Source organism: Ixodes scapularis, unplaced genomic scaffold (assembly GCF_016920785.2).
Source record: "Ixodes scapularis isolate PalLabHiFi unplaced genomic scaffold, ASM1692078v2 PGA_scaffold3__209_contigs__length_174095766, whole genome shotgun sequence".
Lineage (NCBI taxonomy): Eukaryota > Metazoa > Arthropoda > Arachnida > Ixodida > Ixodidae > Ixodes > Ixodes scapularis.
The window spans coordinates 151617785-151761963 of NW_024609868.1; the positions used below are offsets into that span (position 1 = coordinate 151617785).

General features: G+C 47.6%; 1 protein-coding gene across 1 annotated transcript; it reads left to right on the forward strand.

Annotated features, from left to right (window-relative positions):
• Positions 1–17487: 17487 nt before the first annotated feature.
• LOC8033890 (mitochondrial-processing peptidase subunit alpha) lies at positions 17488–91830 on the forward strand. The gene is made up of 13 exons (XM_029990418.4): positions 17488–17570; positions 21072–21313; positions 25157–25236; positions 30565–30647; positions 32918–33020; positions 35270–35362; positions 38541–38713; positions 59845–59953; positions 72410–72621; positions 74226–74316; positions 79703–79765; positions 80713–80857; positions 91655–91830. The coding sequence occupies exons 1-13, from the start codon at positions 17515–17517 to the stop codon at positions 91828–91830; spliced, it is 1626 nt and encodes a 541-aa protein (XP_029846278.2). The 5' UTR covers positions 17488–17514.
• The last annotated feature ends 52349 nt before the right edge of the window (positions 91831–144179 follow it).

A 144179-nucleotide genomic window follows, 5' to 3' on the forward strand; every position in this document is an offset into this window, starting at 1 on the left:
AGGAGGTTATAAGTACTAGGAGGGGGCACGTTGCAATATTGGTGAAGCCTAGTCATAAAAAGTTTAAACGATTTTGTGCCCAGCGTGACCGCAGATCTCTCTGGCAATTGGTGAGCGTGACATGTCACGTGTGAGATGGGTGGTTGATTGTAGAAGGACTCCCTGCAGGCTTGCGCGCGCTCCGTCCGGTAGGTTTTATCAGATCGAAGGCTAGACTGTGGTGTATTCCAGTACCCCATAGCAAGACGAAGGCTAGCTACGGTCACATGATGTGGTCACGTTGGCATGGTACGTGAGGAGAGTAAGGAGGAAAATGAGAAAGAGGCGAGGCGTCAAGGGAGCATGGCTTGTGGAGGCTACGTGGCCGACGTCATGCCCTCTCCTACCCTTCTATCTTCCTTGATTGCGGGACTCACGCGGCACGGAACTACAGTAGCGAAACCACGCGGAACTGGCGGAACTGTGTCGACGTTTTCGACGTTATGGCAATCGCAGGAACTGCGTCCGAGACAGGCAGGTTTTGCTGCCGGCTGCCTGGGTGCCTTCCGTGCTGCGTTCGGTTCTGTTTGCCGATGCCGAGTGCAACCGGCGTTCAACTGGTTCAACGTGGTTCTGTATTTGTGCGTGTCAGCGACATAGCAGCAACATCGTGATGGCTGCAATGTTGTGGGTTGTGAACAGAAGACTGGAATTATCGCCGATGTGACCGTGTGTTCGCGTATCAGTGGTGTTACAACAAGATGAGATCGTAAACTGTCGGGCATTGATGCCGCTGGTCTGGCCGTGATCGGAGGGGGCGGGGTGTCGCAGGTTGGCATTCCGCTTTACATTAAAAAGTTCAATACCACTTGAGGGATTAGGTGCAATCGATCGACGTGCGGATAGTCATGTTGGAACGCTGGTCTGAACAGTAGGCTCCTATCGTACAGTGGCCAATGTGACTGTCGGTTGTCTCGTCCCCGAGAGCGACTGCGCTCTGGGGCAAGGACAACAGTACGAAATCGTGACGGAAAGTACGTATATTTACAGTGTGGAATTTTAGCATTAAAAGACAATAGTAGGTAAAATCGAAAAAAAGTTACCCTTTATTTTGCTGTTTAAATATACTACGGTTCCTGGAGAGAATGCCTTCCAAGTGGCGCGCTAAGATGAGCGCTAGAAGTTTTCGGGCTCGCCACGACCTGCCGCAAGTCGCGGCTTTGACTGCATTCAAGTTGATCGAAAAGCGACTTCTCAGCCCGTGAAGCATCACTTCCAGCTGAGCGAATATCCGCTCTACAGAGATTAATTCAAGACGGCAATTGCAGCTTTGCGCGAACAGCACAAATAGGAAAACAAACACTACAATAGAAATACAGGCTACGATGTGCCGTGCGGGGAAACAAACTCATGGCTTCGAACCGCATTGGAGCGGCCTGATTTATTGGCTTTCAAATAATTACGGTATGATCGAGCGTTTGCTTTTTAATAAGAGATTCATCCCCGGAGCCATTCAAAATACTCTCAGAGGTATGACATTGCTGGAAAAAAATCAACATGCTGGGAAGATTTTTATTGCATATTCAGTCACCGAGAAATTCTGTCTGTTCAAAACGACCAGTATAAAAGACTGAAACGCAGAGCACGCGTGTGTAGTGTTCGGGTTAGTGTGGTGTGCCGTTGTATGTGCTCAATGTATGTTCACCTGATGCTTGTACCGTTTGTACTATGCGTAACATAGAGATCATACATAATAACTCTAGAGGAAAAGGTCCGACATTTTCCCATGCACTCTGGCTGCCGCAAGCGGCGGAGCTTGCAGGCAGACCTTCGGGGTCCCACACATGGTTACCAACCTGCCTACGATTTCACGAATATAATTATATAATTAGAGCTGTGTCATGAACTTCAAAAATCCACGAACTTACCGGAGAAAAGATATTCGCGTTCCTTTCGAAGCTTTCTTTTTGTATAGCGCGCACATGTACGGCCGCCCGTCAAAACTAAACTAAACCAGATAACCGACTTCGCGGGTGGCCGCGCCTGGCCGCGCCCCAGGAATACGAACCGGGCAAACACCAGATTTCCAAGATTTCAACAGAAGGAAAGTTAATGCAGCGTAATGAGTTACTGCTTTTCATAAGCGTTAGAATAGCTCAGAATTTAGTTTACAACGTTAAATGATCACTATCTATATTGATGAGAGTTTTCAGTCTTCGCGATTACCATTGCGACTGCCGTCCTTCAGCTGACAACTTTGGTTTCTTTCTCTCGTATTCTGTCGCTCTCTTTCACTCGGGACCCAGGATGTCGGCGCACGGGATTTGCCACTCCTCCTCACCCGCCATAGAGATCATACATACTAACTCTAGAGGAAAAGGTTCGCCATTTTCCCATGCATTCTGGCTGCCGCAAGCGGCGGAGTATGCAGGCAGAACAGGCAGACCCTCGGGGTCCCACATGGTTACCAACTGCCTTCTATTTCACAAATATATCATCAGAGCAGTTTCATGAACTTCAACAATCCAGGAACTTACCGGTGGAAAGATATTCGCGTTCCTTTCGAAGCTTTCTTTTTGCATAGCACGCAGATGTACGGCCTCCCGTCAACACTAAATTGAACCAGATAACCGACTTCGGTTATCTAGTTTAGTTTCGTATTTCCGGGCGCGGGTGGCCGCGCCTGGAAATACGAAACCGCGCAACTACCAGATTTTCGAGATTTCGACAGAAGGGAAGTTAATGCAGCGTAATGAGCATGCTGCTTTTTATAAACCTTAGAATAGCTCAGACTTTAGTTTGCAACATTAAATTATCACCGTTTATATAGCTGAGAGTTTTCAGTCTTCGCGATTACCATTGCGACTGTCGTCCTTCAGCTGACAACTTTGGTTTCTTTCTCTCGTATTCTGTCGCTCTCTTTCACTCGGGACCCAGGATGTCGGCGCACGGGATTTGCCACTCCTCCTCACCCGCCATAGAGATCATACATACTAACTCTAGAGGAAAAGGTTCGCCATTTTCCCATGCATTCTGGCTGCCGCAAGCGGCGGAGTATGCAGGCCAGGGGGGGGAAGGTGCCGCCGCTTCCAATGCACCCTCCTCAGAATTTACGGCGCTCCGTGGGGGCCGCCATGTTAAAACTTGATACCAGTGTTGCTGCATCTGTAGGTCATCTTTAAGTTAGAGCTGACGGAGAAAATCTGGCCACGGCGCAACGCCGATGTACGCTGGAACCTAGAGCCGGTTTGCTTTCGTTGTTTTTGTTTGGTCGGAGAGAATCTAGCAACAACGCACGTTCAACATGGCGCCGGTATTGCTTCGGCAGCTTCGGTTCGACCACGTTTGACGCGGTTTTCGAGCACATGTAGCGAAGACGTGACCGGAGAAGTGCCCCTTGATGGTCCCGGAAGACGAAAAGTATCATTCGTAATCGTCGTGTGTGCTTTGAAGGCGAAGGGAGTCACAGGGTCCACGAGTGCGCAGCCACAAGCCAAGGTTCACGACAGCGCTCCGTTGACTTCGGCGATCTCGCTCCGTTTGGTGCAACCGGCGCAACACGGCGATGGGCGGCACAGAGTTGAAACGTTCGTGGTGTGTGGTGCGGTGCTTGGAGGTAGAAGCCCATACTAACACGAAGCGCAAATTGGTTATTGTGGGGTTGAAATTCAGCGGTTTCAGTCCCGTCGTCGTCAGCTGATCCGGTCCAGCTGGTCCGGGAGGACGCAGTGAGCGCTTTTAAAAGTAAATCTTCCTTCGTTCCGTTTCAAAATGTGGAAGATTCTCGACGCATACCGTGAGTAAAAAAGCTGCGGGCGTTTTCAACAAAATTACGTCGTTTTAATTGAACAATGGACTCCGGATTGTTGTCCAAGACCTGCCGTTTTTATGCTTCGTGCTGTTGGCGTTTGCACAGCGACGCACACCGCCTGAGTAGATGATTCGGTCCTGCAAACGACCGGTCATACAGAATTTTAGGGAAACTAAGTCACCACCGATATTTTCTTGTAAATCTCGTGTGAGTTTGTTGCGCTCGTCATGTGGTGTGAATAAATTAGGGCAACGTTTCCTTTTGCCTGCGGATGCATGAACTGAGATCATTTTTTACGTAGTGAACATAGCGTTTTTTCTTTATTTTGGAAAGGTGATGGGGAATTTATTATGGTACAATCACTTGAGAGTTCAGAAATTGGAGAGAGCGAGCATGCTTTCCCAACTTTGTCTCTTTTCTCTCTGGCATTGCCCCTAGTTTCAAGTTGCAGTTTCAGTAGACATGCCTACTAGCAGGTACAAACTGCTCTAAAGCAGGTAAAAGACTGGTAAGTCAGGGCGGCGCGGACTCCGTGTTTCAAGCTTTTCGCAAGGTGACTGGGTAAGTGCTTTTGCGAGGTATGTGGAATACACAAACGATTTTGTTACGCCCGTCGGTTGCGTCTCTCCAGCAAAACGAATAAGATGATCTACGACGCAATCACAAGCCAATATTTACGATAACAGTGCATATTTGATTCGGTGGTCCGTGTAGTTGTATTTTACCCTGCTTTCTGCAACACCGTGTCATGGCGAAGAGCTGGAACGTTCACGGATTGTGCTGGGCTACCGGTTGACCCAAAGGCGGATCCAGAACTCCGTTTTTTTGTTTTTTTCTTTGGGGGGGGGGGGGGGGAGGGAAAATCTAAAGCAAGATAGACAGAACTCGGGTTGCGCCTTTTGTTTTAACCGCCGCAGAACCACAGTGCACCGACGGCCGCTAGATGTGCGCCGCTGCGCGGACTTTTGGTTCTAAGCCGTGCTTTGATACCGCCGCCGCGGACTTCAGTCTCGGTTGAAGCGACGGAGTGGTTCTCCAAGTTCAGAGTAGAGTGTGCCTGCTAGGGTGCGGCCTACCCTATTTCGAACCCTCGTCCTTGAGTACCGAGCCTCCTACCACCTGGCAGGCCGGTAGTTGGTGTCACTTCGGGGGATCCACCCATGTCAAATCGACCTTCGAGAAGGGTGCAGGGGGGGGGGGGGGGGGGGGGGGGAAGCGGGGGGCGTCCCCATCGCCCCCCTCTTGGGTCCGCCGCTGGGTTGACAGAAGCCCGCGTCGCCCGCATCGGCACTGAGTGCACTTGGGCTGTTGTAGTGGCTCTAGGCTGTTGATGCTCAAGCCTTTCATCCGCGGCTTGCCGCCAGCTGATCCGGCTGCTCGACGGTGAGGAAGCGGCGAAAGTTACCTCTGAAGTAAATGTAAATCCTTGTTCATGCAGTTATCCGGTGTCAAAGTGTGGAAGGTGTCCAACGTGTATTGAGGGCGGGAACTACGAGCGTTTTGCCTCGCTTTCGTAACCGAAACCAGAACAGCGAGATAACTGCCTTGCGTACTCCAAAATGATGAAAGCGATAAGTCGTCAAAAAACCGTTTCTAGGGTTTCAAACCAAGTAAACAAGACAAATATAATTCAACTTCGTTGTCTGTATGCAGGAGGACTTATGTAACACAACAATACATTCTCGTTCCAAAACGAAAAAGAAAGTAAAACTCAGCCCGCCGTATATGGCAGCAACTTCTCCGCTGCAAAACCTATGCTGGCAACGTAAGCGGTTTTAATATGGCAGCCTCCGCTTTGCGCCGCGTTCCCTTTCCCTCCTTCCCCCCCCTGATGCAGGCAGACCAGGCAGACCCTCGGGGTCCCACATGGTTACCAACTGCCTTCTATTTCACAAATATATCATCAGAGCAGTTTCATGAACTTCAACAATCCACGAACTTACCGGTGGAAAGATATTCGCGTTCCTTTCGAAGCTTTCTTTTTGCATAGCACGCAGATGTACGGCCTCCCGTCAACACTAAATTGAACCAGATAACCGACTTCGGTTATCTAGTTTAGTTTCGTATTTCCGGGCGCGGGTGGCCGCGCCTGGAAATACGAAACCGCGCAACTACCAGATTTTCGAGATTTCGACAGAAGGGAAGTTAATGCAGCGTAATGAGCATGCTGCTTTTTATAAACCTTAGAATAGCTCAGACTTTAGTTTGCAACGTTAAATTATCACCGTTTATATAGCTGAGAGTTTTCAGTCTTCGCGATTACCATTGCGACTGTCGTCCTTCAGCTGACAACTTTGGTTTCTTTCTCTCGTATTCTGTCGCTCTCTTTCACTCGGGACCCAGGATGTCGGCGCACGGGATTTGCCACTCCTCCTCACCCGCCATAGAGATCATACATACTAACTCTAGAGGAAAAGGTTCGCCATTTTCCCATGCATTCTGGCTGCCGCAAGCGGCGGAGTATGCAGGCAGACCAGGCAGACCCTCGGGGTCCCACATGGTTACCAACTGCCTTCTATTTCACAAATATATCATCAGAGCAGTTTCATGAACTTCAACAATCCACGAACTTACCGGTGGAAAGATATTCGCGTTCCTTTCGAAGCTTTCTTTTTGCATAGCACGCAGATGTACGGCCTCCCGTCAACACTAAATTGAACCAGATAACCGGCTTCGGTTATCTAGTTTAGTTTCGTATTTCCGGGCGCGGGTGGCCGCGCCTGGAAATACGAAACCGCGCAACTACCAGATTTTCGAGATTTCGACAGAAGGGAAGTTAATACAGCGTAATGAGCATGCTGCTTTTTATAAACCTTAGAATAGCTCAGACTTTAGTTTGCAACGTTAAATTATCACCGTTTATATAGCTGAGAGTTTTCAGTCTTCGCGATTACCATTGCGACTGTCGTCCTTCAGCTGACAACTTTGGTTTCTTTCTCTCGTATTCTGTCGCTCTCTTTCACTCGGGACCCAGGATGTCGGCGCGCGGGATTTGCCACTCCTCCTCACCCGCCATAGAGATCATACATACTAACTCTAGAGGAAAAGGTTCGCCATTTTCCCATGCATTCTGGCTGCCGCAACGGCGGAGTATGCAGGCAGACCAGGCAGACCCTCGGGGTCCCACATGGTTACCAACTGCCTTCTATTTCACAAATATATCATCAGAGCAGTTTCATGAACTTCAACAATCCACGAACTTACCGGTGGAAAGATATTCGCGTTCCTTTCGAAGCTTTCTTTTTGCATAGCACGCAGATGTACGGCCTCCCGTCAACACTAAGCTGAACCAGATAACCGGCTTCGGTTATCTAGTTAAGTTTCGTATTTCCGGGCGCGGGTGGCCGCGCCTGGAAATACGAAACCGCGCAACTACCAGATTTTCGAGATTTCGACAGAAGGGAAGTTAATGCAGTGTAATGAGCATGCTGCTTTTTATAAACCTTAGAATAGATCAGACTTTAGTTTGCAACGTTAAATTATCACCGTTTATATATCTGAGAGTTTTCAGTCTTCGCGATTACCATTGCGACTGTCGTCCTTCAGCTGGCAACATTGGTTTCTTTCTCTCGTGTTCTGTCGCTCTCTTTCGCGATCTTTCACTCGGGACCCAGGATGTCGGCGCGCGGGATTTTCCACTCCTCCTCACCCACCGTTACCCCCCTGTCACCCACCTTTACCCCCCTGATGCGTAATGTGTGTACAGTAGAGGATCCCTAAGCCAGGGGCGGATCCAGACCTCCATTTTAGGGGGGGCGGTTCCTCAGTGTAGAACGGCGGGGGGGGGGGGGGGGGGGGTGTTTGTGTGTTTTGTGGTGTTATCGTTTTTACTAAACTCTCATAACATAATATAGACCTTGAGAGCTTTTGTGTCGGTTTACCTGTCGGGGATGAACTCTGAATTGAAACCTTTTGAGTGACCACGCTAGAGGTAAGTATCTAGAAAATTGTGGTGGCACTATCCTTTCTGAACACCATAACGCAAGGAATTGTGTAGTTCATAGGAAATGGGATTACTCCATTCGCGTGGCAGCGCGCTAGAAATAGAAAACGAAGTTTATCTACTGGGGATGAATGTTTGGTGCTATAGCGGCTGTGACAATGGCAGATAGTGTAACTTGATGGCTCAGATATCCCCGGCGGGGCTACAACTTTTGGGCTCCTTTTGCTTGAATATTTATATATTCTCGTTACACCCGCAGAGCATGTACGGAGAGCCAAGCTTTGCCAACTGTTCGGAGGAAGCTCATGCAGCTAATGACAATGCGAAAAACGTTTTAATCTGAAACTCGGCTGTTCTTTGAGATTAAGCTTGGCATAGTAGTTAAAACCTTATATTCAGTGCCAAAATGCAGAACGTGGTTTTAAAACATACTTTTCATTGTCGCCGGTTGCTTCAATGGAGCGAGTACGTTGCAAACAAGCGACAAAAATGGCCCGGCGGCTTCGACGCTGCTCGCGGCGTCAAAACACTGTTGACGCAGCGAGCGAAACGAACGCTGCCAGGCAAGTTCGTCGGTTGTTCGCCGTACATTTCAAATGTCCAGAGCGCAGCACATGCGGCATTGCCAACCTAAACTCGTTTTTTCACATGTTCTGGATGCAACTCGAGAGAACGAAAGCGAATAATTGTTGAATATTTTTGAAAGTATGTTGCAGTTCGGCAACTATAACTTTTAAACTTAGACCAGACCTTAAACCAGCAATGGATCCTTCCAAATTATATTCAATTGCACTTCGTTTAGATATTTTCTGTATGAAAGGAACAGTTACTTGTTTCTGGGTAGTTAGCTCATTCGTCAGGGTCGAGAGGACAGGTGCAGAGATATGATGGGGCAGAGCGGTTGTCCGGTCGGCGAATCTCAACTGGGCTAAAGGCCGATCACGAGTGCAGCATGGATGTTTGGGAGTCGGTGTTCACTCGAACGGGCACAGGCACTGTCTATTTAATTTATGTATAGTCGCATCTTTGAAAGGGCTCGTTTTCCCCAAGTCCCTTGGTATAGGAATTCGAAGCCGCAGTTGCAAACCAGCAAGCCCCGCCTCTGTTCCGTTCGACACACACATATTCGCTCCTGCAAAGCCGCGCGAAAGCTCTGCCGTAAATTCACAGAAGCCACGTTTAAATCGAAAAGCAAAGACGGCGCCAAGGGGAGACAAGGGGTAGCGGGCGCCTTTCCTAAAATATGTCCCGCCACCCTAAGTTGAAACGGCATTGCATACAAATAAATGCCTACGGCGCCGGCTGGAGGACCCCGTGTAAGCAGCCTCCAGCCTTTAGAGTGCTCGTACCGTTTATCTTTCTTCTATTAGCTTCCCGCCACGAGAAGTCGTACCGCAGGCAGTATGAAGCCCATTAGAGGAAACATCTCCCCCTTCTGGCGCTCGTCGGCTTCTTTCTGTATTCCGCGCTGCGGCGTTGATCCTCAGTGAGGGATGGAGGCAAGGACGAAAGCGGGAAAGCCAAGGTCGTGGGAAGTCCGGAGCGTCTTCAGGAGAAGCTCAGACCCAGACTACACTGTACCCAGAGCATTTGCTTCCTCTCTCAGTTGAGAAGAAAAGCAATTGGTCACCTGGTTGTACAAGCTGCATCCCCCCCCCCCCCCCTGGAACGTCTCCTCCTGGTACGTCCCCTCCGCAGTTCCCTTGGCAATGAGCACACCGTGCCAATAAGATACCTTTAGTGAGCCCGTGGGCGACAGCATCTCAACGCAAGCCAGAAAAGACATGCCAAAAGACAAGCCCAGAACCACGAAGAAACCATCAAACGAAAAGTGATGAAAAGGCGGCCGCTAGAGAGGAAGGATAATCCGCTGTGTATAGGAACGTACCCTTGAGGAAGGCTGCTTGGCGTCTGCGTTTGGGAGCTTTCAGGGCACAATTTTTTTCGCAGAAAACCTCTAAAGAGAGAGAAGAGAGAGAGAGAGAGAACGGGGACTAGATATGTTGAAGGTATTTTCCCCCCGTGCTCGACGTGCTGGCTTTCTTTGGAAGTGTGCCAGCAGTCGAGGACCCTGATATTTGGTGCGCCTCCCCACTGTCTCTCCACTTCGAAACTCCTGGCGCCGTCCCTGTCGGGAAGACGTACCGTGACCTTGACGGAGATAAACCCCACTTTGGAAGCGCCCAGCAGGCGCGTCCACCCACCGCTGTTTTAATCTTTTGTCCCTCGCGTCGATTGTTTAGGTTTTTCCTTCGAGCTGACGAAGAACCCCGGCCGGGGGGGGGGGGGGGGGGGAGGGGGGGTTGCCTGGCGAGGCGTTTGGGGGGTGGCGATCGCCCCCACCGCCCCTTCCCCCCCCCCCCCCTTGGATCTGCCACTGCCCTAAGCGCCATAATGGCCTGACGAAATCAACTTATTTTTTGCAGAACATGAATTGGGCGGTACCTAGCGCCACCTAGCCTAGCTTCTTGCAATTACTCTGCTTGACCCTGCCATCTGGTGGCTAGCGATTTAAACTTCTTTCACGCTACGCGATAAACAGCGGCTTCGAGTTTGTTCTTTCGAGAGCGGCTTTTCGTTTCGCTTATTGAGTTTTCCATTCTCCGTGATGTGCGGTTGACGAAGGGATTGAGTTTCGAGGAACACCAAAGGTAAGACGCAAAGTGCGCGAACTAACTGGGTATCGGTTGTCTCCGTTTAACATCGCAGTGCTGTCGACGAGAAGACTGAGTAGCTGCTTTCGAAACGCAAGTTTCTGTACCTGTGGGGGGAATCTGGCTTCGGAAATAAACACACTTCGCGGAAAGTCGTGTTACGCTTTTATTTGCTGCTCCTCTTGTCCCGTACAAGAGACGTACGTCCTCGTCAACCCTTATTGGGCTCGATTTGCTCGATTCGGGGCCGCCATATTGAGATGCAAGCGACGGAGGAACTTTGCTCCCCTGCTTCAGGGACGAAAGTTTCTCCCTTTCTAAAGGAACATAGATTACAAGGCCGTTCCTCCCCTAAGGGAGGACTATCCATAGACCCGTTGCTCTTGGGCAGGGGGCGCGAGCGCGTCCGCAAAACGCGACCATGTTATGCTGTCAGCACTATCCAGGCGGTGCTATGACGTTCGATTTTGCACGTGCAACGCTTGAATGCAAGCATCTGTCAGCATCTGTAGACGCGCGATAACAAAACGTCTAAAAAGAGAAAAACTAAAATAACAAAAAGAATTATGGAGCTCGTGGACTCAGCGTCCCATTCAGCTTTATAAGTCTATTGTGTTCTTTCATAGCTTCCGCAAGCCCGTACGCTTCACTTTACGTGATAGCGAACCTGAAGCTGCTTGCAAAAACATGTTTCCCTGAACGATGCTCGCAGTGCACGAGCGCGGGCGCTTGGAAGGGACACTGCAAGCTCGGAGCTCGCTCTCGTAGGCTCTGCTACGCTAGCGGTTGTAATGGAACGGAGTAGAAAAAAGTGTAGTGGGGAAGCGTGATGACACGCGTTCGAAACGCGAGCCAAATATTCTATTTTGCTCGCCTGGAGCGCTGCTCAAAACTTGAGAGCTACGGGCCTATACCCTTTTTTTTTAATGGTATATTCGGCTGGTCACTTTCGAGCGCTCCAATCATACGAGTCGTGATCCCGGAGCGCCTCCGCATCGGAGCGAGAGAATCGGCGCGCCCAGCCGAACGCTCCTCAACTTTTCGGAGCGGCAAGCCGAGCGGATAGAGGGTGGCCTGCGCTACTAGAGGACGGCGCGAGCCGCCCTCTAGCGGAAATTTTGCTTCTCGGATTCTAAGGGTTCAGCCACTGATCTCTATGACAATTGCTGGATCGCGCTTCCCCGCACCGCAAATGAAGCCACCGTCGGCCATCTTACGAGATATTCTCTAGCGCTGTCAAGCCTAGACAGTTACCATGGTTACCGTGTGTAGGTCACGTGAAAGCAGAGGCACAGGTCACGTGACCGCCGCCTTGACAACGCTTCCGCGGACCTCGTAAGATGGCCGACCGGTGGCCTAAATCCCGCATTGGGCTCGAAGCGGGGAATCGCGATCCAGCAATTGTCATAGAGATCACTGGGTTCAGCAGTATTCAGTCATCCACCCATCCGTCAATCCTTGAAAAATGGCAGCCGTCAACGCGGACGCTGATAAGGTCATCGCAAGTGAGCCGTGCCAAGCGGAAGTTCCGGCGAAACTATAAAAAAAGACAACATTACAGCATGAAAACTCTCGTACTTTTGTTCTTACCGCTTTGTCCGAGTAGGTTCGCACTATAGAAACATAGGCCTTGACCTTGGGCACCGTACAAGGTGCGTCAAACAACTCGGCAAACTTCGCTTCGTAAACACGGCTCTCGTCGTCGTCGTCCGAGCTGCTGGTGTTGTCGCTGTTTGCTAGCTTCGCCAGCAGCACTGACGGTGCCACCCCTAACATTAAACGTCTTCGTTTCAACGACATTTCACCTCAATTCGGGGAGCACAACACAGGGGTGACGGCGTCGAAACTGACAGCTGTTTTCCGCAATCCTTTTTCTGCGGAGTAGCTGCGTTCTCGCCGTTCGCTTCCGACACAAAAACAAAATGGCGGAATGGCTGGAGTCACGTGACCGGTCGGCAGCCTCTCTCGCGCGCTCCCACTTCCAAGTCAGAGCGCCTCAAACCGCTCCGATCCGGAGGTCGGCGAGAGTCGGAGCTTCGAGAGCGCTCTGAAAGAACAAGTGAATATACTTGGAGCGCCTGGCATTGACCAACCGAATGCACACCGGCTTTTCAGAGCGCTCCAAGAGGCTGAAAAGCGACCGGGTGTGTTCGATCCAAGCTTTTCAATGGTGCCTCCGAGGTTTACCTTGCATACTCAGGCGTATTAAGAAAAGAGTAAAGCTATACGCACTCCGCTAAACTCGTATAAAACGAATGGTCACAACCACATTTCTGAGCGGTGCCAACTCCGTTGCCGCCAAGCTGTCGCCCTGGCGGTGCAGAAACTTGTCTTTCTTCAGCCGGGCTCACGTGTGCAACACAGTCAGCTACCCGCCGTGCTGTACAAGGCTCAGGCCGTCTGCTGCCCGGGCAGCCAGGCCGGAAAGGTACACCGGAACTGGGCCATGTTCGTGTGGAAGACCGCCATGGAAAGCACACGAAGGAACAACTTCTTTCTGCACCAAGAGAACGGCGGTCTGGGCCTCGTTAACATCGTGGTCAAGCTGCACGTGCAGCGTTTCCTGCTCTTCCGGGATGCAAGGGACCCGACCTCCATCGCCGTGCTGCACCACCTTGGATTCCCACATCTCGGAAATTGGATGGTGAGCACGAGTGGCCGCATGACCAAGGGAGCCGCCCTGCGGTTCTACAAGGAAATCGCCAGCTCCATCGAGTTTCTGCAGGCCCAATTTTCCTGGAAGTACCTGGCGACCGTCGGAAAGAGGCGGCTGTACTAGGATGCCGTTTCCGCATCGTTCCCGCCACCGCCCTACAGACAACCACCGACGCTCGACGACGCGGCGCGACTCTACAAACTCGTGCGAATCCTTCCCGTCCCTGTGGCGACAAGGGACCTCTTCGTCCGGATGCACATGGAGGTCCTTTCAGTTAAAACCTGGCTCCATCACAAGGGGTTCTTCGTGCCGTGGTCCCTAAACTGCGACCTTTGCGGGGCGCCCGAGACCATCCAGCACGTCCTAGTCGAGTATAGTAATGCCTACCTCTTCTGGGACGAGATGAGGACAACGTTTGAGCTCAGGGACTCCTTCGAAGTGGAGTGGAGCGCTTTCAAGTATCTGCAACTCGAGGAGAGGGATAAGACGGAGGTGGCGCACGTTATGATGCTGCTGGGCCTGCACGCCATCTGGCAGTCGCGTACCGCAATGGTGCAATGCCATCTCGACGCGCGTCCAACCTGGAGCTACTTCGTGTCCACGTTGGGGTGGGTGCTCTCGGTGACGTCGCGGCAGGCGAACGCGGGTGATTGGGAGCGCATCGAGCGACAACTCGAGGAAGGGCGTCGCCGCTGCGTGCAACGACGTACTACGTCAGGCGTGGGAAACTGGCGAGTTCCTGTGAACTGTAGGCGCGTTGGCGTTGGCTGAGGTGCGCGGTGCGCGAAAGTGGGCCGTGGCTCTTCCCCCTTGGAATTGCGCGTCTATATTGTTCGATTTATTGATATATTTTCTTTCGTACAGATTGCATAACCGCTGACGCGGTCTCATACTGTACCGTTTGCGTTTCCTCTCAATCGTTTCCACCCAGTCTGGTCTAAGCACTTCAGGTTTGTGTGACAGCTATTTACCGCACGGCGATAGTGTATTTTTTTTTTTTTTTTCAGAGTATCTGTTTTCTCATTCGTCTCTAAAGTTTGTATAACGTTTCTATACGAGCTATCCACCTGTCGTTTTTTTAATTACTTTTTCAATTTGGCCTTTTATAATGTTTGCGGAACCTACTGCAAGGATGTCTGTAAATAACATGTAAATAAACTTGTTTCGTTTGCAAAAAAAAAAAAAAAAGCATATTTTAGACGCAAGTGGACGCGGGTTCGATCCCCCCCGTGGGCCTACTTTTTTTTTTTCTCGAGTATTTTGTTTTGTCGAGGCCTCTGGCGATATTTACATTTCTTTTTTGCGATGAACACTAAAAAAACCGAATGTTGTCGACGAAACTTTTCCGGAGGTGCGATCGGGGACAGCGGGGCTTGGGTTGCCGGCTGGACGCCGCGAAGCGGCGTGTACTGGTTAAGTATTGTAATTAGCAGCCGATACTGTCGGTGCGAAGCGGCGTGAACGCAGGCGGGGGGCTGTGTTAACGAGCTCCCATGTGATACACGCGCCGTTCGAAAAGGGTGGCCTCAGCGGCATGAGCTCTTCGCGGAGTGCGTATAGCCATTTCGTCCGAGGTGCACTCCGGAGTACGTATAGCTTTACTCGAGAAAAACGGTAATTGCAAAAAGTTATATTTCGTCTGGATGCACGAAACAAACAAACTTCCTGATCAAGAACACTGATGTAAAGGCTCAAGCTCGATGATTCGTACACAAGCAAGATCCCCGAGCTTCGCAACGTCGAGATTCCCACCACTGGCTCGTCCACATACCTCGAAACGCTAACAGAGCGTCTCAAGTACAAAAAATACAACAAGCTATACGTCTCGAGCTTGTGTCAAAGCTTCGAGGTCCGGCCATTTAGGTTAGTTTAGAGACCACAAATGACGCTCTCGGGACCAGAAAACATGAAATAACGGCCGTTAATAGTCCACGCTCTGTGTATAATCTTTTGCCGACGTGTCGATCGCAAACGAAACCATGCCACTCTCCTCCAGGCCAACTAGTTCCCAGAGCTCAACGCGCGCCGTGTTGCATGCAGGGATTTATGGAAGTACTTTTACCGCTAAATTTAGCGGGAAAAATTTTTTTCCCGATAAACTTACCAGGGAAATTTTTACGCTAAATTGAACGGAAACGTTTTTGTTTGTCACGTTTCTATTGGGTTTTAATTTTATTTTTAATCTTTAGGGAGAGCAAGATACGCATTCCATTCTTTTAATAAAAGCTTACAAATTATTATTTTCCTATTTTGATGTATAATATTTTCTCGTTTTTTTCTTTTGTATCTATACTGCAAAATTCGTCCTTCTCCCTTCCTAGATATTAAAAACGTCAGTTGTTAGCAGCGTTTTTTTTCCGGTCTCTGTCTTCTTGCGCCATCTTTCGTTCACTATGGAGCTTCGAGTCTCAGCGGGTGAACGAGGCGTTATTGTCGACACCTGTCACGATCTACACAGCGATTTGCGAACAGGTGTGCAGGGCGTTATTGTCGACACCTGTCACGATCTACACAGCGATTAGCGAACAGGTGTGCAGGACCATCAAGCGCGGATTAGGGTGCACGGATAAAAGCACAAAGGAAAAGAAAAAGACTCGACAGGCGGTGGTGGTAGCACCCTATGTTCACGGGATGACCCACAAGTTAAAAAAGGTAGCTGGACGGCAAGGCGTTCAGGTGGTGTGTTCGGCCCCAAACAAAGCCTATTCCATGTGTCGCCGGGTTAACCAGGAGCGAAGTGACAACGAGAAGAGGTGTGGCACAGTTCACAAGTCTCCATACGCCCTGTGTGAAAAGGAGGTGGTATACCACATTCCGCTGACATGCGGCCGAGGTTACATCGGACAAACCGGCCGATGCATTAACGATCGGACGAGGGAGCACGCTGCATCAGTGAGAACCCTGTCAGCAGGAGGACACTTGCCAACCCATTGTCGTGCGTGTCAATGTTCGGCACTGTTCTACGACGTAAACATCGTGGCAAGGAACAAAACAAAACTGGGACGTGAAATCCTGAAGGCACTTGCCATTGAGGAAGAAGGCGATGACTGCGTCAGTGCACCTTCTCTCGTGCTTCACGAGAAAGAAAAAAGATTTCTTCGGGGTTAACATTTTAAGAAGAACTAAGAAAAAAAAAAAGATTTTAAGGTGGAATAGAAAGCAAAAAAGAGGAAAAGAGGATTGTTCCCTCAAGTGTGGCTTGTAGTAGAAGAGGAGGAAAAAGAAAATCAGTTGTTAGTCCAGCGGCGTGAATGGTCTTTTCTTTATGTGTATGTTTTTTTTTAGTTCAGCTGGCCGTAAGTGAACTATGAACCAACTAGCTCAGCTCAAGCCTGCTACACAGCGCGCCTCACGCGAGCCGCTCAGGTCCCACCCATACGTTCTAATACAGCTGTTGTGATAGGGACACATCTGGCATGAAGCCAGTCGCCCACCGTACACAGAAATCCTGGGTTCAATCACCCCCGCCCGTTTCAGTCTGGAAGATCACTGTACAGCACTGAAACGATTTCTCATCTACAGCGTGTACCAATGTCGCCAAGACTTTATCAGGTTCAACCATAGGCTCATCTCATGCTGTCTAAACATCTAATGACAAATTCTACTTTTGAGGGAAATAAATAAGAAAACGATATAAGTGGCCCCAATATAAGCCGAGAGACTAAAGTGCTGCCAGCACCAGGACTGGCTGACATATTTCCGTCGATTGCGTCCACGGCAACCAAAGCGAGAGTAACGACAGCGAACCCGGAAGAAACGGATTCGCTACCTCTTCCATTGGTTTGTCCCGATGGCTACTTTTGTGAATGCCAGTCGAATGACAAACCACATCACAATTTACGAAGGACGTTGTTGGAGAAGGAGCCGGCCAGCGCTGCCCGTCGCTTGTCCGAATGCCCGAGCTGTTCGCTACACTTTCATGTCGGTTGCTCTCGAGGCAACCGACATGAAACTGTAGAAACCAATGATAATAAGTACTCCCCCCCCCCCCCCTCAAAAAAAAAAAAAAAAAAGGAAGCTTGATTTGATTTATTAATTTATTTATTTTCGGGTTGTTTATCAGGATTGCTTGCCATATCACGGAACACGTCAGTTGATGAATATACAATTTCTAGTCCTAGGACTAGGAGTATTGCCTCTGTCTAATTCCTATTAGTCGCCAGCAAGCGTACAAACTAACGAAAAGACTACCGGACGGGTGAGCGTAAACGAGCGCAAACAAAACCGAAACCTATTTTCTGACTTCCGGATCCTGTCTGCTTTTATTGTGAAGAAAGATGCAAAAGTGTCAAATATATCTTAAATTTCTAGTTAAAGTGATTAAACTACTTAAATAAATGCTGAATAAATTATTTTATTGTAAATTATTGTTAAAAAAAGAAGAAGTTCACAAGTTACTGCGGTATTTCCGAATGCGTTCGCTTTTCTCGTCGTCAATGCCAGGGGGCACCACGGAGCGCAAGAAACGAAGATGGCGTCTGGTTCCTCGCGTGTGCTGCCGAAAGGTGTGCGAGATTTTTTAAAGGGGTAAGTGTTCTGGGACCCTTCATTTACACGTTTTCCGTTTAACGTGTTTCTAATTTGTTCTCTATGGGATATTTTGGAGTGACTTGTCCCCTGCAGCATTCCGCTCACCCTTACCGCGATGCAGTTCACGCAGCCTAAGTGACAAATCTAGGGAGGATGATTTATTCCTATCCGAGAAAGCGCACGTAATCCCAAGTTTCCGCACGTATTTAGTATATATTTTAATAGTACGTTTATCCGACACTTGTCGGATCCTGCGTGAAGCCTCCCGCGCTATCACGTCGCTGCTACTTTCTAGTCCCCGCCGCGCGAGTCTGCGGTTGAACTATCTTCTCAAACCGAAAGCTCTAAAACGCTATATGCGATTAATAATAAATAATAATAATAATAAAAAAAAAAAAAAAGAAGAAAACGCAGTTTCTAAAGTGCCGTACGACGGCGCTCTTGCGGAGCGTTCAAGTGCCGTCCGACGGCACTTTACGGCCGCTGCCGAGTGCCGACCTACGGTGCTCCTAACGAGCAAATGCCGTTCTTTAATGAAGAATCATGAATGTCTTGCTTCTGGCACTTTGTGGTCGAAATTAGAATGCATACCTCCTCTGCACTTCTTCGTGTAAAAATTGATAATTATAATGATACTCCGATTCCGTAAAACTTTCTTCATAACAAATGATATCGGAATACCAAAGAAATACACCCCTGGCTCGTTTCAATAGCGTAATGGTAATGGCTAGTAGTCCATGGTCTCAGAAATATTTAAATTGAATGCTGCGTGCCCTTATTGTTGTAACTGGAGAATGTGAGATTTAGACTCAAATTTATTTTAAGTCACACTCGCAACCTTCGAGAGCGTGCCATTTCAGCAAACTTGAAGAAATTGCACGCCTGAACAGCGCAAGCGTAAACATATAAGAAAGCCTGCTGCTCGCTCCTGTAGCGTTTGTCTTGCTCACACTTTATGTTAAAACATATTGTTGGTGAGTGACTGATAAAATACATGCCGGAATAAGTGCAGCCTAATCTCAACATTTTCGGACGGCACTTGAAAGTGAAAGTGCTGTCACACAGCACTTCAACGCTCCACAAGAGTGCCGTCAAAAACACTCTAGACACGGCATAAAAAAAAAAAAAAATGGTAGTGACAAACGTGTAGCAGTGTAGTGTGAGGTAAGTCTATAGTTTGATAATGCGCCTGATTCTTTCGGATACATTGGGTCAATGTGACAATTCCAGTACAGTGGCTAGCGATATGAGCTAGATTGCGCAAACAGTGACGAGGCAGCACAGAACATGCGGTCTAGGAGGCAGCGAGTGGAGGTGTTTAAATGTGTGTACCTACCCGCCACTCGCAGAATCTCCCTACCCCTGACGCACGCATGGCAGCCGCGCGACAGCGCAGTTTGTACTGCCTGGTCGGTGTTTGCGCAATCTAGCTCACATCGCTAGCCACTGTACGTCTTTGTTAACCGGAGCTCTCCATCGAAGCTCGTCCTACACCTTGAGAGAGATTAGAATTTTTGACAGTGTATTGAAATGATGGTAACCAGCACCGTGGAAGGGCAGGAGAACACTCTTAGTTGGTTGATGTCACGAGTGGCGCTCCCTTACGTCACCACCGTCATTGAAACACGACTCACCGTGATTGCTAGAAGCTCATCGGCACGCAAAAAGTCTGTGAACTGTTGTGACGACTGGTACTTAAGAGAGAGTAAGAGCTTGCTACACTTCCTCTTTGTCTACTTTGTCGTAAAACTATTAGGGAAAACCAATAGCTGGATTTACAAAAGAGAATTTGGCAAAATGACAATGCTGTAAATATGTTTAGACCCGAGAGATGTTACATCCAGTCGTGCAACGTGATTTTTCGCTCTGAATTTAGCGGGGAAACTGAATTGGTGTCGAGGTCGCGTGACATTGGGCCTCCTCGCTAAATAGGTTACCGGCATTTCAGCTTGAAGTTTCGTCATACGAAATGAGGCGCCACGTGACTTCACGCTTCCGGTTCGTCCGGTGCCTTTCGTGGTTCGTTCAGCTGCATCGAGAGCCCTTCTAGGCATGGTGGCCGGGCTGTGTTTGCGGTGAAAGTGGTTCACTGCTCTGTGGTACTTTGCTCTAATGCAAGCCATAAAGGGCATGAGATCTTCTGGTTTCTGTGAAACCAAGAACGGAAGCAGCGATGGGCCGTTGCTGTTAAGCGAGCGACGGAGCGAGGTGACCTGTCGCGCAGCCAAGCGTCTGTGCCCGTTTATGCATGGCCCACTTTTGTTGGAGGCCAGTACAGCGTGTTCCTTTTTTTTTTTTTTTGGGTAGGGGCCGCTCGAAATAACGATTTCTAATAAAGTTTGTTGACAGCCAGGATAAGTTCTTGATTAATCCGCGAAGGGGTGAGCACTGCTTGTTGTACAAGGCATCCTCGAGAACACGGGATGCGATCTCCCAGGCAATCAGTTCATCGCACGACGTTTCGTCGACAGACAGTCTGATCGATAGTTTGTTACCTCGAAAGATCAAATTGGCTTTTTCAGTAATGAGTCATTGCAAACTTTTGCCGCCAAGCGGCGTGAATGGGTGGGCCGGGTCAGACAGGTGGGCCATGCTCATGAATGTTCAGTGTCGATGAAGCTTGGGTCGATGAAACGGTTCGGGTCCAAGTAAAGGCACCCCTTCACGCAGAAGTATTTAGTTTACATGCACTGTACACAAAATCCGAGGTACAATTGTTCCCACCTAGCGGCAGAAGGTGGTGGTTGGAATTGATTGGTTTAAACACCCGCACATGCTTTTGTAGCCTCCACAGTGCTGCGCCGGCTGCTAGCTACGAAACAGAAATGAGAGTACCCATAGTTCTTTGCAGCTGCTGCCAACGCCGGTTATCTGTTTAGCAGCCTAGCCAAATGCTGTCGCAGCACCCTTGTCCATTCTGTGACCTGCACTGCCCTCTGGTATGTGACAGTGAAAATTCATTGCCACGGCCATCTACATTCCCATCTCTCGATTGTCTAGAGTGTGGACCTAGACCCAGACGCGGGAGCCTAGCTAGGCAGACCACCTCGTTTGTGCGAGAGTTGTGTATCAAAGGCACCCTCCGTGCCTTTGTCTGTCCCATAAATGTTTGTGATGTGGCATTTAGCAAGCACGCTTACACATACGTACAGGAAGTGAGGGAAGGGAATGAGCACCTACTTCAGAGGAAATGAGGGGGTGCAAATTAGCGGGATCCAAATCAGTGTATGCGACTGCAATACCTGCGCACACTACGTTCCACTCCCACTTTAGCACCAGCCTTGCCCGGGCTCTCTTTCAGAGACGCTTCGCGCGACAACAATCATGCCGTCGAGGCATAAAATGCGCGCCAAGTTTGTCCATGCAACGTCGCTGCAAACCAACGCGCAATACCGCGTTACCACTCCTCTTGCACGGTAGCACGTGCAAGGGGGCAAAATTTTCAAAGTGCTTCGGCTCCCAATTAACACACGCCACCTTTTCCTCTCGGCTCTGCAGGCGACGGACGTTCTCCCGCCAGCGCACAGGGTGCGCGGGCAGGCGCGCCCTGTGCACGTCCAGTGCGGTTCCCCCCAAGGACGAGATCACCAAGATCTCGCTGTCGGAGCCCCTCCCGGGCTTTCCCCAGCCCGTATATGCGGTGCCTTCCCCCCACGACCAGGCCACCGAGGTGACCACCCTTGAAAACGGGCTCAAGGTGGCCTCCCAGAACAAGTTTGGACAGTTCTGCACCGTGGGAGGTGAGAGGTGGTGGTGTCGTCACCTGCACTTTAGCCGTTGGGGGCTTGCAGAATGGTTCTGCAACGTTCGTAGCATCCACATTGCATGGAACAACCATAATATTTTAAAGTTCTTCTTCATCGAGGCTAGGGTTCTTTTCGCTTATTTATGGCATTGAAATCGCGAGGGTGACCTGCGCCGAAACGGCTCTTTTTACGGCTTTGAAGTGACACTGTGCTATTTGATTGTAACAATATTCGTACATTCCAAACGTAATTATGTACGAATACTTCATGCATAACTATGTACAAAAATCGCACATAGTTACGTAAGGATGTGTCTTTGCCCAATCGAGCGCCAACCCATTAATCCAGCATCTTTAGTTCACCTGGTGGCACCACCTAGTTGCTATGGCGCTCGTTACGTAGGGTTACATGAGGCCCGATGTTCATTCATTTAAATCTGTTGTGTAATCCCGTAAGAATGCCCAACCAAAATGAAAAGGTAAACAGTAAAAAAATATGGGGTGGAAGATCTCAAAAATTGGTGGTAAACAGCGAGCCACCTGCTAGAAACAATGTGATGCAGGAACCAATACCGCAGGTCGCAAATGTGGCAGATTCGTGTTTCAGGGTGCGATAAACGCGCGGGAACCTGCTACAAACTCATTTCACGGAAACCAATGTTGTGCACACAGACAGCGAGCACAACACGCAAAGCCCACTACAAACTTGCGTGACACAGAAATGGATACCGCAAATCAGGACACAGCAGATTCACCTTTCGCGGTGCGACGAGCACGCGGGTACCCGCCTGGAACTCGCTCGTCACATGTACCAGTGCAGTAGACCATGCAGTTGACATCCGACGAGAATCGGGCATTGGGCAATGTTTTGGGATTTTTATGTTAAGGATATTCAGCCAGAAAGGCGGGAGGGACAATCTCACGGAGGAGGATGTTCCTACAGAATTTTACGGCTAGTGAAGATTTTCTTTTTTGTGGTATTCGATACCTTGTGTTGGTGCCAATGTGAACAAAAACGCACATGCCGCTTTCTTACATGTACTTGTGTGTACCGTAAAATATCAGGCAAGCGCCCATTCAAATTTTGGAAATAATTACAAAAAAATGGGGGATGCGTGCTTGTCCGCTTCAATTTTACATATATAAATGTACTGTGCATATTTTCTCAAACCTTAGAAATTCGATAATGGGCGCTTAATGTGGTATGGGCGGATGCGTGGTATTCTACGGTATGTTCGAGCTGGCATCATCAGTAGCACGATAAACCAACTAGCTCACTTGAAGCCTTTTGCGTGTTTGATGCTATTCTCCTCATAATAACACTGATGGGGAACTACTGTGTTTTTACGAAGTATAGCCTGCACCCTTTGTATAGTCTGCAAGCGCAAGTTTTGGTCTAAAAATTGTTTTTGTTTAGATAGTCGTCTGTACTAATTGTTTACTTCATTCATAGCTTACTTATATTAAAATTGGTAAGCTGTTTGTTCCTAGCACTCCAGACTGACTAGTTAAACAGTATGTACGAATGTTTGTCTTGTCATATTTTTTTGGTTTTCATTAATTATAGTTTTTGAACTAACCATAAGGATCCCGAATGTTCCTCTTCAGTTTGGAAGCATAGTGACCGTCGTTCCTGCAAGACTGTGCAGCTACATTTTTACCGGTAGTAATGATATTGCAACTGCAAGAAGTGGCTGTTTATGCCATCAAGATCAAGCTAGTTTCACCCAGTGTTCAGTTTGAGTGGAGTTACTATGTGCGTCACCCAGGGCCGTACCCAGAAAAAAATTTCGGGGGGGGGGGGGGGTTTTCGGGGACAATGGCGGCCATTTTGAAAATGTCTATTGTCTTATTTTCGCCTATGAATCATGTGCATCGGTGGCATATAATGGAGAGTTACAGCAAACCGGAGAACCGGTCCCGGTTTGGTACCCGGTAGCCAACCGGCGCCACTGCGCTTGCGCAGAGGTGGAGATTAAAATCGGCTGGCTGCCAGCGCACCGACCAGGGCCGTACCCAGAAAAAAATTTCAGGGGGGGTCAGAACCCCCTAACCCCCCCCCTGGTTACGGCCCTGGCGTCATCCACATGTAACTCCACCCAAACTGGGTGAAAGAAGCACACTGACAGTCTTAGCTTTTAAGGAGCATGATCTTGACTACCGCAATGGACAACGACTGCACTGATGACAATCATAGAACATCAACTTTCATGCACGCATACCATAAAGTTCTGATAGAATGCTCGCCCCCGAGAGATCGGCCATAAAGTTTTTCTGGTTAAATATCTGTAACATAAAAATTCGAAAACATCGCCCATCCCTCGATTCCCGTCAGACATCACACAATGTCCGACGGGAATCGCATTAAATGTGCGATTTGCTGTACCGGCACGTCTGACAAGCGAGTTCGTAGCGGGTTCCCGCGTTTTTGTTCGTGATCTGTGCGTTCGTTATCGGCTCCCGTAACACGCGAGTTGTTCCCACGTGTATGTTGCACTGTGAAATGCGAATCTGCTGTGTCTACAATCTGCGGTATCCGTTACCGTGACATAAGTTTGTAGTGAATTCACGCGTCTTTGTCCGCGATCTGCGCGTGTGATCTCGATTCCACGAGAGTTGGTCCCGTGGTCCCGCAAATGCGAATCTGCTGTGTCTACAATCTGCGGTATCCGTTACCGTGACATAAGTTTGTAGTGAATTCACGCGTCTTTGTCCGCGATCTGCGCGTGTGATCTCGATTCCACGAGAGTTGGTCCCGTGGTCCCGCTTGTATATCGCATCGTGAAATATGATTCTGCTGCGTTCGCAATCGGAAGCATTTGTTCCTGTAATATACAAGTTTGTAGCAGATTCCCGCGTTTTCGTCCGTGATCTGCGTGGTCTATATCGGCTCCCGTGACAGGCAGATTTGTAAGGGGGTCTTGCGTGTTTATTCCAGCTTAAAACCTGAATTTGCTGTGCCCGCGACTTGCAATATTCGTTCCCGTGAAATGAGAGTTCTCGGCGGGTTTTTGCGGGTCCTTCGCACGGTAAAGCATAAATCTGCGGTTTCCTTTCCCGTGACACGGGAGTTCGTAGCGAATTCCCACGTGTTTTATCGCATCGTGAAAAGCGAATTCGCGGTGACCGCGATCTGGAGTATCAGTTCCCGCGTCATGTAGTTTGTGGCAGGTGCCCAGTGTTCATCATTTATTTTTTATGAAGTTTTCCTGTGGCGTCTTTAAAGATAGCCCTTCCCATGTTTTTCACCATTTACCTCTTCATTTTAGGTGGGCGTTCTTTCGGAAGTTTACAGTAGTTTGCGGACTACAATTTAAAAAAATATGGCAAATTTTGATAGGGATGAGTCTACATCTTATTGAGAGTTGATCTAAAGGAGAGACACACGGAATAATGTATCGCAACAAATACAAACTATTTGATACATACATGGCTGATTCGGATCATAGGATCAATAGGTAAGCGGCGTTTGGCCAGTCAGCCATTTCTTTAAATATCCGGTTCCTTTTGTTTCACCAATCAAAAATGGTGTTTTTGCTAGCAATGCGCTCGGCCAAGTGTAGGATCGGAAAAGTTCCAGGTCTCAAACTAAGGTGTCAGATTAATCCTCGGTCCTCCACTGGGGTGTGCCAGGTGCCCATTGTCAGTTTTGCACATAAGACCCCCAAATTTGACTTTCATTTTGGTAGGTCAGTGTAGCCCCTACGGCTGGCCATAACGACCTGCTATAGGGCAACCAACAGTGGCCTAATCTTCAGCTGCCTAAGCCTAAAAGAGGCAGCCTGTTCAGCCAGTGATGTTTCTCAACGCTCTTGCTGGCCTCTCTGCTCTGCTGCAGTGGTGATCGACTCTGGCTCGCGGTACGAGGCCCCCTACCCCAGCGGCATCTCGCACTTCCTGGAAAAGCTCGCATTTAACGTAAGTCGAACCGCCCGCCCGCGAAGGTCGCACCCACTGTATGGGGCATGCATCGAAGAGCGGGAGCTGTGAAAGCTATGTGGTAAGCTAGTAGTATGTTTGTTGTTCTAAAGAAGCTTCTTTTTCAGCTGCATTCATAATTTGGGCATGGTATTAGTTGTGCGTGAAATGTGCCTTTGATGTCATTAAAGGAGCTGTCCAACGATTTTAACGTTGAAAGAATTGGCATCCTCTACTGTTGACATTGAGGGGTGGAAGCACTGCGCCAATTGCGCCATTGTGCGCCAATCCACTTTTGCTGCGCCATCCTGCTCCCAAGCGCACATGTTGGGCCAAAACTAGCCAAACAAGTTTTTTTTTTTTTAAGGCTATATTTATTGGAGTATTCTTTTTTATGGGCCACAGTGGTTTACCGTGTTGTGTTTGTCTAGGTAATTCTGAAAGTAATCTTAAAAAAAATAGGAACTTTTAGCAAACCCTTGCCACGTACAGCGCACTACCGGAGCCTTTGAAGCACGCTTTTAAGCGTGCGCTTGAGCCATACAGTGACCGCGGGGCGCGCGCTTAAAAGCATGCTTCAAAGGCTCCAGTGGTGCGTGGTACGTGGTAACGGTTTGCTAAAAGGCCCTATTGTTGTGAAACCACCATACCGATGTGGTTGTGTCAGCGGCGTGTAGGCCTCATCTCCGAAAATGGCACATGCACAGATTGTTTGTCAGAGTACTCATCAGAACTCTGGCAACAACGAGACAATGCTTCAATGCATCATTCACATAATCTTTTTTCTTTTTTTTTTTGCACAGTGGCACTGAGCATAGTTGAGTGTATTTGAAATATGACACTCACGGGCATTAAATCAGCGTAAAATCTCTCACAAACGCCCGCCCCCCAAAGATCGCACATCCCGTTGTTTTTTTTTTAAATTTTATCTATTGCGTGATTTGCGGTATCGGTACGCGACAAGCGTGCTCGCCTCGGGTTCCCTCGTGCTTATCGCTACGTGACACGCGAATCTGAAGCATCCAAATTCGTTCCTGCACTTTTTTTTTTTGCCTGTGATTTTTGCACGTGATATTGGTTCCCATGGCACCCGAGTTTGAGGGGGCTGGGTGTGAAGCACGAATGCGCTGCGTCCGCGTTCTGCTGCCGTACCCGTGACAGGGGAGTTCCTAGCGAATTCCCACATACTTATTGCACTCGCGAGTTCGCCGTGTCTGCAATATGTATCAGTAACGAAAAGACAGTGAGTGTGCAGGCGAGCTGGTGATAGTTAATCAGGATGTTTAAAACTCGAGACTGTGGTGAGGGAAAAGTTAAGAAACTTTGAAGTTGAAGAGTTTCCGTTTCACATAGCTTGTAATGCCCCCCCCTCCCCCCCCCCGACACATGCACGCACGCACACCTGCACATGCGCGTGCGCACACACACACACAGAATTTACCTTTTCATTTTGGGTCGGCATTCTTTCAGGACCTTATGGCATATAAATGTACATAAGAGCTTGCTGGCATTTGTTCACCTATCATCTAATTTCTGGGGAAAGCAATAACTACCCTATAAAAGAAACATTTGGCGTAATATATGTTTATTTTTTCGTGTTTGGGGTGCTTTTGCTGAGACTGCTTCCGCGTTCCTCATTCGTGTCGTAAACTCAACATATAAAAGCGATAATTGGTTGCCTCAATCATCTGTAGAGTTCCTCGTTAATGACGTACGTGGCGAATGCACCTGCTGGCACTCAAACAGCAAGCCGGCGGGAGGACGAGGAGAACAGTGGGAATGTCCTGCTGAGCCAAGTAAATTCTAAACCGTTGTGCTAGAACGCATCCAAGCAATGCGGAGAGCAAGTCGTCTGCTTCTTGCACAGGAGATGCGGTGACTTCAGAACGACGCCGAGCTCCGATCGCTCGCCTGGGAAGCCACCGCAGAGAACAGGAGCTGCAGCTCCGCTGCTCTTCCTTCTTCGCTAGAGTGGGAAGGCTGAAAGATTTATTTATAAGTTTTTTTTATTTTCACACCCTTTATGATGGCAGAATGGAAATAAAAGCACATTGTATAGCAACTAATGAAAGATGTGCTCCTTCATCGTCGTGGGAAGGGATGTCGCGGACGCAACAGGTTGGTGCTTCATGGTGCAGCAAATGCTCAAAAAACTGACAGAAACTTGGGTGCCACAAGAACCAATATTGTGCGTGGAAATCGCAGACATATAACGCAAGAACCCACTACATACTCGCATGTGGCGAGAACAGATACAGTCGAAGCTCGTTAATTCGACTCTGACGGTTCCTCAAAAATAGATCGAATATCGATCAAAAACGAGTAACGACGTACGTCACGACAAGCGGCAAAAAGCCAACCGCGACGACGGAGTTTTATTTAGAAAAAAACGCCAATATTTTCTGCTGCCGCATTCCCGTCAGACGCTGCGCAAAAACAAATTTCCGCATATCCTCAATGTGCGGCCACATCGTCCCGTCGGTGTCTTGAAACGTTGCGAAGTTCGCAAGTACATCAAGCGCAGCGGATGCTTCGGCAGGAGATGGGCCTGGCGGCGGCTCTTCGGCGTCACTCTCGCAGCTGTCGTCCTCCTGACCCTCGGGATGCTGAACCGATGCGATGATTTCGTCGTCAGTCAATTGACCGTACACAAGCACTCCATCATCTATCGCAACGTAATCATCGAAACTAACGTTTTCGGGTAGAGTGGACATTAGAGCACTGCACTCTTCGTCAAAGTTTTCATCTTCAATTGTGGTTGCCGATGTTGTAGCCGATGCAGTTGCCGATGTAGACGTAGTAGCCGATGCAGTCATCGAACTCGCGGTATTTCCATCACACGAGAAACCACAGTGACGAAAGCAGTTCGCGATGACCTGGCTTGGCATGTCCGTCCAAGCTTTAACAAGCATATGAATCGCCGCCAACGGAGTGACTTCATAGCGCTTACCCTGGTCCAGACAAAGCAATAATATTCTTGCCATGAGATGCTTGCGGTACAAGCCTTTCAGGTGTTTGATTATTCCTTGATCCATTGGTTGCAAGAGTGAGGTGGTTGCGGGTGGAAGGAAAATCAGGCGGATCATAGACAGCTCTGGCATTTTTGTGTGCGCACTGCAGTTGTCCGCTACTAACACGACCTTGCGCCCCTTGGACGCGAACTGGCGGTTCAATTTTTGAAGCCAATCTGGAAAGATCTCAGGTGTCATCCATGCTTTTTTGTTGAAACGGTAGTCCGTTGGAAGCCGCGGGATGTTCCGAAAGCATCGTGGCGTCTTGGATTTCCCGATCACCAAAAGAGGCAGACGTTCCGTACCTGTCATGTTGGCTGCCACGAGCACGGTCACCCGCTCTGTACTGCGTTTTCCCCCAGTGCAAGGATCCCCTTTGAACGTTATCGTTTTGTCAGGGAGAGCTTTGAAAAACAACGCCGTTTCATCGCAATTGAATATGTCCTCGGGCGCATACTCCGCAAGAATACGTGCGAGCTCCGACGTCTTCCAGTTTTCACACAAATCTTCATCCACATCGGCTCTTTCACCACACACGTGCTTAAAAATAAGAGAGTGCCTCTCCCTGAATCTTGCGAGCCATCCCTCGGAAGCACGGAATCCCTCGATGCCCAAACGTTCGCTGAACTGTTGAGCCTTTGCGCGAATCATGTCTCCAGTCATCGGAAGGTTGTGCGTTCTTACTTCTGTCACCCATTTGTAAACGGCTTCTTCGAGTTCTGGATGGGCTGCACTGCGAAGGCGTTTTCTTGAATTCACAAATTTCTCTTCTTCAAAAGCTTTCACGATTGCTGCCTCATTCCTAATGTAGGTAGCAAGAGTGCTTTTCTTGAGGTCATACTTTTTGGCAATTTCTTTTCTGGACAATTTTCCCTCCCTAACTTCGTTGAGTATGTGAACTTTTGTTTTTAAATCATTCGAAGAGTACTTTCCTCGTTTTTCTTTCGACATTTTCTGGTATGAGCGTTAAACGCCGCGCACTCCAAAGAACAGAAACCAGAAACCGCGTGACAGCACGGTCCCTCTTCATCGCTCGCTCATTTTTCTCCAGTCCCCTTCTCCATCCTCCCGACGTTCTTTCTCACTTCATCGCTCACTCATTTCCCTCTCGTTGCTCCCGTCTCCTTCCGCGCGCCTCCCCACGTGATCGGGCCGGTGCGCTCTGACTGGGTCTTATCTCGACTAATCAAATCGGCCCTTTCTCCGGCGCGATGCTCCGGCGAAAGGGCACCTGTCTGCGCGGGAGCTCTTTCACGGAGCGCGCCCCGGCTCGAAGCGTCGGGGGCGCCGACGGGCATCGTGCGTCTGTGGAGGTGTCGCAATCAGGCGCGGGCTCGCTGCAACGGCTGTTTGCCAATATGGGTAGGGACGCGTGTTGTGTTCTGAGGCGCCGTTTTAACCTTTAAACTTATAGTGTTAGCTAAAAAAATATTTCCCGGTTACGAAGATGCTGGCTCCCGGGTCGAATTATCGGGTTGGGGATATTTATCAGATCAAAATACCGGGGTTTTCTGCCTATTGAAGCCTGTACATTTCTGACGGTGCTAAACGGAAGGATCGAATTAATGCGATGATCGAAATAACGGGAGTCGAATTAACGAGCTTCGACTGTATCGCGTACACAACAGATTCATGCGTCACGGCGCAATAAACAAGAGGGAACCACTTGGAATTCGCTCGTCACACGTAATAGTACCGAAGACGGCGCGGTTGATCCCATTCCCGTCGGGAATTGCACGATATATGACGAGAATCAGGGAGGGAGGGAGGGAAGGAGGGAGGAGGGGGGGAGGGAGGGGGTGCTGGGCGATGCTTTGAAATTTTTATTTATGTTACGATGTTCACCCGTGAAAACAAGATGGGCAATCTCTCGGGGGAAGTGCCTTCGCACGGGGTTTTACAGTAGTCCGTTGCAGGTAGTCCGTAAGCGGGACAAGCTTGTCCTACAAAACCGTCCACTCTTTTCAGTTCATAAAACTCGCACGTGTGCAGGAAAGGCGAGGATGAAGGGAGGACGGGCCACAAACGAGACGCGGGACACAGACATTTTGTTTGCGTCCCGTCCTCTCCTCCTACTCATCTTTATGAAATGACCGACCAACTACCCCGAACAGCCACTCTTCTTGAACTCTTTTCACTTTTAGCAGGTCGAACGCCAGGCAGGGGACGAGTCCCTTTCCTTTCCGGCGTTCGCTCGGCTAAAGTGGAAAGAGTGAAGGGCTTTGCGGGACGAGCTTGTCCCACTTAGCTTGACCTGCAATGGAGTGTAATGGCCCTGGCATGCAAGTAGTCCTGATGACCCGCTCTTTGTTCACAGTCCACCAAAGAGTTTCGGGACCGGGATGCCGTGCTGCAGGAACTGGAAAAACAGGGTGGCATCTGCGACTGCCAGGGATCCAGGTGGGCCGTGGAACCCCTCTTCTTCCTTCTCCCCTGGTGGAGGGTTGTACGAATATTTCAAATCTCAGACGTGCATTTGGTTAATTAGTTCAAGTTCTTATACGTTTTTCCTGCTTAGAGCACGATAAAGGATGCGAAAAGCAAGCCCGGAGGTAACCGAACGCAAAACTGCGCACAGAAGTCTGGATATGACGCAACCACCCCCTCGGGAAAAGGAAAATGTCAATATTGTTTTACAGAAGTATGAAAACTTAGTTTATGATCAAAACCAGGGTGCTGATACTACAGTAGTCCCTTGTTATAACGAAGTTAACAATGTTAAAACAATATGATATAATAGGTAATTTGATAAAAGCGAGGGAGCCAAAAAAACGGACAGCGGCCTAGAAGGTAGATGCCCGGACAAGAGGGTGGCCGCGAGGCTCGACACTGATTTGTCGACGTGGAGGTCGACCAATCGACCAAAGGGGTGTGCGAGGAGGAGCTTGATCGCCCCCTGCACGGAGGCAGGGGAGCTTGCAAGTATTATGCCCGTGTCCCACTAGAGCGACAGACAGAGACAAAAGACAGCTACAAGCCTCAAACCCATGCAGCATGCTCGCGATGGTACCTTTGGCAGGCGTTTAGTCGTTCGGTGCTCGCGAAGTAAGCACGAGCGATTGCAAGCCTGCCAAAGATACCCTCGCGTGCATGATGCTCATGTTTGAGCATAGCCTCCGTTACTCTACAAAGCGTCTCAAATCGTGAAAGACCCTGGTTTGAGGCTTGTCTTTGTCTTTTGTTTCTGTATGTCGCTCTAGTGGGACACGGGTATTAGAGGCCCCAGAAGATTGCCGGGTTTAGCGGCCTGATTAGCGGTACTGTCGCTTCATTCTAGGGTCGGGTATCGAGTGTACACGTGGCACGCGTTGAACTATCTGAGGAAGAGCGCTGCGGAAGTACGCATCCAGCGTCTGGAAACTCAGAGTACCGCTAAACGTTTCGCGTGTGCAACACAATTGCCCAGCGATTTGTCACACTATTTTTCATGAACTGTAGTCGCTGACAAGATGAGAATGAGCTTCCCGCCTTCAATAACGCCTGGGCGTCTCCGAGTGTCTAGCGAGCACACGGAGTCGGAGCGCGTCGGAAGGTGACGAGAGCACGCTCGAGGTTGGGCGTCCGAAAGAGACGGCCCGCTTTTCTCATTCCAATGGCGATCGCGGAACTGTCGTTTTCATGGACGAGCACTTTCTGGTGTCGGGTTTTAGGCTGCACACATGTGCAGGATAGTCCCAGATGCCAGTAGGTCATTTTGTCAGAAACGCAACGAAATGTTGCCACGATACACAAATATATGTGGGAAACTTCTAAGAATGTTTGTCGCGCGCGAACAGTGGATTTTGAGTTTGAAGCAGATTCGAAGAGAATAGCGGTTTTGGCTGAATATTATCCATTCGAATGTTGAATGGTTTCTCCAAGCCTTTCACTATTGTTGCACTATGCTTATACGAAAGCCGAGCCAAACTGTTGAAGGTTGTTCCCAAGCTTCCACGTTTCCTTTTATAAGCTAATATTAATCTAACTATGTACATTTACGAACTGTGACCTCTGAAAGTCATTTGGGATGGTTTTACATGACAGATTTTACATGAAATAAAACGTGTAGAGATACTACCCAGCTGTACCTTACTAAGTGAATTTGCAAACCATGCTATAGGCTAATATTCTTTCTTCAATTACGAATTAAAAAAAAAGAATGATAAATAATTAATGAAGGTTGTCAGGGCATCTCTGCCTAACATACGCTAGTCCCGCATATTAGCCACAGTTTAATTTTGAAAATTTTACGGCAATTTTACGGGGCGGGGCGGGGCGGGGCGGGGCGGGGCGGGGCGGGGCGGGGCGGGGCTGGGCGGGGCTGGGCGGGGCGGCGCGGGGCGGGGCGGGGCGGGGCGGGGCGGGGCGGGGCGGGGCGGGGCGGGTTAATAAGTTTCTGTACTTTGTACAAGAAATTTGGTGTGGGAGGGGAGATATTGAAGTTTGTCCGGGGGTGTGTATAAATATGTCTGTAGCTGCTTGCTAGCATCCATCCAGAGGTGTCTCCACTTTGTTTCACTCTTTATGCGAGCAAGGCTGAAGCTATGAACACGAGCGTGTGTGCCTGGTTGGGAAGTTAAAAGCCCGTAGCTCTCTCTTTTCGTTTCCGCCAGGCTCTCACTCAAACTAAGACGGGGTGCGGGTAATTTCTTGACCCTCTGTTTCTGTGTTGGCATCCTTCCTTTGCCCAGAGACACAATGATCTACGCCGCCTCGGCCGATGCGAGGGGGCTTGGACCCGTGGTCAAGCTCCTGGGGGACGTCGTCCTCAGGCCCCTCTTCAAAGAGGAGGAGGTAGGATCGCTCCCAAGCTCAGTCGGCCTTTGTTGACTCGGAAGGGATCGCGGATGTCATTGCCACCATCATAGTCATTCGTTTTTGTATCCACAAACAACCAAGGGTCCTTTTACCTTTGAACTCGTGCGGCATTGAACCTAAAAAAGTTGAACTTGGAGGTTAAGCGCGAAAAGCGAAATAATCTAAACAGTTTTAATGAAATGGTGACCTATTGAGTTGTCGCCACAGATGAGTGTAGAATACCAAATGTCGGCGTGACTAAAAATCCTGCGTCGGTTTTGTTCTCCGATATAGTTCTCTCCTCCTAATGCAGTAGCGTCGGGATTCCTCCGCTACAAAGAGTGAATTAAGCTGGGTGTGTGTTGGCTGTTGGTTGCTGTTTGGTTTTTCTTGAGGGTTATTTGAGGTTTCTGGTGGTTCGATAACCACCGCTGTGGCAGTTTTTACCAATAGGAAGGTCACCTTCACCCCCTGTTGTAACAAACCCTGGAATGGCAAATAAGTGGATACAACTAGGGTTCCGTGTTTTCAGATAAATCCGAAAAACGCTCGCCAGTAAATTTTTCATCAATTAGGATTTGTCCAAAAAACTCTAAATTTCAAGTCCATAATGACAAAAAAGACAAAAAAAGACAATGTTTTAGAAATAAACTTTATAAAATTGCAAGATCAGGGTACAGAGGAAATGAAACTTCAATTTCCTTTGAAATCAAACTACTGGTAGAAGGAGTTTGCATTTTACTTCGTCAAGGTTAAAAATTGGGAACACGGTAAGATTTACTCAAAATTTTAAGGAATTGGAAATCTAACAAAACCTCTCATGAATTCCAATTTTTCAGCAAAAAATAAACTCCAAAAAACATACGAATTTCATGGGAAATAAACTCCGAAAACGCGGAACCCTAGATATAACGAACCAATTTGTCACACACTTCCACTGGTATGCCTTCAATGTAACTTAAGCTCACTTTTAACAGACTGGAGCTGGCAGTGCGGTTATAACGACAGTCTCAATTGCAAAATCTGCAGTAAACAAATCAACATCACTTTGATTTTATGCATAATGTCAGAACTATACAGAGTTCTTTTTCAGCCAAGCTTAGCTCTTGTGTAGATATTTAGATGGCTTGAAATGAGAATGTCTCAAAATGGCTTCTTGTGCGTCAGCCACGGAGATGACAACCTGGCCAATGCAGTATAATTACTTACCTGGCCTCTTCAGCATGTCCCACATAGTAATTGCACAAGTGTATGCTGATAGGGTGGTCCATCCATGTAGGAACTGACAGAACTAAGATGCGACCAGTGTCTACATACTGTAGAATACCGCGCATCCAGCCATTCCACAATAAGTGCCCATTTCCAAATTTGTAAGATCTGAGGGAATATGCAGAGTACATTGATATGTAAAATCGATGCCTGGCAAGCGCCCATCCCCCATTTTTTCGCGATCTCTAAATTTTGAGTGGGTGCTTGCCCGGTATTTTAAGGTGTACCTGCAGAATGAGCCTTCATTCCACATGCTGCCATGCTACACCGCATTAAATCCCAAACACTCGTTCGTTGGAGGAAAGTTGGCCGAGTTGGTTCTCCAAGAGTCTGTGTCCCAGACGTGTCTGCCAATAGACTCTTTCCGAAATTCAGTTCCATCTGGTGCCTGAAAGGGTGGTCTAACTTTTGCCATACTAACGGCATCAATGAACCTGTAGCCTGCAGTATTTTATCGGGCACCGTCACATTTCCAAGTGAACGGCAAATGAGTGTGTGCTCTTCACTGTACAGTTCTTTCTCGATCACCTCTTTCAATGTCGATGGCCACAAAGATGCAATCAGTCAGAACAAAGTGCCAACCCAGATAGACACTTTGATAAGGTTCTATACATCAAGGGGCTTCGTAGTTGATTCTGTGCCACTAATAGATGGACTGGGGCCGAGTTATAAAAATAAACGCTTACGCAGCTCTTGCATTTAATTCCTGCTGCGCATCGTGCTAATGTCTCGAATCCTCGGCTTAGGAGTATCTCTAACATGTTCCTTCATCAGTAAACAGAAGGCCGCCATTAGTACGGCACATATGCCATTTTTCAGATGATGACGAGTGATCAAAGTGGCCAGACTGAATTCCGTAAAGGGTCTATAACCGTTGTTTCGCGTAATTTCGATTGCACTTTTCTTAAGCCGTTATGGATAAGGAGCTTGTCCGCAGTAAGGGAACTCTGGCTAACATGCATTTGCTCTCTTCCCAGGTGGAGAGGACGCGGCAGACGATCCAGTTCGAACTGGAGGACATCGACATGAAGCCAGACCAGGAGCAGCTCCTCTTTGAAATGATCCACGCCGTAAGTGGGCAGTTTTCCCAGTTCGCTCCGAGCAGGACTGAATGCGGGCACTGATCGAAGCATTCTTTTGGGCTGTAGCGTCAGCAGCAGCCAAAGTCAATTAACCGAGCCCCGCAAGAATCCTTTTGCCAATGCCGTTATCTAAAGGGTTTTGTCGTGACAGCACGCGTTACAAGCGGAAGTCGGCGCATTCTTGTTGACACTAAAATGGGACTTGGAGCTGCAGTTGCACCCGTTGATAACGAATTCTGTTGTAACCAGTGGTGCGTGAATACTGAAATTTTCGAATAGGAATATTAGAAAAAAATAGCTTTGAATATTGAATACTGTAAACAACTTTTTTTTTTTGCGAGTTTTGCGAATCGCCTACAATTTGCGAAAAGTAGGTCCCACAAACAATTCCGGTGAAATATAAACAGATTGGAATCTATATTGTATTTTTGCGAGTTTCGCGAATCGCCTACGGTTTGCGAAAAATAGGTCGCACAAGCAATTCCAGTGAAATATAAACAGATTGAATCTATATTGAGATCCCACCGCGTCGCGAAAATTAGAATCTGCGAATTACATATTCCCAAGCTTCAGGTTTGACCTAAATCGGGAAAAATTTTCCCCGTAAAAAATAAGAAGTTGTTTACAGTATGTTTAAAATATGTGTGTACCATTTAGAAATGACAAAAGAAAATATAGAAATACTTTTCTTTTTTACCTTCAAAACCAAAAAAAGATGTTAACAAATTCCAGTAAATAAAACTACCTGACTAGGCAGCATATAAACAATGCAACTGATAACACAGCTATCATACCTTGACTAGTAATCATCTGTCAACTGTACATGAAAGGTACGACCGATAAGTTATGCAGATTGACAAAACTAAGAGTGTACAAAACTGCACATTTAGATAGCATGTAAAAATGCAGCCTCTAATGTTGTCGCACGAACAAGTGGTAATGACCGTTTTTTAAGAAAATAATTGAAATTGCCCTTGACTAGCCAGCAAGTTAGATATCAGCTGCTGATGCTATTATTGCAAATTATCATGCAAGAAAAGAATTGTTCCACATGTTCAGTACATAAGCACTTCCTTTTCGCTGCGAAGAAGCACTCCTGTAGCAGAGAATATCAGGTCACTAGAAAAGGGACTTACGATGCAGACTTGGCAAAACAAAAACAAAAACTGCTCCTCCGTTGTGAGCTAGCGCGTACTGTATTTGTACAATTGTAATGCACGCTTTTTCATCAAAATCGGTGCCCCAATGGTCATGCGTGTTACGATCAAAATCAAACACCGAAAGTGGCTAACCCCATCGCCATCATAACCGTTTGTTTACATTCGCCATTTTGGTGTCCGTATCACGCGCATTCTCTCGCATCTGTGAACTCCTGTCTGCCGTTTTAGAATGGAAAACCAGTGGAAAATTAAAAGAAATTTAGACTAAAGGTCATCACGTTGGCGGGAAAGATAACAACAGAGCAGCACTGCATGGCCTCGCAATCCCAGCGACCCGACGAGCTCGTAAAGTGTTGTTTGGAAGACGAGGCGACGGTCCCAGAGGCGACAGTCGCGCACTCGTACAAGCACAAGAAGTGCGGCCCCTGAAACGCTTTAGACGAAAGCAAGGAGTTTACCTCTGTAGACCACGAAGAACCATCGTCAGACTCGAACAATGGTGACTAGTGCACTGTATTTATTTTCCTGTTAGCTTGCATTTCATAAAATATGTTCTTTGAGGTATGTGTACGGCCTTCATTATTTTACCTGTGCGGAAGAATCGGCAGCAATTTCTTGAATATCTGGCAGTTAAATCTGCCTGCGAGTTAGAAGGGGGGGCGTTTTAGGATCGTGCGAAGGCGGTAATTCTTTGTATAGTGTAGACGGTGAGGGTTTATAGAAAAATGGCTACAATACCCGTAATTTTGGACAACTAAACGCGGCTTTTAAGGAAGCTATTAATGTTCAGGGCATGTTCCGCTCGTAGATTATTCAGTATTTGCCCGTATATTCATACATTGTTCGTGCTAGCGGCAGGGTACCAACGGAGACAGCCTTGATTTAAGGGAGGGAGTGACTCCAACCACGGAGAGCATTTGCATATTAATGGCAGATGCCCCCGGGCAGTTTGGCGCGAGGGCGCCTGATGGCCGACGCTGCCGTGGTACAGGCAAGTGTGAGGAGTGTGTATTTGTTGACCTCGATTACTGCCCACTGCCCCATGGGGCAAAGGATCACTATCGCCTTGTCGTGCCCTGTTCGTTCGACGTCCACCCGTCAAGGGTCAATGAGTTGTCGTTTCCCCGTACCCGACCGTATGCCATTTAGAGTCGTCCTTGCGCGGACCGAACGCCTCGTAGGCGTTGTTCGAGCTTCGTTCTCGGTAAATAGAGATTCCTTCCACAGAGGCGTGTCGATCGTCTAAAAACCTTTGTTTTCTGCCGCCGTTGATTGAGGGTGCGGCGTTCATGGGTTCGTCCATGTTGCCGCCGTCGCGGGTGGGGAGCCCTGCTCCCGGCTGAGCCTAACTCGGCGAGCTAAGCGTACGCCGGAACGGCTAGGGGCCTAAAAGGCCGAACAAATGTATTTCGCCCCAACATTTTTATGGGGGGGGGGGGGGGGGGGGGAAGATGGTTTTACTAACTGTAGCAAAAGATCAGCGCGATGATTGGTGTGCGTAGGTGCAAAATTTTCGCACTTACCAGCTTCAAAGGAGTGGAGCGATGAAAAACTTGCAAAGGCCCACGTGAAATCAACGTATGAAAGGCGCCCCAGCGGGGCTGGAACCTGGGTTGGTGCAGCGGCAGTCGCAGGCGATATCGACTGAACTGTGTAGCACAGCTTCCCTTGAAGGGTGAACGATTCAAAATATGTCGGCGAGAGTGGCATGTTATGAAATAAATAATGAATATATTATTAAAAATGAATGAACAAAAGCTAGCTAAAATAACGTAAAATGCATAAAAAAGAGGATTAAATATATATTAAAAAAGTGATAATAAAAATTTAAAAAATCTAGCACAGATGACAAAGGGAGGGGTGTGGTTTATGTGGGACCCATTTCTTTGTCAGCATAACGAAGCTTGTATGATTTATTAACCTTCACCGAAGGTGCATACAAAAGCCCGGACGTGTAGCTCGTATTGCTTGCTGAGAGGGTGCGCCTTTCTTCCTCGTTCCTGCAGGCGGCATACACGGACAACACCCTGGGCCTGCCCAAGCTGTGCCCCCGGGAAAACCTGGGGGTGGTGAGCAGGGAGGTGCTGTACACCTTCCTGAGCCACCACTACGTGCCCCAGAGAATGGTGGTGGCGGGGGTCGGGGTGGAGCACGGGCCTCTCGTTGAGATGGTGCACAGGTAGGTTGCGCTCTAGTTGCGAGCTGGAGAGTTCCTCCGTTCGTAGCATAAAGTAAGCTCTCACCCTGCATCTCATTAAAGATGTAGGATATCTAGGCATGTGTGAATAGTGGAGTTTGACATCGAAGCGAATGGTGGTTTTGGCCGAATATTTTTGAATCCAATATGGAACAGTTCCCCTAAACCTTTTGGTGCTGCAACATGCATAAATGAAAACCCAGCTGAACTTGTGAAGGTTGTTGACAAGCCTCCACTTGTCTATTTCTAAGATAAGTTAATTTTGGTCTAACTATATTTATTGACTGCAGCCTCCGAATGCTCAACGCCTACATTGGGATGGCAAGTAAAGACGCATTTGACATAAAATTTTAACCTAATGGGATGCCCAACTATACCTAATACAGGAAATTTATAATATTCTTGCTATATGCAAATATCTCTTCTTCATTCATGTATGATTAGCGCAGGTTGTCAGGGCATGTCTGCTTAAACTATACATGTCCGTGCCAGTTTAGTTTTGAAAATTTTACTTTTTGACTACAATGTAGATATCAACATTCTGAACTTTCCGTTGTTCTTTTTTAAAGGGGCCCTGCAATTATAATGAAAAGTCTACCTTTTTTGCGGTTTCCACCTCTCTTGGGGTTCAGGCAAGCCAGCGGGCACGTAGAGAGTAACTAAATATCTGTACGTCGTATTTTAACCGTACGACACGGAAACCTCCTCCACCGACGGGGGCGACCCGCGGTGCTGAAAGCGCGCGATATGTGACATCGTTGGTACTGGGCTTACTACTGGTCAGAGCCGCTAAAAGCTTTTTTAAGTCGAAGTACAAAATATAAGTGGCGCGAATTTGTTTCAATTATTTATGAAAGTTGTTATTGTTCAGTATTTTAGATCAGAAAAACAAAACAAATGCAGTTTATAAAGTATGGAAACAAAAAATGACCCGTTGACGTACCCACCACCAAGCGGTGGAAAAGGCGGCGAATACTAGAAACGAGTAGTGGGATCATGCACCGATGAGTAGCGAGCGTAGAAAGGTCCCGGATGTACACGACGGCTCTGCAGTCGCATACGGGCTCGAGGATCCAACCGGTTCCGAGCGTTTTGAAGGCCTTCGGCGAGCGGTTTGGCTTGCGATTTGGCCATTTGGCGGTATGGCAGCGCGAAGTGGCTCTTATTCTGAATTGATCTTTACCCCGTGTTTGCTGTCGTTTGTGGCCAATGAAGTGTAATGCCGAATTAGTGTTTAATCGCGCAGCAAATGCAATGTGAGTTGCCCTGGCCGCGGCGCTTCATACAGCCAATCTAGCACATGCTTTAGCAGCGCCCTCTTGAGCCGTCGACACTGAGTGCGGCAGCCGTGAGCGCTCGATGAGCTCACTACCCCTCCTCTAGTTCACGGCCACCAAGCCACAACCAAGGACGTCATGAAAGAGGTTATTTTTTGCTTGTTTTTGTAATTTTAATTTGCATGTAACTTTTAAAATAAAGCGAAATTCGAGAGAAGGAAGGTTTCATTAAGTTACTACGTTCAGTGCGCTCAGGTTTGGTGCAAATTAAAAACCACTAAAAAAGCTGTTGCAGGGCCCCTTTAAATACATCCGGCGCACGCATGCACTGTCCGACTTTGGAAATGAGCTTTCCTCCTAAAGGGGTACGGAAACCAAAATTTGGAGCTCATTTCTTCGCCTCAACATGAAGCGGGTTAAAGTAAGACTTCCCGAACACCAGTACTTCGTAGGAAAACGCATAAAAAACATTTTAAACTGAAATAAACGATAGCCAAAACACCTGGTGGATGTCTGTGAAGCTTCGATGGATTTTCGTGGCGCCTTCGATGGCGTCATGACATTTCACATCACGACACGACACGACGTGAGGTGTTTCATGGGGTCCCGAACGGAAGGCATGCATTTTGAACCGGATTATTCGAAGTGTATCGGGAGCCAACCATGTTTATTACGACGGCTGAGGTACCGAAAGCACGCGAGCCTACACGGAGACGCACAGAGACCTTCTACGTTTCCTCCCCCTTCTCCACCGAGGAAAGCTGCAAACTGGGAAAATGGCAGACGAGAAAACGGAGCAAACGGGTGACGGAGGGCACGGCGTGCAGAACAGCAGAGCGGTGCTTCTGATGCCGATGCGGCCAGGAAGCAGCATCCACGTTCCGATGCTACTCACGGCGCCCGCGGCTGTTGCTGCCCGACTCCTGTCGGAATCAGGTCAAGGGAGCACTGGAACCCAAAGGAGATCATCCTTTTGGGAGTCTCCAAGCGCGTGCCTGGGGAAACGTTTTGAACCCATCCAGTATGTGCGACGCATCTGTTTACCGAAAGTCGCTTAGATCTGCGGAGTTCAGAAAAGTGGCCAGCCCAAGGTCTGAAATCGCCGAAGAGTTCAACATTCCGGTATCGCCTGCTCGACACTTCCCACCATTTTGCAGAACAAGAAACCAAGGCATACTGGACGGGTTCGAGAAGTTTCTCTTGCAAGAGAAAGTACAGCCGTTACCCGAAGATAAACAATCGCCAACCGTTTTGCGCATGTCAAATTTTCTCTCGCAAGCATGCTTGAAGCTGGCGCACGATTCCTATAGGTGGAACGATCTCTACAAGAGTTTGGGAAAACATGTTGGCAAAGCCACCGAGGATAACTTTGATTCTTCGTGCTTGTCGATGCGGATGTTCCCGTTGCTCCTGCCACGGATGCTGCTATCGTAGACCTTGCATGCGGTCAGGGTAATCACCAAGCGACGTCAAAGAGGCACCTTGGGAAACGCCGGTGACTGCGGGTACGTGGCTGTGACAGCGTTGTTGTGATGAATGGAGCGGTTCGAGAACTGATGCTCTGGATAAAAGTATCTGTAAACTCCACTTACTTATTTTTTTACTCGGTAAAGCTACCGTGACATGTTTACAACCGAGTTTTGTTTGATTAAATATACGGTCAGAGCCTTCCGCATTGTTCCCGTCCACCTTCCAGACTGCTGCCGCTGTTTTTTTTTTATCTACAGTCGGCAACCGTTTTTTCGGACTCCGATAATTCGGACTTGTTCTATATTTCGGACCTAAAGGCGGAATTGGACTTAACCCATAGAAATAGTGTATATTCACGACCAATGTTTCGGACAGCTTGAAGTCCGAAAGTTCGATTATTCGGACAAAATCGTCGCGAGCGATCAGCGGAAAACACCATCGAGAAGCGGCCATTTTGAATTCTATGTTGGCTGCCAATGGATTGGCTTGGTTTGGCAGCGCTACTTGAGCACTCCTGAGTCCTACCGCTAGGTGACGCTATGCTAGCCCTTTTTTTGCTTCTTTTCCCATTCAGCTGCCCATCATCATCATCATTATCATTTTGCTTTGTTTTTCGTTCCTTCGCGTCGCCAGTTGCCATTTTGCGCTCGTGGATTTGCGCCTCTGATCTCGTTCGGACAACGCTGGCTTGGACGTCATGGCCCGATTTGTTCTTCTGCTACTCGACCATAACGCTCGAAAAGAAAGCAGCGATTCTCAAGCTAACAGAAAGCTGTCGAACGGAAACGGAGGCGTAACCTAAAACAAGGCACGCAGGCGTAACCTGAACCAAGGCACTATTTACGGCTTTTTTAAGCCCACTTGGAAGTAATAAAGGCAAGTTTTTCAATCTGCTGATTTTTCGGACTGCTCTATTATTCGGACGTTTTTTCGGTCCCAGCGAAGTCCGAATAATTGGTCGGCGACTGTATTGGTTTTATCTAATTGCGGCTTATATCAATTTTTTTTTTTTCTGTCCCGTTGACTTTGTTATATCAAGGGATTACTGTATGTGCATTATTAATGCGAAAGCCTTGACTGTCCCATGGAGCAAGCTGATGTCATCAGCTGCTGCATCAAACGGCAGATAAATTCCCCTCCCAATGGAGCGAAGTGAAGCCGCGACCTGAGGCATCCCAGCTTTGAAGTCACGCAAAGAGCCGAGCCAAACGGCAAATAAATTCCCCTCTCCAACTGAAGCCGAAATCTCATGGATAGGGCTCCCATTGGCTGGCGCGCACATAGTTGCAAGGAACAAGGCTCCCATTAACCGGGGCACGTCAGTTTCAAGGGGAGCCACCCCATGGCGCTATATGCCCGCGCCATATAAAGCCCTGCCAGAGCGCGCTGGGAAGAGGAAGCGTTTGGCTGGCGAGGCCTCCCAGCGAGAGCCCGCACGAGCATACTCCGAGCACAGCGCGGCCACTTCATGAGAACGCTCGCAAGAACGACATTCATGCTTTCGCATTCACAACTCGTAAGAAGTGCTTTGGTGTACCTCGAGCCTTTTTTACAGCGGAGCTGTTAAGGGCTAGTTTCCCCAGTTTCGTGCCTGAAACCAAATAAATGTCGTCACAAAACTCTAGTCAGCTACAGTCACCTATGAGCGAAGGCAGCAACCAGACAACCGGCTTGCCGGTTGCTGCCGTTGCTCATAGGTGGCGACAACCTTTCCTGCTTTTCCACTTTGGTTTTCACCACAGTGGAAAGGCTGAATTTCTCTAGGCGTCGTCCTAGAAATCGTTCTCGACGACAGGTGTCGTCCTCGAGGTCGTCCTAGAAGTCATCCTTGAGGTTGTCCTCGACGTCGTCCTCGAGGTCATCTTTTGAGGTCGTCCTCGACGTTCTCGAGGTCGTCCTAGAAGTCGTCCTTCAGATCGTCCTAGACGTCCTTGAAGTCGTCCAAGACGTCCCTGAGGTCGTTCTAGACGTCGTCCCTGAGGTCATCTTAGGCATTGTCCTCGAGGTCGTCCTAGAAGTCGTTCTTGAGGTCGTCCTAGAAGTCGTCCTTGAGGTTATCCTAGACGTCGTCCTTGAGGTCGTCCTAGATGTCATCCTCTAGGCATTGTCCTTGAGGTCGTCCCACCATAGTACAGCTTTGCTGGTCTTCCTTTTTCACCAGAATGGAAAGGCTGAAAGTTTTTACGAGGTTTGCATGATATATGATGTATCATTTATTTAACCCTGGAGATTTGGGGTATATTACAAAGGCCAGAGGCCCATACAAAAAAGCCTAATACACATAGCTAAAAAGAAAATGCTTTGCTGCATTAATGCCGAGACTAGAGGGGTTCTTTGACTATACCCCGTTCAACCCTAAGCTGAGACTGCAGTGGGACCTATGTGCCCACCGTACCAATCAGTCGCCTCAATCTCTTATCACCTGACCCGGCTTTCTGCGCATAATTTTGGGCGGGAGCATGACGATGTGACAAAAGAGAGGCGTATAACTGGTCCAACAAGGATGTAGCTTTCACCGCAGTCTCAGCTTGGGGGTGAACAGAGTATAGTGTTGTTGTTCAAATTTTTAAATAGTAGTTCCGAATAATGCGCTATTTCATATTCAGTTCGAGACAAACTCCGATAATCATATTTTTCGAAGTGTTGACTGTGGTGGGTTAGCTCCGTTGAGCGCGCTTTTTACCGAGCACCGGTGCACTGTTCACCGGTGCCCAGTAAGAAGCACAGTCAACGTGGCTAGCCCGCCGCGGTCAATACTTTGAAAACCATAAATGTTGTAGTCACATTTTTAAAAGAAATGCCCACTTTCAAAGTGAAATGGCGCACGCACGCAGGTGAGTGTGTGAAAAGAAATGGAAACTTTCTGGACGTTGATCTCTACAGTACAGTAAAATTTTGAAAATTAAACTGTGGTTATTATACGGAGTACACTTTGGGAAGAGCTGTCCTGACAACCTACGTTCATTATTCGTGATTGTGTTTTATTTTCGAATATTCTAGATTTAATGAAGAATATTTGCACATAACAAGAAGTTTTATAAATCCTCTTGATTAGGTGTTTCCGGGCATCTCTGTAGGTTTAATTTGATGTCAAATGCATCATTTACTTTGCCATTCCCGTAGGCAATGGACTTTTTGAGGTCACAGTTAAAAAAAAATATAGCTAGCTTAAAATTAGCTTAGATATAGACAAGTGGAAGCTTGAGAACAACCTTTACGAGTCAAGGTGGCTTTCATTTAGGCATGGTGCAGTAGTGAAAAGCTTGGAGAAGCTATTCAATATTCTATTCGACAATACTCAGCCAAAACCACTATCCTCTTCGAATTCTTTAAGAGCTGAAAGTCCACTATTCACTAGTGATGGGACAAATTTTTATCCGAATCGAGATTCGGAAAGATTTGGAAACGTAGCCGAATCTCAAGCGATTCGGAAAAGTTCGGAAAGATTCGGAGCGTTGCCATGGTTGCCAGACCACGTTGATGAGTGTTTCAACTTTTCGTGATATTAAATTCACTAAATTATCCAAAGTGCACAAAATAATGTTGGAATATTATATCATAGTAATAAATAAAATGTTCCGCTTTGTTAATATTATTTTGGATGTTTGTCGAGAACGGTAGCCAGACATCGCGGGAAAATTGGTTCCAGTTCCGGTATAGTACGACCAAAATCGGCATAGTTGGTGCACGTGGAAATACAAGCGCATGTTTTCATCACCGCAAGAGATGATGCCGTACGTGCTGTTCGGTACTGACACTTTTCGTGCCCATAATTACGGTCATAGTCGCACACATTACACAAGTGAGTATGTCCAATTCGATTATCTTAAACGTGTGTCCACTGAGGTATTGTTATCAGAACACGGGAAACAACCTGATACTCCTTGTGCCGTACTATTACAGTCTTCTGTACCGCATTTGTATGTTTCTGGTTAATGACATCTGCTTTAGTTACAGTAACGTTTCAAGGCCGACTTGCTGCCGAGAACGGATAAACAACAGTGCGAATTAGCAATGTTTTTCTTCGCCACCGGTGACGGTACGCGGTCGAAGTTGTGACGAACAACATTCATCTCGCTCTCGCGCCTTACAAGTACAGACATACGCAGCTCTAGAGAAGTAGACAAATCATTTCCTTGCCTGAATATATTCATTGTGCGTTGCACCGTTGTACCACATTATGTATACCATATTTACCCGGACAATGAACGCATTCGCGTAATGAACGCACCCCCCAAGTCGGCTCTCAAAATTTCCACTTTTTTTTTCACTCGCGTAATAAACGCACCCCCAACTCGGAGGTCAAAATTTTAACCCCCTCCCCCCACGCGCGCGAAATGAACGCACTTTTTTATCCCGGTGCAGTGAGGTCGCAAATGCATGGGCAGCGTGGGCGAACAAAACGCCTTGCAAAAGGCGTTAAAAAAATTCGCAAAGATGCAACGGAAGCAAGAAAAAAAACATGGAGAGGAGCTTTTTTTTTTTTTTTTTTTTTTGCACAGCGCAGTCTGGATTTTGTGTTCGCGCGCAGCCGCGCGCAAGGAGGTAAGAAAGAGAAGCGGAGAAGCGCTCTAAGCGAACAAATTAGCTTGCGAAAGGTGGCAAAAAAAACAAAAAACAACAACCACGGCACTAAAAGAAAACAAAAACAAAGAGGAGCTTTTTTGCTTTTTTTTTTGCACAGCGCAGTTTAGTTACAGGGGTTCGCGCCGCGCACAAGGAGGTAAGAAAGAGGAGCGGAGAAGTCCTCTAAGCAAACGAAACAGCTTGCGAAAGGCGGCAAAAAGAAGAAAAGAAAAACAACCCACAGAACTGAGAAAAAAAAACAAAAGAAAAAGAGGAGCTTTTTTTTCTTCTTTTTTTTTTTTGCACAGCGCAGTTTGGTTACGGGGGGGGGGTCGTGCGTTGCGCACGCGCAAGGACCCAGGCAGCACCGAGTTCTGGGCCAAAACTTGGCTTGCGTCTGGCAGTTTAGGGCATTAAAAAGCCCGAAGAAGCCAAAGTAGTGCCAAACCTGACCTCCTTTGGCAACAGTCTGGGTATCTTGGCCCTAATTCGCCAAACAAGTGCCAAACTTAGGCTTCGCTGCCGGGTAGTTCGGTTATTATCTGGCATCTTCGGGCCTAAATCGCCTAACAAATGCCAAATTTAAGGTTACTGCCCGTTAGTTCGGCAGATCTTTGGCATTTTTGGGCCAAAATCGCCAAACTAAGGCCAAAGTTAGGCTTCACTTTTTGATAGTTCGGCTATCACCTGGCACATTCGGGCCAAAATCGCCACAGATGTGCCAGAGTTAGGCTTACTACCTTGTAGTTCGGCAGAGCTTTGGCATTTTTGGGCCAAAATCGCCAAACTAATGCCAAAGTTAGGCTTCACTTTTTGACAGTTCGGCTGTCACCAGGCACATTCGGGCCAAAATCGCCACAGATGTGCCAGAGTTAGGCTTACTACCTTATAGTTCGGCAGAGCTTTGGCATTTTCGGGCCAAAATCGCCAAACTAATGCCAAAGTTAGGCTTCACTTTTTGACAGTTCGGCTGTCACCTAGCACATTCGGGCCAAAATCGCCACAAATGTGCCAGAGTTAGGCTTACTACCTTGTAGTTCGGTTGAGATCTGGCATCTTTGGGCCCAAGTCGCCAAGCGAGTGCCCAAGTTAGGCTTCGCTTCCCGATAGTTTGGCTGTGATCTGGCAGCGACGGGCCAAAGGTGCCAAACAAGTGCCAGAACTAGGCTTACTGCCTTGGAGTTCGGCTGATGAGGTATTTGATGTACGCGGGTGGTCTTCATCTTAATTAAATAGAGATCAAGTTTTATTCGGCTGGCAACTTTATTTTATTTTGGTTGTCTCTTGATTTCTGCAGTCCAAAGGTTGGCTGAATGTTTTGACGCGCCTGGAGCAGGCTTTGCAAACGCAAATTGTGCCAGATGTTTTACTCGCGCGTAGGTACACAAGCCAATATCGGGACACGCCGTGAGACTGGTTCGACATTATGGCGCGTTCACACCGGCGATGCGATCTAGTCGCGCCATAACTTTCATCGCAAAAGCGACCATCGCGGGCAAAACGTGACGGGTTTTGAGCAGTCGCTTGCTGACCCGACGTTTTGCGATGCACTCTAGTCGCGGAGAGGCCGAGCCAACCAACGGCGTTCGGAGCGAGAGTTTTTGAGACGCGACTCGCCAACGAAGGCATTGGACTCGCTCATCGCGCACGCCAAATTGACCAACTAATTACTTTTTTTTTTCTTTTTTTTTGCGATGCGATTTAGCTGGATCGCGCGACTGCTATCCTCGGTGTGAATCCGCCTTTACAGAAAGTGCTGCCATTGAGCTAACACTGCGCAAGACGGATGTGCGCACGTCTCAACAAGATATATCATTATTAAGGGGTGTCCAAACAGGACACTACAAAACGCACGACTCCTACAAATCGTGAAAATTGAAGCGGACACGCCCGCTTCAAGCCCGCTTCAATTTTCACGATTTGTCGGAGTCGTGTCCTGTTTGAACACCCCTTTATGCGGCGCATTGCAAAAGCTAGCGTGGCTCTGTGCGTGTCTTGCATTGTGATTGAGCACTGTCAAATCCTAGCGATAACAAAGTGCGGAAACGACCGTGGCTCTATCGCGCGGTTCCCGCATCACACTTGGGGGATGAAAATGAAATCCCGGAAATTGTACTATTTTAGCGTGTTGATACTTTTTAAACATTAAAAAGTGGAGACACAAAAGGGACGATAAAGACAGGACAATCTCTGAAATTTAAAGCCGCTGTACAAACGGGACGTTCTGCAGAGAAGAACCTTCTCTCCCGAAGCTGGGGGACGGGGAGGGAAAGGTCAACCGTTGGATGGAAAGAGGTTTAGAGAATGGGATTAGCCTCGGGGCGAGCCATCCTCTCGAGAGGGAGTGGGGACGGAACAAAGCTGGCCGTGGAGGTTCCGGCTACCAGGTGGAAGAAAGTTAAGCTTGTCAAACAGCGACCTCGAATCCGAGGACGGGCACGCCAGAGAATTTGAAAATAGCTGGTTGATTAGCCGGACGACCCAGTGCGGTCTACTGGTTCTAGAAGGTGACTCGGATGAAGAAAACTCGTTTTGGTCGAAAACTCTGAAAGCATTCTGGACGTGAACCCTTGCCACAAATAAAAATAACACATGCATGAAAAACTGCGAAGGCACCTAAGCTTTCGCCTATGATGTGGGAATGCGTGAGCATTACAGGCAGAGTTAAGTTGGCGCAACTTGCAATAAAGAAAGAAAAAAAAAAGTTATGCTGGCGCAACGGATAGCGCGCTAGTTTCACGATCAAGAGGGCCTAGCTTCGAAACCGGGCAGGGGTTTTTTTTTTTTTCTCGTGTTATTTTTTTTCGTTTTTTTTTTTTGTTTGGTCACGTGGCAAGAAAAATCACATGAACAGAATTTTTTTTAGGCCAAGTCACCAGAGATTTTTTTTCTAATTTCTCCTTTTCTTCAGTCTTTCTTTCTTTCTTTCTTTCTTTCTTTTTTTTCCTTTTTTTCGGTTTACGCTTCCTATCGCAAAACTCTTTGCACCTATTTCGCGTTACATTGGCGTTAGCCAAATCATTTTATTTATGGCAGGGAATTCTGCCGTACGTATCTTATGTTACTATTACCAACCCTGGATTTCGTCCGGCAACCAGTTCGGGAATGACGACGCCAAATTTCTGTTATAATTTCTTTGAGGTCTAAGTCCTCGTTATCCGTCGGTCTCTAAGATTGGCTCTTCAAGTATCTTTTGGGAAAGAGTTGACGACAGGCATTCTTAAGGAGCACGTGTGTCGACCAGAGTGAACATTGCTGAAGCGCCTCTAGTGTGATTTTGGCCGTAAATAACTGGAGGCCCCGGGCAAACCAACCCAATGGATAAAAGTATCTACCTTTCTGGTTTCATAGAGAGCTATGAAAGTCAGAAGGGACGAATCCCAGCCGAGTCAAACTACCGGCTTGCAAACGCAATCGTGTTGATAATAGCGCAAAGGAGTTTGTATGACTCTCTCTGGCGGTGCGCAGAGGGTAAAGGCACGGAGGTAATATATGCTTTTGCCCAGTCACCTCGCGAACGGTTGGGTATTGGCTGCAGAGATCCATTTCGCGTTGTTTTATTACGTGATTATATCTTGATTTCTTTGTTCCTAGTTTCACAGACAGAACGAAATCGCTTTTCTCGTGTGGTGTCACGGCGGGAAGACAGAAATCAATCATAGTACCGAAATTCGACGCTTGTGCTCGTTCTATAGCGCTTCTAAAAACCGTGCGATCACGGCTGTGTATCGTCAACATTGCATAAACTGCCGTTACTTGTACTCGTATTGCATCGTGAGGGAACGACTATGACTGGGTAAACAGAAATAGGGAGAATGGGTGCGTGTGATTTGTTGAAGTTCGAATCAACAAATAGAGCTTCAACGAATGCGATAGTATTGCATTCACTCAACCAGCTATATGAGTTTTCAGATCCTTCCAAGTATGGGATTCGTGTTCTGCCAGTGGTACCTCAGTTAGATTAAAAAGCAAAATCCACGTTAAAAAAAAAAAAAAAAAAAATTACGGTGACTCGAGTTGCTGCCGCGCCGAATCATGTTTCACGTAAGCGTAATTTTGGGTTCGATGCACGACGAGGGGTCTTCAATTATAAAAAAATATTTTGATTACGATTATTTGCGGCGCTAAAAATTTGAAAGCCAAGCAGTGAAGACGATGGTGTTCTTATAAATATTATATACATTTTATTTTACACTGTTTGAATACGCTGCCGTCGTAATGTCCTTGAATTATTGGCTAGCTTGTGGCGGGCAGGGAAGTCTTGCAGGACCATTATGATAGGACCTACACTAAACCTGCCGCGCTTCGAAAAATGTTAGTCCAATGCATACCAGCTTGTTCAAGGCGGACGAAGCATTACGCATCCGGCAAAGCGCATTAAATCGCTGCCCGCGACGTTTTTTATTTTTTATTTTATTTATTTATTTATTTTTTTTTTTTTCTTTTTTTTGTGCAGCGAGATAATTTTTAGTCAAGCAGCACGCCCCCTCTACGGCGGGTTATGCCGGATTAACGGAGGCGTCTCCTAATCCATTCTCCGTGTTGGCCCCTCGGGGGAGGTCGGTGAAGGGAGGAAAGGAGGGCAGGAGAGGAGGAAACGCAAAAAAAAGTGGAAAGAGCGAACTTTATTTTCGGCTTCAACCTCAAAACCCGCCCGCTCCGTGGGAAGAGAAATCTTGCGGAAGGAGAGGAAGCGAAGGAAGTGTACGCGATCCCCCTGTCCTGCGGGACCAGGTACATCGGGCAAACGGGCGATGCCTCAACGACCGACTCCGAGAACATCAAATGGACGCCGAAAGAGCTGCCTCGGAGTCCAAGCACCCGATCGTCATTCACGGGAGAAAATGTCCCGGTTGCGCTCCTAATTTATGTAATAACAAAAACGGCTTGACATAACAAAAATAACAATTTAATTAAACGTTGCGCCTCCAATGCGGGAGGCATCTTCAGTAGAGCACAGAGCGAGTGAGAGTCGCACAAAAAAGTTCGGCTATTTAGGCATAAAGTTTGTGTACACGTCCGGCAGGGGGCCACGGTTCTTGTTTACCAGCGATGAATCACTTCCGCATTTGTCATTCTGGATGAACCAAGATTCCAGCAGCTTCCTCGGTCCCCACCTTATATCTCTCGCCAAGGTCGATGCCTTGCCAAAGTAAAATTGGTGTCCTCACGTCCATGCGTGGTCGACGAGTTCGGACTTGAAGCGGGTGGCGTTCGTGGAATTGGCGACATCCAGTGCGTGTTCTTTTAGTCTTGTTATTCTTTTTCGTCCCGTCTCTCCAATGTAGGAAGCATCCCATTCCTTGCAGTGCACCTGGTAGATCACACCTCTGGCGGGGTCGGGTCTTTTGGCATGGAGATAACATTGACAATTGTTCTTTCGTACCCCCAACGGCCTAAGGGCGCGTCCCAATTCCTCCGAGATGCACACGACGTCACGTGTTCGTTCGGCTCGATCCGGGCGCCGACGGGACATTTGTTTCTTAACGCGATTGACAAACCAGTAGGGGTAGTTACGTTTTTTCAAAGCCTCCCGCACATGGCTAAGTCCTTGAATGCTAAGTGTTGACTTAGATGGGACAGTTTCTAAACGATGAAGTAACGATCTTACAACTGAGCTTTTGTGTTCAGTAGGGTGATGAGAGTGGTAGTCAAGAAAGTTTTGTCTGTCACATGGTTTACGATATACGGATGTCTCCATCTTAAAAAAAGGTTCACTAGTTCTATGGACACGTACATCTAAACACGGCAAGGTACTATCGGTTTCATGTTCGCAGGTGAACTGAATTGAGGGGTGGACACTATTCAAATTGCGGTGAAAATCAGTTACGTTCTCTCTGTTAACCATTACAAAAGTGTCATCGACATAACGACGGTAGAACTTCACGGGGAAATCAATGCCAGACATTACCTTTCCTCAACATATTCGATGACGAGATTCGAGACGGTTACGGAAACTGAACTCCCCATAGGGCATCCGCTGACCTGATGATATATGTCCCCATTAAAACTAAGATTACACTGGTTGAGACAAAAACGCAAAAGGAGTATACCGTCTTCAACAAGGAGGGTTGTGCGAGTGGACAACGACTGGTCTGCCAACAACCGGTCACGGGCGACATCAACCGCCAGGGCGTTGGAGACATTCGTAAATAATGAAATCACATCAAAGGATACCATAGCCTCGTGCGGGAGCAGGGTCTGAGCGCGTATAAGTTCAACAAAGTCATGGGAATTCCGGACGCTAAACTAATTTTTTCTTGTAAGAGGGCTCAGAATCATAACCAGATATTTGGAAAGGCTGTAAGTGGATGAACTAATAAAAGATACAATCGGGCGTAGGGGGCAACCCGGTTTGTGAATTTTGGGGAGTCCATACATCTTGGGTGTCGCGGCGTCAAAGGAGAAGAGACGACAGGTCGTCACTGATGCGTCCTTTATTTTTCAGCTCTCGAAGGTGGTCAACTAACTCTCTTTCGGACTTAGCAGCGGGATCTCTTGATAGCCTGACGAAATAGTGACTGTCGTTTATAACTTCATACATCTTCTTCATGTAGTCATCCCTATCAAGCACTACGGTTCTCTTTCCTTTGTCGGCCTTTAAAATCATGATGGAGCTGTCTGACTTCAACTCATTAAGAGCAATGCGTTCTTGTTGACCAACAAACAAATGTCGCATCGGAGCCTGGATCGAGCCGAACGAACACGTTACGTTAAGGGTTTCGGAGGCATTGGGATGCGGCCTTAGGCCGTTGGGGGTATGAACTGTATACAAACCCTACGGAACAATCGCCAATGTTATCTCCAAGCCAAAAGATCCGACCCCGCCAGAGGCAGAAAGGGTCGTGATTTACCAGGTACAGTGCAAGGAATGTGACGCTTCCTACATTGGAGCGACGGGACGAAAAAGAAAAACAAGACTAAAAGAACACGCACGGGACCGCCACCCGCTTCATGTCCGAACTCGCCGACCACGCATGGACGTCAGGACACCAATTTGACATTGACAAGGCATCGACCTTGGAGGGGGATAAAAGGTGGGAACCGAGGAAGCTGCTGGAATCTTGGTTCATCCAGAACGACAAACGCGGAAGTGATTCATCGCTGGTAAACAAGAACCGTGGCCCCCTGTCGGACGTGTACACAAACTTTATGCCTAAATAACCGAACTTTTTTGTGCGACTCTCACTCGCTCTGCGCTCTACTGAAGATACCTCCCGCATGGGAGGGGAAACGTTTAATTAAATTGTTATTTTTGTTATGTCAAGCCGTTTTTGTTATTACATTTATCACGTCTTCGCCCGGCTTGTGGAGTAGTTTTGCGCTCCTAATTTCACCGGCACGACAGCCATGGGAGGCCACTGCGAGCAAATGGGGAGAGAAATAATTGAGGCCTATCGGATGGCGACAAGCCCGGAAAACATAACCACCCCGTCCATTTCGCTCTCAAGAAAGGAGATTATCTTTCTGAGGCCCTTAAAGGGCCCATGAAACGATTTTTGGGTTGGGATAAATCATTTTAGATTGGGATTTTACTAATAGCACATCGTTCAGTGGACCAAAAGAAAAAGGTAGAAAGTCAAAAGCCTGACTTTCAGTGCGAAAATTTGAAAACAAAGCGGACTATTTCGTACCTCGTCCCCTTCGCAACCTCTCTGCCTTTTCACTGTGACACAACCGCGGTCCCAAAAGCGCGTTATCGGGTCCAAACTGACGTCCCACGCAACCGGACCTCACTTATTCCCTTCACCCCTAAGCTGACATTGTGGTGGAAGCTACGCGCTCGCCGGACCAATCAGCCGCCTCCCTTTCATCACCTGACTTCATTCTCTGCAGCCACATTTGCCACGCTCACGTGGCAAGTGTGGCTGGCCCAACGAGCACGTAGCTTCAACAGCACTGTCAGCTTCGGAATGAACGGGGTGGGGAAAGCGACTTTTGTCTGAATTTTGAGCGACGGGCTAATCTTCAAGGGGGAGAATGGATGTGTCCAGGATTACACAAACGAGAGTGCGAGCAAGAGGGGACTCCCCCTTTTCGTTTTCTTTAACTGTTTGGTGTAATGCGCGATTTATGAGTTGAGGAGGAAAGCGAAACAGGAAAAACAAATACTTTACATACAAACAAATAAAGTATTTGGGAAAAAGTTGGAAAAGCGTTTCATGACCCCTTTAATGGAAGCCGAACGCTGACAGACTAGGCAAGGCGACAAGGTCACCGGCAGAAGCGGCCTTTCTTTTATCCGTTGTTGATACGCCTTCGACCTCGCCTTTTGCAAATCCTCCCCACCTGTTTTTGCGTCTTCGTGTGGCTGTCAGCGAGCGCGACAGCCGCTTTAAGCAAATCAAAAGGATGAAGCGAAACGCGTGACTCAGCGTGACCTCTCTACATAGGACGCGTAGGACAAAAACGTTTGGACGAAAATTTGTCACGTGACTTTTTCTGTCACGCTGATGGGATCTCTGGGGCTGTCGTTTTCGCCGTTTGCCTAGTTATAGAAATAAGCAGGCCACGTAGGTCCGGTTTTCGAACTGGACTCTTCAGTGTTCTGTTGCTTTCGTGCGTTGCAGACGCGGCCGTGTTTTTTCGTCGTAAACGGTCGGAATACGTCCATGCCAATTTTTCGGTAACAGTCATTTTTTTGCACCGGAGTTCGTGGAATACTTGTGATGTGTTTGTTGGACACGCTTCGACAAAAACTGCTCTTCGCCGACGACGAGACGTCAGTTGAATGTGCTCAACCTTCTTCCTCGAATGTGTTTGTGGGGTGCCTGAGTTGGATTATGCATCTATCAAGGATTACATGATATCGCTCTTTTATTAGTAAGTACACTGCAAGCATGATTCTGATAGTCGTCCTGCTTTCCTTTCATTCTCCGCGGTTTTACGTGTGATGAGTTTTGCTTGGCATGAGGACAGTGTTAATTGTATTTTATAATTTGCTTTTCGTTTTACAGAGAAGTGTGACCTTTGTAAATATGTTGAGAATACACTGTGTGTAATGATAGTTGTGTAATAAACTTCTGGGAGCGATCGAAAAAATTTGTTTGTCCGTATAAGTGATTGGATATGCAACAAATGACATGCAACGTACACATACTTGCACGACGTTCGGCCAATACGAAGCAGACGCATCGTAGAGTTTTCGCACAATATTACGCGAACGCTAGGCCGGGGCGAAACAGCTGTACGGCAATACCTGCCGGGTATCAAACGGTGGTGCAAAACTGGACAGTTGAGCGATATTGGAACTGACTTTCGGCCGGCACTGGCACGATACTGCAAAGTATTGCCGTGCTGCTTGGGAACGGAGGTGATGACATCTTACTATCGTGCTTCCAACGCTTATTTATTTTATTTCTCTTCTGGGACGCGTAAAAGAGCACTTCTGTGACACACCAGAGATATTCGAAACTTGGGCTGGCCTCTCGGCTTTCTTTGCCACTTTTGGCACTTATTTGGCACTTCAGTGGGTAGCCAGAAGAGCCAAACTTCGGCATGCCCCGAATCGACAAATTAAGATTTACTGCGGCAGTTATGGCTCAAGTCTGGCACTTACTTTGGCACAACTGTGGCGGACCAGAGAAAAGCCAAACTCGGCGAGGCTGAAATACCGAAATTAGGCGTTGCTTTGGTAGTTATGGCTCAAGTATGGCACACTTCGGCACTCCTGTGGCGTATCAGAGAAACGCCAAATTTTGGCGTGTCCGAAATACCCAAATTAGGCGTTGCTCTGGCAGTTATGGCTGAATTATTGCATCAACTTTGGCGCTCCTCTGGCGGACCAGAGAAACGCCAAACCTTAGCACGTCCCAAATACCGAAATGAGGCGTTGCTCTGGCAGCTATGGCTGAAGTATGGCACCAACTTTGGCGCTCCTCTGGCGGACCAGAGAAACGCCAAACCTTGGCACGTCCCAAATACCGAAATTAGGCGTTGCTCTGGCAGTTATGGCTGAAGTATGGCACCAACTTTGGCGCTCCTCTGGCAGACCAGAGAAACGCCAAACCTTGGAATGCCCCGAATTCCCAGTTTAGGTTTTATTATGGCAGTTATGGCTCAAATCTGGCACCAACTTTAGCACTCCTCTGGCGGACCAGAGCAATGCCAAACTTTGGCATGTCCAAAATACCCAAATTGGGAATTGCTGTGGCAGTTATAGATCTAGTATTGCACTACTTCGGCAATCCTGTGGCGGACCCGAGAAAAGCCAAACTTTGGCACGTCCCAAATGCCGAAATTAGGCGTTGCTCTGGCAGCTATGGCTGAAGTATGGCACCAACTTTGGCGCTCCTCTGGCGGACCAGAGAAACGCCAAACCTTGGCACGTCCCAAATACCGAAATTAGGCGTTGCTCTGGCAGTTATGGCTGAAGTATGGCACCAACTTTGGCGCTCCTCTGGCAGACCAGAGAAATGCCAAACCTTGGCATGCCCCGAATTCCCAGATTAGGATTTACTATGGCAGTTATGGCTCAAGTATGGCACCAACTTTGGCACTCCTCTGGCGTACCGGAGAAGAGCCGAACTTTGGCATGCCATAGGATCGCCCAACTATGGCTATAGTTAGGCACCGTACTTTGGCACTGATGAATGCCATGGTGCAAAAACCTAACTGCGCCAAAGTTGGGCCCTTATGTTTGCCAGACCTTTGCCCAAGTTGGGCATTCCTCTGGCGTGCTACCTGGGGAGATAAAGATAAGCGGAGAGCCCTCGCCTAAGCAACGCCTAATAGCCGCCTCCCAATAGAGCGACAGACAGCAACAAACGACAGCGACACACGACAACCAGCGACAGACAGCAACAAACGACAGCGACACACGACAACCAGCGACAGACGACATCGACAGACAGCCTGTTTGGCGAGTCCGCAGTCCCACCTGGCGGACATGATGCAGAACATGGGGGCAAGGAAACTTGTTTCCTAGTGGGACTGGAGTTGTCAACAAAACACTTCAAAATACACAGACAAACAGAGTCTGGCGACGCGGTTTTCGTGTTTTGCTCTTTGGGCATAAAACGCGCCGACAAACACTGTGAAAGTGGAGACGATTACTTTATTTCTTGATTAAAGCTTCCGCTTCTCTTCATTTGTCGTTGGCGAGTTTCCATAAACAGTCGTGACAATGGACACCAAACTTTTTCCAAACTAGAAATACCCGAATCGTTCCTTTTTTTTTTTTTGTCGTTCGAGGCATTTTACGTGAGCGCCACGGAGTTTCACGCTGATTTTGAGGATGTTTATAACTTCATATTCGAATGATCGAGGGCAGGCGCTCTTTGGTGGACCATACGGCATCCCGGTTATCACAGAACGTGATGACAAGTCCCTCGTCTGCCGGAATGGCTTGCCGTGGTTCATTGTGTCCTACTTCGTGGTGAGCGGTCTTACTTTGGTCAGTCCTCGCACTTGGGTGTATCCATCCTGATGCAGGGGCGTAGACTTCGGCGTATTGAAGCACCACCTCGCGCACCAAGTTTTCGCAAGCAAAACCAGCCACAGCAAATTCCCTTTCGCAACACGACCGCCCGGCGCCAGCCAGCAAGCCGCGCCCACGACCACTACGTGCAATCGAGGGACCGGAACTGCGGGGCCCCGAACGAGGAGTGGTTGCCAAGGGCTTCTCGTTCTGGGAGGAAGGGTAGAAGGGTGGGAAGGGAGGCCACAAAAGGCATAAACGGGTGAGGAGGATAAGTTTGTCTCCGAGAGATGTTCCTCAGTGGGACTGCTTGCTGCGCTTCAAGTCCAACGCCAGACAAGAACTCGTCCGTTGTCGATCGTTGATCGGCGCTTGTCGGCAATTGTCGCGGGTGTCGGTCGTTGCAGTGGGACAGCATTGGCGTCACGGAACTTTGTGGTGTCATCGGACAAAAACCGGTGTTTGTCGCTCTAGTGGGACGAGGCTATAAGCAAACAAAACAGCTTGCGAAAGGCGACAAAAAAACCCCCAAGGAACTAAGAAAAAAAAGAAAACAAAGAGGAGTTTTTTTGTTTTTTTTGCACAGCTTAGTTTGGTTATTACGCAAAGAGATAAGAAGTTACTTTGATTTTTCAGGATAAAAGGTCCGTTCATTATGCGAGTAAATACGGAAACAAAAATTTTATTTTGCATAATGAACGCCCCCCCCCCCCCCCCCAACTTTGCGTTGAGTTTTGGGATAAAAAGTGTGTTCATTCTGCGAGTAAATACGGTAATACACTGCATTTCGCTACATTTTACCGATCACCGCGAAACCGCACAGAAACCGAGACCGTGTATTGCTTAGGCAACCACACCTGTTTTTAAACAGGCCCTGTTTAAAAACAGGCCAGGGTTTAGAATGACAGTACAGTACATGCCATACGTTGAAATAAACAAGACGAACTCTGGTTATATGCAGTAACAGTAAATAAAAAAAAAACACAACTGGCTGCATCCGCGAGGGTTACGACAAGTTTCACGCTGCTGTCTGCAATCAGGGACGAATCTCCGAATCTGCCGAATATTCGTCGTGGGAAGTTCGGAAATTTCCGAATCTGTCCGAATCCGAATCTCTGGTGATTCATCCCATCACTACTGTTCACACATGCCTATCCTTGACATCGGAAGGTTTGAATATCCCCGGTGTAGATCATGGGCTCACTCTAGAGGTGGGCGAGTAGTCAGAACTTCAATTTGGAAATACAGTAAAACCTCGTTATAACAAAGTTGAAGGAGCGGTCGTAATTATTTCATTATAACCATTAGTTTGTTATAGCCACTGTCCATTTCTTCCCACTATTAGCAAGCAAGGGGAATTATGATTGCTTTGTTATATCCATTAGTTTGTTATATCTAGAATTCGGAGTTTTCGGTTTAAACCGATAAAAACCGATAAAAGTACGCCGAATCCATTTTCGGAAATTCGGTTTTAACCGGAAAAGGTCAGTTTGAAGGTTCGGCGTTTTCAGTTTAAACTCATAAAAAACGATAAAAATATGTTTAATCCGTTTCCTAAAATTCGGTTTTAACCGAAAAAGGCCAGTTTGTTGAGGGCAGCGTCAAGTTTGGTGGGGGCGGGAGGGGAGAAAGAGAGAGGGCTTTGCAAGGTTCGACATTGTGTGACGTCTTCGTGAATGCCCTCTTCCAAGGTTCAACATACAACAAAAGAGGTCTTAGATTGGCCTTTGCGGGACATCTGTGTCCTTTCTGTGATCGCGCTAAATCTGTCAAGTTCCTGGTCCAAAAAAAAAAAAAAAAGTTTGGATGCGGGCTAGTGTAAGGTTTTTCGCTTCGTGCACTTCAGAGGACATTAGGGAAGCCGTTGATACCTTTCTTAACACCCTCTCTCTCTCAAAAAAAATTGTCATTCGGTTGGGTTTTGTACGGTTATCACCTCAGGCGGTCACGTCGTCAGTATGGGAAGGAAAAAGAAGCGCGCTGAAGATTATGCCCGCGAATTCCGCGATTTTGAGGTGTCTCCTGACGGAAGTTGCAGCGAAGACCACCCATGTATATGTGCCGTTATCCTCTGAGTGATCACAAATATCACAGCTGCAAGGATCATCTAATCCGGTGTTTGATGGTGTTTTTTTCATATTCACCGAAAAAAACCGGTACACTTTTTGGGAAATAAATATACACCGAAAAAAAACAAAAATTGAATTTCAAAATAAACACCGAAAAAAGTACGCCGAATTTTGAAAAAATAAAAACCGGAAACGCGGAACCCTAGTTATATCCCATTTTGTTATAACGAGGTTTTACTGTACCATTTACAATTCAGTTGGGTTTGTAGCGAAAGGTGTGTCTTTTGTTTCATTTCGTCCATTGCGTTGCAGGCACTTTGTGGAGAAGGCACCCCTCTGGCAGGAGAACCCTGAGCTCATCCTCGACGATAAAATGGAGCCTGACAACTCCATAGCACAGTACACAGGAGGTATCGTAAAGGTGGGTCCCCCCTCTCCCCTTTTCCGGGAGGGGAGGGCAAGAGAAGGAGGGGGGGGGGGGGGGCAGTACAGTCAACTCTAAGTATTTTTAGTCACACTGGAACCATGAAGCACTTTGAATTACTGAAGGTGGGACTTGATTACAGAGGGATGGCCTAAAGTTCAAAGAAATCAGTTGCAAAAAGCCTTTTCTGATGTCCGGGTACAACAAACTACATTTCTGCAAAATGTTCAGCTCTATAAATACTGTAGATAGAGAAAAAAAAACAACTCAAACAGTCGTAATCTGAAGGCGAACGGGACTAAAGTTCATTGATGAAAACATATCGCCTGAGAATATATTCTCGAGGTTTTGCCGTTGTTGTTTTTTCAGCGATTTGTTGAAATGTTCACATTTGGTTCATTTGATAAAGAACTGTTTTCGTTCTGTTCACGCCGAGTTCTAAATAGGCAATTTCGACTCGCCGTCTAATTTTAATGTTGGCGCGTCCACCGCTTGTTTATTTATTGGAAATACCCTCGGGGCCCCAGAGTGTTGCAGCGGGTCGCAAACAACAAACACTATGAGTGCAAATTATGACCTGTTTAATGAAATACTAAAATGCTGCCATTAAAACAGTTTTAAACGTGATGCCATCGGGTAAAGACACACGCGAGAAGGTTGCTCTCTTATAGTGCGGTTTACCGATAGTATTTAACTGTGCAAACTTAAGGGGGGACGCGGGTTTTAAAACAGTAAAAAATCGCAAAAAACGTTTTTGAGAAAATTGGTTTTTTGAAGCCTTCATACTTTAAACTACCTCTATGCAGAAGATCTATACCGAAAACTATCTCAAAGCACGATAAAAACGACTTTATCATGAGCCGCGCTACTCCGGAGCGATGCACGAGCGTCGAAATGAGGCTGCACTTCGCACAATCGCGATTCTGAAACTGCTCCACGAATCGCCGCCATTATGATATCATTTGAAAGCTTGTTTCGCGCCCTTTCTTTTTCCGCCACTCAAGATGACGTCAGCGCAGTGCAGCCGATGCTGTCGCCGTTTTCCCGCGGCACGATCTCGAGCCGCTCATTGGCTGAAGCGCGCGCTCCTGGGAATGCGTCGCGGCTATTGGCTACTCTCCCTCCGTTTCTTTCTCCCGGCGCTTTCCACTCGCACGCGCCGGCCTCCGTCGCAAGCTCTGTCGTCTGCTCTTGTGTCTCCGCATGGTTTCGTTTTTCTGCTATCGGAGCGTCCTTCAAGATCGTCTAGCTTTGTTTTTGTAGATGTCTTTCTCGTCTGAGTAAGTTTTTCTGTCGCTGCTTGTTCACACACTAGTGTACACGTTTTCTGCGAACTTTCTTTCCGCATTTCTGTCACACTCCACGTCGCGAAACGTGGTTGCTGCTAGGAGCTGTGCTTTGTTTGAGAGCCTCGCAAGCAGCATGCGCGGAGATCATCGCTTGAAGTTGCGGACCCGTCAAGCGTACGGCAAGAGGCGCAAACGTGCTTGGAACAAGGGAGTGAAGGAGCCGATCGACAGTGCGCTGCATTCGTCGGAGCTGCGTGGGGATGACCCCGTCGATGACCCCGTTGACACCAACTCCGTCACAGCCGATCTCGAAGCTACGCCAAGTACGTCGGGCGTCGATGGAAACCGGATTGACACTACTTACTACACTGCGGAAGAGGAGTCCAAAGCTTTGAAAGAAGCTGAAGAAAAAAAACGCCATTTGGCGTCACAGTCTTCGAGTCAGCGAAAGTTCGACCTGCTCAACGTCGATTCGGAGAGAACTGAAATTGACGGCGGAACGGAGTTCATCATTGTGAGCATGCAAGTACTGAACGCTTTTTTTTCGCGTACGAACTGTAAGGAGTGTGGTGCAAACACTGTGACCCTTGAGAAACACGGGTCCGACTACGGCTTGGCGCACAGACTGGTACTGGTTTGCTCAACGTGCGAGGTGCGTGAGCAGCGCTTTTCATCGCCAAGGGTGGCCGGCGCCAACAAGATCACTACTTTCGAGGTGAACATTAGGGCGATGCAGGCAACGCAAAGCATCGGGAAGAGGTCGGATGCCCTCACCGACTTTTGGGCGTGCATGAATGTGTCCTCACCGGGGCCTCCATCACAAAACTTTCAATGGCCATATGGACAAAATGTTGCAAGCTACTGAGGCAGCTGCTGCAGCCAGTGAAAATGAAAGTGCTGCAGTAATCAGGAGTCTTTACAGAGACTTCCTGAACCCTCCAGGTAACATTGATGTTATCTTCGACAGGACCTGGAAAACTCGGGGCCATGACTCGCACATCGGTGTGGGATGCATAATTGAACTCTACACCGGCCTCGTGATAGACCACGAGGTGGTATCGAACTTTTGCTTGGGGTGCACGGTGGGGCCAAAGCCTGACAAGGAGAACTTTGAGGAGTGGCAAGAGAGGCACAAGTGCCAGAAGAACAGCGGCTGTAAGGCAGGCCGGATGGAAGTTGAAGAAGCCCTAGCCATGTTTCGTCGGTCCCTCGCCAAGCATGAGCTGAGGTACACGACCATCCTGTCAGACGGTGACAGCCGTACCTTTCGTGCCCTGACGGAGGAGGAAGTCTATGGCTATGTGACCGTGCAGAAGAAAGACTGCCTAAATCATGTACAAAAAAGGATGGGGACAGCTCTGCGCACTCTTGTGGAGAAAAAGAAGGCCCAAGGTAATCCCCTTGGAGGAAGAGGTCGGCTAACACAAGACAAAATGAAAAAAATAACCAACTATTATGGCTATGCCCTCAGAGGTCACAAACACGACGTGCCAGGAATGAAGAGGGCAGTGCAGGCTACGCTTCTGCACATGACCTCGACAGGTTCTGCACCTGACCACAGCCTGTGCCCACAGGGTGCAGAGTCCTGGTGTGGCTTCAACCGCGCCCTCTCCGAGGGCAAAAAGCCACCTGCGCACAGGAACAGCCTGCCGACTGACGTCCATGTGGCCTTGGAGCCAATATTTGCCCGGCTGAGCGACGAATCCTTACTGCAGCGCTGCAGTGACGGAAAGACTCAGAATGCAAGCGAGTCTTTACACTCTGTGATTTGGAGCCTTTCACCGAAGACTCAGCATGCTTCCCTGTCCAGCGTGCGGAGGGCAGTGGCAGAGGCAGTTTCCCGGTACAATCAAGGTGTGATGAAGACGAACAGGATTGTCACAGAGTGTCTCGGCTTCGCTCCTGGACATTGCCTTGCCCGCAGGAGTCACGAGAAGGACCAACACCGGCTTCACAGGGCCAACAAAGTCCACTCGGAGAGTGAGAAGACTGTGAGGAGACTGGCCAAGAGGCACACAAAGGACAAAGACCAGGACTACAGCCCTGGACTGCTCTGAGATCTCATAAGGTGTTTGTGAACTTCGGGTGCCTGTATCTCTGTTTGTGTTTTCTTGAATATAACCACCACCTTACGGGCTTTTTCTCAGGTTTGCCTTGGGCGGTCAAAACAATTTTGGTATCATTTGATTCGGGATGGATAGAGCTGTGCGGTGATGCTATTTTCCATTTATTATATGTTATGTAATGAACACAATTAATTATTCCTCGAAATTAATAGCAGGCCCATTTTGCAGCTTCTGAACATACATGTTTTTATACATATGTCACCACTAATGTTGGTCTAAAATAGCATCACCGCACAAAGCACACCTTGGTGAACACATTTCTATAAAAATTTCTGAAACTTTATGAAAACTTTTGCACTAATGACCAGTAACAAAGGGCCTAATTACATTTGACAAATTTGTTATAATTCAAGTTCCACTAGAGCTATCTGAAATCTAATTACATATTTGAAACCAGCAAGAAAAACCATGCTTACATGGCGAATATGATGAAGATCCTAGCATAAATAAAAAAAATGGCTCAAGAACCCACATGTCCCCTTAAAGGACACATGCAAAGGAAAAAAAAAATTTTTTTTGACAGCTTAGATGGAAAAAGGATGTCGTAAAACGATTTTACACCGAAGAAACAAAATTTTTAGAGCTATATTTACGGCGCTATACGAATTTGTAGTTTGCGCTCGCGGGAGCCGCCGCTGGTCACGTGGTAGGCCCGCGCGCCGCCGCGTTGCGTCGCCGCCGCACGCTGAGCGTTGTGCGAACGCCGCTTCAACGCGTTTCTCCACGCCGCCGTCGCTGCCGCCGCACAAGTTCGTCTGCTTCGGGGCGCCGCCGCCGTCGTCTGACCGGCGCACAGGTCTATCACGTCTGCTTGCGCTTTTTCAGGAGTTACCTTTGGGCTCTAAAAGTTACTTATTCGTCTTGGTTTTTTGTTATACTTCAAACAAAGATGAATAAGTTACTTTTAGAGGCCATAGGAAGCTTCCGAAAGAGCACAAGCACCACGTGATAAATAAAGACCAATCACGTGATAAATACAGACCACTTTTCCGCGGTGCCCGCGGGCGCCAACTACAAATTCGTTTTGCGCCGTAAATATAGCTCTAAAAAATGTTTTTCTTCGTTGTAAAATCGTTTTATGGCGTCCTTTTTCCATCTAAGCCGTTTAAAAAAAATGTTTTTTTCCTTTGCATGTGTCCTTTAAAGGGCAACTCCGCTTCTTTTCCAGTAGTGCAAAACTATACAGTTCTCTTCGTTATCATCTACAAAACCCCCATGGCAAATATTACGACGGAATTCCGCCTAGAAGTCCATTAAAATCGCTGTCAAAGTTTGACAAGCACGAATCCGCTGGTTTTGGATGAGGCGTGCGGACCAGACAACACTGCCCGGCTGCATTTCCGCTTCCTCCAAATTCCTTCTCCCGGCACGTCCGTGACGTCATCAAGCATGTACAGCTTCTTTTTTTTTTTTCAATTTTTTTTTTCTTTCCCGGGGAGAGCACGGGTGGCGCCAGCGCCGTGAAAGACGTGAGTGACGTGCTCGGCCGGCCCGGCGCTCGACTATTGATACTACTGATAGGCCCATCGCCTCGTTGAGCGCGGCTTGTGTGTTCAGTGCGCATACTTTTGAACACCGTATAAAAGGAGGAGAGGGAAGCTGCTTTTGTAAGAATTTTGAGTGACAGGTTAATCTTCTATGATCTTCTGGGAGGAGAATAGCCACGCCTGTGCTAATCCAGGAGGCACAAAGGAGGATCCTGATAAGAGGGGAGCTCCTTCTTCCCCTTGTATATCACGTGGGTGTACATGCTTAGTGATGCCGAATATACAATGTTGTCCGGCTTTGCCACCGTTTCGGTTTTGGTTTGTGATCATAGCTAGAGTAAAATTACACGAAAAATATTTTATTTTTTGCGAAACAAAGGATTGGGGATTGTTTCTGAGTGCTTCAAAATGCAAAATCGGCCACTATCTCAAATTTTTTGAAATTAAGCGGAGTTGCCCTTTAACGTCGTCGCAGATTATGCTTTCGGGCCTAGTTTCACCTTAACACGGACTTTTGGAGAGGGTGCAGACCCTTGGAACAGGTCTTGCCACACTAACACTCGCGCTGCTGGAGCACCCGCCGAAGCAACCCACCCGTGCTTTTCGCCGACACTCTCATATCGGGCTTCACCGCTTTGCGCCGCCTTTTCGGTGCAAAGTGGTCGGCGTAGACCCAGTGTCTTGTCTATAAAAGCTTACCTACCGCTTCCCTTTCTTTCGTTGCATCTGAAAACATGTTGTCTGTGTCCTTTTCATTAAATTTATTACACCAACCCTATTCTAAAAAACAAGCTCTTTCTTCCTTCTCCGTACGTTTCCCTTCGCATTAACTGTCAGTTCGGGGTCGGACTTCACCGCTGTTGAACCCCTGCCCCCAAGGACCCTTTTATGCCACGAACTTCGTTCGAACGAAACCATTTTCCCTCGTCTATAGTGTCAATATCATCAGTCGATTCGTTGTAGCTGCCACGACCGACCGTGTTTGTTAACATACACCTCGGTGTTTTATTTTTTTACTGCATTTTTTGTCATAGTGTTGACGCCATCTTGTTTAATTTTTTAGAGCGCAGCTCTTAGGCACCCGTTTCCGGCTTGAGCAGCGTCCCAGTCGTCGGCGTCACCTTCGCAGTAACTGCGCGTTGCATTATGGGACATTTCCCATAATGACATCACGTGTGACGTCACGAGGGCTACCCTAGTGAGGGTTACTAGGGTTATTCCACAAGGGTTACCCTCGTGACGTGACGTCATTTTAGGAAACATGTGACGTATGATGTCACGCATCTAGCATTGCCAATATTCCCGCTAAATTTAGCGGGAAAATTTTCCGCTAAATTTGGCGCAAAAATATTTCCGCTAAATTTACCCTCGTGATGTCACGTGTGACGTCGCACGTGATGTCACGACGGTAAAATTTTCCTGCTAAATTTAGCATGAACATTTCCCCGCTAAATTTAGCGGGGAAGGAAGAGGGGCATACCCTCCCCTCCTCCTGAAGAGCTGCGCTCTAATTCGGCGTACAAAAAATTGTAAATGTCTCGTCTTTTTCTTTGCCCCCCCCCCCCCCCCCTTCGCTTGTAATGTCTTCGAGCTCCGAGGGTGCTGAAATAAATAAATAAATGAAAAACAGCTGACGTAGAGGAACACCTTGGTTTGCCGGGGTGAGCTCGTGATGCGTCCTTGGCTTTTATTTCAAATGTTTCGAAAGTAGAGGGCGGGCGCTTGTTTCAACACAAGCACACGCTCGGTATTTTACTCTGCATTACGGGAACTTGCAACGAGATGCATCACGAGGTGCATCCACGCTTTGTACTGTGTACTGCAGACTAACCTGTTTTCAAAGTATTGCTTATTTATTTATTGATACTACTGTACAGTGTAATCCACTTGTAAAGATAATGAGAAAACCCGAAAATTTAATTGTTATAGCTGACTATCATTGTATCTGGACTAAAAACTGATTGTTTCTAGTCTAGAAACTCTAGAAACTGATCATTATTAGCGGAACATAGTTATATGTGGTATCATTATAAGTGAAATGCAGTCTAGTCTAGTGGAGATTTTGTAGGGGTGGGAAAAATGATCGATCAATACCGCCAATCAACATCAGGAACAAGGAAAACGACTGTGCCAGCAGTTAAGAGAAGGACATGTGTGAAACAGCTCGGACTAAACATCATTATACATTTTAGGAAGCAGTGTCAGAGGTTAAAAGAAGCAGTCTCATAGGAGCTCTGCTCAATTCTGAAGATTTTGGGTAATGAGTGATTTTGCATTAAAAAGCCTTAGTACAAGATACTACGTCATTTGCTTTGGGAAAGATGGGATATATATTTTTAAATCTTAATTTTAAGCATGAGCAGAATCGAAATTGCGTCACAACGTGGCTCGGTCGCACACACTGTGTGAAGAGGCTGACATACTTAAAAGCTGTACTCAAACTTTTAACGCAGAATGCATTTTATACGTTGTTTTCTGGGAGAAAATAGGGAGCCTCATGAACAACAAACATTGGGAACGTCGCACAACATCATGTTTATATATAAAGCTTACGAAGGCTCACGTAAAATCAACGTAAGAAAGACACCTCCGGTGGGGCTCGAACCTGGTACTGTTTTAGAAAGCAGTCTCATAGGTTACACTATGTTGCTGTAAAGAAATATATGGGCATAGACCAGGGTGTCTAGTAACCAGGAAACCCGAGAATGGTCAGGGAAATTTTAATTACCAGGAAAAATCAGGGAATTGTGAGGGAAATTGTCAGAGCGAGCCCAGTCAGGGAAAATGAGCCGGAAACGCCATCGAGTGCCCTGAGCAAAGACTTGAGGACTTGAGGGCAGAAATATAGGCAATACATTCTGCTCAGATTGGAGCGCAGGCTCTGCCTACCCTATGTAGAGTGTGCTACCCGATGCAAAGGGAGCAGCCAACAAATCCAGTCCAAGCCTAGCCTAGCCTTGGATTGGATTGGATTGGATTGAGGGCTTTACACTAGGCTGGATGCAGTTAAACCTACTAGCTTTAGTAACAAATGGGAAAGCCGCAGACCTCAATCCAAGCCTTAAGCCGCAAGTCTCCGAAAGTGTGGATCTGGCGGCCATGCCAGCCATGCCAGCATTCGGTTATTGACGTGTGTGGTTGAGCGTCGTGTTTTCATCGTGCTTCCGGATGTGGCCTCTTCACTGACGATGTCGGCGGCTAGAAAGTGCTTGTTTAATCCAGGCTGGACGAACAGGAATATTTTGCAATAGGAAGCGAGCAAGCCGGCCGTGTCGCGGCGGTCGCCTATTGTTCGCCGCGACCTAGCGGTAGCCGCCGCAGGAGCATCGGGGAGCAATGGCGACGAACAGCACGGCGGGCAGTGTCCCCGTCGTGATTACGAAGGAATTTAAGGCAGTTACGAATTCGGAAAGTTCCTTCGGTAGCCGGTGCCGTCGGCGCAGAATTATCGGGAAGTAATAGCAACGAACACCACAGAGGACAGTGGGCGATTACGAATCCGGAAAGCTTCTTCGGTAGCCGGTGCAGAATCATCGGGTGGAAGCAATGGCGACTAGCAGCACAGCGGACAGTGTTCCCGGGGTGATTACGACGGGGTTTAAGGCGGTTACGAATCCAGAAAGCTTCGTCCGTGATACCAATATGAAGAAGGGAAAACTCCTTCGTGAATCTGGCCGCGTGTACGACGTGGAGGAGGTCCGTTTCGACGGACAAGTGGATGTCACGGAGCGCCGTACTCCGCTAACAAAATTAAGCGCGCCCGAAAAAGATGTAGTTGGCGTTGAGTGGACTGTGGTAAATATGTACGTTTATTTCTGAACCAGCTTGACAATAACTGGGCGATTTTTTTCGCGCCGTTCCGCGATTCCCACTACTATCTTCCTGTAGGCTGATGGAAACATCCAAGGGTAGGCTTAGGTAGGCGACCGCATTCCGCTTCTCGATTCCGGTGAAGTATTTGCTGCATACTTTAGAGTTTGCCGTCGGTGTCGATGCTGTTCCATCGTCGCTAGAATAGAAAAAAAGTTAATTGTATTATTCGTCAGCAGCTTAAACAAAGCGCGAACTGGAAGGTAAGAAATGCCACTAACCTGTATGAACGCACAAGTCGCACCCAGATCGCGCAGTACTCCGCCTCGTACGGCTTCGAAGGGATGATGTAGTACTACGTGCCGTGCGCGATCTTCGACGTACTGTTGCAGCCGACCACGCAGCAATTGCTGCGGCTTTCTTGGTGCGGAATAGCCATCTCAGAAATTACAGCGCTAACCCACTACAACGCACAATCAACGCAGCGACTGGCAGAAGCTTCCCGATGCAATGGACCCGTTTGCCGGTAGGGGCGCCCTGGTCGGGGCTTGAATTAGATGCGCACGGTTCCTATATGCAAGTTGGATTAAGCCCATGCAAAATGACCCTCACAGTGCTCAATGCTCAATGTCTTGTGTTGTAATGGTCTTTATATATTTAACCGCCTGTACAGTGGTCAGGGAATTTCACCGAAAATTGTCAGGGAAAACATGAAAAAGTCGGGGAATTTCAAAATATTAATTTGCTAGACACCCTGATAGACATTTGTGCGACTAAATTTGCAAATCGTACAAAGAGAAATGTTTGTGAATAGCGACGAGGAAGTTCGCACGAAAATAATGCACAAGTCGGTTAAAGGGTAACTGCTCAATTTCAAAGATTTCAGGATAATAAGTGATTTCGCAGTAAAAAGCCCTAGTAAAAGACACTACGTCATTTGCTTCGGGAAAAATGGCATCTATATTTTTTAATTTCATTTTAAGCTCGAGCAGAAATCGAAACCAAAACTCTGGCTCTATCCGGCAACATTGGCTTCTGGCCACCAAGAACACGGCTATCTTGTGGTACGAGATGTCACGTGATCCTCTACGCCAGTGGTTCTCGGACTCTTTGGGGTACACGAAAGCATTCCAGAGGTCCGCGAAGCGATGCCTCTACAGTCAAACCCGGCAATAAAAGTTGCCTTTTTTCATATTTAGAAAAAACATTCCCGTTTTCAGCAGAGTTTTCACGTGTGTATGTCAGTGTGAGATGCCTGCTTCAGATAGCCCTTTTGTTATATCCAATTATTAAGTCATTATTATAATTAACCTATACTTTTTCCTTCCCCTCACCACGAACGGGCCCTCCATCATCTCCACCAATTCACAAGGGTCCGTGAAACATAATAGTTGAGAAACACTGCTCTGCGCAACGACGGGCGAGATTGGGGTGGGCGTGTGCCAGGCGCAAGTATCGTCTGCACTGCACTTTTCACCACGTTTTGATGTCTACGACATTCAACGACATCTGCACAACTGCAGCATAAGTCTGCGCACGTGGTGTCCGTAGTGTGAACGAAACTCCGAGAGACAAAATAATCACAAACAGTGAGACTACGATGGTGGTTTTGATGCGAGAGACGGTGGTAGCGGCGGGACCACGGCGGGGCGGCCAGACGGTTCCCAAGAAGTGCGCTGCGCAGGCGCGTTAGGCCAATCACATGGAAACCGCTGAGTGCCAAGAGGAAACATTGCTGACGTAACCCATTATGTTTGCCCGGAGAAGTAAAAACAAGCAAAAAGGCTCACGTTTAGCTCAATGTTGGCTCTGCCCACGACGTAGCCTCGACTGCGCTGTTGGTTGCGCCTCGATTCGCCCGCTCGAGTCAGCCGTTTTTGGCAACTGGGCGAGTTGCAAAGTTGGCCGGACCGTTTAGGAAACATTGAGACAAAACTATGTCGTAATATTTGACATGTGGTCTTCCTACGTGTTACTGAAGAGGACTGGATTGTATTTTCAAAAACAGAAATGAAGCAGAGTTGCCCTTGAATTTTACGACGTCATTCGGCAGAGAATTCGAGTTGTGTATCGTCCTCGGGAACAAGGGAAGTTTAAACAAACCTATCTTGCTGACACACTCGGACAGTGCCATGTTGTTCCATGTCCTAGAGGTGTAATGCGGAGGAGGGTGGCGGCAAACATACTTTGTTTTTTCAAAGTTAAAACATTTTCTTTTTATAAATTACGGCAAACAAGAATTTCAGCTTATCGAGCCTACGCCAAACTTCCAAGCGTCGAAGACCAAAGCGTACAGTATACGGAGCACAGATTTTGGTTACCCAGAGTTGCGTCTCATTGTGGCACGGTCACACACTACTGTGTGAAGAGGCTTACATACTTAAAAACTCTATTCAAACATTTAATGTAAAATGTTTTATGGGTCGTTTTCTGTGAGAAAATTGCCACGAACGAGCATCACAAACAAAACATTGGGAGCGTCACACGACATTATGCTTATATATAAAGCTTACGAAGGCCCTCGTAAAGTCAACATAAAGAAAGACGCCCCCAGCGGGGCTCGAACATGGGTCTGTGCAGTGGCAGTCGGATACTATTGAGGAGGAGATCTGACCGTGGCGCCCCAAGCAGCTAACTTTAGAACTGCACGGATGGGGGCAGGAAGCTGCGTCAGCGTTCGTCTGGTGTTCATGTTCTCTGGTCGCCCGAGGGAAGGGAGGAGCTTTTTTGTTACCACTCCGGCCTGCGTGAACAATGCAGCATGCACGGTGCATATGCCCGGCTAAGCACAGAAGCCAGAGTGGGTCAAGCTTGCATTCTCTGATGGCAGCTTTCGGGAGAGATTCGGAACTAACAATAGACGTCACTTGGTTTATTGTTGGTATTTTTATTTTACACTGTGTCCCGTGCTCTATTGAAGATGACGACGTGGACATACCCACAAGGCCTGTGGGCATGTCCGCAGACATTTGCGTTGGGTAAGCACCGACGTGTGGGGACGACAAACGAGTAAGAGCGCTCTCCTCGCCAATAGCTGTTCTGGAAGGGTAAGCGGTTTTGTTTGAATGCAAACGTTCAGGCGAGATTGGCACGTTTTGATTGAAGATAGTAAATGTAGTAAGTAAAAATGATTGAATAAAAAGTGAAAGCCGTTTGCAACTCCCTGTAACGCCGAATTGGAGCACAGCTCTTGAGGAGGAGGAGGAGTGAAGGGTACTGAGGGGAGGGTAGACCCCTCCTCCTCCTCCTCCTCCCCTCATTCTTTAATATGCTCCGGGGGGGGGGGGGGTCACGTGACCTCGGGGAAAGGGGTCTTGTGACCTCGGGGAGGCGTGACCTGGGGGGTCACCTTGGGGGTCACGTGACCTTGAGGTGACCTTGGGAGGGGTCACGTGACCTTAGGGAGGGGGTCACGTGACCTGGGGTCACCTTGGGGGTCATGTGACCTGGGGTCACCTTGGGGGTCATGTGACCTTGAGGTGACCTTGGGAGGGGTCACGTGACCTTGTTGTGACCTTGGGATGACCTTTGTTACACCGACGGCGACGCCGCTCAAGCCGGAAACGGGCGCCTAAGAGCTGCGCTCTGAAAATATAAAATAAAAAGAAGGAAAAATTTAGCACAAACCATACACAGACTGTGGTTTGTCCAGGACACATTCTGTGTCCCCCTGGTCATGTGGAGCACGACGAAGCTTTTACAATCTCCAAAAGACGCTCGCATGCTTTTCTGGGTGCCCAGGTGCCCAAGGACCTGTCCAAGGTGAGCCCCGGCCAGACACCCATCCCGGACCTGGCCCACTTTGTGCTGGGCCTGGAGAGCTGCTCCCACCAGGACCCGGACTTCATTGCGTTCTGCGTGCTCAACATGATCATGGGCGGAGGGGGCTCCTTCTCTGCGGGGGGCCCCGGCAAGGGCATGTACACCCGCCTCTACACCAACGTCCTCAACCGGTGAGGAAACCCCTCCGTCTCCCCCTCATGGCAATGACGACAGGGGCGGAAAAAAGCCAAATGTTTTCGGAGCTGTATTGAAAGACCCCGAGTCATCGCCCACACCACTTTTTGGGCAAATACAGTAGACATTCAATTGAGCAAACTTCAAGGGACCCACGGAAATAGTTCGCTTGACTGAAAGTTCACTAAACTGAATATATTCACTAGAATATGGAACAGCAGGGGACACAGCATATGTCGAGTCAAAGGTGTGGAATGCAATGTATGGAGTCACATACACCGATATATACAAACTGCGTTGCTGCCTTTCCCATTTTGGAAAAAAAAAATATATATAATTTCTATTTGTATCGGCGTGCTTAAAGCGCTTGAAGTAACAAAGCTGTCCAAAGAGTGTTTTTTTTGCACTTCCTCTGGCACAGCTTCTTGCTGTGACGAAGCCATACGGCAATGGCATCATCCACTGGCTGGAAATATCCTGTGCAGAGTCATTTCCCGTTGGGATTGAACGCAGTTTCTCCCCCAAGCTTCGACTTTTGCTTCACTATTGTTGACAACGCCAACGGTGGAATCCCATAGTCCTTCGCAACGTCCACTTGCCTTTGACCGTTGTCCAGATGCTAAAGGATTTTGAGCTTGTCCAATAGAGACAACCGCTTCCGTTTCGTCGTACTCGTTACGAAAGTGGACGCACCAACTGCCATCCTGCCGCTGTTAGCCAAAACCAAGATGGCCGAACAAAACCGATGACAAAAAAAAACAAAAAAACAGACACACCACGTGGTTTGTTTTTGTCTACCGCACCGCCGCTTTGCCTCCGCAGTGCTGTAAATTACAGCGATGATAGGCCTCCGCTACAGAGGCAGCAGCAGCGGGGCGGCGGGCATTGGCTATGTTAGTACTGCAAAGCACAAAACTTCGTTGAACTGATTGCAAAAATAATCCTGGGTCCACCGATCAAGTTCGTTGAACTGAAATATTCGCTATTCCGAAATTCATTAATTCGTTTAAGGAGGGACGCAAGAATCGGATTGCAAAAGAATGTGAAAAGAAAAAACATTTTTTTTAGAAATGCAAAGCTTCGGCATCTTCGGTTCTTTATGTATGTGATTGCTAAGTTTTTTTATCTAAAAACAAATGACATTTATTTTTAATGATCAAGTATATCGGCGCAGGTAGCAAAAAAAGGACCTCATAAATGCGAGAAATGTGCACGTTTCAAGCCCTCGTATCTCCAAAACGGGGCGATGGGCGCGCCTTATGTCAACAATATGTTAAAATATCTCCTTCGTGTATTTTCTCGAATGTTGCAAAATCGAGGGTTGGGCAGTTATTGTTGAATGGGCGGATGCTCTGTCTTTTAGAATAGGTGCCTTGCCGAGTGATTGCTTGGCCGACGAGTGCAGACATGGTGGTATCAGATTTGGAAAGCTAAATAATTAATTGCTTCGAAACATACTTTTGGCTTGGAGTCCACAGGCTTATCTGGAGAATGATATGTTATCCTAAAACATGATTGACACTACATTCCCACCGAATTGATTGACTGGTTTATTGGTGTTTGCAACACATCTATATGGATGTCCCGCCTTCCATTCAAGGTATCACTGGATGTACAATGCCACAGCATACAACCATGCTTACGGAGATTCAGGCATCTTCTGTATCCACGCCAGTGCCGACCCATCGCAGGTGAGACTGTACTTTTATTTCTACATTTTTTTTATGTTTGGTAGTTGGAACTTCTGGGAAATCAGACTGATTTCGCTCGAGTTTGTGTTTAAGTTTATTCTATTGAAATGTTTGGGTGACTGGGTGATCATTAGGGGAGTATCACACTTACCTTAAAATTCCAATTGAATGCCCATTCATGGTGAAGAGAGAAATGGGGAGGAAATATGGGGTGGCCATCCTTGTGGATGCGACCGCAATGTTTTGTCAAAAATGGGCCACGTGACATTGCAACTGGTACCACAGATCGCAGACACAGAAAATCTGTGTTTCACGGTGCGCTCAGCATGTGGCAACTCACTACAATTTCACAGATTGCACATGTGGTGAAGTTGAGTTCTGTGGCGGAATAAACATGCGGGACCTTGCCATGAACTTTCGTGTCGTAGGAGCCGATACTACTGCTTGCGAATGCAGCAGATTTACGTTTCACGGTGTGACAGATGCACTGGAACCCACCGCAAACTCTCTTCTCACGGGTACCAATAGGTACCACAGATTGCACAATTGATGTGATTCCTGTCAAACATGTACAGTCTAAGCTCATTACAACAGACCTGGTTACAACAGACATTTGTATATAGCGTACCGATTTGTGAAATTCGGTTGGTTTTCCTCTGTGCGCCATTGACTCAACTTCATATCGGCAAACAACATACTCCTTTTACAAGAAACCAAAATCTTGGTCAAAATCAAGGTCTGTTATAACGGGCTTGGACTGTATATGCCGTAGAATACCGCGCATCCGCCCATTCAACACTAAGCATCCATTTCGAAATTTGCAACATTTGAGAAAATATGTACCTTAAAATACCGGGCAAGCGCCCACTCAAACTTTAGAGATAATCGCAGAAAAATGGGGGATGGGCACTTGTCCGGTCATCAGTTTTACATATAAATGTACTGTCCATATTTTCTCAGATCTTAAAAATTTGGTAATGGGCACTTAATGTGGAATGGGGCGGATGCGCGGTATTCTACGGTGCGATACATTTTAATGTAAAATTGATGACCAGACAAGCGCCCATTCCCCATTTTTTCGCGATTATCTCCAAATTTTAAGTGGGTGCATGCCCGGTATTTTACGGTTTATAGTACATATATATTTGCTTGTCAAATATTCTTGCGAAGAGCCAATAAAACACTAGCGCATTCAGTAGGGAAAGCAAACACGTGTGCAGCACAAGCATGTCTTTTAGTTACTAATCATATAAAAAATTGGAAAAAAAAAAAATTCACTAACCCTTATTTAGCCTTTCGCACTGTCTTCTCGAAAAATTATAGACCCACCATTGTTAGTTTACCTCGCTGACTAGAGTTTTTAATTTCAGCCAACATGGCCAGATACAGTAGAAACTCATGGATGTGTTCTAGTTTTATACACTTACAAATTCTGTTTTCATTGAGCTCCCGTAGGGATATGCATATCAATTTCACATTTGTTGCAACTGGCTGCCCGGTTTTTTCCATTCAAAAACTACTGTGCGACGCAGCCAAAGCAATGCAGTGTGCAACAATGGCCACCCTCTTGCTTTTCCACCGTTACCCCCCCCCCCCCCCCCCCCCCCACCCCACCCACCGTCTCTTTGCCTTGCGGTGCCTCTTACCAGAATACTCTTGATTCCAGCTTTCACAATCGCCCATTCGTCCTTTCATTCCTTTCTGGGACGTGCACGAGTGCTTCTGTTGCACTCCGTTCCCCTGGTTCCACCAGTTTCATTCCACATGAAGTTGGAGTTGAGAGTTTGTAGTCCCGCACCGCCCCGCCCAGAGCACTTTGAACTTCCCCGCTGTGCACCGGTGTTCTAGGAGCGGCAACTGACGTGGAGGGAGCATCTGGGTCGGCTCAACAAGCTCGTATAAGTCAACCTTTTTTTGAAAAAAATCGGTGTCTCAAATTAGAGGGGTCAACACATAGGCAAAGTCGACCTACGTGCGAGTCCGCACGCATTCTTGAGCCGAATGACAGGTTGTAGGGACCTAGGAACCTAGGGACTTTTCCCCATGTGAAGGTTTAGTTTGGTATTGTTAGCTAACGCCTGGGTGACTTTATTTTAGAAGTAGAAACTAATTTTAACATTTATTGATATGTTTGGGCGGCATAGAAATATTATATTGATAAGAAAAAGCGTTCATCATTGCCCGAGAAACTGAGTCGAGAACTCTGCGGGGGAAACGTAAGGATTTGTACCTAGGCGCCGATATAAAGGAAAGCATGGGTGAGGCACGGGTTCCTTGTCATATTATCGTTGCAGTCAGTCGCACGCACGCTCGTTGTGTAGTGCGGCAGTCGCGTTTCTCGGCTATCTCAACTCTCAACTTCCCCAGTTGACACCAACGACGGCTCCACAAGTGCGGCATCAGTACAACGCGTCTTTTACAACGTTGGAGCTCCCAGAGCGCTTGCACAGCATCTTGCTGCCCGTGCAATCCCACGTACCGCCCCAGTACGTCAGTTGCGTCGAGCACTTTCCAATTGCTCGGGATCTCGCAAATTTCTTCAGCATCAGCCTCAGAATCATCGTCATCCTCCGTCGAGTTCCCGACCACATCCTGCGCGATGAAAGCGTCGGTAACCACTTTTTTCGTGATGGCGCACGAGTCCCTGCAGAGGTAGTCCTCCACATCGTCGGGGACAATGCCGTTGCCACGGAGGGGCTGCCACGCTCCCAGAAGAGCATCTTGGTCCGTCTCATCTTCACTCGGAGTGGATGAAACTGTGGGAGCACTTCCGCCTGCTTCCCCGAGAGCGCTGGCTGTTGTTGCTGCAGGTGCTCCATTTCAGACCCAGCTTTCCAGAAACAGTTCTGGGTGGTTTTGTTCATTGCGACTTTCCAAGATGCGGAGAGCAACTCCGGTGCTTGAAAGATGCACACCTTTGTTGAACGTTTGGGCGAAGGTTAAGCGGAAGCTTATTGATCGGCCGCCGACGATACGCGCAGTTCACGCTGTTGATGACGCCCTGGTCGAGCGGCTGAATTGAGGACATAGAGTTGGCTGGGAAGAATTGCAGCCCCACGTTTGTTAGCTCGAGATCTGGTATGTGGTGCGCGGAACAGTTGTCCAGCAGTAGACACCCTCTGCGACCGTCATTCTTCATCACCTTGTCGAAGTCGTCGAGCCATCTGCGGAAGATGTTGTGGGTCATTCACACCTTTGTGTTGGATGTGTATTCGATTTCGAGGTCCCGAGCACCTTTGAGGCTTCGCGGCTTCTTGCTTTCTCCAAATGTGAACAGCATCCGCTTCTCACTCGCATCCATGTTCGCACAGAGAGGAATCGTGTTTCACACCTTGCTTTGTTTTCCTCCGTGGCATTGACCTCCTTTTAGGGCCAGTGTCCTATTTAAAAACATCTGACAAAAAAAAAAAAAAAAACAATAAAAAAACAGTCTCATCTGCATTGTGAATGTCAGCTGGTTTGTACTGCATCATGATTCCTGGCAGTTCCTTTTCGACCCAAGCGGCAGCTTGGGGCGCATCGGCTGACGTAGATTCGCCGATGCTGTCGGTGCCACGCTAATGAGCTGTGGATGTCAGTGGTGCTGCTGTTATGCCGTGGTAACGTTTTGCTTGGCAGTTTCTGTCCTCCCTGCAGGATATGTTGGGACGCCCTTTTATCGTAAAGTAACTTCCCAAGTGCTTGTGTTAGTGCACAATTTTGTTGTTTTAATCTGGAAGTTTTATTTTGAAGAAGTCTTTTAGAGGCTATTTATTTATTGCCTTCTATGGCAATGGCGCTTCGTTATATTGAAGCAGCAGCGAAACAGGCTTTGTTATATTGAGATTAAAAGTACATTGGGTTCTATGGACAAGAAGTTATAAAAAGTGAGTACTTCTTTAGACCGAGGATTTTGTTACATTGAAGTTTGTTATATCGAGGTTCCACTGTATTTGCTAAGGCCCGCTTCAGACGGGGCACCTTTTCCAGCAATTTTGAGGTTGCTGGCGGGTTGTTCCCTAGCTTTCCCTAGATCGACGCAAATTGCTGACATCGGGTCCGGCCCGAACAAGCGAGCAACTCGGAGCAATTCGAAGACGGTTGAGGCGGCTGCAGCCAATCAGAGACGCAATATTTTCACGTGACACCCCTGTGGTGGTGATGATGCCAGCTAAAGACTTAGTTCTGGTTTGGAATGGATCGTTTTCGGAAATAAACAGTTTCAGAAAAATGAGTTAGTATCCTCAACGCCGTTCAAAGATATAAGAACGCGTTTTTAGCGCATAGCTGGGCGTCTAAATAGTGAAAGAAGAATCAAATTTAATGATGATGATGGCAAGTCGGAGCAATTCAATTGCTGCGTGTGAACGCGGGCGGCCGGTGTTGCTGGTGTTGCGACGTCAAATTGCTGGGTGAAATAGACCCTTTCCGAAATTCAGTGCCATCTGGTGGTTTGTAAAGCAGTTTAGGTTTTGCCATATCAATGGCGGAAATGAACTTGTATCGGCACCATCACTTTCACAAGTCAACGGCACGCGAGGAATCTTTCAGCGTGAGTTCTTTCTCGATCACTTTGAGTTCGATGGTGACCAACAACCTGCATTCAGAACAAAGCCCCAACCCACTCAGATGCCCCGAGAAAATTCTATACACCAAAGTGCTCTAAAGCCGATTGTGTGTCGCCCACAGATTGACTGAATCTGAGTTATTAGAAATAAACGCTTATGTAGCTCGTGCGTTCCCTTCCCACGTCGTGTCGTACTGACCCCCCGAATGTACAGGCCTTTCAAGATCCGCTTAAGAGCATCTTCAACGTCTTCCTTTATCAGTCACTAGAAGGCCGCCATTGGTATAGCACAGATGCCGTTCCACAGATGATGATAGTGATCAAAGTGGCCAGACCGAATTTCGGAAAGGGTCTGTTGCTCCGTCTGAAGCGGGCCTAATGCAAGATTGTGTCTAATCGTTTGAAAATAGAGTTAAAGGAGACTTGCAAATTTTTTGTAAGACTTCGTGCAGTATTGTACACTGCAAAAATAGTACACATTCCTCGATTTGAAAGGCAATTCAGTCTGATTTTTTTCTACTATTCTGTTTTTTTATTTACTTGTCCGCCCGTTGATTGACGTAAGTCAGAAGGACGCTGACATTTGCTATGTAAGATGAGGATCACTTGTTTGTCATGCATGGTCACATTGTTATATTTTGCCTAGCTTTGATGTGACTTTGTGTGGGTTAACCTGTATATAACGTTTAAAAAAACATTTGACAAGTTAGTTGAGTTATCATGTGTGAGGCCGTTTCTGAAACTACTGAAATCATTCGATGGCCAGTTGCAATGCACCTGCAGGATTTCAATTGTCAACATATTCTCATTTTTGCATACATTTTGTTTTCTCCCATGTAGCTGCGTGAGGTGGTGAACGTCATTGTGAGAGAATTCGCCATCATGGCAGGAAGAGTTGCTGAAGTAAGTGCCTCAACTTCCTATTCTTGACGACAATTATTGCATCGGGATGTTTGCCAAGAGACAAAACCTGAAATCACTAGAACTCTCAAACTCAAGCTCTCCAAGAAAGAATGTTGCACAACTACGTGCTTTCTTTGCTGCGTCTGTGTCCTGGAGATCAGGAAAGCAACTTGGTGCTAATGGTTTTATCAATGAGTGGAGATGTGCGAATAGTCAAAAGTGCAAATCCAAACTACTATTTTTGGTGTATGATTAGACTTGCAGAGTGCTTCTGTTCATACAAGTATTAGAATTTTTTTAAGTCTGGGAATTTTACCCTACATATGCATGTAATTGTCGCACCTATGTACAAGCCACACCTCTAGCTCAGTTGTTTTCACTATCACCAAACTCAGTCTTCGCCATAGGCCATTATGCCAGCACCCTGCCCATTTTTAACTAAAGGTTGTAACTTTTGCCTTTTCGAGGTCTTCGTTAGTGATAACAATTCGATAATCGCTACCGGAAACTGCAAACAGGATTTTTGGAGATTTATTCCAGCCAACAAAGCCATAATAAATATATATTGATAGCCTAAGACCTTTTATTTTTTTCTAGTTCAATTGGGTAGTTTTGATCGAATGGCCAAGGTGGGCCTAGAAAATTAGGAGAATTGAGACGGTAATCATGGTACTAACATGGTATGCGAGTTTTTTAAGTGCTCAACTTTAACTCTGCGTTTTAAATCCGATGTCCGGGAATCCGACTGGACGAGTTTGCTCTCTCGCGAGCTCTTTCAATAAGCCGTTCGTTTTGTTGGGCTATTCTATCAAAACCGGCGGCGACTGCCCCCACCAACATTACGCAGCACGTGGAATCGGTGTTGACCGCTCGCTGGCCTCAGCTTGTGCTGACACTGGAGCCGACCTTGTCTGACAGAGCTTTATAGTCTGTGTCGTGGTCCCCAGATGGAGCTGGAGCGTGCCAAGACCCAGCTGCAGTCGATGCTGCTCATGAACCTGGAGGCAAGGCCGGTCATGTTCGAGGACATTGGGCGTCAGGTCCTGGCCAGCGGGCACCGCAAGGACGCCAGCTACTACATCTCGGAGATTGGTGAGCCTTCGTTTCGTATCCGTATCCATCGGTAACCGTCTGGGGTTGTTGTATGTTCTATGGAAGGGACCCTGAAACGATTTTTACCCTTGGGTTAACTACAACATGTACTCTGACGCTTCAAATCCACTTCGGACGGTTCGCAAAAATCGTTTTCTTAAACTTGTCGCGCTGCGATTTACTACGGAGGTGCGACTTTGTGGTGGAGGCTTGTAGTGAAAATGTTGGCGGATGAACCTTACCCAAAAAACTTCTTCAAAAAAGAAGAAAAAAAAAAAAAGATAAACTTATTTCAGGCTGTCTGCTGCAGCATTCGCAGACGCTTTCGTGACCGTGCTCGCCTACCGTATTTTCTCGAACATGAGTCGACCACGAATATACCGTATTTGCATGAATAAAACGCGAGTTTTTGTACGAAATTACATGCTCCAAAACGCACCTTGTGTTACATTTGGAATCAAGTTCAGCCACGAGGCGTGCGAGTCTGGAGAAGGCCATGGCTCCGGTTCAATGCAGGAGATAGGGTGGAAAAAGAAGTGGGGTTGTGGGAGGGAATTTATGAGCTATTGGGCCACGTGAAGAGGGGAATAGAAAACAAAAAGCATTCTTATCGCTTTTGTATTCTACAATGCACGCCAAAAAGTATGCCACAGAAATGCAGTGTGCCACGCGGGAATGCGGGCACTGGCCCATTCAAGCCAAGTCAAGCCAAGTCAACACAAGCCAAGCCAAGACCACCGACCGTGTTTACACAATCGTGCAACACGAACTGTTTGTTTATGGGGAGGGACCAGAACAAGAATAAGTGTCCAGCGGTCTTTTTTCTGCCTGCGCATTTTTAGTTCTGCTCCAGAGTGGTCTGGTGTTTGTGCGTTGGTACTTCTGCTTCGTGCCTTGCTTAGCTTGTGGGCTGCCGAGGAGCTCACCCGCAAGAAAAAGGGACTACAGTTGAAACCCGATTTTACAAACCCGATTTTATGAATTTCTCGATTTAACGAACAAGTTCGGATTTCCCCCGCAGTTGCCCATAGGCTTAATGCGTTTACGAACTCGAAATAACGAAACAAACTTTGCCGCCAAACCCGATTTAACGAAGCATTCCAGGAAAAAAGATGCATAGAAAAAGAGGTTTTTCCAAATTTATGGTGTCTAGAACGTATGGCAGTGTGCTGCCGGCGTAGGAGCGGTACAATCGACGCAGCGGATGCATTCTCGTTTTGGTTCTTACGAAACTACAAACCGAAACCGCATGGAACGACAGACTGCGCATTTCTTTCGAGGCTTTGGATCAGTTCCACCAGATGGCGAAAGCGGCGGCTGGTGCTTGATCTCGCATGCGACAGATGGCAGCACTGACGCTCTTTAGCTCATCTCCCTCCGCGCCTCCGCTTGCCTCCGCTACTCTCGCCACTACTGGTTTCCACCACCCAGTCGCCTGTGTCCTTCAGCTCTTCGCGCACTTTAGTTTTCTTTCTTCTGCTTTGCTCTGCGCATTCTGCGTCGTCGAAGGATGGTGCCTCCAAAGAAGAAAAGGAAAGTACTGACCCTTGAAGAAAAGGCGAACATAATCCGTGCTGTCGCGAGCGGACGGAAAAAATGTGACGTGGCCGCGGAACATGGCATCCCGGCGAGCACGCTTTCGACCATATTGAAGACGAAGGACGCCATCATCCTTGCGACTTCCTCTGGGAACGCATCCAAAAAAAAAACCTGAAGACGACCCCGCACGAGAAGCTGGAAGAAGCCCTTTTTATGTGGTTTAACGACATGCGAGCCCGAAACGTTCCACTCAGCGGGGAAGTGGTGCAGCAGAAAGCGCTCGGTTACGCATGTTTGCTCGGCTTTGACGAGTTCAAGGCAAGTCCCGGCTGGCTCTCGCACTTCAAAGAGCGCTGCGGGATTGTTGGCAAAGTGTCGAGCGGGGAGTCATCCAGCGTGAACAAGCAAGGAGCCGACGAGTGGTTTTCGGGGAACGTGCCGGAGATCCTGGGGAGGTACGCCGTGCAAGACGTCTACAACGCGGACGAGAGCGGTCTGTTTTATCAGATGCTGCCGGGCAAGACGCTTGCTCGGAAAGGGGAGCCTTGCCACGGCGGCAAGCAGAGTAAACAGCGACTAACACTGTTGCTGTGCGTCAACATGGATGGCAGCGATAAGCGTGATCCGCTCATCATTGGAAAGGCCCAGAATTTTCAGTGCTTCAAAGGAGCTAGAAAACTATCGGTGGAGTACGTGTGGAATACCGAAGCCTGGATGAGCCGCGCGATCTTCTCGGAGTGGCTAAAAAGCTTCAACGACGACATGGGCCGCCAAAAGAGGAATGTGTGTTTGCTGTTGGACAATTGCACGGCGCACCACATCCCGGAGCTTCACCTGAAGAATGTGGAATTGCGGTTCTTTCCCCCCAATGCGACTTCCGTCATTCAGCCCCTAGATCAGGGGATCATCAACAGTGTGAAATGCGCATATAAGTGCAGGGTCATCGAGAAGCTCCTGCTGAACTTGGAAATCGAACGTGAGACCAAGATCGACGTGTACATGGCGATCGAGATGGTGGCAGCATCGTGGAGAGCAACCCGGTCCTCGATCGTTGTTAACTGTTTCCGGCATGCTGGCTTCCACACTTCTACTTCCGAGGCTGCGTCGGGCTCCACAAGCCCGCAAGGCGAGCAGGAACAGGCATCGCCCAGTTGTTGGGAAGAGCTTCGTCGGCGTGACCAGGTGGCCGCAGATCAGGACTTCGACGACTTCGTGAACGCCGACGCAGACGCGGACATTGATACAACAGAAGTTCTCGACGATGAGGAGATAGTGCAGCGTGTTTCCGGCGCACAAGAAAAGTCTGAAGAAGCGAAATGTCCGGATGCTGTCGAAGCTCCCGTGCCCACACCAAGCCAGGTGATGGACGCTGTCGACCTTCTGAGGCGGTTTGCTGGGGCACACGAGGGTGCCGAGGACGCTTTGGCCTCACTCGCCAGCGACGAAAAGTGTGTGCGCCCGCTGCTCATGAGGCGCGCGCAGGCGAAAATTACTAGCTTTTTTCACTAGGCAATAAATTTGTCGTTCTCTCGAGGGCTGCAGGCTTTTTTTCTTATTTTTTCTACATGCGCAGGCAGTTGTGCTCTTGCTCATTCGCGGAGTTCTTGTGCGCGCATATTTTAAAAAGTTTCGGCCCGTAGACTGCGCGAATGTGATACCGCGGTAGTTAGTAAGATGCCGCTGCGCTAATACTTCAAATTTATCCAATCCTACGCCCGAAAAATGATGTTCCCGATTTTACGAAGTTCCCGATTTAACGAAATAATTCGCGGGTCCCGGTGACTTCGTTAAATCGAGGTTCAACTGTACAGACAAGCGGGGTCATGCTGCTGCAGAGTTGCGAAGTCGCCAAGTGGACTGCAAACGGAAGGGCCTGAGCATGAGGACGAGTGCAGTCAAGACATGAACTGATATTTCTTCGATTTCCATTGCCTTTTCACTTCTGCTATGCCCCTGAGTTCAGTAAACATTTCCAAAAAAAGAAAAAGTGGAGCAGGTCCTAAGAGATCGCAAGAGGCTTAAAAACCGGTCTGGTCTCTCTCGGTCTTACTCAATCACAAGAGTGTGAACGGGCCTTAAATACGGTACAGTCGAACCTCGATATATTGAACTGTGCGCTGATGGCGAAATAGTTCGATACAGCCAGAATTCAATATATTAAATCACATCAGAAACGCGTCAAAAACTTGTTAAAAGCGCGTGGCCGTCGCGCTCCGCGAAGCGCCGACAGGCGGCACATGCGCGCCGACCGACCGCAGAGGCGGGAGCAGCCGCATTAAATTGTATCTGGTGCGGCTCGTACTTGGCGAGAACCTGGGGCCACTCTGGATCAAGTCACTTCTTGATATCCTCTTCATTGGCGTTCTCACTTTCCCCCGAGACTGTCTTACTGACAATGTTAAAGCGGGCCTTAAAATGTTGCAGCCAACCGCTACTGGCATTGAAGTTCTCGGCGCCGAGAATGAATGCAGAGGTCTTGGCCTTCTGTTGTAACATCGGTCCGGATACAGGAATATTCCGGGCCCTTGCGTCGATGAACCATTTGTGCAGCGGCTTTTCAACATCTTCAAAGGCAGCTTTGCGTACACGCCGCGTGCCTGAGTGCTGGTGCTGTTCTGCCTTGGCCTTTATGTCACTCTTGTTTTTCAGTAGAGTACTCAAAGTGCTTCTTGGTAGGCCTAAAGCTTCGGCGACGCTCGACTTTTTTTCTCCATTCTCAGCCCGCTGGATAGCTTCCAGTTTTGCAGCAAATGTCAGGGACGTCCGTTTTTTAGCGTTTGGAGCCATCACTCGTGCAAGGCAACACGACACACGAAAGAACTACGATCATGCGCGTAGCACTACCGATAATACCGAGGAGGAGGAGTCGGTGCGACAAATGCAGTGCGTCGTTGACCACAGTTTGTGTCGTTGACGTTGCGACAAACTATCCAGGCAGCGGCGTGCGCGCGCCGCTACGTTCAAATGGCGCCCTCGGCGTGTGTGTAGGCAGTCGGAAGCGCCCATTGCGCCACCTCTATCTTCGAGGATGTTGCGGGAAAGCTCGCCGCCTGTCAAAAGAGCGCGGGCTGTTTGGGGTGGCAGAGTTCGATATATCCATTTTATGCCCGACCCCTGTTCGAAATAAAAAATAAAAAATGCATGCGATTTTCCGCGTGATATAGAAAGCGTTCGATATAGGCAATAATTCTATATATCCGTGTTCGATATATCGAGGTTTGACTGTAGTTGTATGTGCTGCCAAAAGATGGCCCAACGTAGGACACAGGAGTATGTGGCACCTTGACTGATTATTTCTGTACTAAAAATGGAAGGATTTAGATTTTCTATTTCTTATTTCGTTTATTTTTGTAAACATAAATGAACTACAGTTAAACCTGCTTATAACGAACCTCCATACAACGAATTCCTCGATATCACGAAGTTTTTATAATCCCCGCCGCTACTCCATAGAAGCATGTGTATTTCTGACCTCTAACAAACTAGGAGTGGCAGGCACCCTGAAAATAACAAATTTTCCCCGCCAAATAGCTAGACCATTTGCCTCAATCTTTTAAAAATTTTAGCTTGACGGACAGCTGCATGCATCTGTTGGGCGGCTGCCCCGCCGCCGACAGCGCGAAACAATGTGATCGCTCACGGCGCGCGCACAGCTGCGGCAATGCTTTCGCTGCTGAGCTCCCGTGGAGTGCCGCAGTGTCGCTGGTGCAACACGGAGAGAGAGGGGAGGGACTGCCCAAGGGCCTAACGCTTCGGCTGCTCCCTTTCCTTCTTTTTTCAAACCATATTTCGTTGCTTCCGAGCCCGCGCTCACCTTGTGTTCGCGGGTTTTCAGCGGCCTTTGCGCCGGCTGCTGGAGAAGTCCTCTCCAGTCCGCTTCGTTATCCTAGCACCACGTGACACTAGGAGGAAAGCTCCATGGAGGAAAAAAAAAAAGGAGCAAACCATGGAGGAAAGAAAAATTTTAGGAGCGGGAGCAAGCATGCCGTCAGACGGCCAGCTTTCCCTAGCGAACCTCCTCTGGCGTCGCATTCTCCCCTCCTCGGGTTTGTCCCGCTTCCTGCATCCTCGAGAAAACACGCCGTGCACGCTTTTCTCATTTGTCGCTTCTGCGCCTCACTGCTTCTCCGCTCTTTTGTGATTTGCGCTTGCTAGTCGACTCCTTTGTCCTCGCATCTAAGAACTGCGTCGTTCTAAAGATGGGTGCCTCGACGAAGAAACAAAAAGTATTGACCCTTGAAGTCAAGGTAGCCGTTTTCGATGCGTTGCCGCAGGCAAAAAGAAGATGGACGTCGCTGCGAGATTTGGCATACCCGGCCGGTAGCCTGTCTACCATTCTGGATGCTAAAGATGCGATTCACAGTGCAGTGGAGGCTTGCACCAGTGGCAAGAAGAAGAAGCTGAAACAGTTCACATACGCCGACGTTGACAAGGCTGTGTGCACGTGGTTTATGGACACGAGGGCTCGAAATGTCCCCATCAGCGGCGCCGTTTTGCAGCAGAAGGCAAAGGACTACGCTTGCATCTTGGGTTGCAACGATTTGAAGGCGAGCGATCAGTGGCTGCTAGGCTTCAAAAACAGGTTTGGGATCGTTGGCAGAATGATTAGCGGCGAGTCGTCCTCTGTGGGCAGCGAGAGTGCCGCTTCTTGGGTTGAGAAGAAGCTGCCAGGAATTTTGCAGCAGTACGAGCCATGCGATACGTAGAATGCTGACGAGACGGCCCTATTTAATGAGATGCTCCCAAACCGCACCCTTACGCTGAAAGGAGATATCTGCCACGGCGGCAAGCAGAGTAAACGTCGCCTCACTGTCTTTCTGTGCGTGAATTCAGTCGGAAGTGACAAGCGGGTTCCGCTGGTCATCGGCAAGAGTGCCCGACCGAGGTACTTCAAAGGGGCACGGAGAATGCCTGTCACATACTCATCAAACACTAAGGCATGGATGACGCGGGACATGTTCAGTGACTGGCTGAAGGAGTTTGATGAGGACATGAAGAAGCAAGGATGCCAAGTTTGTCTCCTTGTAGACAACTGTACTGCCACCATGTCAAAGGCCTCCAGCTGACCAACATTGAACTGCAGTATCTGCCTGCGAACTGCACGTCGCTCATGCAGCCCCTCGACAGAGGAATCATGAACAGCGTCAAGTGCTCCTACCGACGTAGGCTAATCCAAAGGCTCCTTCTGGTCCTTGGTTTTCAGCGGGAGACAAAAGTGGACATTTTTCGTACGGTTGAAATGCTTGAAGCTCCCTGGCGTGAAACGAGTGTGGTCGTAATCTCAAACTGCTTCAGAAAGGCCCGGATAACTAAAGAGGTTGAAACAGCTGAGGAATGTCCTGTAACTGGCAGTGGAGAGGAGGAGCCTTCAAGCCCGCCCATCTTGCCGAAGCTTGGGTTTCATTGCGTGCAAACGGAGCAGTGCCAGACGACGTGCAGCTGTGCGACTTTTTGCATGCTGACTGACGACTGCACCGTCACTACCGAAGAGATGTCAGATGACGTACTCGTCGAAAGTGTCCGATATCAAGACGACGACGACGGACCTTCGGAAGTCGATGCATCGCGTGACTTGCCGTCCACGAAGGAAGTGTTGGATGCGATTGACGTTTTACACCATGCCGCGGGCTTGCTGGACGATGACGGGGCAATGTTGTGTGCGTCAATCTCATACAAGAGTTCTGTGCTACCGTCCGTCATGAACAAGCAGCAGAGCAAAATCACGCAGTTTTTTGCCGCCAAATAAATGTTCTGGGTGATGCCGACCTCCTCTTGTACTTTTGTTTCATTTGTGCATTTTTTTCCCGAATTTTTATGCCGAAACTACTTATAATGAAATCCTCTTTATAGCAAAGTTTTTCGAGAATTTGTCAAGTTTCTTATATCCAGGTTGAACTGTATAGCCTTTTCAGAATTGTACATCAGAGACACGCTCCGGCATAGTGAAAAGTTTCTGAAGATCGTCCACTAGGCTCAGCGTTGGCACACCCTTGACAGTTCCGACATCTGTTGGCGGCAGACGCATCTTGGCGAGCACTGTCGTGACACCGGCTGTGAATGGCACCGCAGAATGCCCGAAACTGGTTTTTCTTTTTTCGTTCTTGAATGTGATAAGTTTATCCGTCGACATTTTCACCGCAATCTTCCCCCACCTAGCCGCGCCTCTCTAGTAAATTGTGGCGCAATACGTTGAGAAACTGATTTTTCGTGAAACATCTAAAGTAAGTTCAAAGCGTTATTTATGGTGCACATACTCCAATTCTCAGATTTAATGCCTTACATGTACAAAGTGCGAGGCATGAGTTGGCATTTGTTTATGCTTGCTAGTCCTTGCAAAAAGCGGGTTTATGGGGCTTGCATTCCTTTTCATTCTCAACTTCACGTTATGCTCCCACCTGCACGATCCTGCCCCTTTTCAAAGCAAACGAGGAAAGGAGTATCTCTCGCTGACGTACAATCCGTCGAAGTCGGGCTTACTGGTGTTGAGCACAGAGGGCCACAGGTCTTAAGAAAATAGCAAAATGGAAAAAATAAGGAAATGAATGCTGTCGCAAATAGCTGCTTCGGATCCCCGGGAAACCACGGTTTTTGTTTCGTGATGTCTTTATATTCCACTCGCATTCCCGATAGCTTTTGCAAGCCGTGTAAAAGGTTTAGAGTGGGGCCTGAAACGTTAGGAACCCCACTAGAATCTCTCGTCAAGCGGAACTTATTGGAATGTGATTGAGCTTGTCGTCGAAATCACATTCCAAATAATCCACGAATGACCCATTGCGGCCGTGGTGGTCACGCCACGGTGGGCTGCGACTACCGCGACCAGCCACCGCAATCTGTAATTTGATGCCAAATTTGAAAAAAACAAAAAACGAAACCTTTCGCTGGTTTTTGAAAAATTAGAAAGAGCGAGCTGATCCCGGAGGCCGTGCCAGACTGCCAGTATTCCACTGTGTCCGGGGTCCTCACGAGTTTCTTACCAAACATGAACGCATATTTTATTATCTTTTGGAGCCTGTTTTGGGTACTAATATAATTTCCGTATGACATTTTTTTTTTTTTTTTTCGGTTCCCGGGACAATTGGTCCTGCTATTTTCCGACGTATCGCCATTAGCCACTTTTAAGTAGACCGTTGACACATGCCCTTATCTACCGTAATCCGTGAGCTTTGTTTGATTGTGATGTGGCCTAGGGATCTGCACGGGCTCAAGCTAGCCTAAAAACTCGACCCGACAGTCGGGTCGGGCTCAGGTGAACAGTACACAAGAGCACCGTTCGGGCTGGGTTCAGGTCGATTTATCCCGAACTGCGTCGGGCCTGGTTGAAAACGTCAGGACCCGACGGCCCGACCTTGCCAAACATTTTGGAATCAACGTAAATATTCTTTTTATCTTGGAAAACCAAGAAAGTATCAGAGAGTTTGTTTTACGGTATAAAAATATGCTTTAGCTATCCGTTTTTTCTTAAAAAGGGACAGTACAGAGAATATGACAATGCACATTTGTCTTCTTGAAGGTGAACATTTGAGAGAAGTCTCTCTGGTTGGGGAGCAACAATAATAATAAATAAAATATACACCAACCAAATCCTCGTATAAAGGCAAAACCCTACGTTTCGAGACCAGCTCAACGACCGTAGCCGCAGTCAACCCCTGAAGAAGAGACCGAGCTGGTCTCGAAACGTAGGGTTTTGCCTTTATACGAGGATTTGGTTGGTGTATATTTTATTTATTATTATTGTTACATTTGTCTTCTGTTTTGATTATATGACAGGAGTATGTACAGTGCTTGCAAGCTGTCTAGCTTGAAAAGCATCCAATAAAAATATTAAGGGCTAAAATTTGTCTCCTTTCTTCCATATGGTTTTATTTTGGCACGAGGCTGTTTTTGACTCCGAACCGGAGGCACTTTCAGAGCCTCTCTTTTGGACAATGAACCCTCGCTCCGATTGCCACCAGCCCACTGCCCACTACTTCAGGAGCAACTGACACTCAAATCGACTCTTTCATATATCCTGTGCACAGCGTTTCTTATTTTAAAGGCATACTACAATGAGATTTTGGCGCTTATTTTTTTGGTCTATTTGTGTTCAATGGAGCATTACCACATCAGACACATCAATATCTTGTTGAAAAAGACACGAAAAGGAATTTTAAAACGAGTTAAACGATTCGCAAAAAGCACCTGGTGGATGTCGCTAAAGCCTTGTTTTTAATGCCCATCTAGGAACCTTGACAGGTGGTGACGGTAATTGTCTTGCCTCCGGCCACAACGAGAGAAGTGCTGAAGGAGAAACTCCTCTCTCCCCAATACTCTCTTTTGTGTGTTTCAGAATTCGCTAGCTTCCCTCTACAAGACTATAGAAGATTAACCCGTCACTCAAAATTCATACAAAGACAGCCTTGGGGTTACTTGCGGGTGGCCCGATCGCTGGTGTGCTTCGGCTGCTTTTAGCGGATGCTACGAGTCATTGAAGCCTATCCAAGGCCGTGCGTGTGAATGTCATGTAACATTGGAGAGGGGGCACAGCGACGTGCGGAAAGCGTATCACGGGCTACGTCCACAGAGCGGGATTGGCTGGGATAGCTCGCACCGTCCGCTGCTTCCAGACGTAAGGTCCCGAAACAAACTATGTCACGATTGCGGCGGATGTGATGCGTCTCCGCTGGCTGCCCTCTGAGCGTTTGCCAGAGTGGGCCGTTTATAATGAAAAATACAGCCCTCAGGCTCAAAATACAAACGTGCGATTGTCACTTACGGATATTGTGGATCATATTCTGCCTATTTATGAACACGACGGGTATATTTGAAATTTTGTTAAAGTATCTCTTTAAAACCATAAATAGCCCCAGCAAAGGCGAACCAGGTGCAAATACAGCATCCGTAATTCTCCAAAGACATAACAATCTGCGGGGAGCACATAGTTCCGCATTTAGGCAGGAACTTTCAGACATGTAATCGCCGCTGTGCGTCAAAGGGTTAAAAGCCTGTTCACAGATACGCTGCAGCGTTACTCAGTGCTATAAACAAATTGCTGGCCTTCCACTATATCAGAGCCAATCCAATGCATGTACCCTGCCTTTCTTTGCTTACACGCACAACACTGCTTTAGTGTGGTACTTAGTCATGCTAACAGTAGCACTGATACAGCGCTGGCTTTGCGTTACCTCAGGGCTGAGATGCCTCTGTGAAGTGACCTTAAGGGTGTGTTGAATCCCCTTGGAGTGGTGAAGCAGTGGCTGAAGTGTGCATTCCTCTCCCCAGGCAAGATCAAGGAGGAGGACATCCACCGGGTGGTGCAGCGGATGCTCCGCGGCCGAGCCTCGGTGGCAGCGTTAGGCAACCTGTCCGGCCTGCCCCCCCTGGAGGACATAGAGACGGGGCTGCTGAGTAAGGAGGGCATGCTCCCCACCAAGCGCTTCTCCATCTTCAGGCAGTGATGACGCCACGCCATCCCCTTTTTGTACAAGCCTGGCAGTGACCCCAAAGAGCGCGTCGTTCTCTACTCTCTCCGGTGACCATGCCCCCATAACGGAGGGGTGGAGTCTCAAGACCACGTTGGCACCGCTGCGCTGGAACCAGACAACCGAGCCTTAAGGTCGTGATTAAAGAATAAAGTTAATAGTGATGACTCATGCTGGTATAAAGTGTGTTGCCCTCCCTCCCCGCCCCCCCCCCTCCGCCCCGCCCCCATTGATGGGGACGGTGGAGTGAGGCTGGGAATGAAGGGACTAGTAATTCAAGAGATTTTAAAGTAATAGTGTGTGTGTAAAAATTGTTCCCGGCGTTTTTCGTTTTTTTTTTCTTTTTTGTTGTGGAGGAGCTATGGAATAAAGTCACTTAATGATTTTCTCTGAGCTCTGTTCATTGTTTTGATTGCAAGAGGACGTTAGAAAAGAACGAGCAAATTAAGCATTGGAGCCGATCTATTTTGCAAAACCTAGTCCAGTGGTTCCCAACTACTGATGTTTAAGGATGCCCGAACAGCTGTTAATGACCTAAACTTCTGGAGCACATACACCACACCCATGGCCGTCACGGTCTTCCTCTTGGCGCGCTCGGTGTAGGTGATGGCATCGCGAATGACATTCTCCAGAAATACCTTGAAGCCGCCGCGGGTCTCTTCGTAGATGAGGCCAGAAATGCACTTGACACCGCCGGGCTAGGCGACAGATTGCAGGCTTGGTGTTTGACAAATGGGTGAATGAGGAAAATGGGAAAAAAAAGAAAGCCGTCTACAACTCCCTGTAACGCCGAATTGGAGCGCACCTCTTGAGGAGGAGGAGGGAAGGGTACTGAGGGGAGGGTAGACCCCTCCTTCTCCTCCTCCCCTCATTCTTGAATATGCTCCGGGGGGGGGGGGGGGGGGGGGGGTCACCTGACCTCGGGGGGAGGGTGTCACGTGACTTCGGGGGGAGGGGGGTGTCACGTGACCTGGGGGGGTCTTATGACTTGGGGAGTCACGTGACCCTGGGGGAGGGGTCGCGTGACCTTGCGGGTCATGTGACCTTGGGGGGGTCACGTCACCTCGCGGTTCCGCCGACGGCGATGGCGACGCCGCTCAAGCCGGAAACGGGCGCCTAAGAGCCGCGCTCTAAAATGCGGCTTGGCACAGTGACCATCGGATGAATAAGGAAAACTACTAAATACAATAAGCCAACTTTGAAGCTCCAAAATGAAGAATAATTAACCGTACTGACTCGGCAGATGTGGATCAAGGTCCCGTAGAAAATCATCTGGGGCCCGAAAAGGTCCACGGATTCCCATTTGAGAGCCCCTGACCTAGTCCCACCCAAGTGGCAAGCACCGAAATTTGTCTGAACAAAACAAAATCTGTTTTCAGGTGACCTGACCACCATTACATGGGGGCAGGGGAAACTTAAATGAAACCCCCCTCCTCCCCAAAACAAAAAAAAAAACACTTAAGTGCCTTGAGAGGACACATGCCCCTAAAAAAGAATTAGCGCAATGTTTCTTTGCAGCGCACAATTTAGATGTAGGTATGCATGCCCATTACAGTATCACCTCGTTACAACAGGTCTGGCTACAGCAGACATTCGTTTGTAACATACCGATTTTGAAAGTTTGGTTGGTCTTCCTATATACTGTATGCAATTCCAACTCCGCTTGTTACAGATTCTGCTGTAACATTTGGATATAATAGGCTCTATTAAGGAGTTTGTAAGTAGTGCATCATTCCATTATCATTCCACTAGTTGACGGCAGTCATTATTTGGGCATACGCAGCTTTGGTTCAGTAGCACTGGCATCAATTTCGGGAACCGCTGTCATCGCACGTGGCACCTTACACGACCAAAACGGTGCAGTGGTGATCAGTACAGCTTGATAAAGAAAAATTAGCTTTCCAAAATCAGAAGTTTCAATAAACCAGTTCTTCTCTAATATCCATTCACATTTTGCCAGTATCACTGGTTAGAATGGACTCCGGTCATAACCCACGTCTAAGTCTAGGAGTATCTGCGTTCCGCATACGCTCCTTTTACTGCAAACCAAAATTTTCATTGCTGTCAAGGCCTGTTTTAGTGAGTTTATAGGTACTGTAGTACCACAGAGTGTTCTCGAGTGCCATCCATGTGGTAAAAAAGTTTTATTAATAAACCAATGAATTGAGTGCAATGAAACTTTTCACAAAGGTGTCTTTAGCTGGTGCATTTATATACTCGAGCTTTATGGGTAGGAAAATAATTTAGGCCTGTAAAGATTGTTCTTTCCTATGCAAAGGCAGGGACACGGCAAAAACCAGCTGGTTGACGCTGCTCCTCACAAATGGTTCAGTGTAAAAGGAAAATTTTGAAAGCTTCTTTGAGAGGAATATTTGAAAGCAGATCTGAGCGCGTGTGATATTATCAATGAGTAGCAGCATCAACCAGGGTTGGGCAGAAATACTCACAGGGTGGAACGGCTGCGCCATTTGCGCCATTTTGCGCCAGACGCATTTGTCTGCGCCATCGTGCGCCATGTTGAGGAAACCGCCACAGCCAATACTGTGTTGTCAGGGCCTTAGGAACTCAGGACTCAACCAGCGTCCGTTTAGAATCAGCCATTTAATAATCTGTCTCGAGCGCCCCTCCCTTTTCTTCATCGTCGTCTTTTCCGGCTCACGACTCGCGATGACTATAGCTCCTAGCACATCTCCCCCTTTTAGCTAAGGGCTAAAGCGTACTATGGGTTTGAATCCCGGAGAAAAGCTCACCGGAGAAAAGCTCACTGGAGAAAAGCTCACCGGAGATAAGCTCACCGGAGAAAAGCTCACCGCAAAACCGGCGGATGCGGAGAAAAGCTCACCGGCCATTGAGCGTATGCGGAGAAAATTTGCTCACCGATATTTTTTCTTCTTTTTATATGGAGGCTGTTGGATCGAGCGTAACATATATCCATTTATTATCATTAAAATTCGTCAGCTTTGTAAAAAATAAAATGTCCTCTTTTGTAATATTTGTTAAGCTTATTGGGTATATTGCTCCCAAATTAATAATTGCGGGAGAGTGTTTTTTGTGGCTTTTTATGCAACAAAAGCCTAACTAAAATCTTTATGAACTTAAAAACAGGAAAAAGTAAAAAAAAAAAACAAAAAAAAACGTAATGATGACTGCCTAAAACCTAAAAATCAAAGGTGTAAATGCCGAAAATCCAAAAGTGCATGTGCAACAACACGGTGCCTGAAATTCTCTTTGAAGCTTTTGTTAACATTTGAAAGCAGGATAAAGCTGTCAATAGGATATCGAGGCTTCTTTTTTTCCACGGACATGCATGCTTTCTAGCCGTTCGTGCTTCCACGGACATGCACGCTTTCTAGCCGTTCGTGCTGCATGGTGTTTCCACACGTTCCCTTTGTGTGATAGCGCCTTCTACGGTGAGCCACCCATGACCCTCAGAGCTGCGCAATGTCACCGTTGTTACTCGTGAGCTATATAAGAACTATTTTTTTTTTTGTAAGGTAGGTAGCGAATTGGGTGAGTTGGTAAACGTTATACATGATGAAAACCGCTCAAACGACGACGACGGAGTGAAGACAACAAACACGACACGACGAAGCTGTTCTCGCAACTAAAGTTTTGTTAGTGAAATTAACAGAAAGAAAACAGCGTAGCCGACACTGATGACATCAACAAACATCTACTTATCTATTAGGCACTACACAATATTTGGACCTCAAGCGATTCGCACACTGCTATTCATATTGGCTCGCAAAAAACAAACCTCTTTATCTGACAGAAGTACCGACGGCGCACCCTCAGCTGTCAATAAATTGTTGCCTTTTTTACCGGTGTACGATGTTCAGATTTTATACATGCGGCTTGATTAATTTACAGAATGGGTGATTACTAATTTCTGAGGAAATAGGAAATATGCCCAATTAACCTCAAGAATATTACAAAAAACGAGGACATATTTTTAATGAAGTGTCGAATGCGAATTGTGTTAAATTGCCAAGTTTGACGCAGAATCAAGCTAAGCTAAGAAAATATCGGTGAGCTTTTCTCCGCATCTGCCGGTTTTGCGGTGAGCTTTTCTCCGGTGAGCTTATCTCCGGTGAGCTTATCTCCGGTGAGCTTTTCTCCGGTGAGCTTTTCTCCGCCGCCCATGGGTTTGACTACTCGGCCACTTCGGGTCACAACGTGATCGGAATGTGGGGTCCCATAGGTCGGCTCTAGTGTTCTTTCCGCAATCGCATCTCGCGGTGGAAGGTCAGGTGATTTGGGCACTGTCGGAATCGGGACGAGATGAAATCGGCTCCGACTGAGGTTCCCATCCTGTGTGTTGACGGAGTAGGACCTTGGAGTGTCCACCGACGACTGCACTATTCCAGTTCCGCGTCGATCGGTTATCCACACTCTATCCCCAGGCATCAAAGGTTGAAGCCGGCGGACACCGTGTCGTCGGTCATAGTTACGCTTCTGATTCCTGATCCTACGTTCTTCCCAAAGATTGAGGGCTTCTTTATCTACCTGACTTGGCTGAAGAAGGGAGTCAGCCGTTGGTAGAGAAGCACGCAATCTCCGTCCCATCAACTCTGCTGGACTGTAGCCGTTACCCAACGGTGTCGAGCGGTAGGCTTGTAACGCGACGTAGCTGTCCCCAGTTTTCTTCAAACTACGTTTGATAATGCCAACAGCAACTTCCACGAAGCCATGACTTTGGGGGTAACGTGGACTGGATGTTCTGTGTTCAAAACCCCATTTTTCGGCGAACTTCTGGAACTCCGACCCATGTATTTTTCGAAATTGTGGTCCGTTATCACTAAAGACTACTTCAGGTGTTCCATGTCTTGCAAAGAAAGACTTCAGGTGAGTTATTATTGTAGTCGCCGTCAGACTGTTGAGAAGTGCAATCTCTGGAAACCTTGAAAAGTAGTCGGTGACGAGGAGGTAGTCTTTTCCTTCCAAGTAAAACAGGTCCATTGCGACTTTTTGCCATGGTCGATCTGGAAACTTTGATGGAAGCAGTGGTTCGTGTCGGTTGTGTGTTTCTTGGACGCACTGTGTGCATGTGCGTACCACATCTTCCACTTGACGGGAAAGTCCAGGCCACCATACAGACTGTCGGGCACGCGCCCTACACTTGGTAATGCCTTGGTGTCCTTCGTGAAGTCTTTGTAGGATGTCACTGCGCATTGACTGAGGAATAATAATGCGGGATCCTCTCATGAGGAGACCGTCTTGCAAAGCTATTTCTGACCTATGAGGCCAGTAATCCCTGCAGTCGGTTTGAACCCCATTCCGTGCCGGCCAGCCTTCTTCACTGTACTTGACCAGTGTCCTGCGCATGACATCTGCTACTTGCTTCTCTCGGATTTCTTTCAACCTATGGTCGGTTGCCAGCAAGCATGCTGTTAGTTCACTGACATACAGTGCAATTTGCTCCTGAAAGTCCCCTTGACCTGTCTCCTGTAGAGGCTTCCGAGAGAGAAGGTCGGCAGTAATTAAGGCTTTTCCAGGATTGTGTCTCATGTCGTATGAGAATCGCATCATCCGAAGTTTCATTCTTTGAAGTCGTGGAGTGATGTCCGCTAAGTTTTTTGACGAGAAAATTGGCACAAGGGGCTTGTGATCTGTTTCAATCAAGACTAGAAGTCCGGTTATAAAATCTTGGAACCTTTCACATGCCCACACGACCCCCAGGCCTTCTTTCTCCACTTGCGCATACCTCCTTTCGGTTTCAGTCAAAGTCCGTGAGGCATAGGCGACGGGTCGGTACGTTCCATCTTCTTGTTGGCGCAGTACCGCTCCTAGCCCTAACGATGAAGCATCAGTCGAAATGATTGTGTGCTTCCCTGGGTCGTAATGTGCCAGCACTGGACTTCTTGTCAATGCGTTCTTCAACTGGTCGAAACTTCTTTGTTGTTCGCTTGTCCAGATCCACTCGTTTTTTTGTGCTTAGTAGGCAGTTTAGTGGGTAGGCAATCTCTGACATGCCTGGAACGAACTTTGTTATAGTCGGTTACAAGTCAAGAAGGTAGGGGAAACTCCACCCACAAGCGTGATGCGCCCGTTTCAAATCTCTCCGTAGTCGAAAGAAGAGTTCACTGGAAACGCTCCTTGTTCCGCTTCAATGGATTCCAACTTGTCTCCGATCCCACTTTTTAAGAAAGCGACCTTTGTATTTATCAGAGAGGGAACCGAGCCCCTGAAAACAGCCTTTGTATCCATCGGGGGGGAAGCTAATCCCCGAAAGTCGTATTTGTTTCCGTCGGTGGGGGAGAACTCTAATCTCCCTCTCGTGCCTTCCACAATGCTAAGTAAAAGTCGAAAGATAAAGCAAATATGTACAGAAAGGCAAGCCCTTCCTCGCGCGTTGGCCGCGACGTCACGGAAACGGTGGGACGCTATTGGATGCGGGGGCGGCGGAGGGATATCTGATTCCCTTTGAGGGGCATTTGCCGCTACCTTCTTAACCTGTAACTGACTATAGGTAGTTTACCATTTCGAGGAAACTTCTTAGTTCAGACACATTTGACGGCACTTTCATATCGACAATTGCTCTGATCTTGTTTGGGTCTGGTCGGATACCCTCCTGGTCGATGATGTTTCCAAGGAACTTAAATTGCTTAACGAAAAATTCACATTTCTCTGCGTTTAGGGTCATTCCCCTGTCCTGGAGTCGTTGGAGAACACTACGAAGCCTCTCATGATGCTCTTCTGGAGTGCTTCCGTAGATAAGGACGTTGTTTATGTTGCACAGGACCCCTTGCAGACCTTCGAGAAACTGTGACATCTTTTTCTGGAAAAACTACGGTGCTGATGTGATGCCGAAGGGCAATCTCCGGAACCTGAACCTTCCAAAAGGTGTTATGAAGGTCGTCATATGTTGAGACTCTTCGGCTAGTTCAAACTGCCAAAATTCGCAGTTGGCATCAATCTTAGAGAAATATTTCGCTCCACCGAGTTGTCCCAGCACGTGTTCTCCAATTGGCAAAGGATGCACTTCTCTTTTCACGCACTTGTTTAGCCCGGTCAAATCTACGCAGATGCGCACGTCTCCATTGGATTTTGCGACTATAACCATCCCAGAGCACCACTCTGTTGGCTCTTCCACGGGTTCTATTACTTGCATCTTGACCATTTCCTCAAGCTTCTCCTTTGTCTTGCCTAGCAAGGGAATGGCTACTCTCCGAGGCGTCATCAGTGCAAAAGGAACTGCGTCATCTCGTAACTCAATTTTGTAAGCTTCTTTCACGTGTCCCAACCCAGAAAAATGTTTGGGAAACTCACTTTCCGGCTTGACGTCTCCAGTACGCAAAGTCACAACATCGCAGACCTTTTGGACGATTCCCAGCTTCTCACTGGCATCTCTCGAAAGAAGAGCTTCATCCAAGTCGTTAACAACGTACAGGTCCGCTTTTGTCGACTTGGTTCTGTAGGTCATGTCCTTCGTGATCATTCCCAGCACGTCTAGCTCATGGCGACCGGGACCCTTTAGGATCTTCGTGGGCCCCTGCAGGGACGTCGCTGAAAAAGACGCTTTGTACGTCTCTGTCGGAAGACTGTCACGTCGGCGCCAGTGTCGACCTTGAAGACGATTGGCACCTCGCCAACGTGCACTGTCGCCGTCCACCGTTGGCTGTTTTCGCATTCGATGACTCCAAGGAATGCAGTCTCTGTACTGGAAACTTGGTTCAGCGCTGCGGAGTTTCGGCATTGGCGGGCGTAATGTCCAATTAAGCCACATCTGTTGCAAATCGCTTTTCGTGCCGGACACTGTTCTTTCGAATGCTGACTCTTGCCACAGCGTGAGCAATGTCCAGTCGGTGCTTGAAACTGAGTAGAGTTGGGTACCGTCTTCTCGCCCACTCTTCCTCCACGATTGGCTTTTTTCGAAGGAGCCTTCTTTGATACGTAGAGGCGATCCACGTTGGTTCCACTAAACGTGTGAAGTCTGGTCTGTTGGTCTTTCACAACCTCAGACTGTCGCGTCATGTTTGTTGCTTTTTCAAGCGTCAAGTCTGGATCAAGCTGCAGTCTTTCAGAAAGCTTGTGATCTTTAAGTCCCACCACTATCCTGTCTCGAATCATTTCGTCGTGGAGTGTGCCGAAGTTGCAGAACTTGGCAAGCTTGTGCAGATCTGTTATGAACTCCTCGACATTCTCTCCTTCTCTTTGACATCTCCGATGGAAAGTGGCTTGCTCATAAACAACATTCCGTCTCACGACAAAGTGGTTCTCAAAGGCTTGGAGTACGGCTCTTCTTCTTCTGGGTTTGCAAAGGTGTGCGGCTCGGGGGGTTGACACAAGAAGCTGGACGTGGCCATTGCTTGCGTAGCTTCTACCCCGGCGATATCGCCTTGGCGCACTTCTGACACCATGTGTTGTCAGGGCCTTAGGAACTCAGGACTCAACCAGCGTCCGTTTAGAATCAGCCATTTAATAATCTGTCTCGAGCGCCCCTCCCTTTTCTTCATCGTCGTCTTTTCCGGCTCACGCCTCGCGATGACTATAGCTCCTAGCACAAATACCTCGCACCATTATGCTCCGAATTGCAAAACGTGCGCCGAAAAAATTGTATTTTGTCTTGGCTTCTGTTTCTATCGACTCGATTGGCAACAAGGAGCGCGTTTAGCTTGGTCGGCATTGCAATCCTTTGTTCTGTTTAATCTCCCTGTGTATCCCGAGTCGGAAGCGGTCTAAAAAACTTTGAGGTCGGATTCCAAATGCTACACCACCTGCGACTGGATCGTTATTCTTCAACCATAAACGGTTAAGCAAGTCGGCCGAGGTACCATAGAGTAATATAGTAAACGTAAAGAGAGGACACAGGAGCCGATTCGCGGCCCAGATAGTGCGTTTCATACCCTCCGCTACGTGGCGCTTTTCTACAATTTGGTTAAAATTAAGTAAAACTCTTTCTGTGAAAAGTATTTATTTTTTAAATGGCAATGCTTTAAAATTGTTTAAAGTACTTAAAACGACTAAATAGATTAAATCAAATACGTCACAAAAACCACGTGATGAATGGCGCCTGCCATGGCCTACCTGCCTGCACGCCGTCGCCTCTGCATCATTCTGCATGGCCTCTGCTCGTCCCTGCGTCGTTCGTCTGTGCCGTGCGTGCCGTCCATCTGTGCTTTCTGCTGCATCATGTTCGGTCGACTTTGCATCAATCAAGGTGACGCATGACCGCCCGCGTGCTCGCACGCTCGGCGTGAATTCGTGGAGCCGATTGGTTCGAGCTTCTCGCGCTGTTGTTTCTCCCGGGCTGTCTGGCTGCACTTGAACGTGTGTGCATGTTGATTTTCGATGAGATTGTTTTAAAAAAAGAATTTAACTTACGACCTTGCACACGACATTGTCCATGGGTTAACAGATGACGGTGTTGAACGAACCTCTAACATTGCAGATAGAGCCTTGGTTGTTATGCTGTCTGAAATTTCCAGGAGGTGCGTTTGCACACACTGTTGTGCACACTCCAACAACGTCTTCTGTTTAACGCAGTCTCCTCATTTCTCTCATTCGGGAGCTTAAAGGGGCGGTGCAATAATATTCAATTGGAATGTTTTTCACTTTACACGAGCTTACTGGCACTAGTGGGACTCAAGGATACTCGCACGCAACGCCACTGACCAAGAAACTCCTCTGTTGCGCTGTAATTTCGAGGACAAAACCCAGTGTTTTTATTCAATCTCTCCTTCCAAAAACCTGATGACATAGCTGGACGGTAGCAGTACCGCCCAGTGACGATATTTGAATACGGCTCATAGATTGGACCCGAGCATGGCGTGAACACTCGATTTGGGCTCGTGATAATCGATAGCTCGAGAAACATTCGGGTAGTGTCCTGTGTCAAATCGCTGCAATGACGACAACAGCCGAACCATAACAATGTCTGGAACTCAGCGCGTGTCCTGTGCCTTGCCAACCCCAGCGCATGACTATGATCAACATTGGCGGCATATAATCGGCTCCAGATCACGGGGCCGCTTGTTCTGGTTGCGAGTTGAGGGGGTGAACTCCGCTCGTTTTTCTTTATTTTTTTTCTGCGACTTCGATTGCGTGTGGTGAAAACGAACGGGTATATTTTACGGATCATTAACGTCAGGGATTCGTTCTAAGCGGTATTTGCGCAAAATACAAATATCAGTGCATCGCGCCTTTAAGGTGCAACCCCACCCCTGGTTAGTGTGATTCTGAACCAACAGATGGTGGTGGGATCGCCTTCCAAGCCTGTACATCAATGAAAAAAAACGTGTGTGGTGGCGCTTCGATACAGTTGGATATTCTTCTATATCCAGAATTTGACATCCCTGGTCCCTTGCTTGGTTTTCTCTGCACGAGCTTTCTTTGGAACGCGCACGGCTGCGCCACTTCTCGTGCAAGGGGGCCAGTTGCCACGCTCCGAGCTCACGTCTCCAGCAAACGTAGGCAGAACAAAACACAAAAATCGTCCTGAGCCAAATGGTGAGACACATGCACAACAAAACTACCGACGCGTTGAAAAATATAAAATTGCTTGTGCGCCGTTATCGGAGATTTCAGAGGCCAATGACCCATATTACAATGTGATCAGATTTATACTGATACGAATGAAGGTGACGAGAGGACGAACAGTGAACTGAAAAATAAAGTTTTAATCGGCGAACTTGTTTCAAACAAAAAAAAAAGTAAACAAAGAGCGCCGAGGCAGCAGAAAAGCAGGCGGCGATTCGGCAGCGTAACAAAGAGCGAGAGCGAGACTGACTCGACAAGGTCGCTGGCAGCCAGAGGTCGGAATTTTAGGTCGCCCTCACTCACCCTCACCCTCACAGCCACACTCACCTAAGTCCCTCACTCACCCTCACCCTCACAGTCACACTCACCTTCAGCCCTTCACTCACCCTCACTGAACCTCACAGCCCATCGCACTCACCGCCCTCACGGCCCTCACGCCCCTCACGGCCCTCACGCCCCTCACCGCCCTCACGGCCCCCACGCCCCTCACGCCCCTCACTCACTCATGGCCCTCACGCCACTCACCGCCCTCACGGCCCTCACGGCCCTCACGGCCCTCACGGCCCTCACGGCCCTCACGGCCCTCACGGCCCTCATGGCCCTCATGCCCTCACGGCCCTCACGGCCCTCACGGACAAGAAAAAAACAGGGCGAAAGTTCCGTCTGGTGCAAGAATGAACGCGAATCTTCCTGAAGTGCGTGACCGAGCGTTGCTTTCTCGGCTCTGCGGGCGGCAATATGACGGGCCAGCCCTTTTATCGTGCATGTGTTTGGATCTTTGTGGATTTCCAGCAAAACGTGATGACGTCATAGTCTGGTTTAGAAAATTCTAGCTTGAGGAATTAACTACCTAAAAGAAAAGACTATTTTTTGGGCGGTCAGGTGTCTCATTTAGGTAGCTGGGTGTTTATTTTGACCCAAACCACGAGACTGGAAAACACAAAAACTGACATTCAGGTTTAGATGTTGAGTTTGGTAAACCCATTTATCACCGAATACGATTCGGTGATAAATGCAATGACTGACCATGCAAAGATTCTGGGTCTGTTAATAGCTTTTGCACATAGTTTAAGTAACTTGCAGGGTGTCAGAAAAGAAAAAAAAATTCAGGGTTTCTTTTTACCGCAAGAATAAACTATGCATCGCCGAACGCTCATTCTCCGCCCATAGGTAGCGCTAGAGGTACAACCAGATGTCAAAGTTTCAGCCCAATACGATACCTTCTTCAAAAATTATGAGTGATCTTCTGAAAAGTTCAATGGGAAATTAGCGGCCGACAGAGTTTTCGAATACATGAGGCTTTATGGCACCAGAAACGAAAAACAGGCCCAAAAATGGGCTCTATTTTTCCCATTGGAATTTTCAGAAAATCACTTTTAACTTTTGAATGAGGTGTCCGTTTGGGATGAAACTTTGGCATCTGGTTGTGACCTAGCGCTGCCTTTGGGCGGAGAATGAGCGTTAGGCAATGCGTAGTTTATTTTTGCGGTAAAAAACCAACCCTGTAAATTGCTTTGTGACATCCTTTGCCAGTCTTAATTTGGTGATGCATGCGTGCAAGTAGTGGTGGGCAAAAATGAAAACGATGCAAACGGGTAGGTATTGACGTTGTATAAAATATAGTGTAAGCACGCACATGGTACGCTGATGAAGAGTAAAACAGCCCTACGTTTTACACTAGCGTTGAGCGTGTCGAAAGTTAAGGGTGCATCAAAAGCTAAAGCTTGTACACATATACTGCTCAGGCCATTGTGTTTGAATGCTCATAGTAAATTATTACCCTCAGATTTGGTGTAAGTTGTCTCCTGATTGCTTACAACAGAAAGAAGGAAACATTCGAACTCTGTGTTAGTTGAAAAACTCCACCTGCTGACGGCCACCAATCATCTCGGCGCCGATTATGAGTATTCACTGCATGCCAGCGGTCGCGTGCTTAGAACAAGTTTTCCTCACGTGATTTCATACGATCGCAATTGTTCTTGACAAACAACAATGTTTAGTCAGGCAAGCGGTCATATGTGAAGCTCAGAATATGTTCTATTGGTTGTGGCACACGTGGCAAATTGCATAGGATTTTTTCTTTTTTTTTTAGTATCCGCGAAAAACAATGCTCTTGGATTACCTTGGTCTCTAATAATTCATGTAGCACACAAAAGAGCACGAACTGAATCGCTGTGGGATGCGAAAACAATAATGATAAACAAGCGTGTAATCACGCGAAAACTGAGGACATTGCACATATACAGAAGGTAAGTTTCATTTCACTAAATATATTACCAATAACGTATTTGGTTTTATCCTGCGAGCGAAGCGGAGCATACAAGTGCGAGAATACTGTCCTGAACTACACTTCCAGTGAACAAGTGCACCATCCATAGCACCTAGCTCGCTTTTATAACGTTTGGTGCGCTCATCGATCCCCCACTGGAACAAGCGCGCCATCCAAAGCACCGAGCTCGCTTTCATAGCGTTTGGGGGGCTCAAACCTTTGAAAACAAAATTATAATCAATTCTATTATTTCAATTATTTTTATTAATCGCGCCTATCCGTTTTTCCTTTTTTTTTTTTGCTTTTACGTTCACGTGCCATTTTCTTAGTTATATAATATTTTTTCAGAAGTCTGACAACTATAGTCTGTTTCATTATAAGTAAGAGCCACATAATCAAAGATGTAGACAAAAAAATAAAAATAAAAAAAGAACGCGAACACACATTAAGAATGTGATGTAACGGCGCATTCAAAATTAGTCGTTAGTTTTTTAGAGAGCAGCAATTTCGTAGGACGACATTGTTACCCGATGAAGGTTATAAAAAGTGCAGTGCACTTGTTAGCTCGGGGTTTTTAACGTGCATTACGCAGTATATGTGATACACGATCGCACGACGGTAGGATGCAGATGGGCGACTGAACCTAGGGTCCCCGCTAAAGCCCCTTGATAAAGGCGTTTTTTACAAGTACCGGCAGCCACTATTGTGAAAACGCGCAAGACACGTGCCACGAGCGGGCGCTTCGCCGCCATTCGCTTTCAAGGGCCAGTCATTATATACCCGTGCCAACGGTGCCCGTGCCACACGGGCAACTCGAATTCCATTTACAACGAATGACATTTGAAGGATCGGACAATCAGCGCGCGACACTCCGAGCGTGGGGCGTTCCACGCGCGACAGATTGCGAGCCGATTCGTTGATCACATGAATGTCATTCGTTGTAAATGACATTCGCGTTGCCCGTGCGGTAGGCACGGGCAACTCGAATGTATTAGTGCTGCGTCGCCATTTGTGTCCAAGGGCCGGTCGAGACACGGGCCTCGTGCACTGGCACCTTTGAGGTTATTTGAAAGACCAACGCAAATACATCGAGGGGATTTAGTCCCTACACGTTCTGCAGCGGGAGCTCCGTGCTTTGAACGGAGCTCGCACTCGAGCATTTCTCCACGTGCTCTGATCTGCGGTGCCACAACACACTCGGCCAACGATCCCCCACCGCACTTGATTTATCCTGTGAGCTAGACCAAATGAGCTACACTTAGAGTATCGGCAATAGACCGATCTCACCAGCTAGTTCGAGTACGTCACCGATGCCGCCATGCATCGTGGGAGCTGTAGTCTTTCTGCACGTGCGACAACCCCCGCTGGAGGTCTGCACGAGCAGAGCACGAGGCGTCATGAGCTGTCTCGTGAACTGGCGTCTGCATCCTATGAACTACAGTTATGGCGGCGTCACGCATGCGTGGAACGCTTAGTGAGATCGGTCTATTTTTCCCCCGATATTGTTTTGGGCGCCGCCATGTTGATGGTTAGTAACCAATCAAATGCAACTGCTGGTCGTCATGATTCAAAAGTGCGACTTCCTCAGCAATAGTTTCGGTGTCAGGAAGCTCACGTAATATTGCTTTGCTTTGTCGCCAACTGTTTAAACATTTGTGGAGGACGGAAAAGCGTTTCCTGTGATTTCAGATAAAGCTTCAGATAACTGACAACCATCATTTTAAGCATCCATATCTGTATGAAGCGTAGCTTATTTAGTGGGTCTAGTTTAGCCCGACCGCATAGACACAGAAAGAGAACGAACAGCTTAACTTCGCGCTCTGGACGCTGCTTTAGTGGCTTCATCAGCCCGTAGCGTTGGTCCCGTTCCGAACTAAGGTAAAGCAAAGCAAATATTCAGATCTTAGGGTTTCACAAGCCAAACCAACAAAAAGTACTTAACACGCCCAAACAAAAAAACAATTATTGCGGGTTTATTTTGACTAACCGTAGATCTCTTGACGTGCAACCGAAATCTCAGATTGGCCTCCGTCGGATTGCGGGAACCTCGGCCGATATTTAAACCCGACAAATATAGATTCATAGGCCAGCGCGTTGGCTGAGAGGAACTGAGACGTTTTAATGAAACAAAATATAGTTGAACCATTCTGACAAGCATAGTTTGATATCGTAAATGATTTATGCAAAACATTAAAATGTTTTCGCATACGTGGCGGAATCTGAAATGGCAGAATGCATTTCATGGCGCCCATTTAATTGGGAACGCGTCGGGCATGTGTACCGACGCACAGTAGAACGCGCGCAAAAGTAGCTGTGGTGCACCCGCAGCCTCGCGCTTGTTGTTCTCACATCTCTGGCTCGCTCACTGCGGGCATCCAGGCATCTGACACCCTGACATCTGGCGCTTTTTCTCTCTTTCACGTGGCGTTCCAAGCGACACACGACGTAAAATGCACATCAAGCTGTTCTTGAACACGTGTCGCCATCTGTACTTTATATTAAGAAACTACAATTCGCCGTAACTGAATGGGAAAAGTTTGAGGTCTTATAACATTCTTAACGTGTAATATATCGATATGGAAGTTCTGGAAAATGTAATATGAAGGATGCTTCATAATTTAATGTCTCGTTATTTTGATTAGTTGACGTGATTCCGTTTTTATAGCGCCATAAAATATTACAATTTTAAACTTTATTTTTTATTTTAAAATATACATTATCTGTACAGTTCGTTGCATACTTTTTATTTTATTACATCTAACCGAACGCTCACGTAAAATATGGTGGACGATGGGACGTTATAACTCGACAAATATTTTTTTTCAATATTAGAGACTGTAGTCTATTAAAAACCAAATAATTAATTACCAACTAAAAATAATCGCGATATCAAGACATTAAAGCATTGTTGAGAAACTGCTATTTAATTTGACATTAACTTTATAATTGTAAGATACATAGAAAGAAAGTTATAAGCCGTCGAAAAAGCGCCAAAACGTCATGCACGGTGGGGTTGCGCCTTACGGTGGGGTGAGACTTTGTTTGGTCAAAAAATCCCGTTTTTATATTTTGCTCTCTTTTGATAGCCTGTTTCCTTAGCTTTCGAACTATATATAACATGTGAGGAATAGTAATGTGGAAAATGCTTTTTGATGCCTTTTTTCATGTTATGTGTAAGCAAAACCTGGGCGTGGACTCACGAAAACTCCACAAATGTTTCATTTGACGCCGAAAATCTCGTTTTTTGTGTACAAAAGTTTCGGTTTCGGTTTCATGGTTTTCTTCGTGTAGGTAGTACATTTTCCAGTCACTAGGGGCTCCTTTGTAGCGCGTTTGAATGGCGGTGAAATTGGGCGCGAAATTGGCAGTGAACACGTTTCAGCGTTTAGTTCGAGCTTCGAATCCTATTTGATGCTACTGTGAACATCGTACTGCTGTGTTTTTTTTTATATTACCAATGGGAAGATCGCTACGACTGACAGCAAAGAGGAAATTTCATGGGAATCGCTACGGACAGTCGTCACAATCGTCGGACGGACCTGCGAAGAAGGTACGCTCACAGTCATGTGCTTCATCTTCGAAAATAGACTTGAATGGCTCGTTTGAAGCAACTGCTGAGAATGACAATGTGCTTGGATACCGCCTTGTCGACGTCGGTATCTTGTTTGGTTTTTTAGAAGAACATTTGGTTTGTGCGCACTGTGATATCCACGCTCCAATGTGCATCAATGAGCTGGTGGAGTCAAGGATTGGTTTGTGCTCGGAAATTGTCTGGAAGTGTACTGCCTGCCCATTCGAGGCAAAAGTGCGTACCAGCTCCTCCCTGAAGGAGCGGCCACACATGTATGACATAAATGGGAGATTTGCCTACGCACTACGTGCTATTGGGAAAGGACATGATGCTGGGGAGCTTGTTACAGCGATTTTGGACCTTCCACCTCCTGTGTCAAACTTCCAGACATATATTGAAGCCCTGAGTACTGCCACAACCATTGTAGCAGAAGACAGCATGACTAACGCCGCAAAAGAAGTCAAAGAAATTTTGTGTGAAGAGACGATTGAGCAAGCTACGGTTACGGTTGACGGAACATGGATGAAGAGGGGCTACTCTTCAAAATATGGGGTTGTAACTGTGATGTCTGCTGACAATGGTAAAGTGCTGGACAGATCTGTCCTGAGTAAGCACTGTCAAGCATGTGCAAAGAGGAGAGACTAGACAGCACAGATGCACCGCAAACTACAATGGACCTTCAGGTGGCATGGAACCCGCTGGAGCAGTTCACATATTCAACCGCTCAGTAACCAAACACGGGCTGAAGTACACCAGCTACATTGGCGACGGCGACTCTAGAGCGTACAAAGCTGTCTGTGACTCTAACCCCTAAGATGAAAACATTCAAAAGCTGGAGTGCGTTGGTCACATTCAGAAGCGACTTGGCTCTAGGATGAGGTCCATGAAGAAAAGAATGAAAGGGATAAAGCTGGACGATGGCCTGTCTCTTGGAGGAAAAGGTAGACTCACAGACCAGCGGATAGATTCATTGCAGTTTTACTACGGTAAAGCCATTCGTGATAACACGAATGATGCGCAGGCAATGAAGAAAGCAGTGTGGGCAACCTATTCCCATAAGACATCGACAGATGACAGTCCACAGCACGGACTATGCCCGAAGGGTGAAGACAGCTGGTGTTGATATAACCGCAGCCTTGTCACAGGAGAGGACTACGTGCATAAGAACTCCATACCAAGAGCCATAATGGAGGCAATCAAGCCTATCTACCGTGATCTCGCAGATCCCGCCCTGTTGTCGCGGTGTCTTCATGGCAGAACACAAAACGCTAACGAGGCACTCAACCAAATGATCTGGGCCAGATGCCCGAAAACCACATTTGGTAGCTTCAAGACTGTTCAGACAGCTGTTGATGACGCCATCGCCTGCTACAATGATGGAAATTTATCACGAATCAAAGTGTTGAAGCAATTAGGTGCCACCCCTGGTCCCCTGTGTGTATCTACGCTAACATCAATAGACTCGAAACGGATCAAGAAAAGCGACTACAAACTTACAGATGAAGCCAAACAGCACAGGAAACACAAAAGAAACAAAGAGAAAGGCTACAGTGACGCTGACCAAGAAAAAGACTACAATCCTGGAATGTTTTGATGATTTTTTTCTTTCTTTTTTCTTCAAGTCTTTTTTCTTCAGAACATAAATTTTTGTCATTCATGCACCTTTTTTACAAAAACTATGTAGTCTACTTCAATGAATTTTTTAGGATGGCTGTGTTCATATCTTGAGCTTCGCTGGAACTAGAGCCAATGATTGATTTTGATTAGTGTATTTTTTATTAAACAAAAAGCACTGGAAAGTGACGATTTTATTTTACAAAACATAAAAAAAATTCTCCCTCATCATCTTTTAAACGGAAACAATCAATTCTAGTTCCAGGAATGTAGAAGTACCGTAGCTCTCGGCCTACCAAATTTGAAAGTTCTGCGATAAGTACTTTTTTTTAAAAAAGGTACAAACGTAAAAAACAAAAAAAATAAAAAAATAAAAAAATATTATATTTTTATTATAATTTTTTTTATTCATTCAAATTTTATCCAGAAGATGTACAGTAATTTTTATGAACTTTCCTTATTTTATTCCAATTTTGTAAGTCATTTTGTAAGTATCACTTTCAAACTCTCACCCCACCGACTGTTGGCTTCACAATAAAGGCTGTGGTCTGTGGTTAGGGGGCTTCAAACGCAAGCTTGGTGTGTGTAGTGATAAGCCATTTTTTGAAGTTGACAACGAACACGTTTACTTTGTCTTTAATGTTCCGCACGTTCCCAAAACAACCAAGAGTAATCTCCAAGCCCACAAACTTTGCATTGGAAATGAGGTCATTGAGTGGTCTTCTATTGTTGAACTTCATTGTTCTATCCATGAGATTAGCTTGCAATTGACTCCGAAACTTACTGAGAGACACATTTATTCAAAAACCTTTCTGTAACATGGAAGAAAATTGTGCCCCACAGGTACTGAGTGCCTCAATCTTTCTTGTAATCATATCTCTTGTTTATGCAAAGGAACTTCCTGAGGCAGCCATGGCTACAGCCTATTTCTGTGATAGGATGTGCATACTTTTTGATTGTCTAAATAGCTAAAAAATTCAAGAAGACAGGGCAGAAGTTGCGTCATGCCATTCTGAAGGGAGAATCTCAAATACTTGATTTTCTCCACCAGTAACTCGGATGGATTTCAGCATGGCAGTTTCAAAGTAGGAGGCAGCCATAAGCCATCATTATGTAACAAGTTACTATAAAAAGTGTTCTCATGCTCTGGGATGAGCTTTCAAGCAGCCATGACTTTAAGTTCTTACTTACACGACGCCTGCAGCAAGACACACTTGAGAACGTTTTTGGAGCTATATACGACAAATGCTGGGCTGCAACACAAACCCAAATGTGCATCAGTTCACCTCAGGACTAAAACACCTCTGGATAAAGAAACTGTTCAAACTTTCGGACAATGAAAACGTAGAAGATGACAAGGCTGACCTCCTAAAGGAGTTGCAAATATCTTCGCACCATGGAAGTTTAATTTCAGACATTGTGGAATGTCTTCCAATTGATAACTTCCCGCCACTAGAGGATATTTCTGAGCTGGCATCAGACATCAGGTCTAACATAATTGATGACTCGTCCACGTTTTTATTACGTTTGGGGCTATTTGATCAAGCTTTTGCTTGAACAGACAACTTACAGCTGTGGCTGTTCTCAGCTGCTATCGGATGAGTCTAATAACTTGACCAGGCCTCACCAGTACTGTCTTGTTCCTAAAGCATACCACGTGCCTGGAAAATTCTTCGGGAACTTAGTAGTACCATCACAGGCTGCCTTTCATTTCATTCAGCAACTAGAAAATCACTTTCTTCCCATAATAGAGTGTGTGACACATGTTCGAGGAGTGTGTGCCGCCTTGTATAGCACACTTTGAGGTCTGGGTGGTTTTCGCCTTTGCCCAGAGGAGTACCACAAAGGGTTTTTAAAATTGTGTTGCAGAATACGCTTGTGTTGACATGTTTGATTTCTTAACCGGAATTCGGACAAAGTTCGGTTGCACTCTTCAGTGGCTAGTAAGAACGAGGCAGGTTTAACTGTTAATAGCGTATTAACAGAGGCGATTGCCAAACCAAAAACAAAAAGTGATTAAGTGGGCGGTGCAGCTTGCTCTCCAAATCTTTGTTTCCCCTTTTTCCAGCGAATGTGTATCACGGCTCCCTAACAAAAATATTTGTCCACTTTCTAAAAAAATTCGATAGAAAATAGTGTATAGAGGCTAACAATATCTGAAAGAAAATGTATCCACTTTTATATCCACTGTCCATAGTTTTTTAGCCGCTTTTTTCTGAAGCCATATTTCTTTCTGAACAATTTCGGGGAATATTTAGGGACGTTGAATCTCGTCAGATTTCGAATAGAGTTCTCATTGTTTGGTAATGGCTCGCCCGTAGTGAGTTTGAGGCTATGCAAATTGGTGTTTTTTTTATATTTGCCGGAAATCGGGAATTTGTACTATCCGGCGTGTGCTTCGCACTGTTATTATATTCTTATGACTGGTAATGATAGCGATGTCTTATTTATTTTTGCACATACTTCCCGTACCCGAGTCGGCGTGAAAGTGAATGTATCATACAGCACGTTCTCCGTGGAAGGGTTTCGTTAACTTGGTTCCGCTAAGAATCTATTACCAAGTGTAGGAATGCCGAAGTCCTTCATATTCATTTTTTTTGTGAGTATCGATCTCTTTCGTATAAAGCATACAGAGCTTCTGAAGTAAATCATGTGTACATGAATGTGGTCCAATAAAATGTGTTCGAACCACTTACTGTTGTTGACCCCAAAATGCTCCACCAGCCAGGAGTCAATGCGGTGATTCTGTAACTTCAATGCTTTACAATATAAAAAGAACAAGAAATATATATACTTCTGCTTTGTGAAGTTAGTTGAAATATTGTTTGACACATTTTGCACGGACTCTATCGTAAGAAATAAAGCAAAAGTGTGTCAGTATTAAAAAAAAACACAAAAAAACAGCGGCTTCGGGAGTCAAGGTGCTCCCGAGAGATGAGCGAGGCGGGGAGGAAAGAGAGAGAGAGAAGGGTATTGGAGAACCGGAGCAAAAACGCCCAAACCGAAACCGAAACTAACTTGACCGGAAACGGAATCAGATTATACTTAATACCGCCCACTAGGAGCGCTACCTGTCACTGGTCTATCTGGGCCGCTGGGGCCTATGGCAGTGTCCGCTCTTTACCTTGTGTATATTACTCTATGGAGGTACACTCTAAAAAAAAAAGGGTATCACCTTACACCCTTTTGTCCCATATAATACACCCCAAAACTTCAATTCGACGTACAGCGCCCTATAGTCGAACAGGCAGCCCCAAATTTTACGAGGGGCTTGATAACGGTGCGATATAACTTTTTAAATTGCTAAAGTACGTATCAAAGACCAAAGGAAGAAAACATGGTGTATTTGCTGTAGAGCCAAGAAAACTCGGATAATCTTTTTTTGTAGTCAGTAAAACGTACATTAGCTATTTGAATAAGTTGTACCACACGGCTATCAAGCCCCTCGTAAAATTTGGGGCCGTTTGTTCAATTAGAGGGCGCTGTACGTCGAATTGAAGTTTTGGGGTGTATTATATGGGTGTATTATATCCGGACGTCAGCCAGTTGAAAACAAATGAACGAAAGATTCCTTTTAGTACTTCATTGTTAGAAGTTGGAACCGCATTCCCGCAAGATAAATCGTAATTTGATAGAACTGAAACGCGGTCCGATCCGAAACCTTGCCGGCCAGCAGCTCTCATGCGAGCGGTAGATCTGCTTGGCGTACTTTAACCTGGCTCCTGCTAATCGTAGTCTGCTGCTTCGATAATGAGTTGCACAATAGGATAAACTCGAAATTTGTTGCTCTGTTCCTCCACGCAACTGCACGTCCATTGCTTGCGCACGTCATGTCGTTTGCACACATAATTACTATGTTGAGCACGTGTGGGTTGTGAGCTAAGCAGTGCTGGTTTGCATTTTGAGCAGCTGAAAGCCTGTCAGAAAATATCAAGGACACTATCTTTAGAAACATATGGTACTTGCTTTTTGGTTCTCATTAAAGGGACACTGGCGGTATTTATGATCGCCAAGGTTTTTCTTTGTATATTACACATGAGAGCCCAACTACCCATAAAACAATTCGCGGCTTGAAATCCGCCTTCTCTCCGACCGAAAGCAGCCGATCAAGAACTGGCCGGTTTGAGTCGTGCTCACCCTCTTCTCCTGGCCACGTGCAGTTTTTTTTATGGTTTAGACACAACCACAAAATATAATCAAAGTCGTAGGTCATCGAAGGGACGAACACAATATTAAAAATAGAAAAGAAATATGATACCCATTTTTTGTGGCTTCTAAAAGACTTTAGATGTGTTGTTTGGGGGAAACAAGTATCACAGCCACGTGACTTCCGCCATCTCTGCTCCCCAGTTCAGTTAAGGTTTCGAGCAGTTGCGTTTTTTTTTCTTCTTTTTTTTTACTTTATTAAAAATATACGTGACGCTGTAGCAAAATATTGATTAGGTGGTCTTCTGACATTATAATGAATCGCCTCGCAAAAAATAAATGTTGGGATGTGTCAGCTCACAAAGTTTCTAGTTTTTGCATCTGTTACACTGTTTTCCCATCTACCTAGGTCCCTAACCGCTGATGTTCGTCTGTGCTGCTAGGCATAATCGAAATTGCTTCCGTGCTTGTCTAAGACACAAGCTGAAGTGTAATGAAAACTGATCTGAGCTGCTCCTAGCCTGCTCCAGATTGTAGTTTTAGCTGCTCCCAACCTGCTCCTAAACAGCTGTTTCAGCCGCTCCCGTGGCTGCTCCCAAGTACATTTCACGAGTTCCACTCCTGCTCTCAAAAGTATCTGAAAACACAAATACTGGAATACATCACGAAAACATAAAATACTGATGCTACTAATTTAAATTTACAAGAATGTGCCACGGCACAAAGATACACCTTTGAAAAGTAGAAAAGTATTTGGAAATACAAATACAGGAATACATTCTGGTGGGGCAGAAATGCAAACACTGATACACATAGTGTGTGCGGTGAACAAGAAGCATGACCTAGGATATAAAATCTTTTTTTTTTTAACTAGCGAATGAGTACTTTTTGAAAGGTTGAACCTAAATTTGTATGTTCACGTTCTGTTCTTTTTTTTTTTTGCTTGAATTAAATTTATTGGAGGATTAACATATTGCATTTTGCGAAGTATTGGGCAGCAAACTATTATTTAATTATGGCTCGAGCGCTGTTTTGTTTCGGCAGTTCTTATCCTTCTGAGACCAAATTCCAGGGACCTTTAAATCAGTCTTGTGTGGTCCAGATATTCTTGAGAAGTCACTATGATTATGTCCCATCGTGGTGCCCCTATCAGCAGTGACCCTATGACGTCACCGTGGAATGAAGTTCACCCGTTTCCTGATCCTCTGCAGTACAGACATCGAGAGTGAAGAAAACGGGTGCAGGAGCATGATCATGAGAACCTTCCAAGAATGTTGCCCTCGACCTTCTCTCCACTCACGAACTACCCGTGGGCAAGTCTATTAAGTTCCTGGACCTCGCACTTGAGTTTAAGGATGGACATGTGTGCTGGAGGTACGAACCACGTTCAAGTAAAGGTTTTCTTCCGTTTGCATCGTGCCATTCGAAAGCCGTCAAACGAAGTGTTGCCAATACGGCACTCATATCAGCGCTGCGCAAGTCATGCAACCATCAAGCTGACGCTAGCTTTCAGCAAGAGATGGCCCGGCTTCGTGACTCTGGGTATCCTGATGTCCTCCTTGGAGCCGTATGTGAGAAGATATGCAGAACATTTTCAAGAGGATCACCATTGCAAGTACCGAGCGAGATAGACAGACTCCACGAGAAGACTTCGCGGTAGTCCCCTACATCCACACCGACTCAAAAATATCGCCGCACGACAGAATGTCAGGGTTGTGTGCTCGGCACCGAACAGAGGGAGCTCTATGTGCCGCAGGGTCAATCAGGCCAAGAACCGCCAGCCAACCTAACACTGCGCACAGGACTAAGTACGCCATGTGCCAGACCGGCGTTGTGTACAAGATTCCAATGTCATGTGGGAGCTGCTACATTGGGCAGACGGGACGCTGCATTAATGACAGAGTCAGGGAGCACGCGGCGTCGGTGCAGAGCACGGGGGCTGGGCACCTTGCAGCCCATTGCCGCACGTGCGGGTGCAGGCCAAGTTTTAGCAGCATTTCCATCGTTAAAAGACACAGAAATGCCTTTGCGCGCGAGATTCTCAAGGCCCTGGCCATTGAAGAAAGCGCCGATGACTGCGTGAGCATGCCCTCCATCACGGTCAGCAAGAAAGACAGGCAGTTTTTGCAGTGTGGAAGGGCCCGTGAAAGGGAATAAGAGGGATATGTGTCGGACGGTGGTTTGTGGGCACGGTGTAAGATACACTCTTTAGGTGAGGACACGGCGGGGCTGAACGCGCGGCGCGAGGAATCAGATAGCGTTCGTTCGACGGGCATCCGAAAGGCTGCATCATTCCACTGCCACCGTGCCCGCGGCTGACAGTGTCGCCGGCGCCCAAACGGCAAAACTGTGCGAGCGAAAAAAATTATTTCGTTTCCCTGTCACCGCGGTACACCGTGATCTTTCGGCACGTGCGACAACCTCGCTGGAGCTCTGCGCGTGTGGAGCATAAGGCGGCACGAGCCGTCTTGTACGTGCCCACGGGTCGACGAGTCACCTGCCGGCGCCGCTTGAAACCATAGTGAGAGAGAATGAAGAGCGAACTTTATCGGGCACGTCGCGAGGAGCGCGCTGTCTTCACCTGAAGAGTATTATCTTACACTGTGTTTGTGGGTTGGGTCAGGGAGCTGTTAGTGACCAAATTTATTAATTTAATGTAATTAATTTATTTTATTTTTATTTTCATTTAGTGTTTTCATTTAGTAGTGTAATGTAAGGATTTAGGGTGATTTATTTGCATTACTTTAGGTCAAAGTGATGAAGAAGAAGTATAAAGTCTTAGTTGATAGTCAGCGGTGTGTATGTCTCTGTTTCTGTTTCTCCCTGTCTGTGTTTTGTCCCTATCGTCTAGCTGACCGTTTACTTTTGAGCCCGTATTCTTGTATCTGTTAGCTGATGGCCCCGACAGAGCCTCCAGCCTTTGTAATCGTAAAGTGCGGGAAAACATTTATTGTTTGCAGTATAAAGAAGTGGGTCATTGAGGGTCTTAGAGACAAAACCTACCGGACGAAACTTGGTCATGACTTGTGGGCAGGTTAAGATATCTTAAAATTGAAGCAAAATACATCGACTTTACACCCAAAAAATGTATTTCGAGATAGAAATACAAAGTACAGTGTAAAAATTGTATTGCAATACAGAAATATATATATATATATATATATATATATATATATATATATATATATATATATATATATATATATTTCTAAAATACAATCGCGATACTGTCCAACCCTGGCGTCAACCAGATGGTTTTTGCCTTTTTTCCCCCCCTGTGCATAGATAAAACAGGTTTTAATGCGTTAGCATTAGAATGATCGTTTTGACGAAAACCCTGCGGTGTCATTCGTTTGTCAGCGCCGGGGAGGGAGGGAGAAAGTGACGCGTACGACGCTTCTATTTGACTGGAGCGCTGACGTCGGCACCCGTCAACCTCTATCTCTCTCCTCGGCGCTGACGAACTGAGAGACACCGCCGGGTTTTTGTCAAAGCGAGCCCTTTCGTTTTCGGCAAAGCCACGCGCACAGCTAGCGCAGAGCCAAAGAAAGGAGGAGGCGCCGCGCAACACCTCCTAGATAACAAAGCCGTAGTGCTGAATGGTATGGCGTCATCAGAGAAGGCTAATGCTGGACACAGAAAACGAGTGCTGCGTCAGCGCTGGGGTTTGAGTAAAGTTTGAGCCGAACGTTGACGCAATCGTGTCCAATCTCTGCCCAGCGTTGGCCTTCTCCGATGACGCCACCTCATTGAGCACTGCGGTTTTGTTATGAGAAGGTGTTGCGCCGCGGCGCGGTGGAATGCGGGCGTGCTCAGCTGCCGCTCTGCGGCAGCTGAGCACGCCCACTCTCTCTGGGTTTCCGTGTGTAGTTAGATGTGTAGTTAGAACAATGGATGCGGTTTCCTCCACGAGTAATATGGATGCGATTCCTTCCACGAGTGGTATGGATGTGATACCACGAGTGATATGGATGACCGTATCCAAGGGCGTCGACGTACTCCGACAGGCAGAGTATAGAAAAGCGGTGAAAAAATTACAGGAAAATCCATTGGCGGATTTTTAGGGAATCCGTTATCATGACCCTTGGGAAACGCCACACACGCACGCCTTTGGGATATGCTAACACGACCCCGTAACAAGGTTAACACACTCTTGCAACCGAGTACGGCCGAGAGAGACCAGACCGGTTTATAAGCCTTTTGCGACTTCTTAGGACCGGATGTGCGGCAGCCGAGCTTGTCCTAAGAGATCGCAAGAGGCTCAAAAACCGGTCTGGTCTCTCTCGGTCGTACTCGGTTGCAAGAGTGTGAACGGGCCTTAAAGGGCAACTCCACTCAATTCCGAAAAAATTAGGCTTACCTGTGATTCAAATTCACAAAGCACTACTAAACAGCAAAAAAGAGAGGAAGCAAAATAAAAAGAGAAACGCTATAAGGAGTCAGCGCGAGCGTTTCCCAAAGGGAAACGCTCGCGCTGACTCCTTCAGACTCTAACTTCAGCGTTGAACCTAAAAAGTTGAACTTGGAGGGTAAACGTAAAAAGCAAAAAAAATCTAAACATAGGTTGATTTTGCTCCATCAGCTTGCCTAGCCTGTCCCCCTGGGGCTCAGTTGTGACGCCCCAGGCATCTCGGGAGACCCAGGATGTCGTTGTGATTGTGCCTTGCAAGTATTCATTACCATGAAAAAATGGCTTCAGACGTCATCGACTTCATTGCATTTTTTGTAGCTCCGGAAAATTTCTTCAAATGATAGAAGTTTAGAAAGGCCGAACACTTCAAGCCTGTAGCACATGGTGCTATAGCTTTCAGGCATATGAGAGAGTCTCCATTTTAATTCATCTTAAGTAAACATTAGAACGAAGGCAGGCCAGCGAAATGCCCACAACGTCGCGCACAAACCGAAGTAAAAACGAAGGGACTGATAAAAAATTAAACGAGAATCTATTTAAGTTCTAATTAAAGGAGGAAACGCCACACACGTCCCCCTTTGGGAAACGCTAATGCTGATTCCTTTACTTTTCTGTTTTGGCGTTCCCTTTTGGCATTGTCTTTTGCTTCCTCTATTTTTTTGGTGCCTATTTTTGGCTTGGTTACGGGGTCAGTGTTAGCGTTTCCCAAGAGTCATGAAAACGGATTCCCTAAGGATCCACCAATGATCTTCGTTTGATTTTTGTTTTCCGCCGAAGTTGCGAACCCGCTGCGCCCCAGCCTCTGTCGCACGCAGACCCGCGTCGCCTTGCCGCTCCTTGCACCTCATTTCGGCCAGCCGAGCTAGGCCCTGCTTCCGCTCTTCTCTCTCGTTCGCTTACCTTGCACACTCAGCAGCAGCATCCGCTGCGTGACGCTGCTTTCGCCATTCCCCGATTTCTCGCGCGCACATTGGCTTCCCTCCCGTGACATAGCCTCTCTCTCCGCCTTTGTCCTTCACTACTTGCCTTTCTACACGGCGCGCTTCCCTTTCTACTGTTTTGTCCGCAGACGTGTGGCGTCAGCTTTCTCTGTCGGGTTGGTATTAGTTATAACGCATTAAAAAAATGGGATTCATCCGATGGAAATGTGTTATCAATGGTTCTTTCTCACCCCTTTCTCTTCGTTTAGAACCCTTTGCCATTCGTTTATCACCGCTTACCTGTCGTTTATTAATGCCTTTCCTCTTCGTTTTCCGCTGCACGCTTCTGTCGCTTTGCCACTGCGACAGCAGCCAAATGACGCTTACGTTCTTCCTCTGTCTCCACCTGACGTCGTCGACGCGTGGCCTCGGCTTTCTTCAGTCGTTGCTATTCGATACGGTCAGCCATATCACTCGTGGAAAGAACCATATCCGTCGCCGGAACGGAAACTGAGCTGTGCAACACTGCAAAGTGGCGCGGTGCCTGCTCGTCTCTGGCTCTGCGGCAGCTGTGCGACGCTCGTATTGGCCAGAAGCGCTGAAGTCAGAACGCGTACCGTATCCCCCCCCTCCTTACTGCCGTGGTTAACGGGGTCATGAAACGCTTTTCTAACTTTTTTCTCTTTAGCTTTCCTCCTCAACTCATAAATCGCGCATTCTACCAAACAGTTCAAGAAGACGGACAGCGGGAGTCCCCTCTTGCTCCCCCTAGAAGATTGGCCCGTCGCTCAAAATTCATACAGAAATTGCTTTCCCCACCCCGTTCACCCCGAAGCTGACAGTGCTGTGGAAGCTACGTGCTCGTTGGCCCAGCTACACTTTTGCTACGTGATCACGCTCTTTCGCGCATACCCACGCGCAGAAAATGAGGTCAGATGATCAAAGGGAGGTGGCTGATTGGTCGAGCAAGCGCGTAGCTTCCACCACAATGTCAGCTTAGGGGTGAAGGAAATAAGGCAGGTCCGGCATCGTGTGACGTGCGTTTGGACCCGGTGACGCGCTTTGAGAATCGCGGATGTATCACAGTGAAAAGGCAGAGAGCTTACGAAGGGGAGGAGGTCGGAAAAAATCCGCTGTGTTTTTGGATTTTCACACTGCAAGTCAGGCTTTTGACTTTCTACCTTTCTTCTTTTGGCCCACTGAACGATGTGCTATTAGTCAAATCCCAATCTAAAGTGATTTATACCAGCCCAAAATCCGTTTCATGGGCCCTTTAAAGGGATTGTCCGGTTGAAACCGGAAGCACTTAAGTTTTTGCGCTCGTTACGTCGAGGGAGCCTTCATGTACACAAACGTCATTTTTTATTTTGATATATGATCTACCGTTATTGATTAAACCTTTCATGCGCGTATGTACGAAATTGCACCCCGAATTTCGCCAGTGTCAATGGCTGACATCCGTAGCTGCTGCGTGACGTCACAAAACGCAAAGGTTTGTCGGATGGTCGGGAACAAGCGTTGGTCGATGGGTGTCTTGTATTTTGTATCGAATTATATAGTCTCCTAGGCTGTACTCTACTGAAATACGGTTCTTTTAATGCAGTTCCCAAACGTGTGCAGAAAAAGTCACTCCTTTTAGCAGGATATTACTCAAAAACAGCCATAAGCTTCGAGCAAACGTATGCCTTTTTGCGCAAACACAACTGCGACGGCCGCCGATCGAAATAGGAGCGCTTGCAAAGCGAAGGATGCAGATTTCGCCTCTGAAGCGGCAACTGGGTACGCATTTCTGCGGATCCACTGGATCGGTGATGAGGCAGCGGGTCGTTCCCTCAGGGGCGATGTCCGCGGGGTGAAGGCAAACGGCGAATCGTTCAACTGCATGTCGTCACAGCTTGGTGAATCGTAGCCACTCTTTATTTTCACTACGGGTCAAACGGAACTTGGCTGCACGCGTGCAAAATACAACTGGTATCGTTTCCAGGTGGTTGAGCTGTTGGTTTCGGTTTTGCTGAATAATCAAATTGATTGATCCGATTTGGGCGAGGAATGGATGGACGTAGTTTAATATCGTTGGCACAGCATCACATCTCAGCTTACGAGCGTTCCGTCCGCTTAGAGCTCAGCTCGTAGCTCTCTTCTGTGAGATGATTGCTGCACAAGCGGGATCTCGATCTTGACGGGAACCCAGTCCCTACGCACGGCGACGGTCCATTTTGCTCGTCACTGCACGTCTCACGGAAAAGTGCGGAACGTCATGTGTTGGCTTGCACGTGCTGCCCGGTGGTTGCCGGGCACCCAACCGCGCAACAAAAATCTCACCCAACCACGAAACAAGTAGAGCACGACAACAAAAACGAAGCACGCTGAGGCGTTCACTCGCAGGTAAACGACGAGACAGAAATGCTCGCTTTGTGTTGTGTGACGTCAGAGCTCCAATGTTGCCACCGAAAGCAGCGTGCATGCAGAGGGGCATATAAAATTAGATATTGCACGTACGATGGGTCTCGAGGCATTAACAATGATATTCAATTGTTTTCTCGAATACAAAATTTGAACGGACAATCCCTTTAAGTTAGGACATTTGAGTCGGGCTGCATATTGGTGTTTATCTCAGTTTAATATATACAATTTTATCCTCTGTGTTCTTCGGTTTCTCGTGTTATTTTCCTCCCGAAGGGTGCACCGACTCAGTACTAACGCTGTTAAAACTAGGGGATTTCTACAAACGACAGACCTGGTTTTGTCGCTTGTTTTTCAGTCTCCTAGCTGCTCCACCATTTTACACTCGAACTTGTGTACAGTCTTAGTAGTGACTGATGTTCACAGATTTGATTGAGTTTCTAAAAAGAAAGTATACCAGAATGAACCTTTCTCGTTATGAAACACCTCAACATGCCTCTGCTGAGGTCAGCTTTGTAAAAAGCTCAGGGAGATTAGTTCTCTTTTCGCAATTTTATCTTTGAGTGAGTTCGAAAACAAAGGCAGAAATCGGTACAGGACACGTAGGCACGGACGGATTACTTTGAATTGATCTTTATTAATTTTAGGCGGAGACTCCGTCTAAAATGATGAAGATCAGGTAAAAGCAAAACCGTATGTGCCTACGTGTGCTGTACCAATTTCTGTCTTTGTTTTTGTCACGGAGTAAATAAAATGCTTTAATCTCCGTTTTAGCTTTCAAAAAACATAATGTAGGTCTCCCAGACAAACCTTACCCCGTATATTTTGATTAAGACTTCTTGCAATAATTTACTTTCATGTTTCATGTTTGGAATTAAAACAGAAAGGTCGTCCTTGTGCAGTGCTTATGGCCAACTTCAATACCTAGACGCTAACCTTCCCCATATGGTAAAAAATGTCACAGTTTTCACGCTCCAAAATGCGTCTACGGTTGTGTCCAATTTCACAGCACGTATTTATATGCTTCGGAAATTAATCAGGAATTACCGTAACGCTGAGAGAAGTGAGTGCCAGAAGTTGTCATCTCCCCCAACTGAGCAACGATTTGACAAAATCTTAAAGCACACTGAGCCACAACTCACCACACGTGAAGCAGGAGCATGAAGCTCGGAAATCTTAGCTGTTTGGTTTTGTCTAATAGGAAGTTGATAATTTCCTAAAAATATTTCAACGGGATGCGACTTCCTTTCTTCTCAGCTCTGACTGTTTGAATTTTGTGTCATACGCCAACAGAAATTTCCGTGGCGTCGTGTTTAGTCTGCCCAGTGTTCGGTAAAGTACATTTAAAAAGTACTTAAAGTACAAAGTAAATGAGATATGATGTACTTCAAGTAAAGTAGTAAGTCTTGAAAGTAAACATTTGGCAGAAATCTGCCTGGTTGGGTAAGAACAATTAGAAGAGGAGGAAGGAACGCCAACCAAAAATAAAAAGGAGCCCAACGTTTCGAAACCTGCTTGGTTTCTTCTTCAGGGGCGACTGTGTGCGCGAGGAGCAAGTGGTCTTCTTTTACGGCGGTGGACGTGATGTTTTCGCGATCGTAATGTGGCTGAGCCCGCTGACGTAAGCCGACGGTAAAGCGCCAAGCGACCGATTGATGTTTTGCGGTGTGGTTTGAATGTGCCATGACTCGACGAAGAGCCTTTGCCGGGAATTGGTCTCAATGTCGAGGATGCGTGTGTCGTCGAAGTCAATGCGGTGGTCATTCGAGTCACTGTGTTCCGCAACCGCGCTGCGCTCATGATCGAATTTTCGCACGTCGGTTTTGTGCTGGCGAAGTCTTTCTTTAAAGTTTTTGGTTTCGCCGATGTATGTGGCAGGGCAATCCGCACAAGGAATCTGGTAAATAACTCCTTGCGCTCTTTCCTTTGGGGGACGATCTTTTGGCCGGGGCATCAGGTGTCCAAGCGTTGACACTGGTTTGTGGGACATCTGGATGCCTTCTTTTGCCAGCACACGCGCGAGCGCTTCGCTGGTTTCCTTTATGTAAGGGACGCAGATGCGCGTGGTTGAGCGGGGATGTGCGATTTCTTGTGTTTCGCCGATTGGTCTTAGGCGTCGATCAGATTTACGTTGACGACGAGCGATTCGCTGAATAAAACTGCGTGTGTAGCCATTATTTAGCAGGTCGGAGATGATGGTTTCTTCTTCCTTTTTTCTGTAGTCCTCCGACGAGCAAACAGTCTTCGCTCGGGACAGGAGTGTCTGGACGACCGACGCCTTGTGGCTCGCAGGGTGGTTTGAGTCAAATCGGAGATAGCGCCCAGTGTGTGTCGGTTTCCTGTACACCGTGAATTCCAATTGATCTTTTTGTCTTTTGACCAGCACGTCAAGAAACGGCAGGGCGTCATTCTTTTCAGTTTCAACGGTGAACTGGATGGCCGGCTCGATGGAGTTGAGGTGTGCCAAAAAGTTGTTCACTTCTGATTTCTTCATAATGCAGAAGCAATCGTCGACATACCGTAAAAACACTTTAGGACGTGCAGTGAAAGACTCCAGCGCGCGATGTTCAATGGCTTCCATTGTCAGGTTGGCCGTGGTGACGGAGATGGATGCGCCCATTGCGGTTCCGCTGGTCTGCTTGAAGAATTCTCCTTTAAAGCTGAAGTAGGTGCTCCCCAGGCAGAACTCTAGCAGGCGGCACAGTTCGTCCACCGTAAGGCTGGTCCGTTCGCTCAGCTTCTTGTCTCCCTCGAGGGCAGCTCTGGTTGTGGCGACTGCCAGGGGAACCGGCACGCTGGTGAAGAGCGAGACGACGTCGAACGACACCAGGCTTTCGTCATCGTTTACCTTTAGTTGTGCAACCTGTTCCACAAAGTGCCCGGTGTTCCGCACATAGGTCGCTGTGTTTCCAACGAGAGGAGAGAGAGTGCTGTGGAGGTAGTTCGACAATCCCCGAAGTGGTGAGGTTGTGAAATCCACGATCGGCCGGAGAGGGACGTTAGGCTTATGAACCTTAGGAAGACCGTAGAAACCGGGCGCAAACCCATTCCTGCACAGAAGCCGCAGATGAAGGCTCCGCGCGTCAGGGTACTTCTTAAAAATTTCAGAAAGGATATTGTTCAGTTTTGTCTGAACTTGTGATGTCGGGTCTTTCCTGAGCTTTTCATAGGCAGAGCTGTCAAGAAGGTCCTGAATCTTGTTCTCGTAGGCATCCCGGTCAAGGACCACAGTCGAGTTTCCTTTGTCCGCGGGTAGAATCACGATGTTTGTGTCTCCTCGAAGCTCCCGGAGAGCTGCTATCTCTTCCCGTGGCAGGTTAGGCTGTTGACGACGTGGAAGTTTCGATAGGATGCCGATCACCTTCTGCCGGACTCGGTCTCGGGCACTTGGATCTAGGTGCAAGATGCCGTCCTCGATATTTGCAACCATTTTTGAAATAGGCATCACAGTTTCATCACAGAAGTGCTGGAAATAGGCATCACAAGCCTATTTCCAGCACTTCAGTCTTTCGCCGACAGTGTCGCCTCCACTTCCGCAGACAAGCAACGAGTATCTCAGAGGGAGAAGCTTTTGAGACTGAAGAAGAAAGACGAAGCAATGCACAGCACTGATTCCACTAGGTTTGTTACGAACCTCTCCTCCAGGCAACTAACCCCGTGCGAGATCAGTGTGTTGGCGAAGGGTCACGGTTTCAACATGACCACGACAAAACCCCCTTTGCCAAAAATGGTTGCAAATATCGAGGACGGCATCTTGCACCTAGATCCAAGTGCCCGAGACCGAGTCCGGCAGAAGGTGATCGGCATCCTATCGAAACTTCCACGTCGTCAACAGCCTAACCTGCCACGGGAAGAGATAGCAGCTCTCCGGGAGCTTCGAGGAGACACAAACATCGTGATTCTACCCGCGGACAAAGGAAACTCGACTGTGGTCCTTGACCGGGATGCCTACGAGAACAAGATTCAGGACCTTCTTGACAGCTCTGCCTATGAAAAGCTCAGGAAAGACCCGACATCACAAGTTCAGACAAAACTGAACAATATCCTTTCTGAAATTTTTAAGAAGTACCCTGACGCGCGGAGCCTTCATCTGCGGCTTCTGTGCAGGAATGGGTTTGCGCCCGGTTTCTACGGTCTTCCTAAGGTTCATAAGCCTAACGTCCCTCTCCGGCCGATCGTGGATTTCACAACCTCACCACTTCGGGGATTGTCGAACTACCTCCACAGCACTCTCTCTCCTCTCGTTGGAAACACAGCGACCTATGTGCGGAACACCGGGCACTTTGTGGAACAGGTTGCACAACTAAAGGTAAACGATGACGAAAGCCTGGTGTCGTTCGACGTCGTCTCGCTCTTCACCAGCGTGCCGGTTCCCCTGGCAGTCGCCACAACCAGAGCTGCCCTCGAGGGAGACAAGAAGCTGAGCGAACGGACCAGCCTTACGGTGGACGAACTGTGCCGCCTGCTAGAGTTCTGCCTGGGGAGCACCTACTTCAGCTTTAAAGGAGAATTCTTCAAGCAGACCAGCGGAACCGCAATGGGCGCATCCATCTCCGTCACCACGGCCAACCTGACAATGGAAGCCATTGAACATCGCGCGCTGGAGTCTTTCACTGCACGTCCTAAAGTGTTTTTACGGTATGTCGACGATTGCTTCTGCATTATGAAGAAATCAGAAGTGAACAACTTTTTGGCACACCTCAACTCCATCGAGCCGGCCATCCAGTTCACCGTTGAAACTGAAAAGAATGACGCCCTGCCGTTTCTTGACGTGCTGGTCAAAAGACAAAAAGATCAATTGGAATTCACGGTGTACAGGAAACCGACACACACTGGGCGCTATCTCCGATTTGACTCAAACCACCCTGCGAGCCACAAGGCGTCGGTCGTCCAGACACTCCTGTCCCGAGCGAAGACTGTTTGCTCGTCGGAGGACAACAGAAAAAAGGAAGAAGAAACCATCATCTCCGACCTGCTAAATAACGGCTACACACGCAGTTTTATTCAGCGAATCGCTCGTCGTCAACGTAAATCTGATCGACGCCTAAGACCAATCGGCGAAACACAAGAAATCGCACATCCCCGCTCAACCACGCGCATCTGCGTCCCTTACATAAAGGAAACCAGCGAAGCGCACGCGCGTGTGCTGGCAAAAGAAGGCATCCAGATGTCCCACAAACCAGTGTCAACGCTTGGACACCTGATGCCCCGGCCAAAAGATCGTCCCCCAAAGGAAAGAGCGCAAGGAGTTATTTACCAGATTCCTTGTGCGGATTGCCCTGCCACATACATCGGCGAAACCAAAAACTTTAAAGAAAGACTTCGCCAGCACAAAACCGACGTGCGAAAATTCGATCATGAGCGCAGCGCGGTTGCGGAACACAGTGACTCGAATGACCACCGCATTGACTTCGACGACACACGCATCCTCGACATTGAGACCAATTCCCGGCAAAGGCTCTTCGTCGAGTCATGGCACATTCAAACCACACCGCAAAACATCAATCGGTCGCTTGGCGCTTTACCGTCGGCTTACGTCAGCGGGCTCAGCCACATTACGATCGCGAAAACATCACGTCCACCGCCGTAAAAGAAGACCACTTGCTCCTCGCGCACACAGTCGCCCCTGAAGAAGAAACCAAGCAGGTTTCGAAACGTTGGGCTCCTTTTTATTTTTGGTTGGCGTTCCTTCCTCCTCTTCTAACAGTAGTAAGTGCACTGGGTGCAATGTACTTGAAATAAAGTACGATAAATACAATGTACTTTCAAAGTAAAGTACAAGTATTTTAACAGAATCTTTCATGATGCCCTTTCATTCCCCTAAACTGATTTTTTTAACTAATATGCATTGCCTAGGGGTAATCAGGGGTGCATAACCTATTGCCAAAAAAAGCGGCGAATACTTGATAAAGTCAAGTGGCCACAGAGTAGTTATTTTTAGGAATGAGGCCAAATTCAGAAGTCCCTCTTCTGAATTTAGCGCCACTTGCACTGGGTTGTTGCACCCAAGGGGGTTAAATGCACTAGGAGTGAGCATGACGTCAGTCCCGTAGCTTCCGCAAGCAATCTTCTCATAAAGGAGTGTCTTCTCCTTAATGAAACAAACAGTGAGTGTGCAAGCAAGCTGGTCTTAATTAATCATAATGTGACAGCTGAGATTGGGGCGCGAAAAAATTAAGGAATTTTCAAGTCGGAGGTAATTGACAAAAGAGAATGTCTCAAAACATTGTGACATTCTTCTCTTTTGTCTTTTTCCTCGACCTGAAAGTAGAATTTTTCCGCACCACAGTCTCAGGTGCTACATTATGATTAATTTTGCTCTCCTGCAGCTGATAAGTATTCTAAATCTCCTCGCTTGCTCTGACCGACCGAGAAGTAGCGAAAGTTAAAAAAGCTGCGGGAAAGCCGCCCCCAGAGCAAACGGGGCAATGCGTCGTCTGCTCACGTTTCTGGTAAGGGGTAGACTATCTCTGTATTTCTTCGGAGTTGAAAAAGCATCATTTTGTGATAAAAATTTAACAAAACCAAATTTGGAGAATGTAATTTGAAGTCGGGAATTGTACTTTCCTCGAAGAGTGCCAGAAAAAATACTTTAAGTACAAGTACATAGTCAGAAAATTTACTTCAAGTAAAGTACAAGTTTTCTAAACCTACTTGAAGTAGTACTTTAAGTACAATGTAATTGAAGTACTTTCCAGCATTGAGTCTGCCGCCACGGACTTTAACGTCCCTGAGCATATCATGATTGGAAGCTACACTTGGATGCAAACTTGAGCTCAACTTAACGGCACGTCACGCAGAGCTTTTATCAAGGCGTACAAAGCTATTTTGGCCAATGCACTTTTGCAACCTCGTCGCAGCAGCGCTGAGAGGGGCAAGGCTGACCTCAGCAGATCCACGTCAAGGTTCTTTTTCAGAGCGAAAGCGTTCATTTTGATATATCTTCTTTTTATGTCGACAATCGTATGGAGAGTTTATAAAATCTGTGAATGGCTGCCATTGATAAAACCGGGCGCAAGCAACTTCGAATGTAAAAAACTCGAGCAGAGGACTGGAACTACAGATACAACGCAAAGACTGCCGGCTATAGATCTCGTCTTATGGTTTTTAACAGCAGATAAATAGAGAGGAGATGAAAGTTAAATAAATAGTACTATGCTAACTGATATAAAGGAAAATATGCAGCCTGGCTCGAGTGTGCTAACTAAAATCCCCCCCCCCCCCCCCCCCCCCCCCCCAAACAAAAAAGAAACATGCCTCGCTTGTGGTGTTGGAACAGCGAAAGGGTAGGGACAGACATACTTGTCTAATGGGGGCATGCCACACAGTCTCCCCTCCCAACATCCACCGCTCTTTTCGGTCGCCTCGTCCCCCCCCAACACAACATTCAAAGGCTAAAAAACCCTGCAGTAAAGCCAACTTTCGAAACTACCCTTTTTCCGACTCAGGTGCATGCATCTGGGTTTGTGCACTTCTACAAAAATACAACAAAAAAGGGGGAAGTTTTGCTATGCCCACAGAAAGTTAACATCATCGGGAACAATAGGAAAAAAATTAAGAAATAAAAAATGCACTTTTATAATAAAGCGGGTTCAAATTGTGGCTAAATTAACTTTTTGGCGATATATAAAAATTCATATAAATTATTTCTTGATAATAAATTAAACTAAAGCGGTACCAGTCGATAGGACATTGACCTACATGCGCATGTATTTAATGAGAAAAATGTATGACGAATCCTAAGGTACAAGGCTACAAATGCGTCACCAAAACGTCAAAAATGCGATGTTTGTAATTTGCTTTTTTTGTTTCCGGCATGAAATGTGACAAAGCGATTTAATTTAAAGTAAAAATTAGGCCATGCATCGCAGATTTAGATAAAAAAAATCTAGTGTGCGTGTTTTCGTTTGAACATATGATTAACCACCGACAGACCTGGGTAGAAATATCAAGCAGCCTGAATGTAACCAATCACCTTGCTTCACTTCAAAATGTTTGCGAAGAAAAATGATCTTTCTAAAAAAATAAATTAGAAAGGGGGTTTGCTCGTTGCGGATTTGGGGGCTATAATATATATATTTTTTTTAAAGTAAATTAAAGTGCAGTATACCAATATCAAAATACGCGTGTTCAATTTCAAATGAAACCATCCCTAAAGCAAGGCATTCCTTAATTACAAAAGACTGTTTTTTTTGTTTTTTTTTTTTTGTTTTTTTTTTTCTTTTACGAAGTTAGTTGATGAGTCCAGTTCAGGAATGGCAAGCCTCCAGGCGCCGCTAAAAGAAAAAGAAAAAAGAAGCCTTTAAAGTAAGCTGTCGTAGTAGCAGCGCCTGCCACAATCTCATTAGGCCGTCCATAACCGGCGGCGAGGAATCCTTTCAACGCCGCTGTCATGCGTCAGAAAAAGCCCTTTCGCTGCCGGTCCCAACAGCCTCCGTGTTGGCTGTCAAAGCCGCGAGGCCGCTTCTTTGACCGCTTTCATTACGTCCGTACGCGGCGGTGGCTCCGATTCGGAGCAAGAAGTATCCAACTCAATTTCCCTGTCGCCCTTTTGTATGAGTGTCCAGAATGCGGCGCGTTCTCTTTGTGTGGCTAACAAAGGGCGCCTCCGCAACGCTTTGTCTTGCGAACCGCGAAGGACTTGTGGTTCCCTTCGGGCATTCCGCTGTCCCGTTGAAATAAAGGGGGGGAAAAGGGAGATGGGGAGGGTGGCTCGCATCTCAGAGCCTGGTAATTGCTTAAATTTTCTTTTATTTCAAGACGACAGAGACTTTAGAACCTGGAATGCAACGCTGCAATGATGGGCACGAGCAGCGCCCCATCTGAAAGCCGTCTGCAGTTTCTAGCCATTTGTAGATAGCAGAAAGCTGGTTTCCAGATAAGGGTTTTGTAAACAGTTCCGTTTCCTGATTGAGGATTGCACGACGCTTGTACTCGCTATGTCATTATTTTCTGCCTCGGAGTTCATGTTGCTTTGTTCCAGAATGACAGTCCCGGCTAATATTTGGCGACCGAGTTAGAGGGGTTAGGACATGAAAATTAAACAGGTAGATTATTTTTTATATAGAATGATCATCGGTTACTTAGTATGTGCAGTGTGCACCAAGTTTTGCGATTTTTTAGGTCTCCAGTAATTGCAAGAATCAATTTACGAATGTTGATCATTTTCGTATGGCGACCAGGCAACATTGGTCAAGTTAGTTACACCATGGTGCCCATAAACAACGGGATCATCATATTCAGTTGAACGCTCTCTCATTCTATGTACACCCATCTAACACTTTACTATAGGGAACACAGGACTCTCATAATTTGCAGTAGACGGAATGACGGCCGCGCCGAATACTCCCCTGGTGGAGCGATTTAAGGCCTGTTCACACATACAGCGGAGCGCCAAGTTAGCGCTACGTGAGCGCTCCAAGGAGCGCTCATGTGGCGCTTCCTGGCGCGTGACTTAGTTCTAACACAGCGCGCGATTAGCGCTTCTGTAGCGCTTTGTTAGCGCTCCAGTAGCGCTTTGTTAGCGCTCCACTGCAGTAGCGCCTTGTTAGCGCTTCAGTGCGCCGTGTTAGCGCATCAGTAGCGCTTCTTGTACCGCGGTGCTGCGGATTAGCGCGTGCACCGCGGATTAGCGCGTGCACCGCGGTTCCGGTTCCTGTGGTTGGGTGTGCATTAGAAGCACCATGGCAGACATGTGCGATGCTGAAATAGAAATGCGACAAATGCTCTTACATACGCGATTAGTGCATATGTGTGTGGACGGCTTAACGCCCAGAAGAGCCTTCTGGGTGCGCGAAATCTTTCGCCACCGAGGTACCGACGGGTAAAAGCTTGGTCTGCTGGGCAAGTTGGTAGTGGACATTCATATTAAAAATAGCGCAAAAGAGACGGGACAAAAAGACGAAGAAGCACACAGGACAAACGCTAGCGTTTGTCCTGTGTGCTTCTTCGTCTTTTTGTCCCGTCTCTTTTGCGCTATTTTTAATATGAATGTACCGACGGGTACCCGGCGAAGCTTGTTCCCAAGCTGAGGGACCAAGACAAAGAGCTTTTTTGAAGGAGATTATTTTAACTGCGTATCTTTGAAACCAGAATCACGCGTATCGAATAGAAGGTGATGAGCTCGTACCCAATCAATTAGTCGCTCAGAGTCCATGACTCTGGATCACCTGCCCGACCCTTTGCTTGGAGAGCGGCTGTTTTACTTCGTGCGCGCGCTGTTCCGCTGCAGCAAGCACGGCACAAGGAGCATGAGAGCGCTAACAAAGCGCTTCTGTAGCGCTAACAGAGCGCTACATCACGCGCCAGAAAGCGCCACATGAGCGCTCCTTGGAGCGCTCACGTAGCGCTAACTTAGCGCTTCGCTGTATGTGTGAACCGGCCTTTATTTGGCGACGCCCGAGCACGTGATCAGGCGACGCCTCGGAATCCGGTGTGGTTGACGGGGTCGCGGAACCGGAGACGGCTGTTGTACATTGAAGCGCTCTATTCGTCGACTGATGACTTTGCCGGTGACCTTGTGAGGTCGATTTGTGAAAGACAGGGCCACCGACTTGTTTGGGAACCTTCTTTTTACTGACTCAATGGCTCCCCTCGCGCGAGCCCCTGCCCTTTCATATTCTTCTTCTTTGTATACCGACAATAGTCTTATGTCAGTCTCTGTTTAGTTAGAATTATTTTACATATATCCTCCCCGCCCCCACAACGCGAGGAAAATACATTGAAGTTCAAATGGCTTCCAATGGGTACAGCAGGTGTACTGGTCTTCGTGTTACGGAACCGGATGGCAGCTTTATGGTACATGCCCTCACATTTCCATCTCTTCCAGATAATACATCAATGACACGAACCAAGGTCCACAGATGTCTGGGGGCAATGTCGTCGTGCAGGAGTGCCACGTCTCCGATTTTCGGCGGTCGGCTGTTAAGAGGCGATGCTAGGTGTGCTGATCGAAGCTCTAGAAGGTATTCTTTCTTCCAGCGTACCCAAAAATTGTTCATGAGCTTCTGTCGATATTGCCACCGTCGTGATAGCGTATCGCTCGATGACGCGACTGGGTTGTGGTCAATCGTCTTCCGATGAGTAAGTGAGCCGGAGTTAAGGCTGTTGGTTCGCTGTTATCTGCGTGCAAGTAGGTCAAAGCTCTGTAGTTGATCGCTGCTTCGATGTTGGTCAGTACGGTAGTTAGCTCTTCAAAAGACAGACTTTGTTTTCCAAGAACTTTCCTCATGCACGTTATCACCGATCGCACCATTAGGGAGTTTTCGTAGATCGTTTTCGCCGTCCCGCAAGGCCCTCCGCAACCCGCTACGATAGCGAGAACTCCACAGCCAAGGCTGTCGGCGCGCAGGCGCAGTAGCAACCTCTTCGTTGCGGAACGCTTAGCGGAGGGGGCAACGCGGTCTACGAAACTCCCTATTCTTTCCCACCAGCCGCCCCGCCAGGCGGCCCGCTCTACAATGAACTTCCAGGTTATTCGGTGGGTACTGCAGAAGTCTTGGGATCCGGTACTGCGAAAGGGCTTTCAGATCCTTCGCTGTTCTTTTAAGTGTTAATGCGTTGTCGCTATAAATTGTGGTCGGAATGCCTCTTCTAGCCACGAATCTCCTCAAAGCCAAGAGAAACGATGCAGTGGTCGTAGAGTATACTAGCTCGAGGTGTAGTGCACGGGTAGTCGCACAAGTGAAGAGAGCAATGTATGTTTTAGCACATTGTCCCTTCGAGTTGGCGAATAACAGCCCCGCGAAGTCGACTCCTACAACCTGAAATCGATGTCCCTCTTCCACCCTGTCCCGTGGTAGTGGAGCTACAGGAGCCGTGGCTGGCTTTGCGCTGAACCGCCGACAGGCCCGGCATTGAGCAAGGTCTTCACGATTCTTCGTGCTCCTGGCAGCCAAAATCTTTCACATAGTTCTGTCAATGTGGCCTGCAGGCCTTCGTGTACTGTTCTAAGGTGTGTTGCAGTGACTAGCAGCTTAGTGTACGGGTGGCCTCCCGATAAAAGGATAGGATGTCTTACGTCTTTCGTCAAGGTAGCCTGATGAAGTCTGCCTTGTATGCGCATGATTCCGGTTTCATCAAGAGACGGCTGTAGATAACTTATTTTAGATCTTGTAGCAATTCTCCCACTTCGTATTATCTCTTGCATCTCCTTATCGAAGCATTCCTTTTGAGCATGTTTAATCCAGAAAAGTTCCGCATCCGTAATCTCTTGTGTAGTCAATGGTAGTTCAGCTGACTCATTCTTCTGGCGGCCATTGTGCAGAAATCTTTTAATCCAAGCAGTTACCTGCAACATCTTGGTGTAGCTGCTGAACCTTTCAAGCGTCAAAGGCACAGTTTGTGCACGTACAACAGTCAGAAGCGTTTCCCCGGTTCGCTGCTGTCTCTCCCCATCGATGTCGTCAAGGTTCTCTAAGGGTGTGTACTAACTGGCCATTTTCGCTGTTCGAGGGCAAGCCATTCCGGCCCTGACCACCAAATTTGTTGAGTCCCTAGCTGCACTACAGTCTTCTATCTAGTAATAGTGTCGGCTGGGTTCTCGTAACCTGGGCAGTGGTGCCAACTAGACGGATCACAGAGTGCCTGTATTTCTGTTACTCTATTGCACACAAAGGGTTGCCACTCGGTTGCCAATCCCTTAATCCAGCCTAGTGTTATCGTAGAACTGTCCAGTACTATATTGTAACGGTGTGACCTAACAATGAGCTACGAAGATATGTAGCAATGCGTGCTCCGAATAGCGCTCCCATCAGTTGTAGTCGTGGTAGGGTTGGCGTCTTCAGTGGAGCAACTCTAGCCTTGCCAAATATCAGATTTACGCTGACTTCTTCTTTTCTGTTCACTGCACGGAAATATGCGCAGGTACCATACGCCAGAGGGCTAGCGTCGGTGAAGATGTGAATCTCCAGCTCGCTTTCACCTTCGACACCCAGCAGATATCTCGGCGTCGTGATTCGTGGTAATTCCGTTAAATCGGCGCACCAGGATTTCCACTCTTGCAATAGAGCCTCTGTCAAAACCTCATCCCATCCAAGTCCGCATCGCCATATACGTTGGAATAAAATGTTTACTCTTAGAACATACGGCGATAGGAAACCGAGGGGATCGAAGATCCTAGCCGAGGCCTTGAGTACGGAGTGCTTTGTGTTCAAATTTGTAGAAAGTATCTCCAAGAGATGATCAGCAGAGAACTTGAAGGCATCCGCATTTTTATCCCACACCAATCCCAATATCTTGGAGACCTCGGGGGACTTAATTGGCTTATTCTCGGATGAATGATCGACGTTATCCGCTCTTTGATCAAAGAATTTCTGGAGTTGAGAAGAATTGGTGTTCCACTTTTGCAGTTCCATGCCTGCTTCCCTGAGTAAAGTCAGTGCTCCGTCAGCCAGTCGCTGCGCCTCCTTAATGTTCGCTGCTCCAGTTAGCAGGTCGTCCACGTAAAAGGATCGGAGTAAAATAGTTGCGATGTCATTGTTGGGTCCACTCACGTTTTGTAAGTGGTGCTGCATCGTAGCCCCGAGTAGGAAGGGAATGGCAGTTGTTCCAAAAGAAACCCTCGTCATGCGCCACTCGTTCGTGTTTGACAGTGGCTCGTTTGGTTTGGGAGTATTTTGGAACCTAAGAAATCGGAGAGCGTCCCTGTAACGCTCCGAGATTACTATGTGTAAAAACGCTTTCTGTATGTCTGCTGTGGTGGCCACCTTCTGCATTCGAAATCTAAATAGGACGGGTAAAAGCTCCGTGTTGATCGTTGGACCCTTTTCAAGGTGATCATTGAGAGATCTGCTGTTTGCTGCATGGGAAGATGCGTCGAACGCTACTCTAAGTCTAGTTGACTCCGAGTTAACTCGAATCACTGCTCGATGAAGTATTTAATAAACGTGCCTGTAGATTGATGCATTTTCTTCTATCTCTTCGGCGTGTCCATCTTTAAAGTAACTACGTATTGCTTTGTCATACTGGGTGATAGAGCCATCTTGTGTGAGACGGCGTACTGGACTTCGGAGTTTGGTGTTGCAACCATGTAATTATCTCCAAGGGTCGTTTTTGTCTCTTTCCATGGCAGCGCGACTTCGTACCGACCGTTCTTTTGTCTGATGTTTTCCTTGAATTGCTCAAACACCTTTTCTTTCTTATCCATAGGTTCATCAACGATTCCAATGCTCTCTAGTTCCCAGAAATGTTTTAACGCTGCATCATCTTCTTCGTCAGCTCCTCCCACATTCAACAAGCACACCATCAAATTTGCGGTATTATTTGATAAGACACTCACTGTTCTCGTCGGACCCTGAAAGGTCCATCTCAAAGTCGTTGCGATGGCTACTAGCCCGGTGTTGCAAGATGAGCGGCGTGTCTCGCCGGTCAACAATTTCCACATCTGGTCCGCTCCAATTAGAAGGCTTATGCCCGCTTCCACTTGAGTCGATGGAAACATCAACTTGTCGGCGATGTCTCCTGGAATAGTCTTGAGAAATGTGTACTCTACTGGAGTTTCTATGATGTCTAGCAGATGAAAGGCACGACCACTGCTTCTGAGACATGATCTGTTGTCTTATATTCACCCCTAATTCGGATTCTAACAACGGTGAACTTCTGCCTACACCTGTTTGAATCACTGCAAGCAAAGGTGTTGAGTTGCATGATCCGTTCTCCGACAACCTTCAAATTAAGCTTCCCAGCCAAGTCTTCCCCGATGAAAGTCTTTTGGCTCCCTGCGTCGATAATGCCGCTGATGTAAGCTCGGTTCAGGCCGGTTACAACCCAGCTTCGGAACGTTTGTAATACAACACTTGGAGTCTGTTCTGTCGTGGTACTACCTGCGGTAGTACCACGACAGAACAGGGGGATCGGTGGCCGAATGGGCTAGCGCACACCACCTCGGAGCACGTGGAGCAAAAGCTCGCACTACAGAGCCCAAGATCCTGGGTTCAATCCCTACCCTCGCCCGTTTTAATCTGGACGAGCATCGTACAGGCGTGCGGTCGTGTACCACTACTGAGTGGTGCATGTTAAAGACCCCAGGCTAGCGGTTGTACTGCCCTGGCTAAATTTCTTATCTGCAGCGAGTGACTCGTCGCAACTTTGAAATGGCTGACCAACTACACACTGTCTAAATATCCACACAACCCCAATTATTATTAAAGTCGTCTTTCTGCCTTTTTGTCATATATCTTCTTCTGGTGCCTACTGGCGGCTGCCAAGCTCTGATGTGCCAGTTCACTGGTTTCTTCAAGACAATCACGTAGGTCCAAAACGTACGGGTATGTTGTTTTTAGATATCGTCTTAACTCCTCATTCGTCCAAATTTCTTTTAGTATCGTCAATGGTCCCCGAACATGTCTCCCATAGATCAATTCAAATGGGGAAAAACCTAGGCTTGCTTTGGGGGACTTCTCGATTGGGAAACAGCAGCGGAGCGAGATACTTATCCCATGATCGGGGCTTCTCCTGGCAGATCTTGCGCAACATCTGCTTCAAAGCACCGTTGTACCTCTCCACTGGTGCGGAGTCGTCAGCCGCTGCTAAATGGACATCAGTGGAGTGAGCTCCTTCATGATTCCCGATGTGAAGCTTGTCCCGCGATCAGACCAAATCTGTCTGGGGAGGCACACGCGCGAAAAGATCTCCAATAGGTCTTCCGCTACTGTGTGAGAGTCACAGGATGGCAGCGCAACCGCATTAGGGTATCTCGTCGCGAAATCTACCATAGTTAGAATGTAGTGGTTCTTATTTTTGGAGCTCGTAGGAAGCGGACCTACCAGGTTTATAGCCACCCTTTCAAATGGAATATCATTAATTGGCGTTCGGCCTAGGGGCGCCCTCTTGACCATCTCCTTAGGAGTGGCCCTCTGACGTGCATCAGATGATTTCACATATCTTTTAATGTCGGCCTGCACTCTTGGCCAACATAATGCCTCTAGTACCCTGTCAGTGGTACGTTTCATTCCCTGGTGACCAGCCATTACGCTGTCATCTGCTACCTCCACGATGTACGTTATCAGGGCGGCTGCAACGACTACTTGCTTAAATACTTTACCTACTTTCTGTTCATAACAGAAAGAAGGTAAAGTATTTTAACACCCTTAGACATATAAAAGCTGTATGTCGATCCATCCTTAGCGCGGTGTATCTATCCGATTTTTGTTTCGACAGTTCTCCAACGTGCCGTCGCATCGTTGATATTCCTTTAGGAGTTCGGTGGTGATTTCCCCTCTTTTCACTTCCATAGAGATGCCCTTTTTCTTCAAGGACTTCAGTTTATTTGCCACTGACACGTCAGTCGTTGCTGCAGTGTCTATCGAGGCATCTTCATTCTCAGGTTCTTGTGAGGCTTGCTGCACCATTTTGTTTTTCCATTCGAAGTCAGGCTCATCGACACCTCGTGCACCCTGAATATTTTCAACAATCACATCATACAGAGGACTGTCCATGCACTTTACGATCCATTCTCCAACAAAGCATGGAGAACGCAGCTTTATTTTTGCCTGGGGCAGCTGCAAGCATGTACCATCTGCGAGAAAAACCTTGTCTGTCGTTTCCGTGAGACACGAGTCTTTTACCATGTCGCGTTGAACTATCACTGTATTGCTACCCGTGTCACGTAGCACTTTGACTGGATGTAATTGAGCAGCCCCCGTAAAACAGGCAGCATATGTACGTCGAATAACTCGTTCTTCTTGTGAACCACGTTAACTACACCTGCCTCACAATCCTTTGTAAATACAAAATCTCATCCCTCTACAAAGCTTCAAAGCGGAGTTTGTGTGCTTTCTTCTGATTCTGGCTCCACCATACACAGGATTCTCGAATTTCCTTTCTTTTGTTGGAGCAATATTTTAAATCACGCCCTTTTCTTTGGAAAAACGAACAGGATGGAATCTTTTGCCTGAAACTACTTCGGCACTCTCGTGCTTTGTGACGAAGCTTGCCACAGAAGAAACATTTAGGTTTCGCAAACACCGGCGCATCGAGGTTAGCTTTTTAGGTTGACGTGGCTCTTGTGCCGTCTCTAAAGGAGGAGAGGTTCTTTTGTTGTTGCGCCTCTAGAAATCGATCGGCGGCCTCAACCATTCATGCTAGCGCCTAACAGTATCTCTCTTTAAAAAAAACAAAAAAAGAATGGCAAGTTTTGTGTGGCACTGAGACAGGAACTGTTCTTCCAGAATCTCATCTCTCAGCGCTTCGTACGTTGAAGGTGTCTCCCCTACCTCAATCAACCTATCAAAGTAGTATTGAAGCCGGGCGATGTCCTAGCTAGCTGTCTCCCGTTCTTCGCGTTTCGATTTTCTGAGTTTCTCTCGATACCCCTCAGTTGTAAATCGGTATCTATCCAGGAGACCTCGTTTGGTCGCTTCATAACTCATAGAATCCCGAGATGATAGTCTGCCGTAGGCTTTCAACGCCTCTCCCGTCAGGCTCATGCTTAGAGCGGTAGCCCATTTAGGTTCTGGCCAGTCTTCCCACTTAGCAATGCGTTCAAAACGCTTCAAGTAGGCGTCCAAATCGTCTCGCCTTTCATCGAACGGGGAGATAAATTTCCGGGGACAGAGGTGACTGGAATTTTTTCTTTCGTTAGTGCTCCCCTGTGTTGTGATCTCGGCAGTAGTTGTCGCTCCTGTCTCAGCTAGCCTTATGCTTAACTGTAATGTCTGTTCTTCTATTTCAGCCTTCTGTCAGGCTGCGATTCTATCCGCGGCCCTTTCCTCCCTCTCCCGCGCCTTCCCTTCGCGTTCGTAGGCAACTTTCTCTTCCTCCCATGCTTTAAGCTCAACACCTTGTAGGCCTAGCCGCTTGCCTAGCTCTATAATTTATTTCAGATCCATAGTGTAGTAATTATCTCCGAACGATCCAATGTGTCTTCCACCCTGTCGCGGACGCCAAATTGTGATGTTGATGGCACCGTTCGTGTGTTTAAGGTGTTAATAAAAATACGGAAGGCACATGATGCGTTGTGGAATATTTAACTACTGCCATAGAGACATCAGAAAGAAAAAAACAAATATTTACACTGCGGCTATTTTAAAGAATGTTATTTTACGAGTTGTCTTTCTCACAGTTTTGTCCTGGTCACATTGAGGGGTGGCGCTAAAAGAGGATGGTGGAGGGCTCGTCGTTCATGGGCTCGGCGGCAGTTCTTGTGTACCCGGAGCGTCTGGTTCCCAGATGTCAATGAACACAGTCGCTGGAGTTGTCCTCAGCGCTTCACGTAGTCTATTCGGCCTCAGGCAGGTCGGCGCCCTAACCACGAGAGGAGGCGGGGACAGAGTCGGGCCTCTGAGTTTTAGATATGCACCAGAGTATTACTTTTTTAGGTTTACTGAAGATGTAATAATGGTCGTACAGAACTTGGATTTGTAGCGAGCTTGGTTTATGTAACTACATTTATATTTACAATATTTACAAATGGTTGTTAGTTGCAATGCAGAATCCGGCCACCGTAGAACGTCCGTGCACCACGTCACCCCGAATCTCAGTGTCTCGTGGCACCCGTCATGAATCGCGTGGTGCCGAAAACACCGTTCTCGCTGTCGTTCCTGTTGTCCTTGAAGCTCGGGGCCACAAGTGCCCCCCCCCCCCCCCCCCCCCCCTCCTTGGACAAGTGGCTGTGGCCACTTGAGTGGAGTTTGTTCGGTGCTCTGTTGGTATTGGTGTGTTATCCTGATGCTTGAACGTTGGTGAATCGAAGGGGGAGAAGAAAGTCGGTTTGAGTCTGTCGATTGTGACGGTTTCGCGTTTACCTCGAAGCAACAGGGTATAGTATTTTGGTGATTTTTCCAGGACAGGAAATGGTCCATCGTACAGGTTTTGCAGAAGCTTCCGCGGTGCATCATTCCTGACGAAAGCGTGTGTAGCCTCAGCCAGTGCAGGATGTTGGAAAACCTTCGGTTGCGTTTGTTGGCGAGATGGAACTGGGCGAAGCGTTGACATTGCTTGCCTTAACTTGTGGACGTAGGATGCGGGATCCACGCTGTCTGGTATGGTAGGCGGCTCGATCATGTCCGCAGGCAGGCGTAGCGGAGCACCGTAGACGAGCTCAGCCACCGTACGCCCTAGGTCAGGTTTGAGCGTTGAACGCCACCTAAGCAGCAGAATGGGCAAGTTGTCGACCCAGACATCGGGAGACGACTGCGTGCGAAGTGCTGATTTTAGTTGCCTATGAAGGCGTTCAACGAGGCCATTTGCTGCAGGATGGTAAGCTGTTGTGTGCGTACGGAAGCAGCCGAGAAGGGACGTGATTTGACGAAATAGAGCGGACTCAAATTGGCGTCCTGGTCGTCACCGTCGAAGGTACTCCGAAACGGCTTACCCAGGTAAATAGAAAAGCTCTGGCGACCGTCTCGGCCGTTATGTTCTCGAGCGGGTAAACTTCAAGTCATCGGGAGAAACGGTCGACGCACGTCAATAAATAGGTGAAACCGCGTGATGGGGGCAAGGGTCCGACGATGTCCACGTGCACCTGCTCGAAAAGTAGTGACGTAAGTGGAAACGTTCCGAGCGGTGTTCGTGTGTGTCGCTGTACTTTGCAACGTTGGCAGGCAAGACAGGAACGTACCCAATGACGAACGTCGGCCTTGACTTTGGGCCAGACAAAACGGTTCGTAATCAGTTCCTGCGTTGCACGGACACCAGGATGGCAAAGCGAGTGTAGCGGCGTGAACACAGCACGACGTAAGTTTTCTGGGACGTAAGGTCGTCGGGTTCCCGTGGACTTGTCGCAGACGAAGGTGACACCGTGATCTGGGAAAAAATACGTCCTCAGATATCAGTGAAGTGCCGGCTTCGCGAATGGATGGAAGCTCGTCGTCATCCGTATGGGCCTCTGCAAGCTCAGAATAGGTAAACTGCGTCTTCCCTGTAGCAATAGCGTTGAGGTCCAAACGAGACAGTGTATCGGCAGCAGTGTTGTCTTCTTTCACGTGGCGCAAGTCGGTGGTAACTCTGCGATAAAAGAGAGATGAAGGCACTCTCGCTGGGAGTGGTTCTGACTGGGCGACTGAATAGCACGAACGAGCGGCTTGTGATCTGTCGCGATGAAAAAATTGCGTCCCTCTAGGAAATGTCGGAAATGCTTTACAGCCAACTAGGTAGCCAGCAACTCTCTATCAAAAGTGATGTAACGTTTTTCAGTGTCTTGCAGCTTTCGTGAGAAGAAAGAGATGGGAGACCTTGTCGATCTTCTGCTGCAAGACGGCGCCAACAGTAGCGCTGGAAGCGTCGACCATCAGGCAAGTCAGTGCTTCAGGTGAAGGATGCACACGCAAGGTGGCGTCCGCGAGTTCTTTCTTGACCTTCTCGGAAGCAAGTGCTGCCTCAGGGGGCCAAGCCAGGGGTGACTTCTCTGCGGTGGAACTGCAGAGTAGGGCTTCCAAGGGGTGTAGCAACACTGCGGACTGTGGTACAAAACGCCTGTAAAAATTGACAAGGCTAAGAAATCGTGGTAGAACGCGCTTTATTGCTGGAGGTGGACAGCCCAAAATAACCTAAACCTTTTCTGGAAGCGGTTTGATTCGTTGGCTGTTGATTTGGTGGCCAAGAAATTCAAGTTGGGTCGCGCCGAACTGGCACTTGTCCCTGTTGATTACGATTCCATGATCGTGGAGCCTACCGAAGATTTGCTCCAAGTGGACCTTGTACTCATCCGGGTTCGCACTGGCAATGAGGAGGTCGTCCAGGCAAGCAAAGCTGAAGGGGAGACCACGGACGACTTCGTCGGTGAAACGTTGGAACATTTGAGCCGCATTACGAAGCCCAAATGGCATCCGAACGTATTCAGAGGCCAAAAGGTGTGGTTATCGCGGTCTTCGGTATGTTGGGTAGCTCAACAGGGATCTGATGGTATGCCTTGATGAGGTCGACTTTGGAATAGATTGTCGTGCCGTCAGAAACGATGTACAGTCCTGGACATTTGGGATGGGACAGCCATCCGGCACCGTTGCGGCGTTGTGGGCGCGGTAGTGGCTACAGGGGCGCCAGTCGCCAGACTTTTGGGCGCTTGTAAAGGGCGGATGACCAGGGACTGAATGAGGGTCGCACAATACCTAGTTGAAGCATATGCTCGAATTCCTCACGAGCGACGCGCAGCTTATCTGGTCCAAGGCGACGTGGTCGGCAATGAACTGGCGGTCCGGTCGTGAGAATGTGATGCGTTACATCGTGCTTCGGCGTCTCCTCGAAGTTTCTTGGCTTGGTTAGATCGGGATACTTCTGCAGAATTCGAGTGAACTCGTTCGGTGGCGGCTTCACGAAAGTTGGGCTAAGCGTTGGAGCCCGCGATGGGACTCCCGATACATACATGTTGGTGCTTGCATCGATCAGTCGCTTTTCTTTATGTCAACGAGGAGATTGAAGGTTCGCAAGATATCGGCACCGACGATCGCGTACTCTACGTCAGCTACCCAGAACAACCACTGAAACCGACGTCTGAGACCGAGGCCCCGGGTTAGTGATTTTTGTCCATAAAAAGCGATGAGGGAAGCGTTGACGGCTTTCAGCGAAGATGTTTTGGTGCGATTTCTGCGATCGAAAGTGGAGGCAGGGATGACACTTACTTCTGCACCTGTGTCGACCAGGAAACGTGTGCCGCTGATCTTGTCGCGAACGTGGAAAAGGCGGCTAGCAGGCTGGTATGGGTCGCTGGCCGCCACTAGCGACCGCCCATCCCGTTTTCCTGGTCCCAGGAAGAGGGAGCCCGACAGTGGCCGGCCTCAGAGCCAAACTGTCGGTGGTATCGGCACAGCGACTTTGTAGAAGACGGGGGAGATGGTGAGGGTTGGCGGGAGCTGTCGCGACCAAAGCGTTGGCCTGCACGGTCTCGCGAACGCCGTCCCGTCGACCGAGCACGTTGGGAGGATTCCCGTCAAAACTCGGACACCTCTGCCTTCAGTTTCTCCATGGCCTTCCGGACTTCGGCGATGTCCGAAGTAAGGTCGGAAGTTCGCTCTGTTGCGCCGATGGTAGGGCTGTTGACCTCCATGAAATCGGTCAGCTAGCTTGGCGAGTTCCAGGAGTGGAAGCCTGTGGGCCACCGCTAAACCGACGCGAACGGGGGGCGGGAGGCGCTGTAAGGAAAGTTCTCGAAGAATGGCTGCGTCGGTGGAGGCCGCCTTGTCGCCTGGCAAGTGTTGTAGGTGACGCAAGAACTGAGATGGCCGACGGTCACCCAGTTTTTCAGCGCTAAGGAGCTGCTGGAGGCGTCGCTGCTCTGAAGCGACGAGGCGACTGACCAGAGCGATCCTTGAGTGTGTCATACGGAGTGTCGCCGAGCGTCGAGAGGAGGATGTCTCTAACTTCGGTGGCGGCTTGGGGTGGGTGGGCATCGATGAGGAGCTCGTACTGCCTTATCTGGAAGGTTATTCGGTGCAGGTGGAAATTGTTCTCCACCTGCACGAACCAGAGTGCTGGATCTTCTGCCCAGAACTTGGGAAGAGGCAGGACAGCGGTAGCTCCAATCGCGAGGAGGGCGTCTTGGTCAACTCTTGTAGCCATGGCGGCGGATCTCCGGGTTGT

Coding starts and splice junctions, on each gene's coding strand:
- LOC8033890 (XM_029990418.4), top strand. CDS start 17,515: ATGGCGTCTGGTTCCTCGCGTGTGCTGCCGAAAGGTGTGCGAGATTTT. Junction 79,766..80,712: donor TGGCAGGAAGAGTTGCTGAA/GTAAGTGCCTCA, acceptor CGTGGTCCCCAG/ATGGAGCTGGAGCGTGCCAA. Junction 80,858..91,654: donor CTACTACATCTCGGAGATTG/GTGAGCCTTCGT, acceptor TCCTCTCCCCAG/GCAAGATCAAGGAGGAGGAC.